Below are 143014 nucleotides of genomic sequence, written 5' to 3'. Positions count from 1 at the left end.
CTTGTCACTTTGCCATCTACAAAGCAAGGAAAAACTTGATCTCGCATCAAATGCTTGATAGGACTCAAAACAAATGTGATATCCATATGAAATAATATTTCCTCGTAGCTCTAAGAAAACAATGGAATGTAAATGTATAGATTTTGGCACATCCAATTCGCTCTCTAGTCTAATCTTCTGCTGGCAGCCTACACAGAACTCTTAATAAACTTACCAAGATTGAATAATTAATTTCTCATAAAGGCTAAATTGAAAATGTTATTCTAACACTAACTCCTATTATGTGGAACTGCAGGACTGGAACGAGAGGGCCAGTGGATGGAGAAGGTCTTTTATGGAAGGGCACAAGGAGCACAAGCCAGGAAAGTGAGGCAGACTCAGTCAGCATCAATGGGCCCAGGAGCGCAGCAGCACTGTGAGGAGGAAGCTGCCTGCCGGGCTCCAGGGGGCTCTGAGCCGGCTTTTCCCGAGAACCTGAGTCCTGGGTCCTGAGCAGCTGGCAACACAGCTGTTAGAGAGTGCCAGCCCTTATCACCTCACATCAAATCCTGAGCAGACAGGATGCAGGGGCTTCCCCACCAGCAGACCAGGCACACAAGCTCCAAGGGAAAGGGAAAAGGGATCTGAGTCCATTTCCTGCGATTGTTAGGGAAGGATGGGCATCTGGCCCTAGGGTGTATTAGCGCCCTACGTGCACCGCTGTCCTCCTGTGATTATGAGGATGTCAGTTTATCCCAGCCTTCATCTTCTGCAGAGAAACTCCCTCCACTTAGGCAGAGAAGACGAGTTTGATTTTTCTAAAATAGCTCATAAAATTGAAAGCTTCGCACTTTGCGAAGCTCTGACACATGCATCTGTATTGTATTTGATAAAGTTGATTTTAATGCCAATAGTAACAATCATAAGCGCTATTAGAATGAACAATTGCGTTTAGCAAAGTTGCAGGATACAAGGTTGATATATAAATATCAATTCTATTACTATATAGCACTAGTAGCAAGTACAGTGTCACCTGTATTTGTATTTGTGGCTCACAAACTTAATTCTTTCCACAATTCTGGTTGCAACCAAATTACAAGTGTATATGCATATGCATTATCAAGAAATGAGCATACCCATCACCCTCAAAACTTCTTGTCCCCCTAGGAATCCTTCCCTCTCACCTTGGTTTCTTCCCCACCCCCACAAGGACCCTTGACGTGGTCTCAAAGCTCCCTGATGTGTTTTTCTTTTTTTTTTAATTCTATAATCTCTGAGTTTTATTTTAGATCATTTCTATTACTATAAATTTACTAATATCCTCTTCTTCAGTAACCCATCTGCCATTAATTCTATCCAGTAAATTTCTCCAAGATATTGTAGTTTGCATTACTAGAAGTTCAAGTTAGGTCCTTTTTATATTATTCATGTCAGTACTTTACATTTTTTATCTTTCTTCTCAGTTTCTTTAAAATATGGAACTTGTTGTGAGAACTTTTTAAATATCCTAGTCTACCACCTATGTCATTTCTGATTGAATTTTCTCCTAAATACAGGTCACATTTTCCTGTTCCTTTGTATATCTGATCACTTTTAAATTAAATGCCAGCTGTGAATTTTACCTTGCTGAGCCTGGATACGTTTGTATTTCTAAGTATCCTTGTATTTAGTTCTGGGACACACTTACTTCGTTACTTGGAAATACTGGATCCCTTAGGGTCTTGCCATTAATATTTGTTAGATGAGGCCCAAGCAGCATTGAGGTCAGGGTTGATGCTGCCCTTAACTCTGCCTGGCAATGACTTGTGAATTATGAGTTTTTCGCTCTGATTGATAGAAACAAATAGCATTCCTTGCACTGTATTAGAGTTGGGTATTGTTTAGTCTATGCTTTGGATGGTTTGTTTGGGTTTTTTTTAACCTGGCCTCTGATAGTTTCTTCTCAAAAGTGCGCAGATCAGGATTCAGGTGAAGAATTGTCAGGACTCTGCAGATCTCTGGCATTCTCTCTGAGCCACTCCATTCTCTCCAGCACTCTGACTTACAATCTCCAACCACCCTGGCCTCCCTGAATTCCCACTTCTACTTTCTCAACTCATGGACCCTGTGGGCACCGCCTGGATTGCTCTTCCCTCTGTCGTGCCACTCTCTAGGTGGCGAGGCAGAAACTCACAAGACTCACATCATTTTCTCCCCATCACTCAGAAACCACTGTCTCTCATTGCCTTATATACTGTGTTCTGAAATCCATTTTATTTATATATTCTGGTCAACTTTTTAGTTTTTGCAGTTGAGAGGGTAGACCTAGTCCCAGTTTACTCCATTTTGGCTGGGAGCAAAAATTGCACAATTGGAAATTGAAATTGAAAAAAAAAGCTACTCTAATACCATCAAAAATATAAAAATTTCAGGGAAAAACTTAATACAATGTGTGGAAAGCCTGTACACTGAAAATTGCAATACATTTCTGATAGAAATTAGAAGTAGACTTAAATAAATGGAAAGATGAACTAGGTTCATTTATCAGAAGCCACAATATTGTTGAGATGTCAGTTCTCCCCAGATTAATCTATAGATTCAAGGCAATTTCAAGCAGATCTTAGCAGGCCTTTTCTGTAGAAATTGACAAGCTAATTTTAATACTTATACAGAAATGCAAAAGAAGATCTAGGCAATTAAATTATGCTAAAAAGAAGAACAAATTTGGAACAATTATACTATCCAATTTCAAGACATTACAAAACTATACTAGTAAAAATGGTATGGTATTGGTGTGAATATAGATATATGAACCAATGAAACAAAATCAAGTTCAGAACAGACCCTCATCTCTAAGGCCAATTGATTTTCAACAAAGATGCTAAAGTCAATGGAGAAAAGAATACTCATTCAATATATGCTACTGGGGGAATTGATCATCATATATAATATATATTATAATATATATATTTATATAAAATCCTAGATGCATCTTTCATCCCATATATAAAAATTTATGCAAAAATAGATTACAGAGATAAATGTAGTATCTAAAACTAAAAAACTTCTAGAAGAAAATAGAAAAATCATTTTATTAGGATTAGGAAAATATTTCTTAGAACACACAAAAATTAAAGGCCCACAAAATAAGAACTATGATAAAGTGATCTTAATAAGTCAGAGGTATAATAAAGACTCTGATTCCATTTTGCTGTTTGATTTTGACCGCTAACAGCTTTCAAGCCCTGTCACTTCCCCTTCCCCTCTGCCCCACATCTGGGCCAACTGATAAGAAAACACAGGTGCTCCCACCTTTGTTGCCAACGGGAAGTTCACAACACGCAAGCCCTGGCTCTCAGGCACAGGAACCCTCACGCCAGCTCAAGCCCTGATCACAGTAAAAACCGAGCCAGCCTCTTGCCCTGTCTCTGAAGCCATGTTGGGCCTGCCTAGGAGCCTGCTCTGCTGTGCCCAACGAGGCACATTATGTGAGTCCTAAACGTCTTCATACCTTCTGGGACAAGTAGAACACCAGGAGTCTCAACACCAGGGGGATCCACCTCATTTCTGTGGCTTGACCACAAGGAAAACTTTTACACTTCAAAAGACACTAAAAAATTTTTTAAAAATTCAAGACACAGACCAGGAGAAAATGTTGTTATTGTCTCCATGTATTTACCTACAAGAATTCATCTGTCACATATAAAGAATTCTTACACCTCAATATAAGGAAACAAACAATCACATTTTCAAAGTTGGCAAAAACTTTAAACAGACTCTTCACCAAAGAAAATATATAAATGACAAATAGTCATAGGACAAGATGCTAAGCATTACTCATCATCCAGGCAATAAAAATTAAAACCACAATAAGATATTACTTCATACCCACCAGATTGACAAAAATTACAGAGTAATTATTCATGACTAGTAGAAATGCAATATGGCACAATCACTTGAAAATTTCTTATAAAATTAAATTAGGCATAGACTTAGTGTAAAACTCACTAACCCCACTTTTAGGTATTTACCTAATAAAATGAAAACATATATCCATGCATAGATCTCACTGAAATGATTATAGACAGACTCATTCAGACCATAGCAGTTACTTTATGCTGTCCTACATGATCAATAAAAAAGATACAGACCATTTCTGTCAATTTTTTAAACTACATGTCAATTATAGAGGTCTTCGTATTTCTGTTAGTGATCATCTTCTTTAGCACTTCTTTCAGAATTTAATATAATTCCTTATCCTGATAGAGTAAATAAATCACTCTTTTATAACAGAAATTAGCAAGTCTTACTTTTAATAAGAACCTTGGAGAGATTTGACTGGAGCTGAGGAAGGAAATGCCCCATCATGGATTAACTATTGTGGCATGAAAATGTTGTCTTTAGTCCTGAATTATCTGTCCTGGAAAGGACAGCATGCTGTCTCAGCCTTGGAATTTCCTGTTAAACTCTGACATGGAGCCTATAAGTGTCTTCTCAACACTTTTGCCATATCCATAAACCACTTAGCCAACTATTCACTTATTTTTCTTTAAACCTCCTACTTTTCATAATCATTCTAATCCTAAACAATAAAGTCTATGAAATCACATATTTGGTGTTATGTACACTATTGATACACAGTAAAATAAACATGTAACAAGATATGAAAGGAATTTTCCCATCATCTCAGATTTTTGGCTAGTGTCTCAAAGATTCAGAAGAGTACAGAGAAGCATAACAATGATCTAGAATCAAGTGCTAATAGGTAGCCAAGCTGCTCCTTTCACACTGTCAAAAAAAAAAAGGCTATGGATTCCTCAGGAGGAGAAGACATCATTGAAGCCAAAAGTATTGTGCTATTCTTCAGTGACAGTTAAACTGAATTGTCAACTTCATTGCCTTGGGAAATAACTTGGGTATTAGTAAAGCACACTTCTGTGTCTGCCTGGGTGGGTCATGGAGGTGCGACCTTGGGTACTATATATGGCCCCTGGTCTCTCCTCCTCTGACACTGTTCCTGGGCTTCCTGGCCACTATTAACCAAGCAGCTTCGCTCCACCACACCTTTGCACCATGATGTTCCTGCCTTGAAACAAGCAGACTATGGACTGAATCCTCTGAAACTGTGAGCCAAATAAACCTCTCCTTTAAATTATGGGTGTTAGGTATTTTGTCCAACAACGGCAAAGCTGACTAATACAGAAAATTCACCTTCCTTCTGACCTTGAGATTTTCCCCTTTTACTTGAGCAAAGTCAGGAAGTTTCAAGGAAGCCATTCACACAGACTGATGATACTTGCCAGAATCACAGGCTGCCCTTTTAATCCCTGACTGAGTATAAGCCTTGAGCTGCTCCAGAGCATCAGTGAATTCTTGGGAGAATCCCACACTTGCTCCCTGGAGTTTGGGGAAATTGAACAGGTCAGAGCCCAAGAAACTGCCTGTAGCTATTCCAGGAAGCAGCTCAAGGTCAAGTGGAGGCAGCTGCCCTTCTGCAAATGGCAGACAGATCAATTTATGTGAGTTTTCATGAGCCACATGAATGATTCTCCCACAAAGTAGTAGGATCAGAGCCACCTTGAAAGGACACTGCCCAAGTGATGCCTACTGAAGTGAAGAACTCCAGCAGAGAGAGGCTGATTGGAATAAACTGCCAAAAGATAGGGAAGAGGATAGTGTGACAGTGTCACTCAAAGTCAAAGAGTCTATCACTTGTGTCAGTGAGTGGTCTTCAGTGGACACATAGGCATGCCCTCCCGAGAGAGCTCTATCATAAAGAGCTGCTGACAGCAAATTTACAACAGCTCCATAGATCAAGGCTTTCTGTTTCCCTCTGGTCCCTCACCTGTGAGTAAGCCAGTGGCAACATCGTCAATTGGAGTGTGAGAATCAGGAGAGCAAAATCAATTATGACTCTCTTTCCTACTGTTAGCCATCCGGATAAAAGTCAAGACTTCGATGATAGAGGGTAAAAATTCTGACTTGGATAAAAGATTCAAACCTGCATTTTTATTTGATTGAAGTTTTAACACATAAGCCTGAGAGTTCAAGTTCCCCAAAAATAATTTGAAAAGTTGTGAAACTGGTCTGGAATATCATTCAGAAGCAGGACAGAGATCTGACAGTGCATGCACACATACACATACACACACACCTGGCTTACATTCCATACTTCACACCTTGGGAATGACTGAGTCATATCACAATAAAATATTGGTACCATGGAGAGCTCAGCATTTCAGCATTGAAGAGGCCCTTGGCTCTTATCTAAGTTCAGTGTCAAAAGTAGAATCACTTAGAGATAATCTCAGGATCTCGGAGATAGCAAATGACCTGCCCCAAACCACATAGCTGCTTCTTTAGCCAGGTCTCAAGCTCCTTTCTAGATCAGAATTCCCTCTTGAATACTACAGTATGTCCCTGTTTCACCACTGCTAAGATACTTCATATCTAGGTAGGAATTTAATTACTGAATTATGATATTTATCTGCCTGATGATTTTACCAAAAAAATCTCTGAATTTCCCCAATTTAATCAATCTGGGAAAATAAATTTCCTTCAAATTTCTCTCCTATCTCTAATACATCTGCCAGGCCACGCTACTTACCTCAGAGGCTGAGCTGGACACACGATGAGGAGGAGCTTTTCTGTAGAATGTTTACGAATTCAACAAATATTCATTAGACCTCCTGCATGCCAGGTCATGTGCTGAGCACCGGGTGTACCACAGAAACAAAGCAGAGTCCTCAGCTGGCAGCTCTTCAGCACGGGGAAAATGAAGATGAAATGGAGAGTGACAATCCCTCTGATGAGAACCAAGATACCTGAACCCCATCTAGGGAGGCAAAGAGGGCTCAGGTCAGGCTTTGCCTAAGTAAACAAACACAAATACACCTGTTTGGTTCCCATTGGAAGTCATGACTAACTCCAGGCCTACTTGGTATAGGGCTCCAAATGTAGGGCCCTCTCCCTCTTCCAACATGATGAGGAAGCAACACCCTGGACACAGTACACACGAAAGACCTGGATTGTTCAAGAACAAAAATCCCCTGGAAATTGCACCTCTTTCCATGATTTTTCATAGGAAGAGAACAAACATGGACAGAGCCTGTGGTAGGCCAAGTAATGGTCCTCTAAAGAGGTTTGTGTTCTAATACCCAGGACCTGTGACCACATTTCCCTCCATACAGACAAAAGAGGCTGTGCAGATGTCACAAAAGCTAAAAACCTTGAAATGGATAGAGGAAGCTGTGTTCTTCAATGAAGATGTGGAATTTTACACAAGTGAGGCTACTCGGCCACTGTGAAGGCCACATGCATCTTCTTCCAGGGGGAAGGCGAAGCTGGTGACATCAGAGGACTGTGGGCTATGACATCAGTGAGCAGTGGGTCATGAGAAGCTTTGGGAAGCCATGGCCGGGGCCCAGGCCCGAGCAGAGGAGCCCAAGCATTGACTCCCTTTCCAGTTCTCTGTGCTGCGCTGCTGAGCAGACACCTGAGGAGACAGATAGGTAATGGGGGCAATAAAAAGCGGAGATATGTGGTGGGAAACCCATTACTTGCTTTTACTGTCCAAACAATGAGAAGGAGTAATTTGTAAGTACTCTTTCACAATGGTGTGGAAAAGGAATCCTTCTTTCTCCTTCTTAGCCGTAAAAAGGCACCCAGGAGGATAAGTGGAATTGCATCATGAATTTTTCCTTTGTCCTCAGCAGGATCCTGCTTCTGTGGTTGCTAAAAGTAGGATTTATGTCAATGAGACTCCATTCTCTCCACAAGTTCACCTACGGGTGCAGATCAACAGTAATGGCTGTGTGCTCCATTGCCCCTGTCCTCACAATGTAATATGATGTCCCCAAATGTAGATGCTGCACGGTTTTTCTTCCGTCTTCCCTTTCCCTGAAGTGCAAATCATTTGCTGTTTTGTTTTCCTTGCCTGCAGACTTGCTCTTTGCGTCTCTTCTTTATTCATGTTCCTGGTGGTTAGATGTCTGGGTATGAAGAGCTTTACACACAGTCACAAATCCCTACAACTGGCACGGTCTTCAAGCATTCATCCTGTCTTCCTCTTTGCTTGAGTAATCTGGCGCTTTAGCCAATGCGGCTCATATTCCAAAATACTCCCTGGGTTAGAGACTGATGTGGGCTGAGTTGTGTCCCCTCCAAACTCATATTCTGAACTCCTAACCCCCAGGAAATCAGACCATGATTGTATTTGGAGATGGACTTTGAAGATACAAGTAAGCTAAAATGAGGCCATTTGGGTGAGCCCTCATCTAATAATAGGACCAATGTCTTTACACGAAGAGAAGATGGGGTCACAGGCAGGTACAAAGGGGAGACCATGTGAAGACACAGGGAGAAGACAGCCATCTACAAACTAGGAGAGAGGCCTTGGGAGAAACTGACCCTGCACACACCTTGATCTCAGATTCCCACACTGCAGAACTTGGAGAAAGTAAATTTCTGTTGTTTCAGCCACTCAGTCTGCAGTACTCGGTTATGGCAGCTCTAGAAAACCAAACCCATTAGCCTGTTTACATTTAGGAGACTCGTCCTCGTATCTCATAAAAATCCCACTGGCTCTAAATAATAGTCCTTTATTTTGTTTTTCACGGAAAGGTTAACAGATTCTTTAGAAAGCACCCTGAATATAACAAGCAAATCTAGAGTATTAGATGTGGAGGGATAAAGTGGTTAATATTTCAACCACTTCTTTTTAGAGAAGGAAATTAAACCCCAAAGAGGTGAAGTGATGCTTCCCCAGGTCACACTGCAGGTTGACAGTCAAGCCCAGAGGACAGACCCAGTCCTGGACCCCAGCACACTGCCTTCTCGCCTATGCTAGAACAACTGGAAAAGTCCAGGGACACCAGTCTGGGCTGGCAGAATGAGTCATGTGGGCAGGGAGCAGAGGCCAGGATGATGCGAACTTGGGGTTCTTACTTTCTACAGTAATAGAAATTGTGTAAAATTAATTTTTTCTGTACTGGGAATTGAACCCAGGGCCTGTGTACTGAGCTGAATCCCCAGCCCTTTTTATTTTTTATATTGAGACAGGGTCTCTCTAAAGCAAGTTGCCCAGGTTGGGCTCCAACTTCCGATTCTCCAGCCTTAGCCATTCAGAGTGCTGGGATTAGAGGCTCTCACCATAAATTGTGTAAAAAATGTAAACTGCTCCACCCCAAACTGTTGTGGATTTAGGATTCATAATAAACTCAGAAGAAGGTGAGAAGGAAGGTGGGAAGTGAACCTCACTTTAGCCTATGAGGTTCCCTTTGGCCCCTACTTGCCCTGTTGGACATGAAAGTACTCTTGCTGCATTTTGCTCTCTACATCCTGCAGCCTTCTCTTCTGATAGGGACAGAGCATTCCCCGTGCTTGCGTGGCTTTGGTGGAACACAGTGCCCTGCCTCCTACGGGTAGCTCAGGCAGATAGCACCTCTCTGGGGACAGGTCCCGGCGGCCAGGGCTCATGCCTGTGAGCACACACAGTGACTGGATGCTTCCCCCCAGGACTTTGACTGAGGGGCAAATCATGTGCAGGTAGCTCTGCAACAGCACCCCACAGGAACAGGGACATCTTGGCCAGATCACACTGCCTGTCAGTCATCTGTTTGATAATGGTGCTGTCTGATAAGTAGACAACTTGCTGTGACAGAAAGTCCTGAGCCAGTCGTTGCAAAGTTCTGTTCTAATCCCATCTCCATCACTGCTGACAGTGGGAAAGTCACTCACCCTTCCAGGCCTCCCTAGTATCATTCTAACAAGGAAAATCATCATCCTCAAACCAACTCATAAAACTGTAGTGAAATCCAGATTTTAAATATGCATGTTTTGTAAACTACAAAATACCATGGAAATATTCATGGAAAGTAAAGCTTTTAGATGTATACCTGTTCTCACAGAAGCAAAACATTTTCACTCAGGAAGAGATATTTTTAGAGATTCTTGGCATTCTTATGTGACTTTTAAAATTACTATCCAATTTGCTGACTTTTTAACATCACGAGTTTTTATATTCTACTATATCCCTGTTATTTCATCTGCTATCAAACAGGCGAACTCCCCAAAGGAATAAAAGCATCAAATAAAATGCTGTACACACTACAGTGAAAGCCAGTGGTTTTTTCTTCTTATCCGGGAGTGGGGGAGTTCCCATCCATTTTTCATTTTCCAACAGCTGTTGTCTTTTAGAGAAACCAAATATTTTTGGAAAGGGCCACAAGCATTCTAGGTTCAAACTATTTATAAGCTTTGCAAATGTAACATGCAGTCAGCTTGCCAGTCTTAATCTTGCACTTCCATTAAACACACCACAACTGCATCATAAAACAGAAAAGGGAAGAATTTATAAACAAATAAAGCAGTCAATTGGGGGCAATAAAATAGCAGCTCCCCCCTGGGTGTGGAATTGGTGTATCTCAACCTGCAGAACCTTGACATCTGTTTCTCAGGGGTCTAGTGACTGTGAGAGGCAAACAGAGACAGAAGAATCCAGAATTGCTCCTGCATCCACAACGCTCAACTCCGCACCCACACCCTAGGCCCCCTCTGCCCACTCATGCTGCCTGGGCTGCAAATCATTCAGGGGAAAGAGCAGCTGCCAGCCCAGGGCTCTGATATCCTGGGGAAGACGGGAGTGCGAGGAGATCCTCAGCTCCACTCCATCGGCCCCACAATGTGTTCAGGGAAAAATGGACACAGAAGCTGTGCTTCTGTTTTGAGCCACACCCACCTGAGAACCAGGCAGGGCTGGCCGCTTGGGCTCTGAGAAGGAAAGAGCAGTGTTGGAGCCTCAGAAACTGGGTTAGATCCTCCATTGTCTCTTACTTGCTTGGTGGCCATGAGCAAAGACAAGATCTTTATACTGAGTTTTATGTATTTCTTTAATGACCATAAATTTATTAAATATCTACTTCACACCAGGCTCTGATCTTTAGTTGTTTTTGTTCAGCAGCTAAATGATGATGATAATTATAACTCAGAGGTTGTTGTGAAAATACACTTACATGCATACCTGGATACCCATTGTCTCTCATACATACATACATAAATGCCTATGTGTGTATATGTACAGACACATATATTTACGATACATCTGTATACCTTAGCACATAACATGTGCTCACAAATATTCTCTCCATTCAAACAGCAGGGGGAATTATAGTAAATGTATTACACATAGAATTAAATTTATAAATCATTCGTAGTGTTACTTTTATTTAAGAAAGAAAATGAGACAAGAGAAGATGTACAATACCCCACCACATCACTCAGGTAGGCTGCAGAAGTCAGGGTAGATTTCTGGGCAGCAAGCTGGCTATGACCATGGGCCGGAGCAGAGCCAACTGGACCATGTGACGAGTGCCCTCGTGGCCTTTGGCTCGTTAACCCCGAGGACCTGCACTCTCTCCCACTCCTGGAAATGTTTATAGTCCATCCGTGTAATCAGATGCACACACACTATCCAGCAGGAAATGGTGTCTCTTCATAGAGGTCTGGCTTTGGGTTTGTTTTGTTTAAATTGTCCAGAGATAAACTACTATTTACCTTTGTTTAATAGCCCTCATAATATGTACGCTAGTGCTGTACCCAAAAGATGCTTAATTAATGACTTATAGTACTCATGAAAAATTATTTTCTAGATTTAAAGGGATGAAATTAATACATAATACCCTCATAAACTATTTTCAGGATCCTAAGTCAATCTAAAAAAGGAAATACCTGGTGGTCAAATTTGTGTGAATTTGTGTTAAGCCTACATAAATATTTGATTCTGCTTGAAATATTTTTTAGACACAGCAAGAGCTCCCGAGCTGATGCTTCAGAATATGTTAACCTGGGAACAAATGATTGGAGTTAATACCCAGTGTTGGCAAGGGACCTGGGGGAGGAAAAGGATTTAAAAGGATTTCTCCTAAAGGCTAGTTATCATACATCCTTACAATTAAATATTTCCAGGCTGTGTAGGCAGTGGGTTAATTGGTTTCCAAATGGACTGGGTTTATTCAAACCTAAATGAACATTTTATTTTTGGAAGCATATATGGCCAGAGAGATTGAACCCAGGTGTCTAATTCATTTGCATATTGACTGTGGAAAAACATCTTAGGTTATATCCTGGAAAAGATCAGTCACCCTTAAGCAAGCAGGCCATCTCGTGCACCTGAAGACCGATGGAGAAGCTCATTGGGTGGCAGTGCCTTCTTGTTCCCAAGTCTTGCCAGGTCTTGTCTCCCCATATATGTAAACAGAGCTCAAGTGACCCAGGAAGGCAGCTGGAGTATTGCCCTTTCATCAGGTCACCTGGTGCTCTAATAAAAACCCAAGAGGCCTACGTCTGGTAGGTAATAAAATTCAGGCCAGAGGGAAGACGCCTGGCTGCTGAAGCACTCTCGCCACTAGACAAAGCCAATCGCAACATTATTTCACCCATGGCCAATACCGGGATTTCAGTAGAGCAAAGCCAAGAGCCCTCTTCCTATATATTTTTCCTGTGCTGGGTTCACTGGCTGTGCAACTCCCACACCACAGAGCGCTCCATCCACAGCACCACCAAACTGACTCACATCCCAAACAAGAAAAATGCTGCTCAACATGACAGAATCAAACACAATAACACTTATCTCATACTCCCATTTCCCCAGGGTAGTGGCATTGAAGGGTGGATCTCCTTTTTCCCCACCTCTTCTTCATCTCCCAAATAAGAATAAATGTTAGATCTCTTCGCAGGAAGATAGCTATGCCAACCACACAGGACATGTTCTGACTGTCAACCATGATGGATGAGATTCTGTACATTTAATAAATATAAATGTCATAATCCAACCATCAAATTTAATAAACAAAAATACCACAAACCATCTTTCCTCTCTGCTCCATGTGCTCCTGTGTAGCTGATAACATTAGAACATATTTTGCCCAAGCTATAACCTCACCATCTGCCTGGCTCAACTTCTGAAGACTTGGTATGGGCTAAAAAGAAAAGTAAATGACTTCACACTGAGAAAAAAAATTGCAGCAGTGGCGGGGGCTGGATGGTTTTTCACTCCTCCTTTTCCTCCTGACCCATTTCTTAACTCTAGAACCAGATGTAACTATGTGAGCATAAGTTTAACTCCCAAGAATTATTAAGGAGGCAGGTCATGGGGAACTTTGGTGGGGTTTTTTTTGCATGAACTATACAAACTAAACTAAAAAGCATGCTTTGCCAGCAGGCCGAGTTGTGGATTCCAGAGCTTTGATTTGGAAATATGTGCGATTAGATGCAGAAACTAATTGATTATGGGAACACTTTCTTTTGATTAATAGTAATAACCACAACAATAAACACATACCAAAAAATAGTTTCATCCCCAGGGGTACAGAAGGCAAATTCAAAGCTATTGCTGGGAGAGGTCCTTTATGTTGAGAATTTAGGAAACTTCAGTGGCTAAGGAATGCTGCTGAAAAGGGTCACCATGTCCAAAGAAACTTGCAGAATATCACATAAGAAGGACCAAAAGATGTGCTCAATCTATTTTAACATACCCTTCTATTGAGAGCCTGCTATGTTCCACATACTTTATGTATATTTTCATAATTTAATTTCAATGAGTCCTCTTAAGAATACACAAAAGGGATATCATTAACTCCATTTAATGGCTGGCGTGTACAGAGCCTATATGTTGTACTCAAATTAACCACACTAAAATGCAGTAAAGCTGGAATTTGAACCAAGGTATAAGTTATTCCAGAACTGCTACCTTTGTCTCTCTGGGATAGCCCAGTTTTTCTTTGGGGAACAAATCTCTCCTCTTAAGCCACATGTTCAACCCCACCTCCCAGTTCCAGGGTACACAATCGTGGTGTCTGACTCTGGGCTCATGTTCAGAACTAAAATGGCACAGTGGCTGGGGTCACTGTGGTCCGTAGAAGGAGTATTTCTTCCCACTCCCAAATCCCCACGGTGTTCAAGTTACATCAAAGGAGACCATGGGTTTTAGGATATGTCCACTGGTTACTGCTGTGTTCATTCTCTCCAGAGGTCTGTAGCCAGGGCACTGTGCTAACACCTGCAGGAGACATCTGTGGCCACCTCTGGGTGTGGTATAAGTTCCTTCCCCTTGGTAACCAAGTCATACACTCAGTTCTTTCAGAGCACAATCAGTCCTCCAGCCTACACAGCAAACTTCCTAATGAAGAAGCCAGATGAGTTGAGGGCTCCTAGCCAGTCTCCAAAGTCCCACCAATTTGTTTCTCTTCTGGTTCTATGTGTTCAGAAGTAGGCTTGACTTGTCCAGGGCCTGGAGCTCATCTCAGTGACTAGCAAAGTAACATGTGACCCATGGCAGACTTGAGCCAGCAGGATAAGGAAGGAGGGCAGAGGGGAAGGAGAGTGTGCTCAGATTTGCTGGTCTAGGCAACCTCACTGGAAACTGAGTCTCAAGGGTTCTTTGATGTTCAAAACCCACAGTTTTGTACTGTGGGCAGTGAGGGAGAGAAGAGGACAAAGACTGAGCACAGACGGTTTCATCCTTGAGCCAAAGTCTCCCTAAAATCCCTTGGTCCACACTAGAAAAGAAGAGCAAGGGAAACAACTCATGGAGACTTTGCTAACAAATTACTATGGGGACATTGCATTGTAATCGACATTTTAATTTGGAGCTAATTATAAATTTAATTATTTAAAGGAAATAATACCATATAATTATTATATTATTACTAACATAATTATTTAAAGGAAAGGGGTCCTTTTCCTTTCTTAGTTGTGACTATTCTACAAGATATTTTACTAGCATCACTGAAAAACACAGTGACTTCATAGAACAATTACCATTTCTTCCTCCCAGTAGAACTCCAGCCCCTGGGAATGTCAGAACTGGAGACAGTGACTTGCTTACCAGAAAGGCCAGAAGGGTGGGCCGTGTTCTGCAAGGGAGTGTCCATGCCCCAAAAGTTGGGAGTCTAATTTATACGGAGGCCATGTGCAGTGCTATCGTCTGGAGACTGCTACAGTTTTCATAGTGTGGTCTCATACACTGAAGGTCAGAGTTCACCATTGTGAATTTCTTCTCTCCAGAGTCTTCTTTCCTGCCTTACCTTGCTCTTTAAAGAGAAGAGAGAGATGTCAGGGAAGCCTGCCTCCTTGCTGGGCCACATCCATGTTACTGCCCCCTCGACAGCAGAAGAATCTGGCGTCTGTGGTCGATTATCCTTTTAAATTTATAATACTAAATAATGAGCTTGGTATTCTGACTCCTTAATACAGCCTTAAAATACCCACATCATTTTCATTGTCCAGAAAGGTTAAGTGTGTTACCCCAAAACACACAGCAAGTTCTTAGACTTTAATCCTTGGACATCTGGCTTACTTCTAGCTGCACTTGGGCTTGGGCTAAGAGCAGACTTATTTTGAAAATGCTTGCTAGCTCTTCTTCTGTCACTAGATATTACCTGGTAGTTTGCCTCATGAATATTGTATCATGATGATTCCTAATACCTCTGACAGAGTTCTTAACTTTTATGATAATAGGCAACTTAAAAACACTTTGCCAGACGTTAGGCCATAATGTACAAAATAAGTGACTTACAAATGGGTTGTAGCTATCTAAAGCATGTCTGGTAAACAAATAACTGATACCGGACAACACTGAAAATCAAAAAGCTTAAGTGCTGTCTTTGTGAAATGAAAGGAAATCAAATGAAGACCGTTTTCTGGTTCTATGTCTCACAGAGAACTGCTAGAGCAGCTGCTTTTCTTTCTATTGAAAATGGCCGCTTGGGACTGGGAATGTGGCTCAGGGATTGAGTGTTTGCCCAGCAAGTGTGAGGCTCTGGGTTCGATCCCCAGCACTGGAAAAATAAAAAATAAGGAAACAAAACAAAACCCAAAAAAAGACTCCTTGAAACAATAAACCCAAAAAGAAATTATGATGAGTCAAAAAGACAAACATGGCCATTTTCTACCAGCACTAATTCTGCTGTCTACTGAAACACTATTAAAGTAAAATGAATGTCTAATTTCCTAAATTTTAATTTCTTTAGATTCCCAAAGCAAAGCATCTCCACAAAGAACCGAGGACATTCTTTGAGGCTAGAGACAAATTACTCTTCGGGATATAACCACTCGTTTCCCCATTGAGAACATTTTTACACAGAGGAAACCAGATAAAAATAAAGTTCAAGGACAGTTTTGAAGAGAAAAAGCAATCAAATTTTAAAAATTCAAACTGTGGTAAAGTTGCAAACCGAAGAACAAGAGGGTTTTTTTGGATGTGGTAAGGTGTTTAATTACTTTATGGATTTTTTTTCTTTTATTTTTGAATTTATTTATTTATTTATTTTAGTCCTCTGCTTCATTCTACTGTGAATCAAAGGTGATTTACAGAAATATAGCAGGAACATGTTCTTAAAGATTGAAGGTATCTAAAAGTTTTGGATCAAAAGGTACTAATTCCAAGAATGATATTAACAGAGAAGAATGTAGGCCATATGGTAATATAGAGTTCCCCCTAAGCTTCCTAACCACCAAAATAAAAAGGAAACGTCACCATTTATAAGATTCAGCATGTCATCAAGGTAAAAACAAACCAAATGTTCAGGAGAATCTCACTTCCTAAGAAATACCTGAGGTACTTTTCCCATAGCTTCTCATAAAAATGATGTTGGCTTGTGCCCAAGAGCACTGTCACACCAGAAACCTGCACTTCCCATGACGAGTTCATCCTCCTGAGTCTGTAGCCAAACCAGGCCAAGAGAGCACAAAGCTAAGGAAGGTAGGCCACTGGATTATGTCAGAAAAGGCTAACAGAGTGGCTTCAACCATGGCTGTGTATCAGTCTCTTAAGTGGGCTTCAGACCAGACCACACCCAGGCCAATTAAATCAAGGTCTCTGCTGAAGAGTATAAGGAAGGAGTCAGTGGCTTTTTCAAAGGTTTCCCAAATCACTCCAGTGTGCAGCCAGGGCCAAGAGCTGTTGTGATCAGTGTTCACTCTCCCTGCCCCCATAAGTGCCTGTCTGATTCAGCCTCAGAAGCAGCTCACACACTTCTGCTACCCCAGCTCCAGGGTGTCGTTTCAGACAACACACAAGTCTCCATGCTTCTTAGAGGTGTCATTTATCCTGTCTTTACAAAGGATGGTTTTCCCCAGAACCATCTTGCCTTGGCTCTGACCTGCCTATCTCCAGGTATCAACTTTGATCTCAAAGAGGACAGGAATTGAAACCTTTGGCCAGGCATTTGCCTCTTTATTCATAGTCGCACACACAGACACAAGTCATAGTGTACTTTTTTCTTTTATCAAAAAATATAAGCCATTCCATGCCCTTCAGTAGGTGCTGAAGAAAGGCTCACTCAATACCTGCTCTATTTCCTCTGCTTCCACTAGAAGGCCTGGAAAATTAACATACCCATCCAGCTTCCCATATACACAGGGGTGGCCATGTGACATGGACACAGGCACGGTCCCTGAGGAACCTAATATTTCTAAATAAAACCCCAAAGCTTCATGCACAGGTTTTTGCTCATTTCCCTTCTTCCTGCCTGGGAGCAGGCAATTGTCCATCGCATAGATGAAAGGAAACTACAAACTAAACAGGAAGAACATGGGTGATGACATGGGCCAATGGCACCTGCCCTGAATTACCTACTCTGGGGCTTTTTGTCACATGAGGAAAATACACCCCTATTTAGTATTAAGCCACTGTAGGCAAGTTTCTACAACATACTGTCGTAGGCAGTCCGGCTCAGCCTAGTATAATATCACTACACAAGATGTTCAAAAGCAGCACCTGAGTCTTGTGTTAAATTCACCTAAGCTAGATAGAGAGATGTAGACATAGACCTTCATGATAGGTCGGTTAGCAGGTAGGTAGATTGATAGATTTTAGTAAGAGTAAAGGATTTTATCAATCTCACCCTCTCACTCTTCACCCACTCACTACAAGTTAAAATAATTGTGTGCCTTTCTCTGTTCTAAGAAGTAAGACAGTATAGGGAGGCTTCTCATGTCCCTGGTTTTCTTAAAAATCCAAAAATCTTAGAATCATTTTCCATGATAGAAAAGAGCCCCAAATGTTAGAGGAGGTAAACAAGGCCCTGTCTAGGGGCACAGAAGGATCCCTCCAAACAGGATACGAAACAGAGGGTTGTGACAAGTTCCTCAAGGGACAGCCTTGAGGGGAAAATGAAGGTACGAACCCTGACCTTGAGATTGGCAGGGTGCCCAGTGGCCTATTGAAGGCACTGAGAAGCCAGCTGTGCAGCAGCTACAGGGGCCCTGGTGACCAGCACCGCGAGCCTGTGCTGAGCTCCCCCTCATTTGGCAGAAGCCTCAGTGTAAGATTTAATTTCTCACTGAAAAGTTAGAGCCAGGACCAGTGTTTCCTGTTTCCCTCGTGCCACCTACACTGTAGGATTCTTATATAACTTACAGGAGGGAAGAGGTGCTCCCTAAATAGCTGGGAGTGGACTTGTTTTGATAAATGGGAAATGAGAATTAATATGACTATGAAAAAAGAAGAACTGTGAGGGGTGATGGTTCTTGCATCTGAGCCCTGGAGAATCCATTCCTGTTGGCCAGTTTGTTGTTTAAAGAGGTATCAGCTACCATGTGATGCTTGAGTCCCCTCCCCAACAGCCCCATCCACCGAACCCCCTTGACCTTTGACTTCTGAGACCAAGGCACTGTGTCGGGTGCGGAACACCTGGCTTTGGTGGAGGTGGGGCAAGGTGACAGGGTCAAATCCAGATGGAGAGTTATGCCCAAGGGAAAGGATCTTCAGAGGGGATTGAGGGAGTTGCTGAAAGGACCTTCAGGAGAGTGGGGACAGACTTCACTAGTTTCATGACATTGTTTGAACTGGTGGCCAGGGAAGGCCATAGAAAGTGCTGGCTCGGGTGTCAACAGGAGAAGGGAAAAGGGCGGAAGACCGTCTGGGGCTAAGTAATGCTTTCTTCATAATTCAAGTCCTGCTTCCTGCTCTGCGTGGTAGGAATAGCACTGCATTTCACCTGGAGTTGTGAAGCCATGGAGAACACAGTGGGGTTCCTGCACCCCCTTTGTCCAGCTGTGAGCCTTACTGAACCCCACGGCAGGTGGCCTTCTGAGCCATACGCGGGGAATGTTGGGGGAATTTGAAAATTTTATGGTCTGAAAAGTAGGCCTTAGCACTTCAGCTTTTATTCTCTCAAACAGCTTATAAATCCCTCTTCATTTAGCGGTTTTCAAGAAAGTGACAGCTTTTGTTAGTCAGGCTAAAGTGAGATTAGAAATAAAAATTTTAACCATTAATCCTCACTGATTAAAGTGAAACCAGAAATCAAATTGATACCAACTGTGTGCTAATTTCAGCTTAACTCTTTGGCAAGAGACATTGGAAATTTTCAGCCGGCTGCACTAATTTACAAGGCCTTACTACCGATGGCAGGGAGTCAAGGTCTCCTTTCCTCCTGGGCCCGGGGTGTGAACAAAGACTATTTCAAAATCAGTCCAATAAAATATAAACACTAAATCCTTAGCTATGTTGTTTCTCAGCCATCACTTTCCACGCCACTCTCCCCGCCCACCACCATCATTCACCGCCGGCCTCCTGCCCCACCAACAGCGATGAAAAAGATCTCTCCCCGGAGATGAGAAGATCACAGCTGAAGGGCTGGCCTCTCCGCATCAAACAGAGCGTCTGCAGCATCAAAGCAGGTGTCTCCCCACACGATCCGTTTCTGCTCCACACAGCTCGGGGAGGGGAGGGGAGACTTCATGCCAATGAGCCACATCAATTCATCAATCAAAATGAATTCATGCACTAATTAAACTAGCAAAAAGGGTGGGGAGGGAGATGGGGAGGTAAAATGGCAGGGAAGTGAAAACTTGACAGGCACAGCATCAAAGAGAAAAGGCAGTACATACATGACCGGAATTCACAACAAGTATTTCCTTACCTTGAAAATAAACAAACAGTGGGCATTCACATACACACAAAGGCAAACGTTATCTTGGTTGTGCCGCAGTGGCATTAGCAGGAGTGCCCTGTGAACTGTGAACATTCAGTAGGGGAGGCCTAAGAATAATAAAAACCTCCACCCCTCTCCTCTTCATATCTATTTCTAGTTTATCACTGAACGCATTCTCCTTTTGATGATTTTCCAGGATCAGTATGTATAGTTGTATGGTTAGTGTACTGCACGAAGTCTCCAAGCCTAGAAACTAAGATTTAGTCCATGTTCTTGACATAAAGTTGTTGTCATCAGGACATGGCACATCTTTCTTCTTCAAAGGTGCCCTCAGCGTGTCCACCCAGGAGGCTGTGTCACCACAGAAGTTAGCAGTAGTCTTGATCCTTGCTTCATTTACTTCTCTTGTCTCCTGCTTCTGTTTCCTCCCTCTGAGCTGTGAACCCAATACTGCTTCAGCTGTTTCTGTACATCTTAACTACCTGAACCAAAAGGGGGGAGGCCCTCAATTATCCACTGAAGCGTTTCATCTATACGACACCAAGTACCCACATAGAGGGGAAACATCTTAATGCCTTGCATTGTGTAGACAAAACATCTGGTTGAGCAACTGTACATTATGGTACCCCCTCCAGGCTGGGCTCTTCTTACACAGGTTCTGGCTGCCCTGGGTTCTAGGAGTCCAAATCGATACACTGGCACTGAGAGATAATAAAAGAGAGAAAGAGGCTGTTTTCCTATTAAAAATAAGCAGCATTCTGCCCATGTGCTAAATGTCCTGGCAAAGTTTTTCATCTTTCATCCAGTCGTTCAGATGGCTCATTTGACAACAATCTACTTTTACTGTCTGTTGTCTGTGTTGTAGTTATAGTAGAAGAACTTTAGTATTTGCCTCATATTCCAATCTTACAGTCTTTATGACACATCTTCTTCTTTGAAAGCTTAGGCTTAAAAACAAGGAGTCTAGTAGATGAGCTCCTTAAAATGAATATCAAGGCAAACAGTAGCCCCAAACTAAGTTGTCCATTAAAATGATGGAGAAAAGATTATAACACATCAAGCATTTCATTCAAGTCTCCCTTCATCTCCAAGCATTGGTCCCCATGAGCTAAGTGCCAAATACCATTCCCTCCACTTTCCCAAAAAGAGCAGCAGTGGCCAGTCACATACATGGCAGGCGGGGGTCAGACAGCGAGTCGATGCACTGCAGAGAACTTTCCAGACCTTCCCCCTACTGCCCCCAGGAGAATGCAGTTGGTGTGAAGTGCACACTGGGTGAAAACTAAAATTCCTTTCCAGTTCCCTGAGGCAGGCTGTGAAACTGTAAAGAAGAGCTGGCATTTCGTTTTATTTTGTGTAATAAACTGTTCTTTTCACAGCAGCAGGCCCTGGGGAGTTTCGAATGGCACTGCTGGGCCACAGCTGTGAGTGTGGCCCCTCTCCATTCCGAGGAGGCAGCTTGGAGACCACAGCTGGGTCAGGCCGGGAGGGGTCTGCAAGTTTACGTCTGGGCTGCACACTTGCAAGTTCACCCCTACCCTCCCAACAAGCTGGGACCTCTCATTTGAAGAGGTCCTCTGCCTGTGGTTACTTGGGGCCCCTCAAATATCACCAGAGAATGACACCCACATTTGGCCCAGGCCACTTCTAAATCGTCCCTCCACTGTCCCTCAGCTAGGTATGAGAAACACTGGAGTTTATAAAAGTGGCCAGCAGTTTCTTGGGTGCTATAGGATGGTAGATTTTGTTAGGTTGTTTTTCTTTAATGGATGACCTCTTGGGCTCTTATGTTTGTGCCCATCGCAATCTGCCCTGACAACTAGGGTACATCCTCAAATCCAGGATGCCCTGCTAGAAACCCTTTCTTCAAGGTTGTTCTTTGCACCTCAGCTTCCAGCCAAAGTGAATAATTGACACTCTCTCCTCCCTCTTAGTGTCCAAACCCAGGGATGGGCTTAGCAATGCCTGGACAACAAGAACAATAAGATGGACACCATTGAAGAGCACCAGAGAGAAAACCTACCACAAGCCATTTGCCTCGGCTGTACTTTTTTTTTTTTTAATTAATTTTATTGGCACATTTTAGGTATACAATACATTTACATTTATCATTGGGTGCTTGTACCTGAACATGATGCATCTTGGTTCTTATTCTTTTCCCCATTACCTGTGCACCCTTCACCCCCTCCACCCTTCCCTATTTACATAGACTTCATTTTCATTTTTTTTTCTTTCTCGTAGTTTTTCCTTTCCCTCCTTTCCTTTCCCCTTCCCCTCCCTTCACTCCTTCATCTTTGGACCTTTTTTCCTATTTCAAATTATCAATTATTCATTTCAATCATTTTAACCCTTGTTTACACTCTCAGTTTCTCACACTAGTGAAACTCTTTGGTATTTACACATGTGTGTCCTATTTATTTCACTTAAGAGTATGGCCTCGATATGCATCCATTTAGCTATAAATGACTCTAGTTTTTCATTCTTTATGGCTGAGTAGTACTCCATTTTATTTTTTAAAAACCCACATTTTCTTTATCCAATTTCCAATTGATGGACACTTGGGCTGTTTCCAAGCTTTAGCTATTACAAACTGTGCTTGGCTGTACTCTTAAGCAGAGCCCCAGAGAAGCCTTAGGAGGAAGCAGGCCTGCCTGGCCAGCCGAGGGCTGCCCTTAGGGAAGCACCAGGGAGCTACTGGACCCTGTGCTGCCACCAGCCATTGGGTGGGGCAAACCAAGGCCTTGATCCCTTCACACTGAGAACCACAGGCCTCTTCAGCAGCATGAACTGTGACTGGGTTCTCCAGCTGCTGTTCACACTGTCCGAGCTGTGTGTCATGCTCTTGGGCCCATGTCTACAACCCTGAACTGTGAAGAAGGGCCCCAAACACAGTCCTGTTCTTCAGGCCCCCATTGTCTTCCTGTCCCCTGCTGCCTCAGTGCGGAGAAGTGGAGGATGGAGGCAGCATGAAGAGAGGAAGACTCTGAAGTAAGCTTGGGAAGAGAGCCATGGTGAGAGAGGAGAGAAGGAGGAGAAAGAGAGAGAGAGAGAAAGAGAGGGAATCCGACAGGCGCTGGGTGCAAAGCCATCCCTCAGGAGAGACCTGGTGAAGACAAAAATTAAGGCCTCATTTCAACAGAAGACAGAATAGGCCCCATAGGTACAATTAAAATGCAGAGCATATGCACCAGCCTTCACAGGAAGCCTCCTTCTTAGAGGGAAGGGCCAAAGCTTCCCTGAGCCAGAAGAGAGTCTAAGGCTAAGGCGCTAAGGCTCAAGGAAGAACCATGGGACACTGGTAAAATTCCTTTCTAGCCAACAGCTCAAAACAAGTTCCTGGGCCATGGCCTCCTTCCTCTCCTGTCTCTCCTGCTACACTTCAGTTACCCTCACAGCCAGGATTCCTCCCTGCAGACTTGGAAGGCCTACGTCCCTCCTCCCTCCGCAGCCAGGGCCAAATCTGGCTGAGAGACCCCCCTGCTGATCTTTACTTGTTGATGCCACAAGGCAGGAGAGGGATGACATCCTGCCCTGAAGTACCTGAGTCTGGAAATGGAGGAGCAGCTCAGATTTCAATGTTGGCTTTGAACTTGAATCCCCACTCAGCACACAAGAGGAAACTAAACAGGTGCTTGGTTAGGTCATTTTCTTTATCATTAACCCTTAACTCTCAAATTCAACTATTTCTTTCATATCAGTGCAGGTGATTCACTTGATCTTTTCCTAAATTCGTTTTCTTCAGTTATAAAATTGAGGGCTTGGATCAAGTTATTACCCAGCTTCAAAATTAGAAATAAAATTGCAGTGTCTATGCAGGAATTTGCAGAGGAGTGTTCCTTATTCAAATGTATGATGCAGTCGTGGAATAAAGAACATGAAATATGAATGTTAAAAAGAAAGATAATAAGGGCCAGGGATTTAGCTCAGTGGTTTCACCGCCTGCTGCTCAAGCACAAGGACCCGAGTTCAATCTCCGGTACCAAAAAAAAGGAAGATAGTAGCATAGCATTTTCTCCAGCTGAACCGCCATTTCCAAATTTTGCACTTCTAATGATGGCACATTATTGTTAAATGAGGTTGCACCTAAAAGAATTAATGCTCCTCAATGAAACAAAAGGTCATCTCTGAGACCCAATGCAGAAATCAACCAGGGAGACCATGGGTGAGATGACTTGTAGCTCACAGGAAGCCATGGTCCTCCCCACAGAGAAAGTCTCTACACCCAGACTTCAGAATCCTGGGCTTTTCAGTGACAAACCCTGACAATTTTTCAGGTCACCTAATGCTTGGGCTCATCCTTTGTTCTCTTCTCATTTGTTTAAATTTTGGGGTCCTAGACAGCAGAGAGACACAAATCCAAGTGTGAAGCAAGAATATTTCCCAGTATGCACATCAAACCTTAACAGTTGTGAGAAAGCTGATCATTAAGGCTGTTTCACCTAAAATTTTTCTAAGCTAAGAAGGTTCCAACAGGGAAAGTTAAAGTCTGTGGCTAATGAGGAACACAGATTTTCTTTTTAACTTTTTAAATGTTTGGAGGGCAGCTCTTTAGGCTGTCTGTTGGAAATATGACAATGTGGGTCTGATAAAATATGACTCGGTTTCAAGCTATCAAATAACATTATAAAATATCTGGACCAGATTTAGTTCTCCTAAAAGGTGGCAGATTGATAGAGCGTGGATAAAGCAAGTCAGCTTCTGAGAATGATTGCTTTGTGAGAAACAGGGCCCTTCCTTCTCCAGAGGGACATGGACATTCCCAGACAATGTCTTAACTTGCAAAGTTCTCAGAGCATGGACCTCAGCTTGTTTCCCTGCTGAGGCCTCTGGCAAGAGCGAGAATTTCTGTAAGGATTCTGGAATGATGAGCTCCTGAGACTAGGTGTCAAGAGGTCACTACATTCTGATGACCCAGAAGCCAACAGAACTATCTCATAACCGAACCTCCCAGAACAAACCTGTGCAGTGTCCTCACAGAGCTCGCTGGTCCTTAGGTCTGCCACCCCACTGCTGTTACTGCCTCCTTCTGCCCTCTTCTTCCCATGCTGACCACAGCCCCACCTTGCTGCCCTGGGTCTCCTGGGATCACTCTTTGGTTCTTTCCCTTTCTTCCATCTTCCATCCTGTTTTTCATTGCTCTTTTCCATGCATTTGCATCTCCTTTGCTTGACTGACACAGCAAGGTGGGTCTGACTTTGTAGACCATCACTCTGTGGGGTGATAAAGTTGGGTAAGGTATTTTGAGAATGGATGTCAGTTGACTCCAAACCATGTAGGCATCACTTCTTCAAGATACCAGAGGTTGTTTAAACCCAAGACTTTTAAAGGCAACAAAGTGAATAAAGGGTTAGTTGAAACAAACTTTCACTGTGAGATTTTTTTTAAATGCACAGCTTGCTAAAATGATTATTTACACTTACATGCATGTGTTTATAAATGTATACAAAACTCTGAACATATTTAAGTAGAATTTCCCAAAGATCTGACTACCTCCAAATCTGTTTGGAAGCTGTTGCCATTTAGATCCAGAAGTTCTCCCAAAGGCCTCATGTGCTCACAGGTAGGGCTTGTGGAAGGTGACTGGATCATAGAGGCACAAAACTCCTCAGTGGAATCATCTACTGGAGGAAAGTAGAACCTGGCTGGAAGGAGCAGGTTGCTGGGGCAGGGGAGGGGAGTATATCTCCCTCCCTGGCTCCTCCCTTCTCTCTCTGCTTCCTGGCCACCATGAAGTGAGCAGCTTTCCTCCACACTAGACCCTTCCACCATGCTATGCTCTTTCTGCTTCCAAGCCGGCCGACTAGGGACTGAAAACATGAGCAAAATAAGCCTCTCCTCACTTGAGTTGTGGGGGTCAGATGCTGTGTCCCAGTGACAAGAACATGACTAAAACAGAAGCCTTAGCAAAGACTGGTTAAAGAAAATGCCAGGAGACTATTACCTACCATGTGTCATCCTGATTTCATCCACTGATTACAAAAAGTTCTGTTGGAATCTGCATGCTCCAAGCTCCCAGTTTACAAAGAAATCCCCCTCCTCCTTTTCCTTTTCCTCTCCCCCTTTCCCATTCTTCCTCTCTCTCTCCTGCAGTGATGGGAGGGATTTTGCCAACTACCTTGGCATTTACTAAATAGGGTGATTTATGGACTAAACCTCTTACCCATGCCTCAGAAGTTCACCTCCCTGTTTATTTCCTGGGTTGATCATTAAATGTTTCTTCCCTTGCCTGGTCTCCATGGTTGCCTACTTGTGGTTTCAACTGTCCAACAGCTGTCTTACTGAAAGATTGTTGGTTAATCTCGTCATCCCCAGTACTGAATGATCCCCCAGAGCATCTTGATAGAGCAGATCCAAAGTCAGGCTCCTAAACATCAGCTGGTGCACCCCTACATCTTGAAGATGGCCCCCATCATTTTTCTTTCCATGGGAAGCAAAACCATTGGCCGCATGCTTTGATGGGCAAGTCTCCTGCACTTGAACAAAAACTCAAATCAGCCCACATATATCAGTAAAACTTTCTTAACAAGACACTCCACTGGCACTAAGTAATCAGATCCAGGAGCAAGCAAGGTTACTAACAACACTCAGAATTTCCAAAAATAGCAAATGGAAGGGGAAAGAGCTACCGGAGGCCATGCTACAGCGAATCCTGGAAAGCAGTGACACTGGAGGTCCAGACAGCCAAACTGCTTCAGCAGAGCAGCAGATTTTTACAGAGTTCATTTAAACCATTATGCTGTGTACATTTTCTTTTTTAAAAATGATACATCACTGCTGACAGTTGGCATGTACTGTTTTCATAGCTTAGCCTTTATAAATATTATGAGTACACACCACAGCAGTATTGTTGTAACGAGTTACAATGATGTGTTCTTTGAGAGAGTGCCAGTGACTGGTTTATATCCTTGGTGAGGTTGCAGCATCATAATAAATGTGCCATAAATCTTTTCCAAGGTTCAGCAGTTCTTTTAAGCCAAGAGCACTACATGTGAGTCGTTAGGCTCCCAGTGTTGCCTCCAACCCAACCTTTGAAATCTACTTTCTTCATGCTTTGAGATATAGTCCCCAGTTTGAAGGATTTTAATACAGCCAGTGATCTAACCGCTCGCTGTAATAGAGGGCAGCCTTTATTAGAATCTGGAAACAATTTTCATGCAAAGATCACCAACAGCCATAGTAAAATATGTGTAAGTCAGGTAACATTTTACAGAGAGGCCCTGCCAGCTCCCTGTCAGCTATGGCCATCGTACATCAGGAGATCTCAGGGGAAGGACAGAGGGAGTGGGTGTCGCCCTCTACAAAGCTGACTGCTAACTGCAGTCTTAGGCCACTGGGTTATCTCAATGACCGTCGTGAGCCAAATGCAAGTGCTGGGGCCATGAAGTAAGCAGCAAGCCTGACAGAGAGGGTTCAGAAGGGTCATCTCTTCCTGCTGTGACTTACTTTCTCAGTTCGGGCAGGTGGCATGGTCTTGGTGCCCTTCTTTCTACCTCAAGGAAAGTGGTGCTAAATCCATGCTAAATCCATCACAGTGGTGCTAAATCCATGTTCACTATTTTGGGGACAGGTAACAATAATCCACCATTACACTCACTTTCACCAGCTCCTGAGTCACATCCTCTAAAATAGCACCACCTTGGCTCTGGAGCCCCTGAACTGTGTCTACAAAATCAGGTCCCAGGTGCACTACTCCCTTCAACATATGGTGCATCAGGATGATTGGTTGAAAATTGTAGGTATACTGAAAACTAAACAGCTGAATACCTGATCATTAAATCTTCATTTAACCCTGCTAATCGGCCAAGAGCTGCTTTCAGATAATCATGCTCAACAGAAATTGGCTGTGGACACAGAATTGACCTATAGTCAGCTATCCCAAGCTTTAGGTGGTAATTCTTTTGCCAAACGTTAATGTATTATACATCAAGGAAGCCACACTTGATTCAATTAACAAACCCAAGAGAATGTGCTGTGGGGATCCATCACAGGACTTGGAGAAAACTCCTGGTAAGGTACATCTTTCTTTAAGGCTCCAGGTCACTTCCATTCTTGGCCAGGCTGCAGTTACTTCATTACCTTTTCCTGTGAATTATTCATACCAGAAACACTAACCCTTGAGGCAAGGGTTGGAGAAAACCACACAAATAGGAAACAAACCCCACCTATTTGTAAGTTGTTCTCATTTTCTTTCAGCTGTTCCCTGGAATTTCCTTTGTTTTCCCCTAGCTCAAGTGTTTGTGCATTTTAAATAGTTGGTGTTTGGGTCATTAGTGGAGCGCATGCTTTTGCAGGAGTTTGCTTATTCTTGTAGGAATATGTTCTGAAAAGAAAAACCAGTTCCTGTAAGTTTTTCACAGTGTATGACCCAAGTCCCAAGTGACTCATGAGGACGTGAGTTCTGAGAAAATTTCTTTGCCCACTTCTTCCTTTGCTGTGAGGATAAACTAGTATGTGAAAAATGATTTCCATCAGCAAATCCTTCCTGTTGTAACAATAATCTGTAATCTCAAGAGGCAGATGTGCAATTCAGAGGACAAGGACTTCTCTCTCCCCATAGCACAGTAGTTTCTCTCCCATATATTGTCCTAACCCTTGGAGCCCCCAGAACTTTCCTCCTTCTGCTCTGAACCCTCTGGAAACACGTCCCGCCTCTTTCCCACTTGGCTTTCCATGCTCTCTAGCCCCATATCCCTAACAGGCTACCAACACCCTCACTGGACTGGCCAGAGACTGTGAAAGGCATCTTGTTCAAAAGTAATTGTATCATATTCTACATCCCCACCAGACCTACTTCAGCAGTGGATGGACCTATAGGAGATAAATCTTTGCAGGCTGATTGAAAAGAGCAAGACTGAGTCAGAAGAAAATATGCACGTGTGTGTATTCTTTTAATGCTCAAAATGCATAGACCAAAGCATATTTAGAAAATTGTAGATAGAAGAGAACTGTGCACATTTTTTGAACCATAATTCCTGAAGCATATGTACTTCAGAGGAAAACTTCAATGATTATATTATGGTCCTGGGTTCAAAGTAGCCTTTTAAGCCTGAGAAAGATGGGTTTGACCAAGAGAGAAAAGAGATGCATGAAGCTTCTGGCACCTCAACCAAGTCTCAGAAAATAACCTCTTGAGGAATTAGGGATAAATAAAATCAGAAACATATGGAATATATTGCTCTATAAATACATATGAGGCTAGAAATTAAGGGGAAAGTGTTCAGCTAAAGTTATTTATGTTTGGCTTTCTCCACAATATCTGAAAAACAGTTCAAGATGTTAGTTGAACTCAAAGTGCAGCCACGTTCCCTTCTCCTACTGAAAAGAGTGTGTGTAGCAGCTGAGGGAAGGCACGTTCAATGTCAAATTAATCAAAGGAGAACAAGGTATGTTAGAGCTGAAAGGAGGCGGGAAGGTTCAGATATACACAGAGAAAAAGAATTTAAAAGCTGAAGAGGCCTGCACTAGAAAAAGGGGGACAATGAAGCCTGAAGTCTTAGGTTCTCTGGTCTCTGTGACATGCACCTTCCTAGGGCATATAGTTCCCTTTGCAACACCTTCTATTGCTCTGGTCGCCAGACAGTTCCTCAAAAATTTAAGCCATTGCACCTTAGTTATAATAGAAGGATCTTATGGGCACAAAAGGATAGGTTTGGAATGAGACTGATGGTTTTTTCAGCCTGGGTGATTCAACTCCTAGAAGTCCAGACCCTCTTAAAAACCTACGACCATAACCAGTTACCTGCAAGAGGGAGAGCCTGAAGACCACCTGTGTACACCAATGGGACAGACTCTTAGTCTGGGTGTCCCTGTTGTCCCTTGCAGGACTCAATGGGTGGTAGAGCTGCCCCTTCACTGGCTAGTCACAAAATGACTGGTTTTCTTCAGATCCCGTAGGCTGCACCTTACCACACTTTCTGCTGTACCCACTCAGTCTAGATTGACGGGAACCTTGGGTGGCCTTGAATTCCCTTGTAAACTATAAATAATCCTCTTTCTTTTTTCTCTGGACCTCACGAGACAAGAGACAGCAATAAACTTGGCTTGTGGCCTGTCAATACTTGCAGAATCTTGAACTCTGTGAAGGGAGAAACTTTGTGTCTTGCTCCACCTGCAGAAAATTAAAAAACAAGTTTCAAATCAGATTAAAACAATCAGTAAGACTTTGAGATAGAAAAACAGGACCACATGACCATGCCCCATTGGGTGCCTTTGGATCTGTGGACATGAACTTGGCTAAGTCTCTGAATACCTTTTTGTTTCAATTGAAATGAAGGACAACAATATCTGCTGGGCTGACTTCATAAAGGGATTGCAATGTGATTAAATGATGTATACTCTATATAAGCTTTTTGAAAAACATAAAAGTTCTCAAATGTTAGTATCTAGCCTCCCCTCTACATCTTTCTTCTGAGCCCTGGGTGGTCTACTTGATATTCCCTCCTGAATATTTTACTGGTACCTTATACTTTGGGGTCCAAAACCTCTAAACCTTCACCTACCAATTTCCACCTATTCTAGTTTTCCTTGTTTTTGCAGATATCCCCCCCCACACACACACACACCCAAAGCAGATGTTTAAACTGGAAACCTGAGCGTTTTCCTTGAGGCCTCTCTCTGCCTCACTCCTATTGCCAATTAGTCACCATGTCCTATTGGTTCAACTTTATTCTTTCAGGAATCTGGGCACCTCTCCAACCCCCCACTCTAGCATGACTCACCTGAACCACTGCAAGAGCCACCTATTAGCCCTAATGCTTCTCCTCTTACCCGGTACCCATCTACCTCCCCACACCCCACCTCCACGTCTCCGCATGCCCCATTTCTCTGCACTGCAGCCAGAGCACCCCTAAACTTGGTCATGTGATTCCCATTGTCAACATGCCGCAGGAGGGTTTCTGCAAGCCTCCTAGGGCCTTGAAGAAGTATTCAAGAACACAGGAAGTCAGTGAAGGCTCCACTCTGTCGGCACATAGGATGTGAGACTTAGTAACTTAGGATGTGGTCTTTCACTTCGGGACACATATACAGAGCTAACACACCCCAAAGCTCTTTCCCCTCTACAAAGCTCTTTCAAAGGACTGATACTTGGGACCTTCTTGGCTGGGAGTCCTCACTGGACACCCTAACAGGCAGAAGCCCCATTAAGAGGCTATGTGTGGGTATGGGTGTGTGTGTGACTGCTTTTTTGTGCAATATTTGTGTCTGCCATCTGTTAACCAGCTGTGATTTTAAGAAGGAAAAGAGGAGGGAATTAAGTACAGTATAATGCATGGAAAATAAGATGGAGTCTTTTCTATTTGTATTTCTTATGATACTAAACATTTTTAATAGTCTAAAAATATCTCTCTAAAATGTGATTATTTTCTTAATGACTTAATGTCATACCTGGAAAAGCCTTAAACTAGTTTACTAAGCACCTGAAAAGTTTATGATTAACAAATATGTTTGAAATTTGGAGTACAAGCAACTCTGTAACATCCATATGCAAATCCTTGGCTCAATGGATTATCTAAGACAAATTTTTAATTCAAAACTGATTTCCTGTACCACCCACTGTTAGTGATCTATGTTCAAGAAAGACTAATTAATTTTAAACATTTTCTTTTCCTTTTTTTTTTTTTTTTGGTACCAGGGATCGAACTTGGGTCCTTGCGCTTGCACAGCAGGCGGCGAAGCCACTGAGCTAAATCCCCGGCCCCAACATTTTCTAAATAAGATATATTTAGGAAATATAAATCTACTACCAGAAATAGTCCATAAAATTATGCAAAGCTAAATATAAGTGCGTTCTGAATTATGTGCTATTTTATATTATTAGTTCATATTTTAATGCTTTTGGCCAAAATCTTCAAAGTAAAAATAAAATAAAATGTGATTTTGAGAATAGTCATACATTATAAAATAGGATGAAGCTAATATTTCTAAGCATGCAAAGTTTTTAAATTATCTGCATTAATTCTAATCAAAAGACCCAAATAATCTTAACATTCACCTACCAATTTCCACCTATGCCATCTTTCCCCTAGAAACTTTAACTTACTTTACAGAGTACTTAAATAGAATTAATTATACTTAAATGTCTGATGGCACTTTCTTTTGGTGATCTCTAAAAATTTCACAGACATGACCTGGTGTCAAATATAGTTATTGAGCTGAAGAATTCAGCTGAAGAGGGGTTTGGTGATTTGAGGAGTTATGTAAGCATAGGGTAAGGAAAACTGTGTTGAGGATCACAGCACACAGAAGCTTGTTCCTTCCACTCTATATACCCTATCCATAACAACCAGCCATACCATCGAATCTTAGATGTTCAACTACAAGACGAAAATACCAAAGCAGTTGATTTCCTAAAAATGCTATTCAACTTCTACAATGCCATGATCCATGATTCTGATTTCATCTGCAGGAAAAAATTGTGTTGGGAAAGCCCTTCTTCGAGAGATTCCATTTGGAAGAGAAACTAGAAGTCCTAGTAAACAGTTGGAGGTGGAGAGTAAAGTTTGAAAAGGGATTCTCTTTTTTTAAAAAAAGCTAAAAATTATTTTAAAAGGTATACTTTATCTTATTTTGAAATGAGAGGGTATAATTGCAACTATAAATTTCATTTTGGAATGAAGAATGAAACAAGTTGATTTTTGTCATGTAATTTTCCTGCTAAATTTTATGATAATATAATAGCACATTACACTAACCCTTACTACATAAAAATAATACAATATTTTAAGGCTTCATCTTTTTCTCAAGGGCCTTCTTAATCATTTGATTTTCAGACATTTCTGATGAATTTATATTTCATCAACATTTTTCTCTTATACTTATTTTGTGTCTTTCCTAGTCTCCCTTTCCTATCTGTCAAGAACTCTGCATATGATTCAAACAATTGTCAACATCTCCTTTGTCAATGTCACAAAATCCCACATCTTCTGCAACATTTGCAACTTTATTTTGCAATAGATTTGTATTGCTTTGCTAATGTAGTTGGCAAGTCTAGTATTAATTAGAGGAGAGATTTTTAAATGTCAAGGGTAATTTTATAAGTAGTAAATAAATAACAGTAGTGAATCTTTCCACCTTATGATAACTTTTGCCCACTGACCTGCCTCCAACTAGGCCCCACCTTCTAACAGCAAGAGAGGTGTAGCACCCCATAATCCAATCACCTCTGCAAGCCCCACCTCTGTGTGCATGTGGCTTTAGGAGGACAGTCCTGACCCAAAGCATGACAGCAGTTCCTTTACAATCCCTTATGTTCCACTGAGAGGATGTTATAAAAAGAGTGAGACAGGCCTTGCCTGTTATTTTTCTCTCTGACTATTCTAGATGTGACTCCTTGCTCCTATATCTACTCCTGCCATTATGTGCCACCACTCACTGCCCTTACCAGTAACCATACAGTCCTCAACTTTAAACCTCCAAACTGTGAGCTAAATAAACCTTTTCTTTTTATGAGTTACCTGTTTCAGGTATTTTGTTGTAGTAATGAAAAGCTGACTTTAACAAGCTCATAGCAAAACTGTGATAACTGTCTTCACAAAATATTTCCTAGTAAGAAATATTCCTTTTTTAGAATTTCTTGGTGGCAAAATCCCTGATACCTTTACATGAAAGCCCATTTATCAGATAATAAGGCAGCAGATCATCCCAAAAGGAACCTCAGCTTGGGATCATTTGTTTCTGAAAAAAAAGGGTCTCACTGTAGCCTGTCCATTGTACAGAAGAAAGAACTAGATTGAGCTGTCGAAGCTGGACGGCAACTTAGAATATTTAACAAAATCAAATCTGCTTACAGCAAGTATTTGTCTAGCCATGCCAGTGATTTCCCATTTCCTCTGCAGAGTCTCTATATTTTGTCTGCAGATGTGTCCTTTGGCCCCAAGATGGAGCCCTAATATTCAACTGATGTAATAGTTCTAAGTATGGGTTTCTGAGCCAGGTTCTCTCTTTACCTCTTACTTATGCTACCACTTCAAGACAGTGAGCTGCATCTGGTTGAGAGATAAACACAGAAAATAGGAATGGGAAAATGTGGACAATCAAGCAGAAAGGAAGAGAAAACAAAGAGAAAGATGAGTCATCCAGGTGGTCTCTGCTGTGGGTGAAGGGAGAAACCCTCTTCCCCTAGACCCTCTGAGAAATGGCATGGATGTGCCCGAGAATCACTGGCTTGAGGAACAGTTATGGAAACATCCCACCAGTTCCATGCACTGATCCAGGGTTGCCTGTGAGGCCTGGCCTCCCACATTTCCAGATGACACACAGAGTGGGTTTTCAAAGGCAGATCTCGCACTCTACATCAGCAAGACCTAGGTGCAGGAAACAGTAAGTCCATGGTATAGCAGAGAAGAGACCTTGTCAAATCTGGCCAGCGGGAAGCTATCCACAGCTGGAGTGAAAGGTAGGCTGCGAGCAGGGCCAGTGCAGGTGAGGCATTCAGCACAGAGGGACAAAGTCACTTAGAGGAACAGCAAAGGATACCAGCAGCTGTGTAAATTCCGGTGTTGTTGGGGATGACAAGGACAGGTGTCTTCGGTGAAACCTGAGCACAGGCAAGCCCCCCCACACACACACACACACACTGCTTTGTACTCTTCTATACTTTCTTTCAAATGAATTCTCAGCCTGCTTGTTACTGCTGTGTAGGAGGACAAAGCTCAACACATATTGTCTTAGTCCATTTGGGCTGCTTTGAAGAATGGCTTATAAACAACAGAAATTTATTTCTGAGTCTTGGAGGCTTGGAAGTCCAAAATCAAAATATTAGCATGGTGATTGTTTGATTCCTTCATGAATGGATGTCTTCTTGCTGCAACCACACATGAGGTAAAGGGAAAACAAGCTCCCGTAGGCACATATATATATACATATATATGTATATATATATATATATACATATATATGTATATATATATACATATATATGCATATATATGTATATATATATGCATATATATGTATATATATATATGTATATGTATATGTATATTTACTGATCCAATCCATGAGGGCTTTTCTCTTGAGATCTTACCACCTCCCAAAGGCTCTACCTCTTAGTACCATCACCTTGGGGTTAGGGCTTCAACATGTGAATTTGTGAGGACTCAAACACACCATAGCACTTGCTTCAAGAGCACACTAACCTGGCCTTCCAGGTGGGGCCTCAGGCCATTTCTGGCCCCTACTTCAAACACTAATAGAGAATATGGCTCAATAGGCATGTCTGAATAGTAACTTCTTTCTCTGTTACTGATAACTCTTTGTTCTTTTGCTTATTCTATTAGTCATTTTCTTTTTATTTGTTTGTTTAAACTCCACCACACTCTCAGACTTTCCTGAGGTGGCAATGCCTGTACTCTAAAGTGAAATCCTACTGCTTCCTTTGTCCCTGTGTGTGCCCCAAAGGGAAGTTCCTCTAGGGCTATTCCATGGGAAAGCAGGAGTTCAAGGCCAGGTGTGGTTAGTGAATACATTCACTTATGATACAAATATTCATTGGGCACTTTTTATGGGCCAAGCACTGGTACAAACAACAAATTACTATTCCTTCTTCAATGTGTTCACAGTCCAGGGTGGGGTCCAGGTGCCTCACCTGGAATTCCACTCTTGCCTCAAATATTTCTTTATCAGCGAGGCCTTCCCCAGCCAGACTACATAGAAAATACCAAATTCCTTTCCCTCTGCTCCTAGTTGCTGTTTTCCTCACTCTGCTTTACTTTCCTCCCTAGCATTTCTCACTCTCTGCCATATTTTTGTTCTGATTGTATACATATATATACTTTTAGCTTCATAATGTTAAATGAGAAATGTTGTTTATCATCTGTCTCCCCCTACTAGAATGTGAGATCCAGGGGGGCAGGAGCTTTGTTCTGTGCTGTATTACCATTGCCTAGGTCAAAGTAGCAACTCAGCAAGGATTTGATAGATGATTATGTTATGTCCATCACTGTGACAAAATATCTGAATAAGACAACTTATAAGAAAGGTTAATTTTAGCTCATGGTTTCAGAGGCTTCAGTCCAAGTTTGCTTGGTACTGTTGCCTTTGGGGCTGTGGTGAGGCAGCACATTATGGGAGGAAGAATGTGACAGAGAAAACTACTCAGTTTCTACCAGCTGGGAAGTGAGGGAGGAGCTGCTGTGGTCCCAAATCCCCTTCAAGGAGATGCGCCCAACGACCCAACTCTCTTCCACTAGCTCCCACCTCCTAAAGGCTTCATCACCTCCCAGTGGCACCACAGATTGGTGACCAAGCCACAAACCTTTGGGGGAAATTTAAGAACCAAACCATAACAGTGAGGGATGGATAACATGGATAACATGTTTAGGACTGACTGAAGACCAAGCGAACCAAGTGGGAGAACATCAAGTTAATCCAGAGAAGAAAAGGTAATGGCCTAAGTTAAAGAGGAGACAGGGGGAAGGAGAGAAGGGACAGAAGGTAGAGGTGTTTGGGAGCTGAATTCTATATGTCTCAAGACTGCCAGAACATGGGGGTGAGTGGTGGGTGGTCAGGAGGACACCTGGTTTGTGGGAGGAAAGCAGAGGGGCATCCTTCTCTGAGACCAGGAGGACGGGGGAGACAGGGCAGAGGGAAGGCAGAGGAAGGGAAAAAGCACCTGACAGCCTCTACCATCTACCAAAAATATTTGTGAAAATTTAGGAAGAGGTAAAAGCTGCCATGAGGGCTACTAAGATAAAACTCTCAGGGCTATGTGATAACAGACAGTAAGGATGGACTTGATATGAAAAGTCATGCTGAGCAATTAGAGGCTTGGAAGTCCCATTGACTCGTTGTGAACCAAGGTGTAGTGAATGCAGACTGGTACTTGTGACACTACCCGCAAAGGTGATGTATCCTCTTTGCTCCAACTTGCCCACCACAAAAAGGGATGAGCGATTTCAATCCCACCCAGATATGATGCAGCTTAAATAAGCTTACCCTGACTGAGAGTGGTACAAAGTCAGAGCTTGGTGCATCCTGATTTGTGGGACTCAGAGTTCTTATAATCTGAAAACTAGAATATAAAATGAAAGTAAATACATACCTAGGAGGAGAAAAGGAATTGCCACAAATTGCATATATTTAAGTTAACAAGTACCACATACATCACAGAAGACAACGCAATATTTTTATTAATGAGTTGCCTAGCACACTTCCATAGTATTTTCTCCTGTTATTGGTGCTCAGTCTTGATCATTTCTTTATACGACAATGATTCTGTGATATGATTTTTCTAGTGAGACTAAAAAGTAATTCCGTCTTTAGATGGTCAAACAAATTTTGTTTTTTATTATTGATAGCTGTGATACATTAACCATTAAACAGACACATCTCTATTCATAATATGGCTATGGGTCTATACTCTAAAAATGTAAGAGCTATGATTCATCCCATTTCACCCATTCCTATCAAAAAGAAAATTGTGTGATAGGTAGGCTTACATGAGGTGATGTATGTTTCATTATTGAATATATTCCTGGTGAGACAGAGCCTTCATACACATTAACCTCTGCCTACGTGTATCTCAAATCTCATGTCTCCTTCACCTATTTTCAAGCCAGGTCCCGTACAGCATGTTATGTATATTGTGACTTTGGGGCTCTGAATCTTCCTGTTTCTGTGCTGAGTGGGCAATCAACACAGTGAGTGGCAAAGTGGTTCTGGGAAACTTTTTCTATCCAGGGATGGTAGCAATAAGCTAACTGCACATGGAAGTAACTGGAGACCACATAAATACATCTCGGGAAACCATAACTAAACGTGCCAAATCAACTTCCCTTAATTGTAGCCTCCAAATACTAGTGGCCATTCTAAGCATTCACTACCCACTACTACAGCAAGTATGAAGAGGGGACAAGCAAAAAAACAGTAGTCTTAACCAATTGCTTTTAAATATCTTAACTTTTCTAAACTTTACAAAATATGTGGCTATGTGAACATATTACTTAGGTCCTACGGGATCTTGGAAGAAACCCACACAAATGAGGGAACTAAAGCTTAAAGTGCATTAGCAGCATGGTAAACTTGCATCTCGTTGCAACTCAACAAATCAGCATCCCTCTCTTTGTTTCCCATAAGCTGTTCTAAGACAGCACTTCCCAGGACTCTTTGCCCAAAGCCCGGACAATGTCCTTGCAGGTACACACAACTCACGCTTGACAACCACTGCATTTTATCTACCATGCTCAACTGACTTAAGTGCACTTTGCATGGGTTTTTATTTGAAGTACTTCCAATATTTTAAAATAGAAGAGCAGACTTGATATTTGCAATACTTTCTCTGGAAGGATGTCTTAAAATGTAGTCTATAATAGCCATACTTCTATGAATAAAAGAGCTGGGAACTGGCTTTTGAAACTTAGATTCATCCCAACAGAAAAATATTCTCATAATACATTCAATTAACATTTCATTTACATCAATATTGTAGACACAAAGAAATGTATTGTGAATCTTGGCTATAATCCACTCTCTTCACTAAAGTGTGGTGAGTTTGGATTATATTTTAGAAAGGAAAAGAGGGAGGGAGAGAAGGAGGGAAGACACCAAAAAGCCCCCCTACAATCATTTATTGTATTTATTTTGAACAACTTAATTTTTTCTCAAAAGTTAAAAATATTTCTATAATCTCTTCAATCCAAAGTGGAGAAATAGAAGATAGTCTTTTCTAGGGGCTTGAACACTCTTTGTTCAAAGTAAGATTCTAATGAACGTGCACAATTTATAAGTGATACTTTGAGGACTATCTCACAGAATTTAAAGCAATCCAGGATTTAATAGCAATCAACAAAATCAAGGCAAAGTGAAACCATTATGGCTGAACACCCTGGAAAAGTGGAGTTTGAATTGATGCCGCATATTATTCATTTTGACAAGTGCAAACAAACACTGAAGATAGCAGGAGTATAGATGAGGACTGCAGAGGAAGGCTCATGCAAATGTATTATTAACACCAAAACAAATCTGACTTTAAACCTGGTGTGTCTCCTGGTTAGTAGGAATAATAATAAGGCTCAAATTCTCATACTTTGCATTGAATAATCACAGGACACCCAGATTTTTATGGGCAGTATGGCAATCAGTCCACATTAGTTATATTTTCCAAGGGAAACTAATTACTAGTGGAGTAAATGTGAGCACACTGGGGAGGGTGCAGATAAGCAATGTCAAAAATGCCCTCAGACCGAAATGGGAGCATGGAGATGCAGTCCTCTTCCCCCACTGCACCCTCCAGCCTCCCTGAAAACAGGTCCACCAGGCAGCTAATCAGAAGCGGCTCCTTTCATACTCTGAGGCTGCAGTAGAACAAGCAAGTCTCTGAACCTCCACTCTGAACTCATGGAGTGGGCAACAAAACATCTCTGCAAAACGCCTGTCATCAGTGAGGTCCAAAGGACTTTCACAAGGACTCCAAGAGGACCAAGAGTACAGAAGCACCATCACAGGTCGCACTGCACTTGGTGGAAGCTGTGCCCCGTAACATGTACTGAGCCCCTGCCCTTGTGTATCCAGGCACTGTACATATGCATTTGTCTCTCTCACGCTGCTCAGATAAAGCATGGCCTATCATTGTCTCCATTCTTTCAAGGAAACAGAAGCCCATAGAGGTTGTGATGCCAACACAGTGGCTTTACTGGAAGAAACTTAGTTAAGCAGACAAAATCTGCACTTGAGGAATTGTTTGTGTTTTATTCGTCTACTCTCTGGATCCATGAACTGTTCCCAGACTGGCAAAAATATAAAATCAAACTTTAGAGGATCCCTTCTCTGCCTCTTCACCCTATTCCAATGACTCCTTAGTAAGAAAGATAGAAATATAGTTGCTAACTTAATGTCAAAAAAAAACAAACAGAAGATAAAGAGTATAGTCTGGATGCACCTACCAGAAAAACAACGCCTGCCAGGAACACTTGCCATGTGCACTTCACACAGCCTAACACTTCAGTGGCTACTGGCTAACACAGTAGCTGTCACAGGTAGCCATGATTCTGATACCACTGCTTTTCCCGAATTAGTGTCAAGTATGTAAACCTAAATTTACATTATCATAAGTATTGAAGAATGTTTAATGCTATGCTATATTCTTGATTTATAGGAGGACAAAACACAATAGATAAATCATTTTCCTAAAGTGCCGCCACAATGCATCTCTGAATAACCAGTCCCTCAGCTCCAAAGGCTCTAGTTTCTTCTTCGCTCACATCTGTAATTCTCATTAGTATCCAATGAAAGTTGTACCCACCAGGAAAGAATAAAACCTGCCACTTCAGATTTTCAGAGCCACTGGAATAAAATTGATCTTTCAATTTAATCACACAAAAGCAGTGCCACAAAGTCACGGAATATCAGAGCATCAGACACCCAAAATCCGATGTTCATTAATATTGAGTTATGTTAAATTCAAAAGTGCAGATCTTAAATGAATGAGTTCCTTATAGAAATGTTGACATGTATAAGGAAAGGGATAATGTTTAAGTGAAAGCACATCGTTCTTATCAGCCCTAGAAATCTGATTTTTCAGGTCCACTAGGAATACATTATTCTTTAAGAATTACAAAGGAGAAGTAATTATCAATAATCTAGTCAGCTTGAGTATGTCAGGCAGATAAAGTCAATCCACTTTTAAAACTCAATGAGATACTGAATATGACTTTGCATTCTAACGGACAGGCACAAATAAAGCAAGAAGGTGGCACAACCACAGTACTAGACTCGAGATTTTCAAGTTAAGTTCTGAATTTTCTCTCCAGATACTTGTAAGCATCAAAAATAAGAGTGGAAAAGAGTAAAGAGACTGCCAGTCATGGGGTAGATTTTTATGAGCTTGAGAACTTTTTGCCCAGCATTCAGGAACTTCCTGAGCCAGACTTTAAGCTGTTGGTAGCTTACCATCAGTTGAGACCATGGAAATCAGCAAACTACAAAGCAGGCTCCCCCCTGCTTCCTCACCCTCTTTTCATGAGTTCACTATTGGTCAAGTTCTAAGGTACACCCAAACAAGCGTTTCCATAGCCCAAATCTAAGGGCGAAGACTTCTACTCTCACATTTTTAATATTGAACCAAACTTCTGCATTTGTTGTCAATTCAGGGACTAGGACATTTGTTGATTTGATTAAAATACATCAGGTTATATAGATGCTGCCCAATAAAATGTGATTCTGTAAAGAATGATGGTCTGATAAGAAGAATACTGGCCTGAGAAGTAGAGTGTTAGCTTGGCTCAGCTCTACTACTCACCAGCTGGGTGGCCTTGGGCAATTCATGTCATTCCCCTGAGCTTTCTAATAATACCTTCCCTGCTTGCTAATGAAAATGCACATAAAACCACATTCTACCCTGTGAGGCCCTGGGGAGGGATCAGGAAATCCACAAAATTAGCACCCTATTTTATTTTGCTCATTTTCCCTATGCCTTTCTCATAATCTACCTTCCAATGGCTATACTTCTAGTGTTCTGGGCCCAAATCTGGATCCCTGTCCTGCTAGCTCTTATGGGCAGAGATTGTGTCACATGTCTTATTTGAATGCACCACAATGCCTAGCACAGCTGTACACACACACACGTTCCGGTGTGCAAAAAACTGACTTATGTGAGGACTTCTACTACAATGATGAATAGCCAAGAACTCTGCAATACTACAAAGAAATTAAAACTCTACAGAGAAGGTTTTTTTATTATTTCAGTCCATGCACCGTTTTTTGATCCCTCTAATTACAAGTTTCTTTAGATTTAATCTTTGAGCATCTGCAGCCTCTGCTTCAACACGTTCCTCCAAGTTTGCTCTTTCTTGATGTTTTTAGATCTCCAACACACATATTATTGGCAGCCTACTTTCAATTGTATGAGTCTTTTTTAAATAACCAGCAGAATAAGAGATGTCATTGGTATTGAAAGAATCAAGTTATTATTATCATCCACTAATTTCTACTTACTTTAATTTCTGGCTGTTTTCCTTGTTTTGTTTTGTTTTTCTTTTAGATTTTTTACAACTCACAAAATGGTCTTCTATGGTCTCCTAGTAAAATAACATAAAGTAATGCAGAGTATAGACATGATTTTTAACTCAACAGATCAAGCTTCAAATTCCAACTTTACCAGTTAGTAACTTGCAGGGAAATTATTTCACTACTCTGAGCTTCAGTTTCTTCATTTATGAAATGGGCGTAATATACTGGGATGAGGGTTGTGGAAGTATAAAGCCAAGTACAAAGCTCCCCTCATGCCCAACCCCCTGCCTCTGGAAGGGCTGACAGCAGTTCCAGCAATGGCTTGGAGCACCAGAAGCCAGGCTTATGAACATGTGCTGTAATCCTTTGGTTAACAAGCACACTTCTACCTGGCTGAATTAATTGATATCAATCATTGTCTACTGTTTGAAAATAGTCTAGAAATGCTTCCTGTGACTGATCAAGGTTACATTTGATCCTCCTAGTTGCCATGCAGTTTTTGTTTTTGTTTGTTTGTTTTTCTTCTGTTTTATCACTCATTAGATCAACAATTTTTTATTATATACCTATGGGAGGCAGATACAGGTTGTGTGCATTTGACGTCTTTATGCTACTTGGGAGATCCTCTTATGAAAAAGAACATAAACTTCAAATAGGTACAAAAGCAGATATATGTTAGAATGCAAATTAAAGGGACTCTACAGCTTAGTTGTTTTATAGTGCCTCTGCACCTGGTGCCTACTTCATGCCTGCACAGTTTGAGTCTATGAGGATCTCACAATAGATACAACAGAGTCCCACTCACGGGCATCAAGCATTCTGGTAACTTTCACCCAACCGTGAGCCTTTTCTTGCCTCCTCAGAAGGCTATGTGATCCCGTTTTTTTCTATTCTGACTGGGAAGAAACTTTTTAATTCTTCTACACCTAGTGCCAAGTGCTCGCTCAAAGTTTTCTTCTGCAGGAAAGAGAAAACTGCCTTCCCTGTGAGTATCACTGGGGAGATTTATGGAATTTTCTCCTCAGAATTTGAAACCTCTTTTACAGATGAAAATGTAGGGTCCAAACCATGGAGGAATATCTTGCAGTAGAAAGAGGGTTACTGCTCCAGCCATGATCAAAGCCAGTGCCCTGGTTGGGCTCCAAGGCATTTCTGTTCTGCCACATCTTGTCACCAAGACTTGCTGTCCCAATGGGAAATAAGAAAAAGCAGATAAACTTTATCTCTCCCTGGACAGGCATTTTAGCCAGCCAGTCTTCAGTGGGCATGATAGATAGTTAGTTGCTTTTATTAACTTCCTGCCTTTATAACCAATCAGCCTTCAAAATTCTTCAGCTGTCAGTTTTGGGTTGTGATGGTTGCTTTTGTCAGCTTTATCAAAAAGTACATTGAGGTCTAGGAAAGAGCTACATCTTTATAAGTGTTAAATATAAATTAAAATTAGACCAAAGCTCCTGTATTCTGTTTGGCTTAACCTTTATTTTCACTTTCTCTCTGAAGAACGTGATAGTGCCCATCTACACAGCAGAACTCAATCTTATCCAAATTATCACTTTTTCTGGTCTGAGTATGAGTTTGAGTATATGTAACAACTGAATCTTTTATCTTACAGTGACAAGGATTAGTCATGAGATGCCCCTTGAAATATTCATCAATGTCTACTGCGTACAGGGTACTGCTTAACATTCAGGACAACATAATCTTGCCTTTTCTTGAATTTTTGCCTTTTGATTAAATGGCACTGGTACTCAAGAAATAGGCACAATGATCTCTGAAAAACCATATATATAAGAATAGCTATTGATTTCATTTTAGAGTAACAGCAAACCACAGCACTGCTGTGAAATTATCAAATTTGTGTTATAAAGCTTTAAAGAATGAAGGCTGGGAAATTTATTGTACGATCAACATATTGTGTCTTTGCAATCACAGAGAAAACACATATAGCAATTGAGGCTGAAAACATCAATGTAAATGTTATTATGCCTTCCCACCTCTCAGTCATATTGGCTGCTGACATCTCTCAGCATCGGTTGATTGTCAGTGGCAAAGCAGGTCTGTTGTCTATTGGCTCAGCAGTGTCAGATGACCCCATTGCCTTCATCCATGTAAATCACCAAGTGAACTGTTGTGTGAAATCATTCCTACCCCCTTTAGTGAATTTGCAGAGTGATAGGTCACACCAGAAATATATTGGACGCCTTCAGATCACATTTGCACTTTGCACAATCCATCCAGAAAGCTGAGGTTCCTAAGCACCTCAGGATTCGCATTCTCGCTGTCTAATTCATGTAGATTTGATGGGCTCAGCTCCCTCAAAGCACAGTGCCCCAGCCTTCCTTTGCTCAGGGTCCGTCTGCCTTTGTGCGGCGTCTCGCGTCTCTGTTTGCGACTTTCTGAGGAGCACGATTCGGCAGCTCAAACTGCCTTCTGGTGATTGCTCTTTCCCCAAATCTGATAAAGAGCTTAGCAATGCCTTTGTGTTTGGATAATTTATGTGGTGAGGATGTAACAAAATCAGAACTGAGAAGACATTGAGACATGTTCTTACCTAAAAGCTAATATTACAAACTGCATCCCAAATTCTCGATGTGAACATTTTGCTTCACAGCTTTCTTATTTTCTCAATATAGAATAATGATTTCATACGCTTGTAGTGAGGGTGAAAGATAGTAGAGGACAATTTGGTTCTATGCTAGATGAATAATTTGAGATGTGTGCAAAAATGTGTTTACAAGGATGCTGAATAAGAGCTGTTTATAATAACAAAAGAGCTGCTTATAATGTGTGTATTTACAATGGTTATATATCTTATATATTTATAATTATCATAATTATAATAGCAAAGTGAATAAAGAATAGTAAATGAAAGTTAGATAGATATGAAAATGGCCCAAATATCTGTAGAAAACATGAAATACTCTACCCTAATTAATGAAGTTCATTGAGTTTATGTGTAACATTTTAGAGCAACTTTCTAAGCAGGATACCAATCCCAGAAAATATTAATGATTTTTACTACACACAAATTTAAAATATCTTTGGACTAGTCAACATAAAACCAAAATAATATAAACAGAGACAAAAGGTGAACCAAGGAAAATCTTTGTAACATATATATATTGAAAAAGGTATAACAAATCTCTTGTGGATTGATTTAAGAAGGATGGAAGAAGAGAATACTAATAGAAAAAGAGACAAGGAGCATAAGCAGATAATTCATTGAAATCCAGTGGCCAATAAACAGTTGTAAAGATGTTTGGTCTCACTAATAATCAATGAAAAGCAAACGAATGCCATACTTAGATATTTTGCAGCAATCAGACAAGGAAAAAGACCAATAATATTCACTTATGGAAAGGGAAGGAGGACACTGTCAGTAAGGGTATAAATTGATGTACTTTTAGAGAACATTTGGAAATGCCTAAAGTGATACATTATCTAGAATAACATGATACAGTAATTGATTGTGTTTATTGAGATCTTTGTATTTGTTCAGGCTAAGTGCATGTACAGCTACATGTACTAAACTTACTCTCACAGCTCCCCTCTGAGCAGCTCTGCGGTCTACGATTCCCGAAGGTGCAGTTCACAGAGACTTCCAAGTGAATGATGCCTCCCAGAGCTGCATGAAGCAGGCTCCCTGGCTTTCACTGCCCCCACTTCACACATGAAAAAACTGAGGCCTGGAAAGGTTATACCACTTGCTGTATTCATAGCAATGGTGTGACAGTAAACCAGGTAGGAAAGACAGAGCAGGCGAGCAAGGGAGAGAAGGGAAGAAGGGAAGAAGAGGGGAGGGTCAGGAGGAGGAAAAGAGAAAAGTCCCGATTTGGACTATTTGCTAATATCTGTGATGGAAAAATCCCACCATGGCTGACTTAAGGCAACATGAAATCACGGAACTTGGAGTTAGGAAGAGATGTGCATAATTGGCTTTCACATGCCTGCCTCAGAGGACTGCAGTTTGTAGGCTGTACACCCAGGCACGGACTGGAAGAGTTTGGCTTCCGTAGCACATGCTTGTGCCTCACAATTCTATTTCTAGGAACGCACAAAATCTACAAAATGCATGTGACTGTAGTTATACGTAGGAGAATGTTCATAATGAAGAAATAAGTGAAAACACCTGAAAATGTAGTTATTCATTACATACTGAGAACCTAGAACCTATCCCCACCTATCCCCTGGTGCTGGGGATAAATGTGTAAGACTGACATGGTCCACCAGAGCTTACAAGCTTGTGGGAAGACAGAAGTGAATACTTAACCTAAGTCATAATTCATCTAATAGGGCCGGGGATTTAGCTCAGTGGTTCTGCCTTCTGCCTCACAAGCTCAAGGACCCAAGTTCAATCCCTGGTACCAAAATAAGCCATAAAAAACAAAACATAATTCATTTAATAAAAGTATTGTATAAATGTAAAAAATGAATATATATTTGCACATATCTATATGTATGTATCTGAAAAGAACAATTTTAGAAACTTTGCATAAATGACCTAATGTGACACTTTCTTCTTTCTTGAAACTATATACATGAGACAAATATTATTGCTGGGAAATTATGTTTGAAGTTGTGGTTTAAAAGAAAGTATGTTACAAAACAGTACTTACAATATGAATCTCTATTAAAAAATTAGTTTGGTATAAGAAAACGCCTACAAAGATATATGTTGAACTGTTAGCAGTGGTTGATTGAGTCATGCTTTGTCTTCCTTTCTGGTTATTTTTATTTAATTATTTTTCTACTATGAACACATATAGCTTCTGCAGTAAGAAAAATAAGCAGCATAAGTTAATAACTAAAGGAATGAAAGAAAAAGTCAACCAGTGAGACCCGATAGTTTTGCCACATGAATACGCTCAGAGCTAGATTTCTTTAGTAAATGCACTAGAAGGAGTGCGCTGGTGGGGTGTCTGCCATCCCTGAAGAATAGTTGTGGGATCTCTGGGTGTGGAAGGATCAGGACCAGATTTCCCTTTCATCTGGGTGCTTGCCTTCAGATAATTACAGCAACTCCATGAGCTGGCCCAATCCAAGGACAAAAAAGAAGAGACAGCTAGCTTCCCAATGAACTCCATACATAAAACAACCTCTCCCATTGGAAATCACTGTCAGGTTCAAATGAATTCACACGTCTTACACATATTCCTCTGCTTTCACTTACCATGCCAAAGGTCAACCTACAATTTAGATTCATACCAATATGACATGTCTAGACCATTGTGAGTCTCAGGAAAATACAATGCACAACCACACACCAGAAAAACAACCACCCAGCAAGGGGGAAAAAATTCAATAGCATTAGAATTGCTCAAAAACCAGGAAACAAAAACCAGGAAATTCAAAGTTAAGTTTTACACTCCCTCCTTAACTCCACACTATTGTGAAAGAGAAATAAAAGGCACAATGGCATGTGTTAGGGGTGCAATGTCAGCAGTAACAGCACTTCCAGGCTTTTATTGACTTGTGTCATAACCTTAACATTCTACAAACAGAGAATTTAGCTTAACACCTGGGTCCTTTAAAAGAGAAATGTCTCCTGGAAGCCTGGATTAGGGAAGGCCAAAGAGATTTCCCAGCCTCTTGGGTACACAGTCAGTCATTATAGAGAGAGGAAATAGATAAAATTGTTGTTAAGATTATAGCCTTTCTGTCCTCTTGGGAAAATAAATAATTGCAACAAAGAAATACTATTTACTTATGAGACCAGAATAGACTCCTGAGTAATCTGGTCTACTGGCTAATTATCAGATAGATTCTCCTGCAAAGCTTTGCATTTAGGGAATAAAAGTATTGCTCAGTGGTACTTAAAAGTGCTCATAGTTTAATGTTTCCTTCCTTACCATTTGCCAAATACTGCAAACCTCTTTCTGAATGATCTGTACCTCTTTCTTTTTTTTTTATACCTCTTTCTGAATGATCTGAATAAATTGAAATTTCAGCCAACTCAAAAACAAAGGAAACATTTTTAGGAGTTTAAAAATAAGCATAATTTTATTACTAAGCATAAAACCTGGACATTTTTTTTTTTAACTAGGTAGGAGTTTTATAAGGAAGTTAAATAAGTGAATGCCCAAAAGGTTTGTTTTTGTGACTTAGATTGGGTGAGATTGTAAAGGAGGGGAAGCTTTGCAGAGACCCTGAGCACAAGAAGCTCCTTTTTATGTAGAAGATTCCAGAAAGAAATGTGGAAAAACTTTAGGGCTTTGTCTTCCCTGGAGGAGAGCCACTCCTGCTCAGTGGTCACAGTGGAAGCTTGGGAATCTTTGGGGACCCTTAAGATTTTCAGCTGCTACACTCAAGGTCAACCGAGGAATGGTTCTGCAATCAAGGTTTTTCTCCCCTCAACAGAGAATAAAGTTCAACTGAATGAAAACAGCTCCCCTATCTTGGGTGTCTGCGTGTTAATAAACATCACAGGTCAAAAGTGCCCTTCGCTGAGCAAATATCATGCTACTGTAAACAAATTTTTGTCATGACCCTGGGTCTCATGGATATGGCAATGTGTCAAATCCTTTTGGGGCATCTTCCAAAAATATCATATGTTTTTCCTTTTTGTAATGTATTCATATGGTGAATAACAATAGCTTTCATAATGTTAAATCATCTTTGCATTTTTGGAGTAAACATTGCTCCATTCACATGCATGCATATACATATGTTCATATATAGAACTGGAAAGGAGGCTAGGAAATATAAGTGCTTTGTGTGCTCAGGAAGAAAAGGAGATGGGTTGAGTGAAGAGGACCCAGTCTCTGCAACAACAGCCATGTCAGTGGCCGCAGGGTTCCTCTAAAAAGAGCCTATCAGACCCCTTGTTCTCCATTATGTCTCCAACCCATGATGCTTGAGGTAAACTGAAGTTAATGTTCCCTAGTCAAACTTTCTTAACTCGTAAGAATAAGACAATTGTTAGACTCATACCTTAAGACTATGCAATCATATCAAGCATGAAATCTATCTCTCCACTCCTCTATAAACCGAGTCAGTACCTATCACCATTTGTATTTGCTATCATTGTCATTGTTACTTTTGTAACTGTAGAATGATCCACTTTACACACATTTATATGTTGTCTAATAAGTGGAATGTGTAACCCTTACAGAAACCAAATTTGGCATTTCATTTTTTAAACTCAGTTGGAAAGCAACAAAACATTTAGCTCAAAAAGGGAATAATCTATTTTCCAGGCATTTTGAAATTGCTGTGATGAACTCAATGCATAATGAATTCAGAGGCATGTTCCGTCTGCATGGCAGAGTGATGAGAAAGATCTCAGTCTCTGCTCTGTCCAGAAACCATTAGTGTCTTTGGTTTCTTCAGATTACAAAGAGTACTCAGGAAAGGGGGAATTCTGTCAACATGGAATGTAACTTGCCTTGCCTTTCATGCATCATTTGCAATTTGATTGATCAACTAGATCTTGCAGGGACTTGACAATGTCTAAGTGACTGTGTACAAGGTTAGACTGAAGCCATTGATTGTTACAGTCCCTAAATCCATTGATGGACAGCTCCAGCCCATTTATTTAGATCAAGTCATATGACTAGCAGATGACCCAGCATTCCAAAAGAAGTATTTATATTTTCATATGAAGTATTTGAAGAAGATATTTCCATTTTCTGCAAGGTCGAAAGAAAAGAGAGCAGGAAAAGACATGAAGGATGGTTGACTATCAGAAGTGATTCTAAACCAAACATTTTAGAGCTGTTCTTTTTCCCAGTGGCTCCCTCTGAAACTTGTCTCTTGTCTTCTCAACCTCCCAGAAAAGCACTGCAATGTTTTGAGTTCCACAAGTAGCTCTCCCATAACAACCCTGAAAGAGGAATTTGTTTCCATTTTCATTTAGGAATTAGGCCTTCAATGGTCTGCCCAAGTCACCCACTGTGAGGAGGCCAGGTCTCAAGCTCAAGCTCCTTGGTAGAGCCCTATGGCCAGGCTCAAGCCCACAGAGCCCTGCTGGACTGTCAAGCTTCTGAACCAGGTATGAGGCCCCCAAAAAGAGGCCCCAAGGTTAACCTTTCTCTTACTGCAGTTACTTAGTGCACAATCCATTTCCTGTATTCTTTTGTTTCTCTGGAGATAAGAGTGGAATCTTGTCTTTTCTACCCTGTAAAGAACCTGGAAATCTCACATTTCTTTCTTTCTTTTCTTTTTTTTTTTTTTTTTTTTTTTTTTGGTACTGGGGATCAAACTCTGGCCCTTGTGCTTGAGAGGCAGGTGCCAGAAACGCTGAGCTAAATCCCCGGCCAATCTCACATTTCTTACACGGGAACTCTTTGGATTCCAAGATTCCATCCCTTCCCACCACTCTGCTGCGCCATGCTGGTCCACTGCCACCTCCCACCTGAATTACTGCAGTACCCTCCTGACTGGCTCCCTACCTACTGCCTCCCTTCTTCCCACTCCATTCTATTCTCAGCCAGACAGATCCTTTTCAACCCAAGCCAGACTGTGTCACCACAGTGCTCAAAACTCTCCAGATTGGCCATCAAATCAAAACCAAATGAGATAGTTCTTCATACCCACTAGGATAGCTATAATCAAAAAGACAGATAATAACACATGTTGGTCAGGGTATGGAGAAATTGGAACCGTTATACACTGCCAGTGGGAATGTGAAATGGTGCAATTGCTTTGGAAAACAATATGGCAGTTTCTCAAGAGGTTAAACTTTTTTCACTTGTATGTCTCACCCAGGAATTGAATTTCTGGGTCATTCTGTGGATTTTGACTCAGCAATTCTACTCCTAAGAGGGAAATAGAAATGAAAACAGATTTCTACATGAAAACTTGGTCATGAACATTCGTAGCAGCATTGTTCATAAATACTAAAAAGTGGGAAAAATTCAAACATCTATTGATTCCTTAATAGATAGATAAAAAGCAGTATGTAAATACAATGGGATGCTATTCGGTAATAAAAAGAAATGAAGTACAGGATGTGCTGTAACACTGGTGAACCTTACAACGTGAACAGTAAGAGAAGCCAGTTACAAAAGATCACATATTTTATTATTTCACTTACATAAATGTCCACAATAGGAAAACCCACAGAGACAGAAAGCAAAATAGTTGCTGCCTAGGACGAGGGCACTTGAGAGGAAATAAGGAATGCCTCTGATGCTGGGTGTGGAGTTTCTTGTTGAACCAATGGACATATTCCAAAACCGATTGCCCTGATAGTTTTACTGAGAAGTCATTGAAATGTGTATTTTAAGTGGATGAACTGTGCGGCCTGTGACTCTATCAATAAAGCTGTTATTTAATTCCAAAAACAAATCCTCCTGGGCCAAGCATAGAACCTGGCATGTAGTAGGTATTCAATAAATATTGGTTGGATGAATGAGTGAATGAACGAATGTTTTCAGTTGCAAATTAAGCTAATATCATAAGGCGAAAAGCAAGTTCAGACTTAGAAATTAAGCCTTGACTCCATAATATTCCATGGGGGGCCTTCGCTGAAATCTGGGAATATGGTCAGTCCCCTTGGGGTGGCCTCTTCCAGTACCTGTCCTCCCTCTGTCCCATTCATGTCCTGAATTACCTGTTCTCCATGAGGACAGAAACCAAAGCTGCATTCTCACAGCTGCTTCAGCGCAGTTCTTGGTACTCAGTGAACACAAGTGAAGTTAGTGGCAGTGTGCCTACTTGATTCATTAAGCACTTACTGTATGCCAGGCAATATACTGGGTGCCACAGCGAATATCAAACGATGAACTGGCTTCTTAATTGTTTGACTTATTATTACAAGTATTTTTACTTTTGTTACACAAATACGTAATGGTTTTAAAAATTCTTTGTCTCTTTTGACTGAGAGGGAAAAAAAGTGGTAGCCAATTCAGAAAGTCTGCCATCAATAGCTGATAACCACAGGTTTGAACATAAATATGTTGGATGTAAGCCATACTGTGCTAAGTGGCAGAAAGGAGCATATTAAATATGAGTGTACTTCCTGGTCAGCACATTGGCTCAGGTACATACTGTGATTTCAGACAGCTGCCAGGCTATTCAGAACCTGCATTTCCGCATCTGTAACAGAGATCTTGACACTACTACCTGCTTCATAGGGTTGTTGTGAGGATAAAACAAGATAACCAGTGTAAACTTTTGCAAATTATCAGTAGCAATTGGGCCGGGGGGTCTCTACAGAAACTTAGAAAGGAGGTGGTCCCTGAACCAGGGCATGGGGAGGGTATGGTTGACTCATGGTCTCTGGAGTCAGACCACCTGGGACCACTCGCTAGCTTTGGGAATTTCAGTGAGCTACCTCTCATGACACTCATTTTCTCTTGTTGTTAAATGGAAAAATTAAAAGGAGCTACATTATTGGGAATTCAGTAAGAAACTGGTGTTTTATATATATGAAGCTTCCATCAGTGGTAGTCTATTACCCAAGTCCTCATCCTTAAGAAGGAGCTGTGCCAAGCAATTTTCAAAATGGGCAGGAAAACAAAGTATGCAAAACAAGGAAGGGGGAAGGAGAGGGAGGGGAAGGGAAGAAGAGGAGAGGGGAGGGCCTACACTGCAATGCCCTGTGCAAAACTTTCAAACCTCACTGTCTTCTGAAGGCTATTAGTGTTACTGAAGCCAAAGTTTTCCATTCCATGACTGGTTTGAAACACTCAGATATTTTAAAGCTCTCCAGCAAGTTAGCAATCCCTGAGCTTCCCTGCAGTGAGCTATTGGAGACTCCTCTATGAAGCTGATCCTGTCAAAGATGAGGATGGTGTTCCTGTCTGTCCAGATTCAGTAAGACACCAACAACTTGTGGTAGATTCCAGAAGGGGAGGAAACCAACAGGCTCTGCACATGAAGAACTGCATTTGGCTGCATACTAGTTTGACCATTTCCCTTCATCTCTGCTGATTCCCATTATGTATCTTTATATGAACTAAATTATGAATTCCTCAGCATGGTGCTGAGACTTTGGTCTGCATCAGAAAGACACGGGAAGTCTGTGAAGATGCAGATGGCTGGGCCCTACCCTAGAGTTTCTTTCCCAGTAGGTCGAGGAGAGGGCACCTCACCCGAATGGCGCTGCTGGTCTGAGAAACATTCAGAGAACCAGTTAGCCATCCCGACAAACACCTGTTTGGAAAAAGAAAATTTGTTGAAGGCTGCCTTTCCCTTTAAAAAGAACTGACAGTAGTCGAGCCTTTCGGATCAAGTTTGAGGCACACAGCTCGGGAAGTTCCTCAGGGTGGACCCTCCGAGAAGCCCTGAGTCAGGAGCTGATGGGTTGCAGCTGCTCCGATGAAATATCCTGTGATCAGCGGCTGCTTGTCTTCACAGACCTCCCTTAGCACAAAGGGTTCCCAGCCCAGCTGCCTGCTCCCGCCGTCCTGGAGCACAGCCGCAGCTGGCCCCGCTCCGCGCTGCGCAGGGGCCCTGGGTGTGGTGGGGACCTGAGCAGCCGGCTGGAGGGCGGCGACTTCCTCCCGGCTTCCTCCCACCCCTGCGGTCAGCTCCGCGCTGGAGCCGGAACCGCCTCGGCTGCCCGGAGGGCAACTGCTGGAGGCTTGGTTGCCATGGCAACTGCTCCTCTAACCACCGAAGGGTGGAGGAACCCTGGTGTGTGATTTGGTGGGTGGGCTGCAGCGGTTCCAGTTCCCCAAGGACAGCTATTGCACCAGTACGAACCCCTTTGGGCAGTGGCACTGAGCACTTTCCCATCCGGGAATCCCACCTTCCAAGGCCGACGGTCCTCGGGAAAAGTGAGGGTTTCCTTGCCAAAAGGAGTCTGAACCAGCCTCGGAGGAGAGGCTGTCAGACCTCGCCGCGCAGGGACGCTGATAGCAGCAATTTAGCTTCCCGTCCGGTTCCACCAATGTCCTTGCTGAGGGTGGGGAGGGGAGTGACAGGGCCAGGCAAGCCCAGGCTGGGACCAGCAGCCGTCCCTACAGATGGTGATGCTTTTTAAATCTGATGACCAAAAGCTGACGACCACGGATGGCCGCGCCCCTCCTCACCAGGCTGCCTGTCACAAAACACCAAAAGGAAAAGGAAGACATGTTTTTTGAGGCTGAAATCCTACTGGACACCGTAGTTTGTTGATGTTTCGGAACAAATGCACTTTCATGGACTAGTATTTTATATTTTATTTTGCTGTCATCTATTTTAAGCTCTTGAATCAGGTTACACATAAAAGAACTAGAGTCAGGATGTTTGGGAAATTAACAGATGATATTTAACAAACATTTTGACGGGTCATAAAGAAACATCTGCAGAAAGTCTGGGGCTGTGAGTTGTGTGCTGGGGAAGGAGGCCCCTCCCTCTCCAGCAGCTGCATTAGGTTACAGGGTTGAGGGGAGCGGAGGTTGGCTCTCACGGCGGTGCCGTTCAAGGAGCCTCCAGCAGGGGACACCCTTTTGCAGTAAACTCTGGTTTTTATAGCTTTGCTCCTCGCCAGCCGACCTCACAGATAATTGGCATTTTGATTCTCTAACCCTCTGCTTCCTCCTTCAAAGCTGACACTCCCCTCTAAGAAGGCTTCCTCCCACCTCTTATGAAAATGGACGTTTTAATGGGAGGCGGCTCTTGTGGCAAAGATTAAAAGCAAATTCTGAAGAAGAGTCAATGAAATTAAATATAGATTGTGAAGAAGGTTGATTACATGCCCACAAAAGTTTAAAGATGGTCTTTTGTGATCTTCATGACCAACTCAAAAGGCACAGGAATTCCTACACTGTCTCCTAAAAGTGTGAGTCAATCGTGCGCACGGGCATCAGTATAAAACTGGCCTCCCGTTACTTAATTTCTCAAGAGTGACCAGTGTCACTTGACAGCTTGTGCCTGTATGGAAAGGCCTCGTGTTCTCTTGACAGTGCATAAATAATCACAACAAATAATCCACTCATTAGCTGAAACAATTCACCCTGTCTTATACAATCCTAGAATATCTTGGATGCAAATAATTCAGGAAAAGACAGCAGTGTTCTCTCAGAACCAGGATCCGGGATCACCAGGCATTGGTATCTAAACATTTTAAATAATCTATTTCTTTCATCTTTTCAATGAAATTAGACAGTTTAGCTCATTGCACTCACACTTCACAGCTCTGTAGACACAGTTGGGCAGTATTCTCATTTTAAACTTGTGGATTTTATAATTTTTTTGTGGCGGATTTTGCAATTTTTTTAAATTCTCTTTTTAAAGTGTTTTTGATAGAGCTATTGCCTAGCAGAGTGTCACTGTTCACAAGGTTTTGCTCTTAGCCACATCTGAAAGGCCAATTCACTTATTAACAAAACACCTACAGAACACCTACCTGTCACTGTTTTAGGCACCCTGGAAGTTTTGTTGCTAACCATACTACTCATATGTGTTATCACATAGGGATAAACTGAGGCATGGAGAAATTCCGTAACTTGCCACAATACACAAAAATAATGCCTAGCCAAGCCAGGAGGTCTGAAGCCAAAGTCCAAATACTTCACCACCATGCTATGTTGTTTCTTGATTTAAGTGCCATTAGTAGTTGTATAAGAACTTGGCTGGTAAATGGATATTGTAATTAAATGTGATAACCTACAGAAGGTACCTACTCTACTCTCTGGCACATAGTGGATGCTCAGTGAAAATCGGGGGTGAGAGAGGAAGACTAATATACAGATGTGTATCAATACCCTTTCATTTAATGAAGCAGTTGTGAGCAGTGGGTTAAACAGAACAAGGACAATTCCAGCTCTGTCAGTCTCTATCTGTGTGGCCTTGCTCAACCAACTTAATCATGTCTAACTCTGTTTTGCTATCTGAGGATAAAACTAGTACAATCTACTTCACAGAGTTGAGGTCAGGATAAGTAAAATAAGGCATATTAAAGCTTAGCGTAGTGCCTGGCACAGGATAGAAAGTTGTGATTCTTCCCTTCAGATTCATTTAGATCCAGTTTCATTTAAGGGCTTCATCAGTCTGTAGTATCTATCATATGAAAGAAAAGTGTCCCTCCAAATAAGGGGAATCAAGAAGCAAGTCCAATTCTTTTTGGAGAAGCAAAAGCATTTGGTAATCAATATTGATTGAGGATTCTGAAAGGAAAAAAGATTAAAAGCACTATTAGAAGATCGGTTATGGACTGAAATCTGCAAGGTTTACAGAGCTTCAAGTTCAATACTCCTCCTCAGTAGCCAATACTTTTTAATGTGTGCAAGAGAAACTGGAAGGTCTGCCCTTGATGAGCCAGGGGATAAAGAAATCAGAAAGAAGCTCGGTTGGCTGTTCTTGGAGCTACAGAAGGGAAAGCAGAGCCGGTTCCCTTCTTCCCTCCTCCTCCTCTGCCCAAACCCCTTCCTGTCCCCTCTTCTTTCTCTCTCACTTGCTCCGCCTGGAGCAGCTGCTGAATGGTGAAAGAGCATAACTGCCTTTCCTGCCAGCGGCTGAGATAAGAGCCAGGTGGTCTCAGTGAATGACCAAGGGCCAATGGTGAGTATGGCGTACAGAGGACAGAGAGGGATTCCCCCCAGACCACCATACATGTGTGAAGGTCATAGGTATCTTTGCTGAATGCTGATCTTTGCCACAAGGAAAGGAAAGTAATATTTAATCCTGAGGGCTATATTTTACACCATCGTGTGAAACATGATTGACTCCATAGCATTTAGGGTAGTGTTTTCTGGCGGCTGCATACATTTCTGGGAAGTCACACTTTCCTTTACTGTCTTCTGGGATTCTCATGGACTCCACAGACAACTATAAGGTAAGATTTTATGGGTATAGTGATGCAAGCCTATAATCCCAGCTACTTGGAAGGCTGAGACAAGAAGGTTACAAGTTCAGGACCAGCCTCAGCAACTTGATAAGACCTGTTTCAAAATAAATATTTTTAAAAGGGCTGGGTTTGTATTCAGTGGCAGAGTGCTTGCCTAGCACAAAAGAGCCCCTGGGTTCCATCCCCAGTAGAGCCAGAAAAAGGAGAAGCTTTTAATATTTCTATTTTTTTTGGCCATTTTTGATGGTTTCCTTGTCATCAAAATAGGACATTTCAGTGATGAGACTCACATAATTCCAAAATACATAAGGAAGGAGAAGTAATAAAAGAAACCTTAGTACTAGGAGTCAGGGGAGGGGCCCAGAAATGCTGAAAAATACCAGCATTTTCTGATGATCTAGAAACAAGCCTGGAGACTCCACTCTATGAGGTGTGTTCTACTTGTACATCCCAGGAGCTCCTGAAGGACAGTTGGAAGCCTTTTATTAAAGTGGTAAGAAATACATCCCAGAGGTTCTACTATATGATTCATGTGTGGGTCTACACATTTTGGGCTCCGACACTGAGTTAGGAGCACAGCGGGGAATGAAGCATGGTTCTTGCCTTGAGGAACCTCTGATCTGGAGGCAGGAAAGTCAAGGGGGCCAGCATTCATGGTCAGTGTGCGGGGTCCACCAACTGAGGCACGTCAAAGATGCTGGGGGCTCCAGGGGGGAAGTCAGGGAGGAGTGCCCAGCTTAGCTGATGCTGTCCCAGGAAAGGCTTTGCAAGCCATCTTACCCTTTGAACCCAATGGACTTGGAGTACGAGGGGGACCAGGCATGGTTTTAGATAGCAGAAACTGCACCAAGGCTTGAAAGCACACAGGGCAATTGGAAACTACAAGGAATGAAATTTATTCATAGGGAAACCAGGTATCTTAGTTACTTTCTTATTTCTGGGAAGCAATACTGGACACTCACAACTTCAGGGAGGAGAGGTTTATTTTGACTGACAGTGTGTAGAGTTTTCAGTCTATAGTCAGCTGGCTCCAAGGAAAGGCAGCATGGCAGAAGAGAAATAGCTCATGGCATGACAGTGGGAAACAGAGAGAGATGGAGGGAGGAAGGAGAGAAATGGACCCTTCCAGGCCACGCCCCCAGCAAACCACCTCCCCCAATTGGGCTTTACCTCCCAACACCACATTTAGCTGTAAATTCTTCAGTAGACTAATTCACTCTTCAGTGGACCAGTCACTGATGATTGTGATGCCCCTATGATTCAATCACCTCCCAAAAGCCGCACCTATAAGGATAAGGCTTTGGGAGACATCTAGATAGTAACCATACCACCATGATGAGCACTTGCTTTCCACTAAGAAAATCCTGGCAGTCCAAGCTTACAGGAGGCAATGGCTATAACCCTCACCCACCTGCCTGTAGTAGAATAAGCAGGACCATGAATTACTTGCAGCTCCTCTCTTAGGATATAAGAGGTGGAGTCTGTTTTCCTACTCCTTGAATCGGGGGTGGCCTTGTGACTCTTCTGACCTGCAGAATGTTGCAGAAGTGACATTGCAAGACTTCCCTCAGCCTTGAGAGGTCTTACAGCTTCACTTCTGCCCTCTTGGAACAGGAGTCTCGCCATATTGGAAAGCCCAGACGTGCTCCCTTGAGAATAGGAGACCAGAGAGAGACCCCACACACCACACCTCCTAGCACCTCCTTCATAGATGAGCAGACCATCCTTAACACCCGGCCTCCAGCCACACTGCCCACTTATTGTGGCCCCAAAGTGACCCCGGGGAAGATAAGCAGAAGGACCATCTGATAGAAGCCAGCACAAATTACAAACTCAGGAGCCAGGGGATGGTCACTGTTTTACGCCACTCTGTCTAAGCTGGTTGGTTACACACTAGCTGACTGGCCCTCCTCTAAGTGCAGTTCACCAAAACTGGCACTGGGACAACAGGCTGTCCAGAGCATCATTGGAATTCTTGCTGTCTGGAGGGTAAATATACTCCGTATGCCTTGTGGAGAGGGATTCTGCTGGGGTTGTCTAAGTACTCTTCCCTCCAGAGTGCAAATTAGGAAGCTGACTTTTTCTAACTTCTATCTAACTATAAATGCACTGCTCTGATTGATGCGATATCAATATTCATTAATAATTCATAATATGGTCAGACTTTTTCACATGTAATCACAACTTCAAATCTCAGGAAATATTCCTGTAGAGTTGGAAAGCAGCTTTCCCCCCAGATTCTGACTTTGGGGGAAAAAAATGCAACCTGAATCTCCCAGCACAAAATTTGGGAAAAGTGTGTGGAAAAGTCAAAGTTGGCCACAGATGTCATTTTTCTCCCCCGTGCAGGATCCCCCTCCTGCAGAAGGGGCTTTCACGTGCACAGACCCCACTGTGGGACAGACAAGGAGAAGATAAAATGACCTGGCGTTCAGGGCCTCTCCCGCACAGGCTCGGTTCCATCTGGTGGGCTGTGGGGGAGGGGCGCCTAACCAGGCCCTTGAAACCAAGCTGATGTTATGAAATTCCCGGCATCTAAATTCCTGAACGCACATCAAAAGGGAAAGAGCCTTGTTGCCACACACTTGAACTCATTTTGAACCTGCAGGAATTCTCTGTAGCATAAAGCCAGGCCTTATTTTTGTTCCATAAATCTAAAGTTGTTTCTATCTTTCTTCTGTCACCACATCATACCAATCTGGCCAGATAGATTTTTATCAAATTGAGAGGATATGTTTGGGATGTGCTGACTTAAAGAAAGAAACTGGCTGTGGGGCTTGCCAGCAAGCAAGTCACTTTGAGAGGCCCTGAGGGGAGTAAAAATAAGACAAGAGAGACACTCAGAACCACCCATGGGAGACCTGGCGGGATTACAATGCAAGGGCCAGGGGAAGAAAAAAGCAGCCAAATGTGAGTGGAGCCACTCGGGGCTGTGGACCGCGGGCATCAACTCGGACGGAGTGCATCTCACCAAGCCCACCTGCCCCTCTCTCTGCCCAAGCAACCAGCAGGGAACTGACCTGGTGTGTGTTAACCCAGCCCAGGGGTCTTCCCGCCAACACGGGCAGCCAGGCAGACAATGAACAAGTGTGGGCGGTCCTGCTTGTTGATATCAAAGATAGATTCCAAGCTGATTGAAACCCAACAGGAAACAGCTCACTCTCTCTGCTAGGACACTTCCTCACAGTAAGGTAGGTCACAGCCACGAAAAAGCACCAGTGGCTCAGTGACAACTGGTCAATCAGATACCTGCCATGGACCTCAGAAACCACTGGCTTCTGTACCACACACATGCAGGTGCACACACACAAATACACACATCGACACAAACAGAATACTTGCCTGATGTTCTCCACAGGTGATCAATAAACAGCAGCTGGATGAATGAAGGAATGAATGGATGGATGGATGGATGGATGAATGAATGTTGTCTGAAGAGCTGTGAAAGATTAGATGGGGAAGAAGAGATAGGTGGGAGGGATGGGGAAAGAGAAGTAAAAAGGAACCAGAAAAAAAATATATATATAAAAATTTATTAAAAAAAAAAAAAATATATATATATATATGAGCTCCCCATGATGGGTATCTTCATTATGTATCACAAATATATACTAAAAATATATAACAAAAAATTTTACAAGAGAAAAAAATATTAAAAGGAATTGTCTGACAGTACTCTTCATAGAAAGCCCAACCTTGTTAGCTGCCTTTTCCACTGAATGGCATCTTTACTTTCATTATTTAATAGAGCGTTGAACATTTCCAAGCCATATATATAGGATTAAAAATATAAAACTGTGACTATAAAAGGCAAGCATTATACTGCTTCTGTTATATTTTTTACAAGAACTGTTTACCTCCTCCTGTTTAATATTGGCAATACCACTGTTCCTGCAATGAATTGACAAAACAGTTCAATACACCTCATTTAGAACCATTATGGGGCATTTCATCAAAGATCTGGTTATGAATGTTTCCAAAGAAAGGATCAATGAGGTTTTTATTATGGTTGGGAGAGATTTCTTTAAGAAAAAAAAATCCCTATAAAATGAAGGTGACTGAAATAAAGTATGACCAGGGCAAAGGGTGCACTCCATTTTATTCCACTGGAGATAAACATAATTTTTTATTTTTACAATAGTCTACTCCCACACATATCATCCATGTAATTGTTTATGTTTCAAAACCCACTTGATAGCAGTTTTACAAGTGGCAGGGCAGAGGCAGGCTATTCTCAGGAGTGGGTGTTCTGGGACTGCTTTAAAGAGAAAAGGGCCTTGTAATTAGCACATGTGGGACATTAGAGACAAATCAGCCTTGGGGGACAAGGCTGGCCTGCAGCTCACCAAGCGCCTCTCTCTGAGATGTGTGAGACTTAGGTCCTGGTGCCCATGCCTCCTACACATGGCTCAAGGTTCTCCTTCGCTGTGGTCTTAATGAAAGAGCCCATGAAGCATGGTACACTTAATACCTTATTTGTATGTCCCTGTACATAAACTGCATTAATTTAGCCTTAACGTGGTTCTACTTAGTCCTTGATAGTTTTAGAATTTAGTTTTCATCAGGGAAAACAATAATTTGAAGGAGGCAGAATGAAATTTTCAAAAGTGTAGGTTTCTATGGTTTTCTCACTTTAGTTCAGCCATATTGATAAACTCATCTAGGTTTTGTCATTCATACAAACCTCAGAAGCATATAGCACAAGCACTTCAGAAAAAGCAAGCACTGTTTTCCTGTCATTGTAGGTCAAGGTTCTTTGGGTACAAGCCAGAAACAGATTGGATTTGGCAAGAAGTGGCTTATGGGAAAGACACAGGGATGGCTCCATGGAGAGGAGAGGAGAGAAGAAAGAGCAGGGACCTGGGCAGTACCACAGGCCTCCCCATCCTCCACTCCTCCAACCTTCAACCTCTCAGGATAGGGAATCTGATTGGCCCAGCTTTGGTCTAGAAGATCTGCTTGAACCAATCATGTGTAGTCAGGACCTGGGAAGGAAACCACGAATCATGAATTGGGTCGCTGAGGGTATCATGAGCTGCCCAGCCACCTCCCTCCACCCCTTACTCTACACTTGTCTCTTGTAAACATTCCACTCTTGACTTTGACTGTATCCTATCTGCCAACGATAGATAAGTTCTTATTTTTTTCCAAATAGGCTCAACAATAATAATGCCAGATGTTTGTACAGAGTTTTAGTTTTAAAACACTAAGCATACATCATTATTAATAACACATTCTTTTGGGGGGTATTAAAGCTGAGCTACACCCTCAGTCCTCCCACCCTTTTATTTTTGCTTTTGAGACAAATTCTTGTTAAATTGCCCAGACTGGGCTCAAACTTGAGGTCCTCTTGCTGAGGCCTTCCAGGGTGCTGGGATTACAGATGTGTGCCACTGTTCCTGACTACAGCACCTTTTTATAAGTGGCAAAAATGATCATTTACTAAACACTTATTTTCTATTAATAAATTACTACTTATTTTCTGCTCACAATGACCTGGGCTTTTGCTAAGTATTTTGAATAAATTATCTCTCAACCTCACAACATACTCGCAAGTTCATATTATTATCAAGTGTGTCCAATCCTATGAAGAACAGAGTAGAATAATAAATTCAAAACTTGAGTGCTATCTTAGACATAAGGCCAACAATGTTTGAGTGAATGTATTGATAAGAATAGTTCTAGTGTCTTGACTTAGACAAACTCAGTTTTAATTAATAGGTATATCAGGAGTAAATGTAGAGATAAACTCTGAGTTTCTTTCTATTTCATTTGTTTATTCACTTTGACAGGGAAGAGAGGGAAGTGAACTCATTTGGGTATAATCTGAATTGCTGTCACTAGGACACCCAAAAGCTAAGTGACTGAATCGCTCTCCTACCTGAGTGTGAGGACCAGGAGAGGTGGGCAGGTGGGGCTTCGAGCTATCACATTTCCCAGCAGCTGGAAGAAGGAAGAGGGAAGTTAAAGACGAGTAGCCTAGGTTTTAAGACCCAGATGTGTCTAATGTCACTTTAGCTTATATCATGTTGGCCCAAATTCCATCACAAGGCCACACTTAACTACAAGGGAAGCCGGGAAATACACTCTCTGGTTGAACGGACACCGCCCCACCTGAAACTTAGGGGGAAATGAGCCATTTCTGACACAGGAATATTTTTATGTGTTCTTTCTGTGAGTGACCAGAATTTGAAAAAATAAAACATTTACACATCTAGGTTTTCTGGTGACATTTATTCAGTCAGGGTGAAGTCAAGAGCAGACATCGTTTTCATGAAAAATAGTACACAAATATCTAACTTGGACAATGTCACCAAAAAAATACATTTTTACAAATCCTCTGCTGGGCCTTGCAGTCAAACTCTGCACAAATGAGAAGCGAGAAAGGTAAGCCTCCTTAGCTCCAGAGTGGACCATTTTATGACAGTAACAGTTGTCTTTCCTAACTTCTTATTCCTGAAGAGTTTTGCCCCATAAAAGCCAGTGCTGTGTATGAGATAAATAGCTGGATCGCTGATAGAAGCAGTGTGATTTTTACAGGCCCCAGCTCAGTCTCACCGCCTGGCAACGCAGCTGGTGGCTAAGAGAGGCTGTTAGTGAGACGCACTGACCAGTTGGTCTCTGCCTGGCCATAAACAAACACAGCCGGAATAATGGCTCATCAAAAGCAAATGGTAATGTTTGTTTGATTGTTTGATTGTTTCCTTTCCTTTTTAAGCAGAGATGGAAGAGCTGAATCTTATTCCTGACCATTCTGACCAACATAGTGGTCTCAGCAGCATGGAGCAGGTATCCATCCCTTGGGACTCGTCTGAATCCATAGAATGAGGGGCGGACCTTTGTCCATCTCCTCCCTGGAGGGGAGATTCAGGTAGAATCTTAGTGAAATATGTTCTGCTCTGTTCCACCTCATGGGCCTGAGACCAAAGAAAAACAATCTCTCGTCACAATGGCCACTTCAACCATTTGCTCAGAGCAAAAAAGAAAATGTGGCAAGCACAATTTTGCTAAAAATGTACCTTGAATGGGAGAGAGAAGCTGGTTGCAGTTGTTCAGTACCCTGGAATGATCTTCTCTGTTAGATATCTCAGCATGCACAGTTCTCAGCTCAGCTCTAAAATTCATTCATCCCGTGACCACTTACTTTTACCCGCTCTATATAGGCAGGACTAGGGATGAAGGATGGCAGGGAAAGGCATACACACACACACACACACACACACACACACACACACACCACCACCACCACGACCAGCACCACACACCAAGGCAAGAAGGCTATGCCAGCGTTAGGCATAAGGCCATGGGGACTCATAAATAATCCAGACCTGGGACGGATGGGAGGTACCCCCACAAGGAGAACATTGAGATTAGTCCCCACGAGCTTCTTCTCTCTCCCTGGCTCCCCAGGCTGGAGTGGCCTCTCCTTTTGCACAGTACTAGGTCTCTGTCTCATATGACACCAATCATGCATCCCTGCTTGACACTCTACAATGCCTTTCTTGCTCCCACAATGACATAGAGGATGCTAGGAGGCATAGGAACAAGTCTGAGTGTGACAAGGACACTAATAATATTTATTAAGCTCCTATTTAGCTCAGGCAATTTAGATATTGTTTCATTCTAATCGTTTTTTAAAATTCAATGAAGAAAATAATATCCCATTTTACAGATAAGAAAACTGAACCTTTAAAAAAATGAGGATGAAGAGTTAAGATTGGTTATCGCCAACTGCAAATACACTTTCTAAATATCACATTGCCTCTTTTTTTACCCTACAGTACAGAGAACAATTGCTCACTATATGTTAGTCAGGGAATCTTTCTGGTGAAATGTCAGTCTCACTGGGCCTTTCTGCATGGACCTTACTAAAATTAGTGACAAGAAAACCTACCACAGCTGACTTCTCCCTATAGAGACATCTGCCAGTGCAGGGCAAGAATAGAGAACACAGGGGCTGCTCTGGCAGAAGTCATTAAATAATGATTGCTTGGCAATAACTTTGATCTTAGCTCCACTGAAAAAATAATCATGGCAATTAAACACTCCAGAATAGTATGTCACCATGCTGTTGGTATGGTAAACGTGTGCTCTGTGCTTTCAGTTCTTCAGAAACCCACACCAATGAGGAAGAAGAAGGAGGAGGAAGAGGAGGAGAAGGAGCATGAAGAGGAGGGGGAGGTGTGTGGGAAGGAGAGGAGAAAGAAGAAAAACCAACATCATGATTATTAGAAGCGTTCGTCCCCACGTAATCAGATTTCTGAGTTGACTGGTAGACATATGATTTCATCTGGCTAGTTGCACTTATACCAAAAGCAAAGTTTCTTTTTACCAAATCCTATTTCCTATTGCTGGGACCTGGGGAAATATTACCTAGTATTATGGCTTGGTCTAGATGTCGCCCCAAAGGCTCATGTGGTCTTGATCTAGAGTGTGTGAAGCTGGACTTGATTCATGGTGCAATGCTAGGCTCAAGGGCACTAGGATTAAGGGTGTGAGTGCCACCTGCCCTAAGTAGTCTGAATAAGATAGAAGGGGCAGGGAGATGCTGTTAAGTCTCTCTTGTTGTCTTTGCTGCCTTGTGCACCCCATGTTGTTTCTCCTCTGAGATGCCTATCTGTCATCCCTGCCTTGGAGCCAGCCAATTGTAGACTGAAACCTCTACGAACTGTAAGCCAAATAAACCCCTTCCCCTCTAACTTTAGGTGTTGGGTATTTTGTCTCAGCAATGAGAAAAAAGTAACCAACACACCTAGTATTGCCTACTAGGTGTTCTTAAAAGAGAATCATGGATCTTGCATTCTAAACAAAAAGCAACTAGATACGTTTTTAGTTAGTATTAATATTCTAGCCACTGAGTTCCATATGGTTATTATAGAAATGATGTATATTATTAAAAATATAAACAACTTGGCCAAGACCCACACAATGTACACTTCTGCTACCACTGATGCTCAACAACCACAGTCATCCTAAGCGCACTGAGGATTTTGTGTCTCCACAAAATCTCAGGAGCCGTCCTCTGATGCTTTTTCTAAACGTTTTCTCAGCCCCAGAAAGGTTAGAATTTACATTAAATATTTGAAAAATGTTGTGATAGTCATACTTTTATTGGAATCCAGCTCATTTAATAAAATAAAGATCCTTAGCACATGCTAAGATTCAAGACCCTTCAAATGGTACAAGAGGAAACTAAAGTAGACTGAGAGATTGTTCTCAGAGAACAATACTGTCTATGTGGCCACAATAGCGGGTAGATTGAAGCAGCTAGGAAGAGAATGGCTACCTAGTAGTAACCTGGGTGAAAGAAGAGGTAGTTATTTCCTATTAGTATATTTCAATGTGACTGGAACCTTTCAACCCCAACTCTAATACACTTTCATACTTTCCCAGATGGAGCAAAGAGCAGAATCACGCCAGTTTTGTTTTCTTCAGGCCTAAACATTTTAGTTTCCTGCTTTATTGAACCCCAGAATCATAGAATTCATGAACCTCAGCAAGCACAATTTGTACTTGAAGACACTGAGGCAGAGAGCACCAAAGTGACAAACCCAAGTTTATAATCCTTTGGAAAAGCTAAGATAAGAAGCCAGCCCTTTGGACCAGGCTTTCTCAGTCTCAGAACTATCAACATTTTTGACCTCAGAGTTCTTTGTTGTGAATGGTTTGGTTGTGTCTTACTGTCTATTGCACAATAAATACCATGTCATACTAAGCCTGTTATAAGTGAATTGATTTCCAACTCTGAATATCTCTGTTCTACTTCTCTTTCCAGTGTCCTACCCCTGAGTCTGCACGATCTACATTAGAGCTCCACCATAGTCCCATCGGTAACCCTTTCCTCTCTTCTAGTAGCATTGGTTCCTTGATTAATGAGAGGAAGCTAACATTGTTGTGCTCTTCCCTTGTGCCAAGCATTGTGCCTTGGTTTTAACAGACTGCTTATTTAACATTTCAGCCTGGAAACAGGCATCATAATTCCCACTTACAATTGAGAAAACGGGGCTCAGAGAAATTTAAAATATTGCCCAAGAGCCCTCAGTGGGTGAATGAGTGAGTAAGTTAATAGCACAGCCACAATTTAAACCTCAGTCTGCCCGGATCTGAAACCTATTGCTCTTTTTGGAGAACTTTATATCCAAGCTTTGCCAAAAAAGCTCAGGACTCCAGAGGACCAACAGTCTACCTGAATTCTAGCTACTCATGAAACTAAACCAGAGGACAGCTGAGTAGCTGGGGTCCAAAGGGAAACCTCAGGACAGAAGCACACATACAGTAGGATTCAGGCTTTGGGTCAAGGCCAGGTAAGTGAGAGAAGGGTGAATTTGTTGGTGATGGAGAGGTTTCAAGGGGCTCTCCTGATCCAAACTATTAGGGTCTTATTTCTGCAGTAAATCTATCAAAAACATAAGTTTCTTCCTTCTGGAAGCCTTTGGCAACGTTAGAATGTCAAATATACTGAAACATGACTACTAATTAACTTCCATGGAAAAATATCTGGAAAAACTACACACATCACAAAGCAACAGGATTCTCAGAATAATCCTAGAAAAAGAGTTACTTTTTAGTTAAAACTTTCCAGTTCTTAAATATTTATTTTGCCCTTCATGCTTTATTATCTTTTGGCCAATGTCCATTTCAGTCTATTTATTTATTTATGAATGAACTGATTCCAAGCCCTGAACTCTCTTCTACTTCTGATTATAGTATTAATTGAAAATGTATGAATAATAAAAAACAGAAATCAATTGTTTAAGTTGGAAATGCTTATTTCTAACATCCTTTTGTTATTTTTAAATTTTGGCATTTTATTTCAACCAAAATAAAATACAATATACCCAGAGATATCTGCTATAGGTAAAGTTGCTATTATTTCATCCATAATAATGCCACCATTAACAAAAACCTAGAAACAACCTAGGTATCTATTATGGATTGAATCACATCCCCTAAAAAGATTATGTCGAAGTCCTGAAGTCCTCACCCTCAGCACCTCAGAATGTGATCTCCTTCAACACAGGGTGTTTTCAGATATCATCAGGATGAGGTCTTTATGGTGGCCTTTAATCCAGAATGAGGGCCGGGGATTTAGCTCAGTGGTGCCACTGCCCGCCTCAAAAACGCAAGGCCCTGAGTTCTATCCTCAGTACCAAAAAAAAAAAAAAAAAAAAAAAAGGATCTTAATCCAGAATGACTATATAAAAGAGAAACTTGAACATAACTCAGAAACACCCAGGGAAGAGTATGTGAAGAGACCCTGGAGAAAGCCATGTGAAGACTGAGGGTCAGAAAGATGTGTCTTCAGACCCCAGTAATACCAAAGATTGCTCACAAACCACCAGAACCTAAGAAGAAGCAAGGTGAGATTTTCCTTCAGCTTTTAAAAGGAAGATGGCTCTACCAGGGCCTTCACTTTGGATTTTTGGCCTCCAAGGCTAAAAGACAATACATTTTTATATTTTTAAGGTACTTTTATCAAAGCCTTCACATCTCTACTTGTAGCCTTTCTACTTCCAAGCTACATGAATAAAGTTATTGTCCAAGGGGAAAGACACAAGGAAGTTATGCAGTGGATCAACTTTGAATCTCAGAACCAAGTTTCTTTTTCTTTAGTGAGACATTGGTGTTGAAAGCCAGACTCAGTTGAGGGAGAGAGAAGTGTCTAAATAACAAATCACCCTGGTTAAAATATCAAACCTGAACCCCTGCCAACCAGATCATAGTTTCAGTTGAGGAAGATTCTTATTGGACAAGAAGAGGGGATGCTTGTTGACCAAGGGGAAAGAAGTCTGAAGGGAAGGCAACTATGCCTTTGAACTCTATGCTATTTGAACTCTGGAAGGAGCTTGGTCCCCCCAAACCAGAAGCCACCCCATCAAAGTGAGGACATGTGCCACCTGGATCCTGGAGGCTGGAACAGGGCCCAGAAGTTCTTGTATGTCCCCCACCACCAGGGCAGATGCAGATGGCAGCTGGGCCCAGAGTCAGACTCAAAGTAAGGAATGAAAGGGGAGGATGAGGCCAGGCCAGATGAGATGGTGTGGCACAGACTTGGAGAGCCTGCAGCACCAGCAAGAGTCAAGGTGAGGGGTACCAAGTCCCTAGTGGAGAGCTGCAGCCTTTCCGGAGCAGGCTGCAGGTGATCCCAGCTGAGGGCTTCAACCTCAGGTGTCAGCCACACCCACTGTGGGGCTGAGTGTCCCAACCCCAAGGTTAGTTCCTCAGGAAGCCAAAGACCAACAATTTCATAGCAGGAACTAATATGGACCCCAAGAAAATCTCTAAAAAGATCCCCATCTCTTTTCATCTCATCTCCCGCATATCCAGTTCCTCCTAAGACAGGAGCAGGGACAAGGCAGGCATGAATCAGAGCTCTTGTTATCCAATGCATCTGAGCAGCCATAAAGACCATTTCACTGATGGCATCAGACTGAGTTCGCAAAAACCTTGTGTTTAACTCTTTTTTTCACGCTTCCAAGATACAGATGGGGATTCATGAGGAAGATCAAATTTGTTTTATAGAAACAAAAACCTATATTTTTGCATATGAGTACATTATGAGAAAATGTGTGATGCTACAACATGAGGATGTAGGCTAAAAGGAAACATCCATAATGAAAATAATTTACTTTTGTTTTTTACATCATTTTAAAAAAGAACATCTGTCCTAGTCCCAGTCACTAAAGAAGAAAACTCTATAGCAGATTTACAATGAGACCGTCCAAATTCTAGGCAAGTAAACATCTTTCCAGCCAAAGCCTGGTTCCCATATAAAAACTTTAATAAAGTTAAAGAGACCAAAACAAAACTGTTTTCACTCCTCAAAACTGTTTTCATCCAGTTTTCTGGAATGACTGAGAGAAAAATCAACAGAGAAGTACAAAAGGCTCAGAAAATCTTCCCCACACTCCTCCACTGATAGTCTGCAGCTAGCACTTGGGAACACCAGCCTTTCTCCATTGACCAGAGCTGCTGTGCTCCAAAGAGCCCAGAGATCTTAGCCCAGTCCCACCCCATATCTGTGACCCCTTTTCCCTTCACACTTCTCAGAGCTCATGTGGTGTCTCCCAAAAGTAATTCAAAACTTTATGTGAAAGAACATTAATGTCTGCATGGTTTGGTTTTCTTACTTCTCTTATTGCAAAGGAAGGCCAGCTGCCCCTTTCAGTTGCCTGAGAACGTGGTCAGGCTCACAAATGGGGCATGCCCAGGGCATGTGTTTTGAAGGGTGAGATGAGGGGCAGGGCAGGTGCCAGGAGTCCTAGCAGCAGGAACTCATTCCATTGGTCTTCAAGATGCCTCTGCTTTCAAGAATGGTCTCTTACTATGATCCCCTGATTGGAAGAAGTGATACGTTCACTCTTTGTCAGTTACCATTCACCCAGAATTGACCAACAAGGTGCACACAAGGCCTAGGAGGGCAGGAACCATGGCATGGCCTGGAAGGTAGCAGAAGCACTCAGCAGATAGGGAAGGGTACAAAAAGCAATCTGGGTATGATCCCCTCACACTAAACAAGTAATTATAAAAACAACAGTTAGCCTTTAAATGGCCACTCTGGGCTGGGCACCTTAACACTGTACCACATTTAAGTCTCATAGCAATCCTTTGAGGTGTTATAGTAACCAGTGTGCAGATGATTAAAATGAGATTCAGAGGATACAAGTAATTTACCCAAATTTATGCAAATTATTGAGCTGCAAGTTGGAACTCAAGCCTATAAGCCCTCTGACTCTGAAACCCACACTCTCCCGTGTTCTCTGTACATGTGTTCGTGTGTGAGTCTGTATATGTATACACCAACACTATCAGGTACTAGATAATATTGGCAGAGGGTAACCGGAAGGTATTTCTAAAAGCACTAAAAATGGTTTCAGCACTTCTTTTTAAATTGTAGGAAGTCATCTTAAGAAAATCAAAATATGCACAAAGATTTTCTCTATAAGATTATTTACTAAAAGATTTAGTTAGAAGGCAAAGTAATCTAACACTCAACCCTGGAGGGTTACTTAAAAAATAGATGTTATTTCTATGCATTAAAATACTATGTAACCATTAAAAGCTTACAGAAAGAAACGGAATGACATGAAAGAACAGCTCATAATATGCTGCTAAAATTTATCAGTTTGCTTTAAGCATGTGTTATGGTAACTTCTATTTCATAACGAATTATTTCAATTACTCCATTTTGCTTTTCTCAAAAAATGGGTAAGTCAGGTACTCAAGAGGGGCTCACCTAGGCAGTTCTTGTAACAAGGTCTTTCAGGTGATTGCAATAAGATGGAGAGAAACAATTACCATGTGCAAGACCCTGCATTCCATCTCCAGCACTACACAAAAAAATAATAAACTAAGATGAAAACTGGGCTACTGTCATCTGCAGGCCCTTCTGGGTTGGAGACCCAAGATGGCTGCCAGCAGGAAGTTGAGCTTGGGCTGTTGACTACAGTGCCTACATGTAGCCTTTTCTTACAGTATGGACACTTTTATAGGATGGAGGCTTCAGGCAGTTCAATTTGCATGGTGACTTGGGGTTCCAATGTGAGAATAAGGGAGAACAAGGCAGAAACTGAGCCCCATTTTCTGACTACCCTTTGAAGTCCCATAGAATCACTTGGGCCACATTCTATTGGTAATAAGCAAGTCACAAATCTGACCAGATACAAGAAGACATAGAAAGCAATGTCAAAACTATTTTCTTTGAAGCTGTCTTAGCATGTCACTAAAGAATTTACCCAATATAGCTGCGTTTTTATTAAGTAGACATGTGGCCAGGGGGGAAAATATTGTAAAGAGATGAATAAAATACTGAGCAATTTTCTCTGGAATTTGGAGAAGTTTTCTTTTCATCTTTTTTACCTAATAATTTTTTTACTGAATCTATAATAATTTTATGATAAGAAACAATTGAAATAAAAATATTTAATTTCTAATGTTTGGAAAGAACATTTATATAATATTTTACCTCCATATTATGTACTAGTTAGGCAATTTCTATCACATACTTATCACCCAAAATCACCACAAAGCAATCTGCCTCACCCTCAGGTACAAATTACACATGAATTTATTCTTGTTTTCTATCATATCCATGTCAATAAATCTCCTCAATGTCTTAGACCACCCGTTACCTGCCATGACTAGCAATCTCTCATAAGCTGGGAACAGAGTCAGTGTGGGACGCAACCACAGCCCAGGCCTTCTCAGACAGCATGCTCATGAAAGCCCACAGGCTCACAAGCCTGCAGTCACACTCCTCTGAATATAGAAAGTTCTTGGCAGCTGGTGGTACTTTTTTTCTCTCACAGAAAGTAAAAAGAGACCTCAAGCTGATCAGTAATTTCAGCTTTTGAGAATGTTACTCTGGGAAAAAGAAAAGAAAGCCAGCTTAGTTTTCTAAGTGCACCAAAGTGGGCTCTCTCTCAATCAAATGAGTAAACCACAATTTAGATGATCTATTCATTTAGGCTGACTTCAATGCCAATAACAATGGCTACAGACAGAAGGAACAGATGTCTTCTACTTAGTGGGTGGGGGTATATGCTAAACCAAAATATTCACAAAAGTCTCAGGGGCTAGGCCATATTAATGACCCTCTTTTTCTTTCCTCCTCCCCTGAAAACACTATTAAAAACTAAGGTCACCAGCTGTTGCATGCCATCAAGAACTAAAGAATTTATGGCAAGAGTCCTATTTAATTACAGCTCATGAAACTGATCCTATGGTTTTGCAGACCTTATATATAAATATTATTTATATCCCTAACTTTCAGGGAAGCAAGGTCTATTTCACAGCCTTGCCAGAGGTCAGGGATCTGCCCCTGATGTTAAACATAAAAGGTGTTGTATAACATAGCTAAACAGATTACGGGCTGGTTTGCAGACATGGTTTTCTTCTCCACAAAACTAGAGCTCTCCTTCTCTGACAATGGAGAAAGAACTCCATTCAATCCACATTGCCTTAAAGACAAGAGTACCTGTCTGAAGAATGTGTACATAATTCAGAATGCCATGGGGAGCCATTGAGGACTTACTAAGCAAGGAATAACAGGATCTAAACTGTACCTTAGGGGGATTAAAGCTGAAATAGTAAAATGAAAAACAAAACTACATGAATTGAAAACCTGATTCTTTGAAAAATTAAAAAAAACAAGAAAACAGATATATCCCACCCAAGCTTGATTAAGGGGGAAAAAAGAGCTACACAGTAAAATTAGGAATAAAATAAGGGTACAATTACAAGTTTTAGAGAGGCCAAAAATATTACATATAACTTACGTGACACGTTTGAAACCCAAAAGAAACAGATGATTTCCTAGAAAAACAAAATTTTTCAGATTCGATCCAAGAAGAAATAGAAGGTATGGATAGACCATGAACACAGAGGGATCATGGGAGACTACCTGTTGGTTGAATCTGAGATTCATTGGGTTGATGATTGCTTATAAAGGATAAGAAAGAGGTAAGAGGAAGGTAACGCTTAGTAATCTGGTTTAATTGAGTGAAAAGGCTGATTTTATGCTCAGGGTAATCATGAGAAGCTGATGAATTTAGGGGAAAGATAATGCATCAATTTAGAGGCATTTCTAAGGTATATCCACATGGAGATGTACATACAAGTGTCATAGCATAGTGGCCACCTACTATGTACACCCAGGGATTGATCAGGATGATATACATGTAAGCCAGAAGAAAATAAGTTATATTTACTTTTATTTCATCCTAATTTTCAATGTATGTGTCATTTTACAGTGTATAAAAGCAGTAGCATTGTACTAATATATTTTATGTCTCAATAACCTAAATACATGTGTAGAGAGGTGAATGCTCAAAAATATTTAGTAATATGAATGAGTAATCAAATGTGCATCCATACTTTAGAGCTATATTCATACAGTAGAATACTGTTTGTCAATGAAAAGGCATGCGTTCTAACACCCACAGCATGAGTAAATCTCAAAATCATTATGCTGAATGAAAAAAGTATGACACCAAAGAGCACATCTCATGATTCCATTTATGGAAACGCAAACTAGTCTACAGTGGGAAAAGTAGATCTATGGTAACCTGGGGCAAGGAACAGATAGAAGAATGTGTTGCAAAGAGAGATGAGGAATGTTTTGGGGATCAGAAAATGTTCTGTATCTTGATTATGAAAATTGCTTCCCAGCATATGAATCCTTCAAAACTCATTGAGTAGCACATTTTAAATGCATGCAACTTATTATATATAAATTATGCCTCAGTGCAGTTATTTTTTTAAAGTACAGAAGAAAAGGCTCCAGAACTTCTGTGTTCTTTAGCTGTAGATATAAAGAACACCAAAATCTCAGTCACTCACAACAATAAAGGCTAATTTCTCACTTGTGTTATGTTGGTGATGGGTCAGCAATGGCTCTGCTCCATGGGGGGCATTCATTTCAGCAGCCAGCCCACGTGCCTCACACACATGCAGAGATTCTACTGAGCCTGATCTTAAAATAGCAGACAGCTGAGAATTACTAGCCATGTGACAAGAGCCTACAACTGAAAAAAGGAGGCCAAAATAACAAGCAGAAAAAAGAGAACGTTAGAGAAAACAGAGATCTTGCAAGAAAGAAAAGGCTTTAAAAAAAACCACATACATGGAGGCAGAATTACAAATAGACAACCAATAGATGAAAAAATGTTCAACATCTCTAGCCACTAGAGAAATGCAAATTAAAACAATACTAAGATTCCATCTTACTCTGTAAAACCTGGCAATCATGAAGAAATCAAAAAACAACAAATACTGGCATGACTGTGGTGAAAAAGGAACACTCCTTCATGGTTGATGGGAATGTAAACTAGTAAAACCATTATGGAAATCAGTATGGAGAATTAGGAATTCCATATTACCCAGCTATCCTCCTTCTAGATATCTTCTGCAAAGAGCTTAAACATCATACTACAGTAATACACACATACCAATGTTTATAGCAGCACAATCTATAATAGTTAACTCCTGGAAGCAGCCTAGATACCCATAAACAGACAACTGGATAAAGAAAGTGATATGTGTATATATAATGGAATACTACTTGGCTATAAAGAATGACAAATTTGAGACATTTGTAGGAAAATTGATGCACCTGGAAAGCATAATGTTGAGTGAAATAAACAAGACCCACAAGCTTAAATACTGTATAGCAACTCTCATTTGAGTGAGGCAAAGTACAAACAAAGAGAATAATAAAGGATGGATAGAAGAGGACAAAGGGATGGATCTCCTGCAATAGGGAAGAGGACCAAGGGAACGAGGGCGAGGGGTGAGGAGGAGGGGAAGGGGAAATGAGAGGAATGAAGATGTGCCATGCATAGGAACCTAGTAACCCCAATGAATGTAAACAGTATATGCCATAACATGGGCTAAGATTAACGATATCAACAAAAATGAAAATTGGGTTAGGGGAACTGGAGGAGGAGGGAGAGGGGAGGAAAGGGAATTTTTTTAAAAAGAAGCCGTAGTATATACATGTAACCACTCCCCAAGATGATTGTAAACTACATGTACTACAAACTTGTACTAATAAAAAAAATTTAATAAAAGACATATGCTTTGCTTTAACATTTTTAAATGAGCCTCTCATCTCTAGTTAAATTTAAAATGTGATAGTAGAAATGGAAAAAACAATATAACAAATAAAATTAGACATTAGGGAAAATCAGAGTCAATAAGAAATGTGAAATGCAGTAAGAGAAACACAAGAAAATGTAGGTATACTATCGTGGAATTTCAGAACCTTGTGGTGAAAGTTCTCAGAACATTCCAGAGAGATAATACATCATCCTTAGGAAGGATCAGGCAATGGAACAGCATCTGAATTCTCAAAAGCAACAACAAAATCTAGAAGTCAGTGAAATAATCCCTTCAAAATTCTGAAGGAAGAGTATTTCCAACTTAGAATTCTGCAACCAGCCAAACTCTCATTTAAGTATGAGAGAAGAATAAAGACATTTTTTCAGACTAGCAATGTGTCAAATATTACTGCTCATGACCCTTTCTCAAGAAGTTCCTGGAACTTCCTGGTGTGTTCTAATGAAATAAATAATAAACCAAAAAGAGGAGACCTGGGCTCCAAGAAGCAAAGGAACAAACAGAAAAGAGAGTGGAGGATACCAGCTACATGGCAGACCTGCAAACGGTCTCTCTGGAACACATGAAGAGCTTTGCTTGCTTCTGGAAGATGTAAGCTATGCTTACTGTGTTTAAACACACTGCAAGAAGGTTTGTGTAATCGGGGGAAAGTCTGGATTGAGTTCAGGGATAAGTACACACACATTAAATAACAACAGTAATTTGCTAAAAATAAATGTCTACAAACTCCTGGAAAATCAAAATACTAGGGTGCTGAAGGTTATTATATTACACCCACATGGCCCAATTATTTAATTGAGTTATAATTATTTAATACAATCATAATTATTTCAACACAACACAAATGTTGACATCAAGTTACTATAGAAATATACAGAGTGGGGGAGGACACAGGAAGGACTTGCATATTACAGGAGGAAGATGAGTGGCAAAGCTTCATCTTCTAAATTAAAAGTTAATGTGACAGATAATATGTGATATTGGAAAATAAAAGTAGTGTTTGGGTAAATATACGAAGATAAATTCCAAGGGCTGGATATGGTGGCACATGCCTGTAATCCCCACACTCAGGAGGCTGAGGCAGGAGGATTGATGCAAGTTCAAGGCCAGCCTGAACTATATAGTGAGATTCTATCTCAAAAAAAAGAAAAGAAAAAGAAGGAGGAGGAGGAGGAGAAGGAGAAGAAGGAGAAGAAGAACTCCAAGAAGGAAGCACTGTGCTTCTTCTAAAGGAGAACAGAGACTCAAGAGGAAAAGAAATACAGAAACTATGCTGTAAATATGGGACCCAGAGAAAAGAGAAAGCAATTCTGCTAAGGATCTTGGGAAAGACTTCAGAGAAAAAATAGGGCAGAAAATGGGGAACTCTGTTGTCCACCCCACCCTTCTTTTCATAGCAGAACATACTTCCACATTCCATCCCAATACGAATTTTAGCTGAGTACATGGTCACTAGAGATTCTATTTCCCAGCTCCCCCTCCTGCTAATGAAGACCATGGCACTAAATTCAAATGGGGAAATGCAGTGCTGGTGACTTCTGGAAGGCTCTTCTCTTTTGCCTCTTGCAGCTTTTCCCGTGGTCTCAGGTGCAGGTGTTTGTACATGTGGACAAAGGCAAACCTTCCGGTGTTGGTAAAGCAAGAAAATAGAAAGCACTGTCCTGTGTGGCATAATGGAACATAGAAGCCTCCCCTAAGCCTATCTACCAGCACACACTTACATGAAATAGAAATAAACCATCCCCTTTGTTTTGATCACCATTAAATTGTTCTGTTAAAGCAGCCAAGCCAATATCCTAGGTAATTGAGGGATCCTATCTGGTAGGAGTCCATGGACAGGTGCAAGAGGAAGAAAGAGGCATGGGCCCCAGGAATAGAGACCATGGAGGCTGGAGAGGAGATGTCTGAGAAGGCTGAGTGAGAACTTGGAACTTGATAGTGAAGCCATGCTGTGCAATTTTCACTTTATCTTTTAAGAAGTGAGGCAATAGCAGAGTTTTCTTCTTAACAACAGTGCAAACTCTGTCGTTAAAATGCCCATATGATTATCTGAAAATACTCTGTAATCAAATTTATACATTTTAAAAACTACATACAAATATACTAGAAGCAAACTACACACAACAGCGGACAATATCTGCCATTGTGACAAATGTCCTAGTTGGAGCTAGTAGCTTTTCTTCTTTATCTAAACTGGTCTTCCCTATTCAAAATTATCATTTTAGGGTCTTGGGAAATAATTTCTTATTTAGTAGAGCACTTTGAATAGGAATTTCTAATGATAGTTATCTTCCCAGTATTTAAAAATCTCTTAGGAAAATACTCATACCTTATTAAGCAACATTTCTAAATATTCCATGATGCTGAATAGAAAGATTAACTAAGACTAATAAACCAATTGGAAAGGAATAAATATTTAATATGTAATAACTGCTAGTAGAAAGAATAGCCAGAAATAAGTGTAGAAAAAGAAACTAGGACCACTTCACATATGATAATACAGCTCATTCTAGCTGAGTTAAGATGTTAAATTTAGAAGCAAAAATAAAGGCCATAATTATCAGCCCAATAGTGGAACAAAGAAAACTTTATGGCAATTGAAAAACACCATTGACAAGATAGAGGAGATCATCTAAAGGAAATAATTTAAAATATCTCCTAATAGAAGACAAAAGAAGAAATGGAATAAGTAATTTGCATTGTACATGAATAAAGTGCTTATTATTTTTTAAACTGGATGTAAATTCATAAGGCCTTCTACTTTTTAACTAAATAAATTTATGAAAAGATAGAATACAGATGAGAAGAAATAAATAAAAGTCAAGGCTTAGAATTATATTCAGATTTCCTAATATTAAAAATGCAAATTGAAATAACTGTGACCTAGTTCATGCTATCATATTAGCAGAAGTGTTTTAAATTGCATGTGTTCTCATACCAGTAGCATTGTATATTACTAGCTTTTTTAAAGGACTACTTAAATTACAATAAAAGCTCTAAAATTGATCTATCTTTTTATATACTAACTCAAGTTGATTACCATATGTCCAGGAAAAAATACTTAAAAGAAAATACAATTACTTATATAAAGGTGTTTTGGTAGTTCCATTGTATGAGCTTTTTTTATTAAGCCACAAATGCTTTGTTAGATAAAATAAAAATTGCTAATTATAGTTTAAAATACTAAATGGAACTTAGCTTTTTTCCAGTATCATTTTATGCTTAGCAGTGAAATATAAGGAAATACTATATAATCAGAGCCCTATAAAAATTTTTAAATATACTAGTATGACAAATTCCAACAAAAGTAAAAATTTTATCTTAAAAAATTATTTACCACTATATACTTTAGAACTGTAAAAACAAAATGAAGCAATCAGAAACTCATAAACACAAACAGAACTGAAAGTAAAACAAAATGAACTGCGGGCCAGCAGACCCTGACTTCCAGTCTGAAAAGAGAGGCATGTTCTTATAAATGATAAGGATCAAGGATTCCTGATATTACAACAGTCTATGAGGGATTTTTTTTTAAAAAAACTAGATTTCACAAGAAACATTTCATTTAAAATAAAGCAAATTTTAGGCACAAAAGTGCTCTACATTCTGAGTTTGTCTTTTGGGCCTTAATGAAGGAACACCACTGTGAAATCAGCAGTGATTACCTTTCAATTATATGGCTCATTAATGAAAAAACACAAAGAAAACATGAATGACCTAAACAATACAACTGATAAATTATACAGCATAGTATGGCACTTTAGTGTAACTGAAAATAAGAATTTTAAGTATAGTTTTTCTATAACTGAAAGATAATATTCTGTGGTGAAGAAACCAAGAAATTGAAAAAAAAATTGCTTTATAGCTTCTGGATGACTGCTTTCTTATTTCAAAGTAACTGTTCAATTCAGAATGTAACTTCGCAACAGAACGTACTTTGCAACATTAGAATGATCTGATATCATGAAAATTAAACTGAAAAGTGCCCTCAAATGATCTTTTTATTTCATAAAATGATGTAAAAACCAGTATTTTATTATCTGATATTTTCTGGTTTTAAGATCTAGTATTATTTATTATGAGACTATCCCATCATGAATAAATTTATTCTCAACATCAACCATCTACAAGTAATATATGTATAACATTAAATCCCAACAATTGGGAAATGGTAAATAAATTTTGGTGTATTGCTCTTGCTATAGTCATATAGCCATTAAATAACACTGATATATGCAACATTGTAAGCAAAAATGTTTAAATGAGGCTCAAAATGTTAAGCAAAACATAAAATATTGTGTTTACTGACTATATGAAAAAACGTAGATCTCTTCACTGAAAAGAATCAGAAGACATATATGTAATGAACTGGAGTTTAACATTAAGGAGCTCTTTAAAGTTTTTTTCTGAAAATGTTGTAATAAACAATAAAAATTAAAAGATTATTTGGTAAAGTAGAAGAAAATATTCCTTCCACCTTGTAATTACCTCTAATCCCAGAGTAATAATTATGATGAGTGCTATTTATTGTACCTACTGTGTGCCAACAGTTTTGCCAAACTCCTTAAATAGTGTCTGGGTTGACCCTCATAGCTACCCTGAAAGTTGGATGCTGTCACCCCCCATTTTACAGATACAAATTGAGGCCCAAAGAGATTAAATAATTTACTAAGTATTGCACAACTAGTGTAGGCGAGAGCTTAAACTCGAATCTAATTCTACCTCCAAATTCTCTTATAAATTTTTTTCATTTGGATCAAAGTAACCCATGCTCACTGAGGAAAATATGGAAAGATACAAATATTACTGAAGAAAAAAATCTAAATTCTACCACCCAGAAGCAATCATTCGATATTGTCCCAAATATCCTTTCAATATTTTTCCAGCACATTTTTCTTCTCATAGTTAGACATATAGTCTACGTCTAACTTAATATCCTACAGTTTTGTTGAACATTACATCATACTCATAAGTTTTAATGGCAGCAAATATACAATTATATGGATATTCTATCCTTCACCAAGACACATAATTGGAATAAAATATATAGGAATTTTTAAGACTGGTTACCTTTTACCAAATTTCTTTCAAGGAAGGCTGTGCCAGTTCACACCAGCAGTGATTGAGAGTGGTTGTCTTACACTACCTTATCATGACTATTATTATTTTTCGATTCTTGCTAATGCATAGGTAAAAATTAGGCATACCATTCTTGTTTGAATTCACAGGTGGAAGAAGTTCCTTTGCATTTTTTTAAATTTCAATATTCTTCTTACCATTCATTATTCTAGTTTTTAACATGTCATAAAGCAATTCTAAGCCCTTCAGCTTTCTCTTACAATGTGCTGCCTCCACAAATAAACTGAATCTGCCATCTTTATTTTTGTTTATTCACTCACTCATTCATGCAATCCTTATATAACTTTTACAGAAAGCATTTTGACAAGAAGTCTCAAGTCTGGGCCTGGGGATTTAGCTCAGTGGTAGAACGCTTGTCTAGCAAGCATGAGGCCCTGGGTTCAGTTCTCAGCACCAAAATATTAAAAAAAAAAAAAAGAAAAGAAAAGGAAAGAAAGACAAAAAGTCTCAAGTCCACAAATCATCATATCCTTTAACCCTGTAGAATCTCTCTGAGTACAATGCCCTCTGAAGATCAGCTACATTTCATTTAATTTCTAAAGAAACTTTAGAAAATATACCCAAGGAAAAAGCTACCACCTTTTGCTTTTCTTTGCTTCTTTCATTTCATTTCAGAACAGTAAAATATATTACCAAGAACGGCTGTGTTGGAAACACTGGTAAGGAATCAGGTGGTACAACCTGTAGCTAGCTAATTACAAGCTCTATAAGTGGCTCCTGGGTTGTACTGATATCCAGTTTTTAAAGATTTTGTTAGGAAGAGCTCCAAGCCTTGGCAAGATTCAAATTCAAAATCTTTCAGATAGATTAAATATATAGACATAGAAAAACAGACAGACAGACAGATACCAATGAGCACTTTCCAATTTAATCTGCCATGGAGCAGGTGCTCTATTAAGCACCTGTCATGTCAGTCACTTACAGCATATCCCAAGGTCACTCTATGTATAAACCCACTACCTGCCTCAGGTCTATCAGTGGGTATTTGATAGGAGAGAGCATATTGATTCCCTGCAATCCCGTCTTTTCCCCCACAACATTGAAAAACTTTTCTTCGTGTGTGTGTGTGTGTGTGTGTGTGTGTGTGTGTTGAGTGTGTATGTGCATTTAGTGGTAGGGTTTGTGGGTTGGTGAGCATCCTGTAAGCTTTACATTGCTACAAACCAATAGGCCTTCAAGTGCTTATACACCAAACATGCATTTGTTCACCTATCAAATATACTGGTCCTGGTGTGGTACACTTTAAAGATAAAGTAAGGAATATGGTGGATAAGATCCCTTTCCATTATAAGGTTCTTTCATAGCACTTACATTCTAAAGAAAGAAGACTTACAACCTAAGGACACAAACATATAACCAAGAATATGTTAGTTGTGACAAAAAGTGCTATGAAAAAATCAATAGAGTGATATGGCAGAGTAACTGTGAGCTGTCCACTAAGCCTCTTGGAAAAGATGGCACTTTAGCTGAGCTCTGAAGGGTAAGAACAGCCAAGGAGCCAGCCATGATAACCCTTCAGAGAAGAGGGCCTCAAGCAGCAGAGTAGAGTCACTAAGGACAGAAGGTGGACCAGATGGCTGGAGCAAAGTTAAGGGTGATAAAAGGGTGAAATATGGTACATGTGAGAGGAAGATAGCACTCTATATGAGCTTTTGTTTAAAGAATAGACTTTTCTGTAAGAGGTATGGGAAGAGTATGAAAGGCTTTAAGGATGAGCAAGGATGTCAGGGAGTCATATAATCCAATTCACATTTCTTCTGTGTGCATGGCTCACTCACTTCAAATTATTTTGCTGAAATATCACCTGGTTAATTAACCGTATTCTGACCATCTTCTTTAATATTGTGAGAACTAACCCTCCTCTGTTGTTCTTTTCTGCACACTTCTAATCTCCTTTCATCTGCTTTGCCTTTCTTTTCTATGAAACTTGTCACCTTCTAACACATCATGTAATTTTCTGACTTGTTTGTTTAATGTGTATTGTCTGTCTCCCGTAGACTATAAGTTCCATAAGAACAGGAATCTTTGGCTCAATGATCTATCCCCCCAATAACCTGGAATGGTACCCAACACATAGTAGGCACCCAGTAAACACTTGAATGAATGAGTTTCTGGAAGAAAATAATTTGGAGTAATAAATGAATAGCATATTCATATTTTAAACAAGTTTTTCCCATAGAATGGCCTGAGAAAAGCCATGATTTTATCTGCTTCATTCTAATCATTTCAGTGGCAATGTTCTTAGGCGTCACCAGCCTACTTCCTCAAGGGGTGAAGAGCTCCTCTGTGTTAGTATGAGTACTTAACCTTACTTAGCATGTTATTTTGTTGAATTGTTGCAGATTTGTGACTTTTTGTGTTTACATATATTCCTATTGCTATAGTAGTAATGAGACCTTAAAGCTCATTTGTTGACCAGAATGTACTACTCTGTATTATGTTACTGGAGCCCTCTAAGCTCACAGAGATATATAAGAGTACTAGCTAATATAGTATTATAGGAAATTTGTAAGAAACTGGAGTTTGGCATGAACATGGAGAAACAAAAGAAAGCAAGGAGGTATGCGACCATGAAGCGGATGCTTAGTCTCAGAGATGAGAGACTCAAAGAAAAGGATAGAGCCAAACCTAAAAAGAAAAAAAAAGAAAGATCCCAGTGCTTTAAAGGAAAGCTAAGTCCCCCAACATCCTTCTTGCTATTCTTCCAATATAATACCCAGCACAGCCCACCTTTTCATATCCTGGTTGATACCAACTTTATCAACTTTTCCATCAAAGCCAAATTGGACTTAGTACAATTGATGATGGACTGTCTGTATGCCAAGTGTATTCATTTTATAACTGATTGTGTAATGGCTGAAACTGAGAGATTGGGACAGAAGTATCGAGTGGCTCTAAGGATTGCCGAGGATCCACGATTTGAACGATTACCTTGCACACATAAAGGGACCTATGCAGATGACTGCTTAGTGCAGAGAGTAACTCAGCACAAGTGTTACATTGTGGCCACGGTTGACCAGGACCTTAAGCGGAGAATCTGGAAGATCCCTGGAGTCCCTATCATGTACATTTCTAACCACAGATACAACATCGACCGGATGACAGATGATTATGGAGCCCCGCGGTTCTAATTCTTACAAGACAAAAGTTCCTTTCCCTTCCTCAGACCAACTTCCTGTTTTCAGTTCATTGAACATGCTATAGCATGAACTATTATTCACCTATTTGCTCTATTATCAGCCAAGTATGGTTAAATACATTCATTTTTCAATGCTTTTTGAAAATGGTAATTTGTCTACTTTAAAGTTTGTTACATCTTTTTATAAATCAGGTGCTCCAATGATTGTTCACATGATTTGATTTACTCAACAAATATTTATTAATTTTATGCTAGGTACTTATTAAGGTATGTTCCTGTCCTCAAGACACTTACATAGAAGAGAAACACATATAAATGAATACATACCATACAATAAGTCAGGTGTGGTGGTGCGCCCCTGTAATGCTAGCACTTGGGAGGATCACTGCAAGATGTAGGCCAGACTGGGCTACAGAGTGAGTTCAAGGACAGCCCAGATTACATAGTGAGACCCTGTCTCAAAAAAACCAAAATGAAAACAAACAAACAAAGAGAATGTGGCTTCCCCTTTATAGGAAAAACCCAGAAGGATGTGTGAATCATTTTCACTTTTATCCCATTGACTACAAGGTCTAGCTGCAAGAGAGGCTGGGAAAGTCTCCAGTCCAAGGACCCAGCTAGAAACATGAATGGTCTCTTACTGCAGAAAAGGGGGCCATGAGTACTCTAGGGTTTTTGTTTGCCTGGAGACATATGGTCACACCATGTGACTGTATTTGACCTGTTCAGATGACTGCCAGGACATTTTTATGAGTAAAACATAGGAAAATTCATGGGGAGCTACAGCATATACCCTCATCTGAGAGAGGGCCTTATATGGCATGTCAAAGGATTTGGACTTGATCCTGAGAATTCTAAAATAACAGGCAGAATCTAAATACTATAAAAAGATTGATAAGTTGGAATGTATTAAAATTATAGATTTCTGTGCAAGTCACTTTGCTCCTTTAAATGAGAAACAACTAATAAGGAGATTTTCCAGCATTCAAGGGTATGGGGAAATGGTTACTCATGGTTTTTTTAAATTTTTTAACTTTATTTTTTCATTAATACATATTTGTCATACATCATATTGATCACATTCATCATAGGGAATTTGTTCCTGTACATAATATATCTTTTTTTTAATTAATTAAGTTTATCAGTACATTTTATTTTATTTTATTTTATTTTTTTGGTACTGGGGATCCAACTCAGGTCCTTGCGCTTTCGAGGCAGGGGCCGGAACCACTGAGCTAAATCCCCAGCCCTTACATAATATATCTTAATTCTTTTCTTTTCTCATTCCTCTCCCCTCCCTTCAATTCTTCTTCCCCTCCCCATTTATGCAAGCTTTGTTTCCATTTTGTCCTTCCATTCTCTGTAAGTACTCATGTTGATAACAAGTGAAAGCAGGTATAACCATTTTAGACTGCTGTTTAATAGGACCCATTAAATTAAAAATTACTGTATCCTGACCCCAATTCTACTGTTTCATTGCTTTTAAGTATCATATAGGTGATTTACTTTAAAATATCTTTGTATAGACAATGTGATATATATGCATAAAGAAATATTCAGGTTACAAGAAGTATCATATGATAATGTTTATTGCACAGCTATTTATAACAGAGAAAAATTAAAAGCAACGTAAGTGTCCATCAAAAGTGACTTAACTATGGCATGTTGTAAGCACTTAAAAAGAATGAAGTATATGGTTGCAAAGGACTAAACAGACATTTCTTCAAAGAAAATATTCAAATGGCCAAAAGGCAGATGAATAGATGCTAACCATTACTAATTATTAGGAAAATGCAAACCAAAATAACCAACCCTCTTCTGGAGGCTAAAGGAAGCTGAGGCAGGATGATCAAGAGTTTGAGGTCAGCCTGGGCTACATAGTAAGCCTCTGCCTGAAGAAAGAGGAGGGGAGGGACTTAGTGGGGCAGAAAGATCACAATGAGATACCATCTCACACCCCTTAGGATGGCTGCAGTAAAAAAGATAACAAGAATTTGTACACCTTTGAACCCTTGTACAGTTAGGAGTGTAAAATGGTACAACTACTACACTCTACAAAACAGTATGCCAGTTCCTCAAAAATGAGATTATTATATGCTCTAGCAGTTATACTTCTGGGTATCCAAAAGAATCAAAGGCAGGATTTTAAAATTTTTTTTCATTTTAACTTTTTGGTTTTTTGAGACAAGATCTCACTACATAGGCCATGCCAGCCTAGAACTTGCTAGGTAGCCCAGGCTGGCCTCCAGTTCAGGACCCCCCTTGCCTCAGGCCCCCAAGAGGTGAGACCCGTATGCCACCACACCTAGCAAAAGCAAGAACTGAAAGGTATATTTGTGAGTAGACTAACCTAATAGCTCTCTTCGCCTCTCCTTTCTATCTGAGCCCGCAATGGCCCTCCTCAATCTGTATACCTCAATATATATCTTTATCAATGGGCTTAATGCCATTGCAACTATTGTCCTAGGTTCTTATCTTCTCCAACCAGGAGAGCTCTTTGATGCCAGAGACTATGCTTTCTTTATTCTTCTCAGTTTTTCTAGTTCATACAAGGGTCTTAGCACAACACTATCTCAGAGAACCACATTTAATTTAAAATTTTCAAACTGAGAGGCAGGAGGATCACCATGAGTTCAAGGCCAGCCTGGGCTACATAGTGAGTTCAAAGCTGGCCTGAACTACATAGCAAGACCTTTTCTCAAAAACAAAACAAAACAAAATTTTCTTTCTAGTAACAACAGTTTAAAAAGTAAAGAGAAACAGGTGAAATCAATATATCTTAATCCAATTTATTTTCAACATGCAATCAATTAAAAATTAATGAGGGCTAGGGATTTAGCTCAGTGGCACCTCGTCTGCCTTGCAAGCCCAAAGTCCTGAGTTCAATCTGGTACCAGAAAAAAAATTAATGAAACTTTGTTTGAGACAGGGTCTGAGTATATAGTGTAGGCTGGTCTTGAACTCACTATGTGGCCCAGTCTATCCTCAAACTCACAGATATTAATGTATGGTTTCACTTACAAGAGACATCTAGAGTCCAGGCATAGTGGCACTTGCCTGTAATCAGGCAGGAATCACCATGAGTTTGAGGCCAGCCTGGGTACATAGTGAGTCCAAGGCTAACCTGAACTGCATAGTGAGACCCAGTCTTTAAAAATATGAAAGGCATCTAGAGTAATCAAATGTACAGTATTAACAAAGTATAGCCAGGGGCTGGAAGGAGGGACGCTTGGAAGTGTATAAGGACATGGATTTCAGTTTTACAAGATGATAAAAATTCTGGAAAACTGATTGCACAGTAATTTGTGCTTAAAGTTGCTGAACTGTATGCTTTAACATGGTTAAGATGGAAATTCTATGTGTATTTCACCTCAAATAATAACACTGATAATAAATGAGGTAGAAGCCAGGTGTAATTGTGCACACCTGTAATTCTAGGTATTCAGGAGGCTGAGGCAGGAGTATCACAAGTTAAAAAAATTTTTTTAAGGGATAGGGTAGAGCAGTTGCCTGGCATGCATGAGGCCTTGAGTTCAATCCCCAGTTTTGCAATCAAGAAATCAATCAATGAGATTGAACTACATTAAATAGAAATAACTGGGCTGGGGAGTTAGCTCAGTAACACAGTGCCTGCCTCAGAAGCACAGGGTCCTGAGTTCAATCGCTGGTACTCCAAAAAAAAAAAAAGAAATAACTGACCCATGAAGAGGAAGAAGCAAATTGTAAACAAGTACAGTGTGATTTCTGTTTTAAGTTTCAAAACCTCAAAAATATATAATGGTATTTAGGACTATCTCACAGGTTTGCTCTCCTGTGGGAGAACTGTTGCATAATACAAGCTTTAAAATTGAGAGATCATATTTGCCAACACACTGGAAAAGGCTACCTGGGTTTTGTGTTCATATATATCACCAAAACTAATCCTAAATAATACAGCATGGATGTCTCCTAAACCTATAGAGAAGAAATGGAAATGGGAACCTCAATTTTTTTTAAAGCAGAATTTATCAAAATGTATTAAACTGCACTAGTAGAGATCTTTATATTTCATTGTGTGATTTGTTTTAACCAGAAGAAAAATGCAGAAGATTAGGAGGAAAGAATAAATATTGGGAAATAGAAAATAATGTAAGATGGTAAGAGTAAGTCCAAACATACAGGAGTCATGATGAATGTGACTATGTGACTAGGTTAAATCTGCTTATTAAAATTAATCCTCAAGGGCCAGGGATTTAGCTCAGTGGTTCTACTGCCTGCCTTGCAAGTGCAAGCTCCGAGTTTGATCTCCAGAATCAAAAAAATAATAATAATGCTCAAAAATAAAAGATAATAGGAAACAGGGAGATAGACCTTTTGCACATAGAAAGGAGATCAAGAGATGGAGGGAGGGAACAAGAACATTCAAAGAATTGAGATGTGCTATGTACATGTACAAACTCACTACAATGAATGCAATCATTAAGTACTATAGATGAGTACTAATAAAAATTAAAATTAAGGTTACCTTTGCTACTTTCTGCATACCATGTTTCTCTTCTGTGATACCTGTTCCCCATCCTGGCCTTGGAGCCACCCAATTATGGACTGAAACCTTTTTGAACTATAAGCCAATTTTTCCAGGTCAGCATGCCACAGCTCCCAGCCCAGAGGAGGCTTCTGGGTAGGCATGCTGCAGCTCCCAGTGTGGAGGAGGATTCCAGGTCATAGTGCCACAGCTCCCAGCACAGAGGAGGTTTCCGGGTCAGTGTGCCACAGCTCCTAGCACAGAGGAGGCTTCTGGGTCAGCATGCCATGACTCCCAGCCTGGAGGAGGCTGCTAGGTAGGCATGCTGAAGCTCCCAGCATAGAGGAGGCTTCCAGGTCAGCATGCCACAGCTCCCAGCACAGAGGAGGCTTCCGTGTCAACATGCCATGGCTCCCAGCATGGAGAAGGCTTCCAGGTAGGCGTGCCACAGCTCCCAGCACAGAGGAGGTGAGCATGCGGGCACCAACAGCACCCCACACCCCACCAGCACCCCTGTTGAAATGAGAAGACATGTAAACAAGCCTCAGAACCACACTTCCAGATCACCTACAGCAACCCCAAAGGGATATGAGATGAAACACTCTGATACTCAACCACCTGGAATCCCTGAACTAGCAATGAAAAAGGATCTGGAAAAAATGAAATCAGAAATAATTTCTCACATAACAGCAGAGATTGTGCCCATAGTGCAAGACATGATTAATAAATCTAGAGAGGACACAGATAAAAAAATAGAGGAGCTGAGGAACATGATGGAATCCCAACATAGGAAATAAATTGAATCCATAAAACAGATGCAAACACATTTCCAGGAGATTAAAAACTCCACTGAAACGCTACACAGCAGAATGAGCCAATGTAAGAAAGAATTTCAGATATAGAAGATAAGATTGCAATTAGTGACCAGGAAAAGAAAAATTTCTTTAAAATTGTAAGGGACCATGAGTAATCAATCCAGCAGCTACAAGACAATGCAAGAAGAATAACATAAGACTGATTGGAGTCAAGGAAGCAACAGGAGAGAGTGCACATTACATAAAAATACTGTTCACAGAAGTGATGGCAGAGAACTTCCCAAACAGGGGGAAAGGACTTGACATAAGATAAGGGAGGCAAATAGGACTCCAACTAGCCTTGATTAAAAAAAAAAAAATCTACACATAGGCATATAATTGTTAAGATTCCAGAAACACAACAGAAGAAAAAACTTCTACACACAGTAAGAGAAAAGAAACAAATCACATACAAAGGAAAGACCATTCAGAATCACAGCAGACTTCTCAACACAAACCGTCAAGGTAAGAGCAGCTTGGAGTGATGTATTTCAAGCCCTAAAGGAAAACAGCCTCCAACCCAGATTGATGTACCCTGCAAAATTATCTTTCAAAATTGATGGAGAAATAAGATACTTTCATGACAAAGAGCACCTTAGGAACTTCATGAATACCAAACCAGCACTCCAAAAACTTTTAGACAACATCCTAGGAAAAGATAATGAGGATCACAACCCCAGAAAGCCCAGCAGAATGAATCCACTGGGCATGACAAAAAATTAAAAGCAAAGGAGGAGATTCAAACAAAAAGAAAAAGTCATGACAATGATAACTCAATATGTATCAGTTATAACCATCAATATTAATGGTCTCAATTCACCAATCAAAAGAAATAGACTGGCAGAATGGGTCAAGAAGGAAGATCCAACAGTATGCTGCATACAAGAAACACACTTAATTCAAAAAGAAACTCATAGACTGAAAGTTAAAGGGTGGAAAACAATACTCCATGTGACAAGAACCTGAAAAAAAAGCAGGAGTAGCTATCCTCTTTACAGACCAAGTGGATTTCAAACCCACACTGATTAAGAGAGACAAAGAAGGACACTATATCCTTGTAAAGGGAACAATCCAAGAGGAAGAGATAACAATCATAAACATACATGCACCAAACACTAGTGCACCCAACTATAGAAAACAAATATTAACGGACATGAAAAATCAAATAAGCACTAATACAATACTAGTGGGGGACCTCAAAACCCCATTGTCACAAATAGATAGATCAACTAGACAAAAAAATGAGCAATGAAATACTAGAACTCAATCAAACTCTTGAACAAATGAACTTAACAGAGGTTTACAGAGTGTTTCACCCCACAAAATCAGAATACACATTCTTTTCAGCTGCACACGGGTTGTTCTCCAAAATAGACCACACATTTGCTCATGGAACATATTTAGGTAAGTGCAAAGGAACTGAAGTTATCTCCTGTATATTATTAGACCATAGTGTGATGAAATTGGAGATTAATAGCAAAAGAAACCACAAAAACTTCATAAACACATGGAAATTGAACAACACACTTCTGAATAACCAATGGGTCACAGAGGAAATTAAAGAAGAAATCAGACAGTTCCTTCAATTAAATGACAATGGGAATACAACATATCAGAATCTATGGGACACAATGAAAGCAGTCTTATGAGGGAAATTCATAGCAGTGAATACACATATTGAGAAAACAGACCAAGCACAATTACACAACCTGATGCCGAATCTCAAGCTTCCAGAAAAAGAAGAGCAGGACAAACCAAAGCTCATACAAGGGAGGAAATTATAAAGATCAGAGCAGAAATCAATGCAATGGAGACTAAGAGAATGATACAAAAAATCAATGAAGCCAAGAGTTTGTTCTTCAAAAGAATAAAGAAAATTTACAAACCCTTAGCCAACCTTATCAAAAAAAGGAAAGAAAAGGCCCAAATCCATGCAATTAGGAATGAAAAGGATGACCTTACAATAGATGCAGCAGAAATCCAGAGGATCATCAATACCTAATTCGAGAACCTATACACCAATAAGATGGAAAACACAGAAGAAATGCACAGATTCCTAGACATGTATGAATTACCAAAGTTGGATGAAGAAGACCTAAAAATTCTAAACAACCCAATATCAACCAATGAAATTGAAAATGTAATTAAAAACTTAGCAACTAAGAAAAGCCCCGGCCCTGATGGCTTCACTGCTGAATTCTACAAGACATTTAGAGAGGAACTGCTGCCACTACTGTTTAAACTCTTCAATGAAATTGAAAGGGAAGCAATACTCCCAAATTCATTCCTGGAAGCAAGAATCACCTTGATCCCCAAAGCAGAGAAAGACCCAACTGAAAAAGAGAACTATAGGCCAATCTCACTAATGAACATAGATGCAAAAATCCTTACTAAGATACTGGCAAATAGAATGCAGAAGATCATCAAGAAGATCACACACCCTGATCAAGTGGGATTCATCCCAGGGATGCAGGGATGGTTCAACATATGCAAATCAATCAATGTAATACACTATATCAATAGAGCCAAGGACAAAAACCATATGATCATTTCCATAGATGCAGGAAAAGCATTTGACAAAATCCAACATGCATTTATGATTTTAAAAAAAACCTACAAAAAATCAGGAGAGACAGTCTCTACCTCAATCTGATAAGAGCCATCTATGAAAAACCAACAGCCAATCTCATGCTAAATGGTCAAAAACTGAAATCCTTCACACTAAAATCAGGAAGAAGACAAGGATGTCCACTATCACCACTCCTGTTCAATATAGTTTTGGAAACATTAGCCACACCAATTAGACAAGAGAAAGAAATAAAAGGAATAAAGATAGCAAATGAAGAAGTCAAATTGTCATTATTTGCAGAGGACATGATACTCTATATCAAAGACCCCAAGAACTCCACCAAAAGTCTTCTAGACTTAATAACCACATTCAGTAGAGTAGCCAATACAAGGTCAACACACAAAAATCACTAGCTTTCCTCTACACCAGCAACAGACTTACTGAGAGAGAAATAGGGCAAACAATTCCTTTCACAATAGCATCCAAAAAACTGAAATACCTAGGAATCAACCTAACAAAAGAAATCAAAGACCTCTTCTTTGAAAACTATACCACTCTGAAAAGAGAGATTGAAGATGATATCAGAAAATGGAAAGACAGTCCTTGCTCCTGGGTAGGAAGGATCAACATAGTGAAAATGACCATACTTCCAAAATTCCTATATAAATTCAATGCAATCCCAATTGAAATCCCAGCAGCATACTTCATGGACCTTGAGAAAACAATCCAAAAATTCATTTGGAACAAGAAGAGACCCAGAATTGAAAAAGCAATTCTAGGTAACAGAGACAAGGCAGGGGGGTATTACAAGCCCCAACTTGCAACTATACTACAAAGCTACTGTGATAAAAACAGCATGGTACTGGCAAAGAAACAGCCCTGAGGACCAGTGAAACAGATTACAAGATGCAGAAACCACTCCAGACACACTCAGCCACCTCATCTTTGACAAAGGAGCCAAACATCCTCACTGGAGGAAAGATAGCCTCTTTAATAAATGGTGCTAGAGAAATTGGGTTTCAACTTGCCAAATACTAAAACCAGACCTATATCTCTCACCATGCACTAAACTAAAATCTAAATGGATTGAAGATCTAAATATTAAAACAGAAATGCTGAACTGGCTGGAACAGAGGTTAGGTAGAACTCTTGAAGACATTGGTATAGGAAAAGACTTTATGAACAAAACCTCAGTTGCCTGTGAACTAACACAAACAATCAAGAAGTGGTATCTCTTCTTACTAAAAAGTTCTGCATAGTAAGAGAAACCACCAGCTGAGTGAAGAGACAACCCACAATGTGGGAAAAAATTTTCACCAGCAGTTCCTCAGACAAAGGTCTACTATCTCAAATCTGTAAAGAACTTAAAAAAATCAGACCTCCTAAATTTAAAGACCCAGTCCACAAATGGGCATCTGAAATGAACAGACATTTCTCACACAAAGAAGTAGAAATGGCAAATAAACATGTGAAAAAATGTTCAACATCACTGGTCATTTGAGAGATGCAAATGAAAACAATGCTGAGATTCCATCTCACTCCCAAAAGAATGGCTGCTATCATGAAATCAACCAATAACAAATACTGGCGGGGCTGTGGGGAAAGAGGAACATTGCTCCAATGCTGGTGGGAGTGTAGACTGGTGCAACCGCTGTGGAAATCAGTATGGAGATACCTCAAAGCACTAGGACTGGAAGTCTCATTTGACCCAGCTATTCCCTTGCTGTGTATCTTCCCCAAAGAATTAAAAGAATTATACCACAGTGATATAGGTGCACCCATGTTCAAGCACCACAGTTTGTAATAGCTAAAGCTTGGAAACAGCCCAAATGTCCATCAACTGGAGAATGGATCAAGAAAATCTGGTTGTTTTATAAAATGGAGTACTACTCAGCCATCAAAAATGAGAAATTAGAGACATTTATAGCTAAATGGATGCACATTGAGGCGATACTCTTAAGTGAAATAAATAGGACACACATGTGTAAATACTGAATAGTTTCTCTAGTGTGAGAAACTGAAAGTGTAAATAAGGACTAAAAGGTATAATAGATAATGTGAAATAAGAAGAAAGGTGGCAAAGGGGAAGGGGAAGTAGAAGGGGTAGGCAAAAGGAAAGAAGGAAATGGAATTAATATGAGAAAATGAAAAAATGGAAACAAAGTCTTTGTAAATAGGGAGGGATGGAAGGGTTGAAGGGAGGGCAGGGGAAGGGGGAAAAAATAAGAACCAAGAGAGACTATGTAAAGGTGCATATCTCCAATGATGAATGTCATTATATTGTACACCTAAAATGTACCAATTAGGATATACAAAAAAATAATAAAAGTTAATATACTCAATAATAAAAAGAGTAAAACAAAAAAAAGAAAATTTGTGAGATTATTTTAAACTATAAAATATGGCAACAAGTTCTGCTTTGTAGGTCAATATTAAACACATCCACATCCTAAGCAGGGTCATGCAACAGAACAAAGATGTCAAAGCAGCAACAATGAGGCTCAGTCACAAATAACAAATGAACACCTAACAGGTGTGGTCCAGACCCTCCTTGGGTGCCATTTTGTTCTACAATATCTACTTTTTCATCCGTGAAATGAAAACCATCTGCTATGCCTCAGGATCTCTAGGGTAGCCACTCTAAGCAAAATTATAACCCACTTCATGATTCCAAATAATTGCATGAATAGAAGGTAGAATATATCAGAAGAGTGCTCTGAAGATTCAAAGTGCCTGCCTGGATATATTCATCCTGTGAACTCGTCAGGAGCTGAGGTGGCCTGCCTGAGGGCCATTCCTGCTGGGCAAAACCATCTGGGACCCTGCCTCCCACTCCTCCTCACCCATGCCCTGCAGAGGATAAACCAAGGCCAATGCTGGCCTATGAGATTCTTTCTGTGGGGCTTGTGAGAAAATATCATTGCTGTTACAGAGATACGTGAAAAGAAAACGCCTTCTTCTCTCCCCTAGAATATGGTTATGTGTACATAGTGCCTGAAAATGCAGCAAGCATCTTGCACCCACAACCACAAGATAGAATTGCACACTGAAGACAGCCAAGCAGAAAGAGGTGGGAACCTGGATCCACAATGACTTTGTCAGCTGTGAACTTACCCTCCTGGGGCCACCCTGCTTCTACACTTCTTGATGCATATGACAACAAAGCCCTTTATAAGTGGAATGATGTGGTGGGCTGAATAATGGCCCCCCAAAGATGTCACTGCCTCATACATGGCTCTTGTGTACTGAGGATATATTTGGTTACAGTATAAAAGGGAATTTGCCGGGGATTGAGCTCAGTGGTTTCATTGCCTGCTGCGCAAGCGCAAGGACCCGAGTTCGATCCCTGGTACCAAATAAATAAATAAATAAATAAATAAAAGGGAATTAAGATTGCAGATGGGATCAAGGTTGCAATGCAGCTAATACCTTTGAAATAGGGTCGTGGTTCTGGGTTATCTGGGTGAGTGCATCATAATTATAAGGGCTCTTAAGGGTATGAGAGGAAATAAGAAGAGAGGGTCAGAGAAATGCCAGTGTGAGAGGACTTAGGTGGCCATTGTTGGAAAGGAGGCTATAAGCCAAGGAGTATAGGCAGCCTGTAGAAAATGGAAAAGTTGAAGATAATGAGGGAGGTATGTGTGTATAAGGACAGGGTTTATATATATATATATTTTAAAACTCTACCTTTTGCTCAATTTCACTGTGACCCTACCATTGCTTTAAAAAATAAAGTCTGTTTAAAAACAAACAAACTACCATATGATCCATTAATCTCATTTCTGGGTATTTATCCATAGGAAGTAAAATTAGCATGCCAAAGAAATTACTACACAACCATGTTCATTGCAGCATAGTTTGCCATAGCCAAGACATGGGCTCAATCTAAGTATGCATCAATAAATGAATGAGTAAAGAAAATGTGAAAATGGGTTGGTAGCGTGAAGGTAGGTGGGAGAGGAGAGAAATGAGGAATGAATATTGAATTTCTTTCCTAGGTGACAAAAATGCTCCAAAATTGATTGTGGTAATGGTTGTACAATTCTGTGAATATACTAAAACCCATAGGGTTGTATACTTCAAGCGGGTGACCTGTTTGATATGACAATTATATCTCAATAAAGCTGTTTCTTAAAAAGTCGCAAAAAGCAAAGAGAAGTATTGTTCCCTAGAGCATCCAGAAGGAATATAGCCTCACTGCCACCTTGATTTTAGACCTCTGACACTGACACCTACATTGGGCTTCTAATATACAGAAGCAGAAGATAATAAATTTGTGTTGTTTTAAGCCACTAAATTTGTGGCAAATTGTTACACCCACCATGGAGCATTACTACAGATGACCATATACTTTATCATCCAAACCCAGACACTTGAGAGGAAAATGGTGTTGATCACAATTTTAGTAGAAAAATACAGGTAAACTGCAAAGTTTTAGGAATATCTCCACTTTTTTAAACATCACTTTGAATTGAGTTTTCTGACATTTGTAGCCCTAAACATAGTAACTATAAAAACACATTCCACCTGGCCAGGGATTTAGCTGAGTGGTGCTGCCACCTGCCTCACAAGCACAATCAGTTCAATCCCCAGTACCAAAAAAACCCCACATTCCACATACTGGCATAATTCATTTTTTTTTTTTTTGCTTTGAAGGATATTTTATTTTATTTTATTTATTAATTTTATTGGTACATTTTAGGTATACAATATAATGACATTCATCATTGGAAATTTGACCTTTACATAATCTCCCTTGGTTCTTATTTTTCCCCATTCCCCTGCCCTCCCTTCAATCCCTCCATCCCTATTTACAAAGACTTTGTTTCCATTTTTTCATTCTCTCTTATTAATCCCATTCCCTTCTTTCCTTTCCCCTACTCCTCCAACTTCCCCCTCCCCTTTGCCCCTTTTCTTCCTATTTCTCATCTGTTTTCTTTTTAGTCCTCATTTACACTTTCAGTTTCTCACACTAGAGAAACTATTCAGTGTTTACACGTGTGTCCTATTTCACTTAAGAGTATCGCCTCAATGTGCATCCATTTAGCTATAAATGTCTCTAATTTCTCATTTTTGATGGCTGAGTAGTACTCCATTTTTTAAAAAATAACACATTTTTTTTTTATCCAGTCTCCAGTTGATGGGCAATTGGACTGCTTCCAAGTTTTGACTATTACAAATTGTGCTGCTATGAACATGGGCACACATGTATCACTGTAGTATGATTCTTTTAATTCTTTGGGGAAGACAGCCAGCAGGGGAATACCTGGGTCAAATGGGACTTCCAGTCCTAGTGCTTTGAGGTATTTCCATACGGATTTCCACAGTGGTTATACCAGGCAACACTCCCACCAGCAGTGGAACAGTGTTCCTCTTTCCCCACAGCCCTCCCAGCATCTGTTATTGGTTGATTTCATGACAGCAGCCATTCTTTCTGGTGTGAGGTGGAATCTCAGCATTGTTTTCATTTGCATCTCACAAATGACCAGTGATGTTGAACATTTTTTCATATGTTTATTTGCCATTTCTACTTCTTTGTGTGAGAAATGTCTGTTCATTTCAGATGCCCATTTTTGGATTGGGTCTTTCGTGTAGGAAAAGATTTTATGAACAAAACCTCAGTTGCCTGTGAACCAGCACAAACAATCAACAAGTGGGATCTCTTCTTATTAAAAAGCTTCTGCACAACAAGAAAAACCACCAGCAGTGTGAAGAGACAACCCACAATGTGGGAAAAAATTTTCACCTGCTGTTCCTCAGACAAAGGCCTACTATCTAGAATCTATAAAGAACTTTTAAAAAGGCATAATTCATTCTTGAAATGCTTTAATTTTAAGATATTAATTTCACCTAACATAGAGCCAACACCCCAGAAATGAGTAGCTGCCTCAACCCAGGCATGGGCTACACATGGGTGTGGGGGCTCCTCCCAATACGGAGGACCCCATGGGGAAGTTTCCTCAGTATTGGGAAAAAGGAAAAGAAAATAAGACTCCGTGGCCACTTTCAAAAAGTTTACCATTGAGTTGGGAAGACAAATGTCACAGAAATTAAGGGCCTAACCAACTGATTTCTACAAGAAGTTGTTTCTTTCTTTTTCTTTTTTTTTTTGGTACCAGGGATTAAACTCAGGTCCTTGCGCTTGTGAGGCAGGTGGCAGAACCACTGAGCTAAATCGCCAGCCCTACAAGAAGCTGTTTCTTGATCGTACTCAAGACGTTCCTATGCCAAATGGTGTTATTCCCCAAGAGAGGGGGAAATAGGAAACTTGGTATCTTCACTCAAGTATTCTTCTCTTTAAGCATCCTTCCTCCTAAATGCCTGAGAGTTCTTTCCCCAAAGTGAGCTAAACAAAACAGAAAGCAAGGGTTCACTTTGAAAACCTCAGAAAGGATTTGATACTAAAAAGAAAATACGGGGGGAAAGCGTCAGGAAAAAAATACATATATACATATACATATACATATGCTGTGACTCTCACTTAAAAAACACTAATGCAAATTTATTTGTTTGGGTTTTTTTGTTTGTTTGTTTGTTTGTTTTGGTACCAGAGATTGAACTCGGATCCTTCCGCTTGTGAGGCAGGCACTGGAGCCACTGAGCTAAATCCCCGGCCCCACTAACACAAATTTAATGCAACTCTCTCTTCACGCAGGAAAATCAGGCTCTGTGATAGAATGATCTTATGGAATTTGCCTTGGACATTCAATTTGAGAAGAGCAGCTAAAGAAAGAGACAATAGTTAAATGCATGTGAATCCTGAAGGGATTAATTCAGATTATCTATGAAATAATGCAAAAAGAAAGATGTAAATTTGGAGGTTCTGGTTTGAGAAAGGAATTCCACTCCCTGGGACCAGCAGGGAGTCCCTGTACACAAACCATCAGCCTGTGGGCATTCATGGTGCGGGGTGGGGGGAGCAATGGACTCCATTTACCAGATCAATTTCCTACACTGAAGAAACAAGGAAAAATTAGAGGAGATTCTGTTGACTTAGGATGTATATAGGAAGACAGCCAACCTCCTACAAAGCCACAAATCTGTCAGAAGTCATAAGATAATTTTTAATTGATTTGTTGAGATGTATTAGAAAATATTTAAAAACAAATGTTTCTTTAATAGAGATAGCAAGTCTGCAGAAAACTTTGAGCAGATTGGAGGGGAAACTGCTGAGTTTAACACACACACACACACACACACACACACACAAAGAGATATTCCATGCTCCATAACTTTCATACCAAAGCACTTGGAATTCAGCTCCTGATGTGCCTGTGTCTGTGGAAGTGAAGCCAGGGAGCATTAAGGATATGAATATTGATTAGTAGGAAGCTGAAGACCTGGTGTAACCAGACGTCCTCTCCAGCCTCACTTCTACCTGCACCACCACAAAAGAAACCACAATTCCCATGTAGTTAATGACTTGTTTGCTGTTGTCAAGAAAAATGGCTCAACTGCATTCTGAATCTTCTTGAACTCTGTGTAGCTTCCAAACCTTGATCAATAACTATTATCTTACTCCTGCTTCTGAAGCATCCTTAGGTCTTGTCGTCCCTGTTCATTCATTCCTCCATTCAATCACTTATTCATTCATTCAATATGTATCAATGTCCCCAGAGTGCCAGACCCTCAGGGAAGATGCCTAAGACCCAGTCTGACCCACATCACCATGGTGCGCATTCTCCTGGTGTGCCATTTCCATTTCTTCAGGGAACTTTGCCCTGCTTTTCCAGTTGCTTTCCCAGGCAAAGCCTCCCTAGCACTCTCTTCCTAGGGCTTTTCCAGCAACCTCATCTTTCTGATCCTCAGATCAGCATGGTGGAAATCAGACCTCAGTTTCCACCACTCCTTACTCCAGACTTCCTGCTGTACATTGCTTCTTGTTCAGCAGAATAAAAGGATGTCTCAGTTTGCTCCCACCAAAAGACATCTTCCCTGTCCTCTTCTATTGAACAGATTAATTCTTAGGATTTTAACTCAAAATTCAAAAGATGCAAAAAGCCCCAGTCAACTCATTATCACATCTGTTATCTGTGATGTGCTCCAAACGTATCCTTACATACATTTTTATCTTCACTTATTCATCAGTTTCTATTAAACTGTTCCATAGTTCTATGAATGTGGGCTTCCTCAACAAAGTTCCCTGTCCTTTATTTAATACTCTCAAAGCACCTAGTAAAGAACTGTACTCACAGTGCAACATTTAAAATGTTATTAAACAAATATTTCCCTTGACATTAATTGAATGTGAAAAATAAAGAAATTTTCCTCTTCCCTCTCCAACTTACCACAGTGATGTCTTATTCATTACCATGGCAACAGTGGCATTTCAGGCTCCTCTTAGGCCAAAAACAAAAGTCTAAGAGTTGTTTGAATCCACGCTGCTTTTTAGGAGTCCTCTTATGGCCATAGCAAAACATTACTACTTTGAATGCATCACATTTTTACATTCATTTCCTCCCTCTCCATCTCTACCACCAACGTGATAGGTCAAACCCGGTCCACCCTAATGCTAGATCTCATCTCCAGGAGTTACAAATGACAGCCACAAACTTCATCCATGGCCTAGCAAATGAGATGTCATGCTGAAGTCCTGGAGGATGGCCAGGGCACGCCAAGTGTGGAGGGCTTAGACTGTGTCACTCTCATGTCCTCAGCCTTACCCAGTGCCCTCTGGAACAGCTCTGAGGGACATATAGTCACCTGTGATCTAGAGCCAGATGGGGCCACATTTGAAAGGCAGATCAGCCAGAGTGGACAGGTGACATAAGTCAACCTCCCTGCGCTTCATCTGTGAGCTGGAGACAGTGCCACTTCTTTGCAAGATCACTAGGGTCATTAAATGAGGAAGGAAAGAAATGCCAACATTGTAGTTTTCCAACATTCAGTGGCTTCCCTATTGCCTTCTTCTACCACTACACCCACATCACACCACTCCTGCTTCTTTGAAAGATCACAGTGACTTATCTCTGACATTTTCATTTTCTAACATAGAACTCTTTCTGAGCAAGTATCTGAAAACCCAATTCAAATTACTTCAGCAAAAAGAGAAGAAGGGGAGGAGGGAGTCACAATGCTGAGAGGTGCAGGGGTAGAGCCATCTTCTGACCCAGCTGCACAGGAACTTAGAATATCCCCAGACCCAGCTCCTCTCTGGCTCTTGGCTGGGCTCTGCTCTCCTTCCTGTGTTGACGTACTTCTCAGGCTCCACGTGGTCTACAATAATGAAGCAACTCCTGCCTTCCAGCCTCCCAGGTTCCAGTCCAGCTAGAAAACCAAGACTCTTCTCTTGGCTGCAAAAACACACAAACAAACAAAACTACATTAACCCTTATTGGACTAGCTTGAGCTATGGACATAACCCTGAACCAATCACTCCAGTCAGGGATTCAAGGCTGGACTGGCCAGGCTAACAATTGCACATCTATGTGAGATGCGGCATCGGTTTCATCCTGAGTTGAGAAGTAAATTAAACTGGCAGATCTCTGCTTCAAATTGGGGTGATAGACAGCACCTTACTGTCTAAAGGCCAGGAGAGGGTTATCTCCAAGGAAAATGCCAAGGGAGGGTCTTGGAGAGTTCACATCTTTGGAGGGTTTCATAAGTCTGCTCCGGCCTAGTCTTTTTGAAGTGGGGTTATGGTCAAGTGTACTGTCGGGGTCCAAAGCCTGGCGCTGCCACTTCCTAGTAGGCAAGTTACCCCTTGGTGGTTCAGTTTTCTCATCTGTGAAAAGGAAATACTGAGTCTAAAGCGAGTAAAGACCTCAGGCTTGGCTCTTGCGAGCATGGAGTCGGGGTTCTGCATTAGTGGAGGCCTCAGGGATGAGGCACCCACAGCACTGCCATAGGCATTCATGTTGAACACAGTGATAGAAGCTGTGCACAGCCCTAGTCCAGGACTCTGCATTTCCAGACTCCTAGGATGGGAGCACAAAACCTCTGTATGGTATTTTTTTAAGTAATTAAAACAAAAGTAGAATTTAAAACAAAATTGAATGAAGAATGGTTTTCTAGCTCTCCTTCTAGACCCTTCCCTAATCAGGTTTTCTGTACACATGTACCTAATGTGCATTTCATTAAATAAGGGCAGACTAGAGCCCAGCTAATTGCATACCTGTTAACGGTATTCATTTCAGAAGGCCCTCAATCAGATGCTCAGCATGAGTGATGCCCCTCAGCTGGTGACCTGACTAGTATCTAAAAACACTCCTAGCCATCCTAGCAGGGTTGATGAAGGGCAGGAAGTGTAACCTTTGACCAGGCAAGTGGTAACAATGTTGCCCTTTCTGCAACCAAGAACCAAAGGAATTAAAATTGAGTCAGTCATCAAGTAGATTGCATTTAGGGTCACCTATAAATCTCTATGAAACATTGACCAAAATGTTTACTTTTTTTAGTAATTTAAAACAAATGGGAAAAGTCTTGTGCCAAACATTGAAAAAACAAATTTGGTCCCTTCGTGATTCCACTCCCTCAGTCTGTGTCACTTCCTGTTAGCAGGCACTCTGCTGAGCCCTTCATCAGGATCACAGCACCACAAACCATGGCTAATTTGACTGCAAATTAAATATATGCCTGCCCCTTCAGCTGATTACGCTGAAATTATTCTATGATGTACATCTGTGGATGACATTGAATTTCTCACATAAAGCAGGGATGATGAAAATCCGTTTCATGTAACTTACTTTAAATCTCCTTTTGTTTTCCACTTCCCCTTTAATAACATTCAGATTGTGTTTTGCAATTCCACCGAGCATCTGACTGGAACAAAAGGGCCCCAGTTCTGTGGTTGTTCATGTTTATAGTTAGGCTGTTAATTCCAGGGGTGGTGGCTAAATTCTGATGGAGATGTTCAATGGCAATTAGGTTAAAACCAAGCAAATGTGAATATAAAAGCAGCTCAAACCCGATTTGCAGCTTTGCCCTGTACTGTAAGCTTTGGCCAGTGGAGGGTAGGGATTCAGGTCAGGTTGCAACTCCTTGCTGTCTGGCCCTCCTCTCTCCATCACTCCGGCATTGACCAGGCCGACTAATGCAGAGTGAATGTAGCTTCAGTAATGCTTCCGACTTTGACACCACCTCATGTGATCCTTCTCAACCAAGGTATTGATTGGAAAATTGACTTCCTGACTTCTAAGTAATTGTCAATTTTTTTAATGGAGTTCCTGTCTACTGAATATACATTCCCCTTTTGCGTTTTTCTCTTTCTATAATTGAGGTACAGTCAGAACGTCTCAGAATCATCCTTGTATTCTTAAGCTAAAAGAATGGAGAAAAGCAAATGATGTTCATATTCATGCCCGAGAATGATCTCCACCACTTCACAAAGATTCTCTCAGCTCTCTACTTTCTGCCACCCCTGAACTGTAACTTCAAAATAGTATATGCCACTGGGCGACATGGGACATCCACTTTGGGAGGCTGAGGCGGGAGGGTCGCAAGTTGGAGCACAGCCTGGGCAATTTAGTGGCTTAGCGAGTCTCCATCTCAAAATTTAAAGAAAATAAAATTTAAAGGGCCTGAGGATTATATCTTAGTGTGAAGGCTGTGGGTTCAATCCCCAGTACTACAAAGGGAGGTGGAGCATATAGCATCAGTCTAGTTGTAAAAGGGATGATTTTCTTCCCATAGAGCAAAAATTTCTTTGGATTTTATATGTTTTATTCAGATTATCCAATTTCATTCGTCTCTACCCCACAGGGACTACTGTATAAACATGAATGTACTTGCCCTGCAATTTCACTTAATAATCTGAACTTTAAATATGTTACCAGGAATGAGTTAGACATGCTGTATGGATCTAGAAATTGCTGTTGACAGAGAGAGAAAGAACCCAGTGAGTCCAAGTTATTTCTCAAGATGTCCAAATTCTGTTGGTTAGAGTCATTCCTAAAAAGCCTGGGATTATCTCTTTTTAAGACATTCAAGTAGCTGGAAGTTTCTCCACAATGCAGAGAAAATTTCTCTGCCCTTAAAGATTTCAGAGAAGTAATGAGAAATACTAGCAAGGGTATTAGCTAAAACAAGGGTTCATCTGGGTCTGCCACTGGTGCCCTTCATACCTGGCCTCTCTTCAGGGAAACTCGCTGCAGTCCTCTGCCTGCACACCTGGAAACCGAAGGCCTCCCCTGAGATGCACATCTCAAGAGCTTCCTCTGGCCCAACATCACTGCTTCTAGGCCATGCTCTAGGCACCAGAGACCCCAGAATTCCTCATCTGAAAGGGCCCTGAGGGGCAGGCCAAGGATGAGCTCTAGTGAGATAGAGGGTGGGAGTGTGAATGTGAAGCTGGAGTGTCTAGGTTGGAAAGATAATGAGGCAATGGCCCAGGGTCCAGCTGCTGCAGGTCCTTATGCCAGGTATTCAGAGGTGAAGGAGGGAGGTGAGGCCCCCCAGAGGCTCTGATCTAGCCAGAAATATAGGTGGGAAAGAAGCAATTAGAAGGGTGATGGGGCTTGCAAATGAGAAGCACAGGGTGCTTCTGATATGGGCAGTGAGGCAGGGGAGGCAACCCAGGTTTAGGGGGAATGTCGGAGGAAAGTAGCAGGGACTCCTTCCCTGAGGGACCCCTGCTCACAGTCCCCACCCAGGACTTCCTACATACCAAGGCAGAATTCCTACACAGGGACTCAAATGTGCAAAATGTAACTCACTTTATAATGCTTATGTATTTGTCTTTTCTGATTTCAAGGAACGCTTTCCAGCTTAGTTCATTGTCTTTCACATCCTCCTTAAATGACAAATACATATTTTTCTTCCACTATCAGCTGAGTGGTGCCTTAGAATACAAACCCTTTTTTAAAAAATAAAGAAAGCTACTTGTTTTCTAATAAACTGTAGAAAGTCAAATCCCTACCATGCTGCCCATTTCAGGTGTAGCTTGACTTGCATCTCTATGACCTTGAATGAATCACTGCATCTGTGTAATGAGAAGAACAATGCCTGTCTCAGACAGTTAGTGTGAGGGGTAAAGAAATAAACATTTAAAGTACGTACCACAGAGCCTAGGAGAGAGTAGGTTTTCGTAAATGTTAGTGGTACTTCTCTGTCCTCGCATTAACATTAGAAGTCCAGGCTGTGTTTTGTAAACTTTTGAGAAGGGAGGATAGGAAGGAAAAAGGAAGAAAGGAAAGGAGGAAAGAAGGAGGGAAGGAAGGAAGGGAGGGAGGGAGGGAGGGAGGGAGGGAGGGAGGGAGGGAGGGAAGGAAGGAGGGAGGGAGGAAGATTCTGCATTCTTTACACTTAATAATTCTCTGCTTTACTTTACTGCTAAGAAACTATGACTGAATTCTACCAAGACAGGTACTTGTTACAGTTTAGATCTAAAATATTCCCAAAAATTCTCATATTTTCAGAGGTAGGGCTTTTGTAAGGGGACTGAATCATGGGGGGACCATACTCATGGGTGGAATAATCCATTGAAGTGTTCATAGCTGAATGTGCTATTAGGAGGTGGAGGCTGGTTAGAAGAGGTGGATCATTGGGCATGACCTAGGAGGGTGTATTCTTGTCCCTGGTCCCTTTTTCTTGCTCTGCTTCCAGCTGCCACAGACTGAGCAACTTTCCTGCTCCACCAAGCTCTTCCACCATGATGTTTCTGCCTTGGAGACAGCCAGTCATAGACTCACCCCTCTGAAACCATGAACCAAATAACTCTCTCTTCTTTTAAGTTGGGAATGTGAGTTATTTTGTCCTAAGGACAGCAAAGTGACTAATGCAGTACCTAATAACAACTACATGCAGGCATATTTAAGAGAGTTAAACCATTAAACTTGATTGTTTCAACTTGACTGGCTTGGAAGCTGCCTGGGATATTGATGGAGCACACTTCTGGGTTTGCCTGATGTAGCCTTGGGAACCGCACCTGGTCCCTCACCCTTTCCTCTCTGGCACTATTCCACTGCTGTTCTTCCTGGTTACCATGAACGAAGCATCTTTGCTCTACTATGCCCCTTACACAGTGATGTTTCTGCCTTGGAGCCAGCCACTCAGGAATAGAATCCCCTTGAAACTGTAAGCAAAATTAAACCTCTCTTTTAGATTACGGGTATTAAGTATTTTGTTCCAGTGATGGGAAAGCTGACTAATATAGAGCGAGACAAAAACACAGAGGGAGAAGTATATTCACATAAAGTGGGAAAAAATAGTATACTTAATGTACAAATTGCCATCCATACCTCTGTTTTACTTTCTACTAAATTTCTTTTTTAAAATCAGACAAATGAATCCATGGCATTTTTGGAAAGATATAAACAGAGATCATGTGACATTGCCAGACCCTGGATCTGCAAACATCACTGGGATGTAGAAACCACAAGTTTCATGACTCAGGATTCCCTTCACATCTGAACTCTCACCTCCTTCTGCTGTACATCCTCCACGAGCTCCACTTTTTTATCTTTGCTCCCCATCAGCCTCTTACCTCCTATATTCTACCTTCTGGTTTTACTAAAAAGCTTTCCAAAGATGAAGCTGTAATATAAAGAATCAAATTTTGGAATTATCTAAATTCCAGAAACACTGAAGACATGAAAATCCACAGAATCATAGCTTTCGGCAGGTTGATAAATAGCACTTTGTCCTCACCTTAGGTTTCTGGTGTGTTATGGTAATGATACATGCCACTTTCTATATTTACTTCCAGAGCCTTTTTTATTTATGGGAAAAGATACAACCAGACATCTATATTTTCTGTTTTGTGAAGTTTGGGGGTGAGTAAATCTATAGGCATATAAATGCATTCTTTTCTAGGTAATGTAGTAAGTGCAATACAATAAAGTTTCTCTAAAGGCAGTGTGACTACTTCCATAAAGTAAATTTAAAGATAAAAGCAGTTTGGAAGTCTATTTTTATGAAAAAATAATGGATGCAGTAAATAAAATGTTAGAACAAATTCATATTTTAAAAACCACACCTATATTTCTTCCACTCACATGGTTACTTTCACCATTTTCTTTGTAATCTTTGTCACATACATACATTTCACAAAGCAATCATCATTTAAATGCTATTGTGGGCTTTGCTTTCTACAGTCTACAAAGCCAACCCCAGTGTTCTACAGAACAACAATAAAAAAAGTCTGTTCCCTGTGAACCTATATAACTTAATTACTATCAATGGCTTAACTTACAATGATTTCTATTTTGATAATCCCTGTCTCCTGAAGAATACAAACTGCTTTAAAAATAGCACCTTAGAAACCACATGGCAGCTCAGAAGTTCCCCTTGCACAATGTCCCATTTTAATAGATGAGGAAACTGAAGTTCTCAAGAGGGTTTGGGACCAGCCAGCCTTATTCTGGGCAGACCCAGGACTGCAATCCAACTTCCAGAACCTCAAAGCACCTTTCTACCCAGCCACAGCTGTGTCCTGCCAGCCCCCAGCATCTCTTTTGTCCAGGGTGAATGATGAGGAGAGGTGCTGGTCATGGGAGGGCAGTCTCTTGCTGGTCACTTTTTCCAACAAAGGAGAACCATGCAGCTGCTGCTTACCCCTAATCAGGGCTGGCTTGCATAGCATAGCTCTGACCTGACTATCAGGCTGTGATTACTCTTCTGTCTTTTAAAATCTGTTCTTTATTTCCTAGGAAGCCAAGGGCTGGGTCCATAGTTCCAGTGCAGTTGCAGTCCTGAGTATGGTGCCATACAGCTGGTGACTGTGAACTTGATAACATGGATGTAAATCATCCTTCTGTGGAGCCCAATCCAAGGGCTACAATGTGACTCTCCTGGAGGCAACCATCTGGGATCCTTCTTAGCACTTTGGGGCAGGGTAGAAACCTGGCAAAAACTCAGAGCTCCGTGACTTTTTCACCCGAATCATTCTCTGTCAGCTGGATTCATGCAGAAAGGTTTTGTCTGCGCTGATAGAGCTGGTGCTGTTCACACAACCAGAACGTGTTCTCTGCCAGCACCCGGCCTGGGCCTGCAGAGTCCCAGGATGCTCTAAGAAGGTGGAGAGCACAGGGCTCCCAGCCTATGTCTCCTGGGCAATTCAAGCTTCTGAGTGCCAGCAGAAGTGGAGGTCCTCTCAGCTGGCCTTTCAGCTTCTCAGCTGTGTACTAGGGAACCTAGAGCACCTACTCCCTTTCCAAAAGGCTGAGACAGCCATGTGCCATAATGTTCCCTAACAGCTGAACAGAGCTGCATTTGGGCTCATGACCTGGTAATCTGCACTAGAAAGTCCATATTCCTTTACAAATCCCCTGAGACTCACTATGTATTTGACTTGTTTTCTCTGAATTTCACATCATTTTCCTTATATTAAGCCATCCCTTTCACAGCATTACTGAGTCTGAGGAAGAAGGCAGACCCTAAACATACTCTATTTCGCAGTTTTGCCCTCTGCGTTTGAATTCACAGCTCACCCACCCCATGGCAAGCAGGCACAGGGGCTTAGCCATCCAGGACTGCTCTGATCATTGCCTGTCTGCTAATGATCTGCAGAAAAATCAATGCTTAAAGAAATCCACTGAGGGAGGAGGGGCACTGGTGTGAGATGGACTTCCAGGTGTCTGCTGAGGAAGTGGGAAACTTTTAGGCTATGGTCTAGCTGTGCCATGCCAAGACAAGCGGGAGCTGGAAACAGATGTCCACTTTGGACCATTTCTGAAGCTGAATTCAGAACAATCCTGAGATCTCTTCTCTCAAGGTGAGGCTTTCAGCCCACTGTACCACCCGCCCCCCAAACATAGAGGAGCAGAGGCCTCCAGCAGCAAGCAGCTGAGCCTTTCCAGCTCCCGTACCACCGCCCCCAGCACAAAGGAGCACAGCCCTGCCCAGCACTGAGGAGGTGAGTCAGGTGGGTGCCAGTAGCTACCCCCCTCCCCTCGCCTTGCATTCAAGCAAAAAGATACCACAACAAGTCTCAAAACCAGACTTCCAGATCACCTAAAGCAACATCAAAGGGAAATGATATGGAACAATCTGATACTCAACCACCTGGACTCCCTGAACTGACAACAAAAGAGGACCTGGAAAAAATGAAATCAGAAATAATTTCTCACATAACAGCAGTGATTGTGCCCATAGTTCAAGACATGATAAATAAATATAGAGAGGGCACATATAAAAAAATAGAGGAGCTGAGGAACATAATGAAATTCCAACATAGGAAACAAATGGAATCCATAAAACAGATGCAAGCAGATTTCCAGGTCTTGAAAGTTTACTCAGCAGAATGAGCCAATGTGAGGACAAAATTTCAGATACAGAATATAAGATTACAATTAGTGACTAGGAAAATAAAAATTTCATTAAAATAGTAAGGGACCATGAGAAATCAATCCAGCAGCTGCTAGATTATGCAAAGAAGAATAACATAAGACTGATCAGAGACAATGAAGAAACAGGAGAGAGTGCAGATGACATAAAAAAAACTGTTCACAGGAGTGATGGCAGAAAACTTCCCAAGGAGGGGAAAAGAATTTGACATGCAGATAAGTGAGGCATATAGGACTCCAACTAGCCTTGATCAAAAAACAAAAACTACACAAAATATGGACTAAATGTATAATAGGTAATGTGAAACAGGAAGAAAAGGGGCAAATGGGAAGGAAGTAGGAGGGCTAGGAGAAAGGATAGAAGGGAATGGGATTAATATGAGAAAATGGAAAGATAGGAACAAAATCTTTGTAAATAGGGAGGACTGGAGGGCTTGAAGGGAGGGCTGGGCAAGGGTGAAAAATAAGAACCAAGAGAGACTATGTAAAGGTGTAAATTTCCAATGATGAATGTCATTATATTGTATACCTAAAATGTACCAATGATCAGAATGAATAATTGATAATGCAAAATAGGAAGAAAAGGTCCAAAGGGGTAAGGGTAGTGGGAGGGGCAGAGGAAAGGAAAGAAGGAAAAGGAAAAATGATGAGAAATGGAAAAAATGGAAATAAAGTCATTGTAAATAGGGAAGGGTGGAGGGGGTGAAGGGAGGGCTAGGAATGGGGAAAAAATAAGAACCAAGATGCACTATGTAAAGGTACAATTCCCATTGAGAAATGTAATTGTGTTGTATACTTACAATGTACCAATAAGAGAATTTAATTTTAAAAAAATCTACACATAAGCATATAATTCTTAAGATTCCAGAAACTCAACAGAAGAACAAAATTCTAAAAACAGTTAGAGAAAAGAAATAAATCACATACAAAGGAAAGCCCATCAGAATCACAGCAGACTTCTCAATGCAAACCATCAAGGCAAGAAGAGCTTTGAATGACATATTACAAGCCCTAAAGGAAAACAGCCTTCAACCCAGATTGATGTACCCTGCAAAACTATCTTTCAAAATTGATGGAGAAATAGATACTTTCATGACAAAGAACACTTGAGGAACTTCATGAATACAAAAACAGCATTCCAAAAAATTTTAGACAATATCCTAGGAAAAGACAATGAAGATCTATGCAAGGGCAAGGACCCGAGTTCGATCCCCAGTACCAAAAAAAAAAAAAAAAGACAATGAAGATCACAACCCCAGAAAGCCCAGCACAACGAATCCATTGGGCACAACAAGAAATTAAACACAAAGGGGGAGAATCCAAGAAAAAGAAAAACTCATGACAAGGATAAGTCAATATGTGTCAGTTATAGCCATCAATGTTAATGTTCTCAATTCACCAATCAAAAGAAATAGACTGGCAGAACGGATCAAGAAGCAAGATCCAACAATATGCTGCAGACAAGAAACACACTTAATTCAAAAAGAAACTTACAGACTGAAAGTTAAGGGGTAGAAAACAATATTCCATGCAACAGGAACCCCAAAATAAGCAGAAGTAGCTATCCTCTTTGCAGATCAAGTGGATTTCTAACCCACACGATAAAAAGAAATAAAGAAGGACCCTGCATCCTTATAAAGGAAACAATCCAAGAGGAAGAGATGACAATCATAAACATATATGCACCAAACACTAGTGCAGCCAACTATAGAAAACAAATACTAACGGACATGAAAAATCAAATAAGCACTAATACAATACTAGTGGGGGACCTCAATACCCCACTGTCACAAATAGATAGATCAACTAGACAAAAAATAAGCAACAAAATACTAGCACTCAATCAAACTCTTGAACAAATGAACTTAAGAGATGTTTACACAGTGTTCCACCCCCACAGAGTCAGAACACATATTCTTTTCACCTGCACATGGGTCATTCTCCAAAATAGGCCACATACTCACGCATAGAACATGTTTAAGTAAGTGCAAAGGAACTGAAGTTATTCCCTGTATATTATCAGACCATATTGTGATGAAATTGAAGATCAATACCTAAAGAAACTGCAAGAATCTCATAAACACATGGAAATTGAACAACACACTTCTGAATAACCAATGGGTCACAGAGGAAATTAAAGAAGAAATCACAGTTCCTTCAATTAAATGACAATGACAATACAACATATCAGAATCTATGGGACACAATGAAAGCAGTCTTATGAGGGAAATTCATAGCAGTGAATACACATATTAGGAAAACAGAGTGAGCCCAATTAAACAACCTGATGCTGAACCTCAAGCTTCCAGAAAAAGAAGCGCAGGACAAACCAAAGCTCATACAAGGGAGGAAATTATAAAGATCAGAGCAGACATCAATGCAATGGAGACTAAGAGAATGATAGAAAAAATCAGTGAAGCCAAGAGTTGGTTCTTCGAAAGAGCAAACCCTTAGCCAACCTTATCAGAAAAAGGAAAGAAAAGGCCCAATTCCATGCAATTATGAATGAAAAGCATGAAATTACAACAGACCCAGCAGAAATCCAGAGCATCATCAATACCTACTTCCAGAACCTATAGGCCAATAAGATGGAAAACACAGAAGAAATAGACAGATTCCTAGATACATATGAATTACCAAAGTTGAATGAAGAAGATCTAAAAATTCTAAACAACCCAATATCAATCAATGAAATTGAAAACATAATTAAAAACTTACCAACTAAGAAAAGCCCAGGTCCTGATGGCTTCACTGCTGAATTCTACAAGACATTTAGAGAGGAAATACTGCCACTACTGTTTAAACTCTTCAATGAAATTGAAAGGGAAGCAATACTCCAAAATTCATTCCTGGGAGCAAGTATCACCTTGATCCCCAAAGCAGAGAAAGACCCAACCAAAAAGAGAACTATAGGCCAATCTCACTAATGCAAAAATCTTACTAAGATACTGGCAAATAGAATGCAGAAGATCATCAAGAAGATCATACACCCTGATCAAGTGGGATTCATCCCAGGGATGCAGGGATGGTTCAACATATGCAAATCAATCAATGTAATATCAATACAGCCAAAGACAAAAACCATATGATCCTCTCAATAGATGCAGAAAAAGCATTTGACAAAATCCAACATGCATTTATGATAAAAACCCTACAAAAAATTGTAATAGACGGTCTCTACCTCAATCTGATAAAAACCATCTATGAATAACCAACAGCCAATCTCATGCTAAATGGTCAAAAACTGAAATCCTTCACACTAAAATCAGAAGCAAGACAAGGATGTCCACTGTCACCACTCCCGTTCAATATAGTCTTGGAAACATTATCCACAGCAATTACACAAGAGAAAGGAATAAAAGGAATACAGATAGGAAACAAAGAAGTCAAATTGTCATTATTTGCAGAGGACATGATACTCTATAATAGAAGACCCCAAATACTCCATCACAAGTCTTCTAGACTTAATAACCACATTCAGTAAAGTAGCTGGATACAAGGTCAACACACAAAAATCACTAGCTTTCCTCTACACGAACAACAGACTCACTGAGAGAGAAATAGGGCAAACAATTCCTTTCACAACAGCATCCAAAAAACTGAAATACCTAGGAATCAACCGAACAAGAGAAATCAAAGACCTCTTCTCTGAAAATTATAGCACTCTGAAAAGAGAGATTGAAGATGATATCAGAAAATGGAAAGACATCCCTTGCTCCTGGGTAGGAAGGCTCAACATAGTGAAAATGGTCATATTTCTAAAACTGCTATAGAGATTCAATGCAATCCCAATTGAAATTCCAGCAGCATACTTCACGGATTTGAGAAAACAATCCAAAAATTCATTTGAAACAAGAAGAGACCTAGAATAGCAAAAGCAATTCTAGGCAACAGAGACATGGCAGGGGGTATCACAACCCCCAACTTGAAACTATATTACAAAGCTACTGTGATAAAAACAGCATGATACTGACAAAGAGACCAGAGGACCAGTGAAACAGATTATAAGATGCAGAAACAACTCCAGACACACTCGGCCACCTCATCTTCAACAAAGGAGCCAAACACCCTCACTTGAGGAAAGATAGGCTCTTTTATTTTTTTTTTTTGGTACCAGGGATTGAACTCGGATCCTTGCACTTGCAAGGCAGGCAGTGGAACCACTGAGCTAAATCCCCAGCCCGAAAGATAGCCTCTTTAATAAATGGTGCTGGAAAATTGGGTTTCAACTTGCCAAAGATTAAAACTAGACCTGTATCTCTCACCAAGCACTCAACTAAAATCAAAATGGATTAAAGATCTAAATATTAAAACAGAAATGCTGAACTGGCTGGAACAGAGGTTAGGTAGAACTCTTGAAGACACTGGTGTAGGAAAAGATTTTATGAACAAAACATCAGTTGGGCTGAGGATTTAGCTCAGTGGTTCTGCCGCCTGCCTTGCAAGTGCAAGGTCCTGAGTTCAATTTCCGGTACCACAAAAATAAATAAATAAATACATACATACATACCAAAAAAATCAAAATTAAAAAAAAAACCACATCAGTAGCCCGTGAACTAGCACAAACAATCAGCGAGTGAGATCTGTTCCTATTAAAAACCTTCTGCACAGCAAGAGAAACCACCAACAGTGTGAAGAGTCAACCCACAATCTGGGAAAAAATTTTCACCTGCTGTTCCTCAGACAAAAGTCTACTATCGAGAATCTATAAAGAACTTAAAAAGATCAGACCTCCCAAATTTAAAGACCCAATCCACAAATGGGCATCTGAAATGAACAGACATTTCTCACACAAAGAAGTAGAAATGGCAAATCAACATATGAAAAAATGTTCAACATCACTCACTGGTCATTCAAGAGATGCAGATGAAAACAACGCTGAGATTTCACCTCACTCCAGAAAGAATGGCTGCTGTCATGAAATCAACCAATAACAAATGCTGGCAGGGCTGGGGAGAAAGAGGAACACTGCTCCAGTGCTGGTGGGAGTGTTGCCTGGTGCAACCACTGTGGAAATCAGCATGGAGATACCTCAAAGAACTAGGGCTGGAAGTCTCATTTGACTCAGCTATTCCGCTGCTGGGGATCTTCCTCAAAGAATTAAAAGAATCATACCACAGTGATATATGTGCACCCATGTTCATAGCAGCATAATTTGTAATAGCCAGAACTTGCAAGCAGCCTAATTGCCCATCAACTGGAGACTGGATAAAGATAATGTGATTTTTTTATAAAATGAAGTACTACTCAGCCATAAAAAATGAGAAATTAGAGACATTTATTGCTAAATTCATATACATTGAGGCAATACTCTTTAAGTGAAATAAATAGGACACACATGTGTAAACACGGAATAGTTTCTCTTGTGTGAGAAACTGAAAGTGTAAATAAGGACTAAAAGATATAATAGATAATGTGAAATGGGAAGAAGAGGGACAAAGGAGGGGGAAGTGGGAGGGGTTGGGGAAAGAAAAGAAGGAAATGGAATAAATATGAGAAAATGTAAAAATAGATACAAAGTCTTTATAAATAGGGAGGGATGGAAGCGTTGAAGGGAGGGCAGGGGAATGGTGAAAAAATAAGAACCAAGAGAGATTATGTAAAGGTGCAAATTTCCAATAAAAAAATACCCTGAAAAAAAAAAGAAATCCACTGGGGAGCATCTACACCCCAATGCAGACATTTCTTTGTGAAAAATAGAGACACGACATCCTGCAAGATTTCAGATGCAGATGATGATTTCTTCTGGACAACCAAGCATTTTTCAGGAATGTTAGACGAGGGAAGCTTTATGTTCATAGCATTATGACTGCTGCTAGCAGCACTTGCTTAATACAGAACCAGCTGGTACACATATAAACACACAAGAAAATCATCTTTCTTTTCATCATGAGTAATACTGTTCTTCAGTACATGCTCTTGGACATTGATATCTGTAGTAATACATTTAAAATATACATATCCTTCTTAGTCCTCTAGCCACCAACATATCATCCTAAATATGTACTGAATCATAACTATGGTCACGAAGTATATATTACCTACTAGAGAAACAAAAACTATGAAACCTGAGCAGTTTACGGAATACCTCAGAATTTGCTTTGTTAAAATTATTCTTGCTCAGGCCAGAGATTTAGCTCAGTGGTTCTGCCACCTGCCTTGCAAGCACAAGGTCCTGAATTCGATCCCCAGTACCAAAAAAAAATTTTTTTCTTGCTCTTAAAACCTAGTGATTCTTTTTCAGGATGGGGATTGAATCCAAGTCCTTTGCACTGAGTTATATCCCCAGCCCTTTTTATTTTTAATTTTGAGACAATGTCCCACTAAGTGGTCCAAGCAGGGTTTAAGCTTGCAATCCTCCTTCCCAGCCTCCGACCACTCCCAGCTATTTTATGAATTTAAAGATACTAAGATCTATTTACAATCCGATACAATCAGAAATTCTGAAACATGTCAGCATTGTGTTTTTCTCTTTTTATTAGGATCATCACTTTTTCTACTTCTTGATGCTTTATGGATCTAAAGACATTAAAATCTTTTGCATGCTATCAAAATTGACAACCAGCTTTTTGCGCCAGTATAACTCTACTTAAGGAATTCTCTGGTGGTGAGTTTTCAGTGTTATCGTTTTTAAAATCTTACTTACTGATATTTATGACAAGACAGAAATGTTCAAGGTGTCCAAACTCTTTCTCTTTGCCCATAAAGACATTTCATCCCAAAGGAAAAGTGCTGTTCTTACTTGTTATATTTTGTAAAACACTAAAAAGGAAAGGCTTATGAAAAAAGGATTTAATGTTTCCCTTTATTTGGGGGAAGATGTCTGAGGGCTTGTAATGAATAACAAATAAACTGGCAAATAACATGTAAAATCAAGTTGCATCTAAAATCTGAATGTTCCAGACAATGATAACCTTCAAAACATCTTATTCCCAAGAACACCTAATGCCTTGTCGTGGTTACTTCTAGTGGCCCCCAGAGGGGACACGAGCAGTTTCTTGGATGTCCCTTATAATTGCTAGAGCATACTTTCCAAAGCCCCATTTTCTAAAGGTGTATTTGTCCTTTCTTTTTTCTTTATATTCATCATGTATCCAAGAACAGAAAACCTTCCTCAAAATGAACAACTTCAAGCTAATGCAGCTTAACTCCTGACCAAGTCACAGCCCAACACTGAAGGCAGAATTCCCTGCCCTATTTATCGGCTGCTCTGCTAATCTAGGGGCTTGGATACCAACATGAAAAGCCAGGAGAACAGCAGTGTTGCTCTGCTTACTGTATTTGCCTTAGATTTAAGAAAGTTGGTGATTGAAGGGATGAGCAAAACTGAGGAAAAATTTCTAGTCCCTTTCCCAAAACATTTCAGTGGAACTTACCCATGAAGGGGGGCACTATATGCCGAATTGAACAACTTTTTTTGTTCATTGCTCTGTGCAAAGCAAATAGTAAACAAGGAAGTGATGACATTCAATGCCAAGTGTTTTCTCAAGAGTTAACGTTTCCAGGACTCCATGGGCTCTGACAATTATGCTGTTTTAGTTCACCCAGTTCCCATAACACAACACCACAGCCTGGGGGCTGTTAGGCAAAGGACATCCATTTCCTCACCCTTCTGGAGGCTGGAAGTCCAAGGTCAAGGTGTCAGAAGGTTTGGTTTCTTCTGAGGCTTCACTCCTTGGCATGCAGGGTTGCCTTCTCACTGTGTCTTCACATAGTCTTCTCCCTGCCCCTGTTGCTTGTGTTCTAATTTCCTCCCTTACAAGGACAGTTGTTTGGTGATAGCCCTTTGACATGACCTCATTTTACCTTCATTACTCCACATATGAAAGTATTGAGGGTAGAAACTTGCAGATAGGAGAGCAGGCTGGACTTAGCACTCATTAGCTGTGTGTTTGCAGGCGAGCTACTTAACTTCTGTTTTGTTCTATATTCTTATCTGTAAAGAGTAATAGTAACCTAGCGCAGAGGCAATGAGATTAGTGATGCTATATATAATTATATACAACATTTATAATACTGTCTGTTATGCTGTGAAGTGTTCGTGTGCTCATTATTTTTATTACCTGTAAAATGAGAGAATTAAATGTGATACTTTTTAAAGTCCTTTTGGATTCTAAAGCTTATGTAGTAATGTCGCTATTATGTTTTATGATACTCAAAGTTACCAGTCAGCAAGTGCATGACATTAGTACATACTATCGAACCATAGGAATAACTTCATACTATTTGCAATTAGCTAGATTTCCCATACTATAGAGAACCAAATAGATTGAATTATTCTCCTCATCACATTCCTAGAAGCTCTTGAAGTACTTTTGCATCAGTTCTTCAGTATAATGTAGTTTAGCCTAAAACACAATAAGGAGACATAGTATTGCTTTCTGTTGTATTTCTATGTTATACTGTAAAAGGTGTTTTTCTTTTGCTCCTATAATATCCAATATTATGTTCTGAGTAGAAAATAATAAATAGCACTTTTTGTGCTCATACTGAGGAAACTAAGCATACTGTAAGTATTAACTATACCAGACCTTTATGGAATTTCCTTTCACTTAGAAAATCAAGCAATCACAGATACTCTCATGTCAATTACAAATACTTTTTGAAAATAGTTCACAATATAATGGATAATCAAGTAACATGACAAATGAACCATGGATTGGAGAGGTGAGAAACTGTAACTATTAGATGGTGTGGCCTCATCATTGGAAATGCATGGACTATTTGTTAAAACTATAGGTTCCTAGATCTTTCTTTGGAGACCTTGGGTGAGGCAAATAATCTGTATTTTATTGAGTGCATGAGGCTATCTTTATGATCACCAGGTGAGTTTGGGAAACATTGGAATAGGCACGGATATTGGGGCAGCCCTTGAAACTAACAGGGAAGGGAAAAGAGAGGAGAGAATTAGACACCATAGACATTAGAATCACTATGTCACTATGGAGCCAGGCATGGTGGCACATGCCTGTAATCTCAGCACTGGGGAGGCCGAGGCAGGAGGATCTCCATGAGTCTGAGGCAAGCTTGGGCTACATAGTGAGTTCAAGACCAGCCTGAACTAATAGTGAGACCTTGTCTCAAAAAACAAACAAACAAGGGCCGGGGATTTAGCTCAGTGGTTCCACCGCCTGCCACCCAAGCACAAGGACCTGAGTTCAATCCCCAGTACCAAAAACAAAAAAAAGAATCACTGTGGGCACTGGCTATAATATTTATATTTCTCTGTATTTTATGATGCTACTATTGATCTAAAAAGAGGTTAAAGTATATGTAAATTCTACTTCAAAAGTATCATAAATTCTTAATGAACTCTCCTTAAAAAAGAAAACTCTTACTGAGCTGGGCATTGTGGTGCATGTCTGTAATCCCAATACTCAGGAGGCTGAGGAAAGAGGAACACAGCTAATTTGAGGCCAGACTGAACTACAGAGTGAGACCCTATCTCAAAAAAATAACTTAAATATGCACAATTTTTATGTTCTCATACATCAGTGTAAAGTAATTTTAAATTTTTTTAAATGATGTATATATACAAAAAATTAGAAATATTAAAAAATAAAGGAATAGCTTATCCTTTCAGGATCTTTATAAGGAGAAATTTAACTCATTTTAGACATCTTTATTTATTTTTTTTTTTTTGGTACTGGGGATCGAACTCAGGACCTTGCACTTGTGAGGCAGGCACTGGAACCACTGAGCTAAATCCCTGGCCCCTTAGACATCTTTAATTTCAGAGGATCAAAGTAATGTCACATTAAGTATTTTTTTTTTTGGTACCAAGGATCAAACTCGGTTCCTTGTGCTTGCAAGGCAGGCAGCGAAACCACTAAGCTAAATCCCCAGCCCCACATTAAGTATCTTTAATTAACCAGAAAATTCAAATCAGCAAATTTTTTTTAAATATGCTAAAGAGTCATGTCATATACTATAAGAAATACGATAGAGACCTTGCCTTCAATAAGCTTTCAGTCTAGCAGAAGGAAGATGAAACCCCATCTAACTCTAAAGCAGGATAATATTTAAAGTACAGTAGAGATTCAGAGAAGGGAGAAACTACATATTGTTCAGATTTAAGAAAAGTCTCAATGAGAAAGTATTATTTGGGTTGGCAGAAAGACAAGGGGAAAAATTAACATATATAAAGGTGGAAGGAGATGTCCCAGGAAAGGAAGGCAGGTGTGGGAATAGGGTATTACAACTCATCCCATTTGCTGGAGAACAGAGCGCATACAGGGTGGCAACAGGTTTCAGTGGCTGCAAGAAGACAGCACCACTCAAGCTGATCATTGGCTTGATTGAGGGCAACACAGAGTCATTGAAAGTTTCCCTGGGAGCGATATAATTAGAGTCATCTTTAGGAAAATGTACCTAATGATCAGAAGCATAAGGTGGGGGAAAAAAAGAGTTTCAACTTCACATAAGAATTCATCTTTTTCCCATATTTAAGATGATTTCTTTCATGAAGTTGAAATTCTAAAATAGTTAAAGGTACGGACAGTACTTGTTCCCCAACTTCAGCATGATCAGAATCACCTGGGAAGCTGATTCAAACACAGGTTGCCAAAATTACAATTGAAGAGGTCAACACCCCCTGATCAACTGATAGAATAACTCACTAAAAAATTAATAGTGATACAAAAGAACTGAAGAATACCATCAACCAACAGGGCCTCAGTGAGATGTGTAGACCTCCACCAACAAGAGCAGAAACACTGTTTCCAAGTGGATGAGCAACATATGCAAGGTTGACCATACTCTAGGTCATAAAACAAACTTCAACAAATTTAAAGGAATTGAAATCATTCATACATATTCTCTGACAAAAATGGAATTGAAGTGCAAGGACCCGAGTTCAATCTCCAGTACCAAAAAAAAAAAAAAAAAAATGGAATTGAACTAGAAATTGATACAGACAAGAGATAAATCTCCAAACACTTGGGGATAAAACTACACATTTCAAATTATTCATGAGTGAAAAAAACTCAAAAGAAATATTAAAAATTCATAGAACTAAACTGAGACTGAACTACAACATAGTAAATTTGTGGGATACAGCCACCAGCGCTGAGAGGAAAACATCTTACATTAGAAAATCAAAAGGTCTCAAGTCAATAATCTAAATTTCTATGTAAAAAATAAATAAATAAAACAGAAAAAATATCAAAATAGATCCAGAAAGGAAGGAAATAATAAAGAATAGAGAAGGAATCAATGAAATTGACAATGGAAAACAATAGAAGAAATCAACAAAGAGCTGTTTTTTCTTTAAAAAACAATAAAGTTCACAATCATCTAACAAGAGTAAAAAGGACAAAAAGAAAGAAGATACAAACCACCAATCTCAAAAATAAAATAGAGGAATTCAATACAGATCCTCCACCAATTAAAATGATAATAAAAGGGTAACATAAACAACTTTATTCTCATAAATTTGACAACTTAGAAGAAATGGACCAGTTCATGGACCAGGAAAAGAACAATCTGCCAACTCTCCCAAAATGACATAAATAATCTAATAGTCCTGTTCAATTAAAGAAATCGAACTTGTATTTAACGTTTCCAAAAACAATGCCTGGGCCTAGATAGTTTCACTAGAGAATTCTACCTTATATTTAAATAATTAACACTAATTTTATAAAATCTTTTTCAGAAAACAGAAGCAAAGGGAACACTCATTTTATAAGGGTAATGTTATCCTATACTAACATCAGACAAACGGCACAAAAAAGGAACCTACAGACAGATGTCACTCACAAACTTATATATAAAATCCTCAACAAACATTTAGAAAATTAAATCCAGCAATATATAAAAGGAATTGTATACTCCAATCAAGTGAGATTTATTCCAGTTCTGTGATGCTGGTTCCTTATTCAAAAATCAAAGAATGCTATCCAAAATCCGAACAGCTAAAGAACAAAAATCCTATGATTATATTAATTAATGCAGAAAAAGCATGTGATATAATTCAACACCACTTTGACAAAAACTTAGCCAACTAGAAATAGAGAAGAACTTAATAACTTGATAAGAGCACTGGAAATAAATCTACATCTAACATGAGACTTAATGGTAAAAGACGATACTTTCTCCCTAAGTGTTAGGAACAAAGTGGACTATCTGCCATTAACTGTTTTTACTCAATATAATCAGCTTAGAAAAGATAGCAGTTTTAAATGTAAAGCAGAAAACTATAAAACGTTTAAGAAAAAAATAGGAAATCTTTGGGACCTAGAGCTAGGAGAAGAGTTCCTAGACTTGGCATGAAAAACACAATGAATAAAAGGAAAGTTCAATAAATTGAGGAACTGCATCACATTTTAAATTTTTGCTCTGCAAAAGATCCAGTTCAGCAGGGCGTCAAGATGCGTGCCTATGGTCCCAGCACTTGGGAGGCTGAGGCAGGAAAATTGCTTCAAGTTTGAGGCCATCCTGGGCCACATAGTGAATTCAAACCCAGCCTGAACTGTATAACAAGACCCTGTCTCAAAAAAAAAGGAGAAGAAGGAAAATCAGGTAAGAAGGTGAACTTCAGCTGCAAACTGAGAAAAAATATTTGCAAAGCACATATCTGATGAACTCTCAAAATTCAACAGTAAAAATCAAGCATTTCACATGGAAAAAAGGCAAAAGACGTGACGCAATATTTCACTGATTGACAGATGGCAGATAATACATGAAAAGGTGTTCAAAATCATCATCTGTTAGGAAAGTGCAAATTAAAAGCACTAGACAATTTCTCTACACACCTATCTGAATAAATGGCTAAAATTAACAGGAATGGCAAGAGGAAATGATGGCAAGAAACTGAATCACTTAGATATTGATATTGTGAATGTAAAATGGCACAACACCTAGAAAATAAAACAACTAAACTAAATACAGAAGAGCCCTTACATAATTCATTAAATGCAGTCTTGGACATTTATCCCAGAGAAATGATAATTTATTTTCACACAAAAACCTGTATATGAATGTTGATAGATGCTTTATTTGTGATGATCAAACACTGGGGAAAATCCAGAGGTCCTTCAGTCACTAAATAGTTAAGCAAGCTGTGGTACAACCTTACCAGGGAATACTACTTGGAATTAAAAAGGAACAAACTATTGATCGCACAGCAACCTGGATGAATCTCCAGAAAATGAAAAAAAAAGAAAGCCAATCCCAAAAAGGTTGAACTCTGCACTGTTTCATTTAAATAACAAGTATAAGATTTTAAAAACTGAAGTAACAAAATGATGGCGGTGAAGAACACATTAGTGATTGCCCATAAAATTCCTGCGGGTAGGGGAAGGACATGCAGGTAATACCTAGACAGCCACAGGCGCCCCTCATGCTGACAGAACAGTCTGATGTCTTGGTTAGGAGGGCAGTTACAGAGATTTGGCTCACGTGTTAAAACTGCATAGAATTATATATACACACACACATACACAAACTCACAGGAGTGCATGTGAAACTGGTGAAACCCAAATAAACTCGGGATTGTACAAATGTCAATTTTCTGGGTTGATGCAGTGCTACTGATAAGCAAGAGAAACTTGATAAAGGCATAGAAGACCTCCCTGGACTTTCTTTCTTTCTTTTCTGGCCACTTCTTATAAATCCATAATTGATTCAAACTAGAGAGCTCTAAAGAAAAATAAGTCCTTTTATTAAAAAACGAAAACAAAAAGACAAGGCACTCAGAAGTAGGAAGGGGGAGATGGCAATCTTTTACTTTTTAGTTTATACACTTCCATGAGTGGCCAAAGTAAACACATAATAAAAAATGCAGGTCTCGGGGGAGACACCACAGATGGGTGGGCTCCACTCTTAGAATTTCTAAGTAGATCTGGAATAGAGCCCAAGAATGTACATTTCTGACCAGTTACAAAGTGAGCTGATGCTGCTGGTCTGGAACCCACACTTTGAGAACCATTGATTAAAGGAAATGGAAAATCAATTCAGTATTTGCTTGTCTGGTCTGCTCTAAGAGTGGTGCTTGATCTGCTTGTTAGATAGTTGCCAAAACTAATCCGAGCTATCATTTCAAATTTCACTTCTCGCCAGTAGACAAATACCAGCTCAAATAAGATGTCTTTCAACTCAAACACATGGCCACTCAACCTGATTCTGGGAGAGAAGAAAAGGAAGTCAGTTTGCAAAATTCCCATCTGATGTGTATCTTAAAGTGAATGGACCCTTCAGAAACGCCAGGCAGGGGCAGCTCTGCCCGTTGACCCACATTTGGTGATCCAGAGAGCTGTATTTTTACATCTGCCACCCACGGAAGGACACCACCTTCCACAGAGACAAAGGCCGAGGATAGCTCAGTGAATAAAGTGTGATTTTCTTTCCTGGTTCCTTTCTCGGTCAGATTTTATACCCTCTTTTCCGAATGTTCATCACTACCAAGGGTCATATTTCTGTTTGAGTATCTCTGGCAAGTGACTCCCTGCTGAACAGGAGGGAGAAAAACCCCATAAATCAGAGAGTTCTGCAGACCACAAACAGCCTCCCTGGCCAGGACTGGGACCCCTGAATATTCTTCCAAGCTAAGTACTTCAGAGCAGCACTCAAAAATGAAGATCCAATTACTCAGAGCTGCTTGGCATTGGAAATACCCCAAATACCCAAGCGAGCAGAAACCAGGAGGGCTGAAAATCCTTCCCTTGGCTTCCCAAGAGCCCTGATCAGCCACTGACCCAGAGAGTTCAAGGAAAAGTTGCCTGTCTGCCACACAGCCTTCTCCAGCATGTGAGCAGGTGTCCATGGGATTTTAGGAGACAGAAATAGAGTGCAAACCCATGGGATGTAATTCCCAGTACAAGGCCAAGATGAGTCAACAGAAGGAAGTGGGGCACAGCTACAGCACTTTTACTCTCGAATGAAGAATGGAGGGAAGGGGAGGAAGAGATGAAAAGGAAGTTAAGGTGCGTTATGCACATGTACCAACTTCTCACAAGGAAAGTAAGCAATATGTACTGCAAACATGTACTAAAAAAAAAAAAAAAATACTCACACTCTGGAACGTGACCACACAATCTGAACACCCCTACATTCTTCCTACTCCAGTGCGCTCCACAGCCCAGCAGCACTGCTGTCACCCAGAGCTTCTGTGAGACAAGGATCCCCAGGCTGCATGGTTGTGCCACCCTAGGTGACTCCTGTCACATGAAAGTCTGAGCAGTGCTGCTCTAAGGACACAGGCAGTGCGTACCCATGAGTTGCAGTCGGAGAGCTTCCAGGAAAAGACTGACTGTAGAGACAGCATCGCATGATCGTCTGGCTCAGCAAGGCCTGGCTGGAGAATTAAATGGGATGGAGTCCAGGCTGACTAATCAGGAGAACTGCTACTCTTCAGGCTCCTCCCTCATCACATGTCCACCATGGCTAGAGAGCAAGACTTGGTCTTCAATTCACGCCTCACATACTCCCAGAGAAGCACTAATTCAACCCATTTGTTATTTCCTAATTGAATTTCTCACTTCTCAAATAACTGGTCATGTGATAATTTGCAGAGGCTTAACATTAGGGAGAGTTTGAAATGACTGAGTAAGTTACCAGGTCAAGTATTCTAGAAAGAATCATTATGATCATTAAGATTGTTGCTTTTTCTTTCTTGGCTTTCAAACTTCTCATTATTAGTGATGAAGCCATAGACCTTCACCAAGGAGAAAGAGAGGATGGAGAGAAAGAGCCTGGGAAGTACCAATGGGCTACTGAAACCTTGTCAGGATCAATACATTCTTGAGGAGGTTTGAAAGTTTCTTGTTGGACTACATTATATAAGGCTTTATATAAAAACTAAGCTTTTTAATAATCATAGTAACCAGGATTGCACATCAAATAATTAAAATGTAGGCTTTACAGATAATTTCAGCACTTGGTTCAAAACATTCTATCAGCCACATGTGGTGGCATACACTTGTAATCCCAGACTAGCAAGGCTGAGGCAGGAGGATCACTGTGAGTTCAAGGCCAGCCTCGGCTACATAGTGAGTTCAAGGCTAGCCTAAACAACATAGTGAGACCCTGTCTTAAAAAATAAAATAAAAATAAAAACAAACAAAACATCCTATCTAATGGCACAAATATTTTTTAATATATACTGAATGATGATTTTTGAAATGAGATTGGAATAATCCTTTAGCATTCTTTTGGAAAGATATCTTTTATAAGAAGACAAATTGGCTCTTGGCTCCCATGGCTCTTGTTAACCATTGTGTAAAATATTGGAGGAGCTTTTCTTACTTATCAGAAAGGATTTGAGACTGTCATTTGCCTTTAATTTTTCAAGAAGCCACATTCACACACATATCTGCCTTCCAGGCAAAAGAAGAGGCAGACATGCAAACATCATATATATTTCACAGGAAAAATTCACAGAACTTTAAGTCAGGATATACCAGGGGACAGGTAAAGGAGACACATGGTTCTACTTAGAAATGAGAAGTGCTACAGAGGGAAACTGGAATAAGTGAGGTAAAGAGAGGTGGGTTTTGAATGGGGAGAGGATAGACTTGGCTTTGGACTCATGAGTTGGAGGCATGGAACAGTATGTCAATGGAAAATTAAATGTGAAATGGGCAATTAATACAGAGGAAATGAAAGGAAAGAACTAAATAATTTAGTCAACAAAGGAATGGTGACCCAAAGCTTCATGAGGGACTTGTGGCTTGTATTTAGCCTTAAAAGAAAGATGAATTTGTTCAAAGAGGAGTTACATCGTGAAGGGCTTTGAAAGTATAGTAGGCATTTGAGGTTTTTTGTGGGTAGGAGACAGGCAAAGAACATTTTTAGGGAAGAAGTGAGGAAAAGACTGCATAAGGAATTTTGGAGCAAGGAAAGTTTTTGTTCAAGGCTTCCAGGTTTAAAGTCATGGGAGTAATTGGAATAAACATGAAAAGAATAGAACAGATAGAAGACATATTTTAAAGAAGATAAATAAAATTGAGGCAGACATCAGGAAACTAGAAAATGAGAAATAAATTTACAGGGAGATTGGCACTGTTGGCCAACAGAATATACCTAACCTGGCAGAATTCTAGAAACATATTCTCTGGAGAATGGAATTTGAGTGATTTGGGGCACCAGAATAACAAGTCACAGCTGAGGAAATCACAGGATTTCCTTAGTGGAAACAGAAGAATTAAGTGAGTCTCTATCCAGAAAAATACCCTGTCCCAAGTGAATTCCAAGAGTACTGGGAGCCTGGCTTGCAGCTCTTGGGCAGGACTCTTCTCTGAGAAAAACCAACCATACTGAAGAGAAAAACAGAAAGCAAGTGGTCAGGTCACCTAAGAGTGAAGCATGGTGGGAAGGTGGGTGCACACACAGGAAAGGCATATAGCTTCCGGATCACATAGTGGAGCCTCAGTCTTACAAATGGACAGTCAGGCTAATTGACATTTAAGAAACGCTTCTAATATGAAAGAAAACAAAGGAAGGGGTTGAAGAAGGAAGAAAAAAAAGGGAGGGAAGCCAAGCATAGAGAAGGAACTCCAGTGAGGAAAGGCTAAGAACCAGAAATAGTTCTCAAGGCCACACCACCATGACCCACCCAGACCCACCCAGAAGTGTCTTTTCCTAATCTTCTAAGTGTCTCTTGATCCGGCCAAATTGACAATTATGATTAATGGCCACAAGGGGGGAAGGAGTGCTCATCAGACTTGGAAAAAAATAGAAATGATATAGGAACAAAATAAAATTTTAAAATGAACAAGATCCTCAAAAATATTATTCTCAGAAAAGTATCCAGAGAGTAGTAAAAAGACCATGGAAATTATGATCACAGAAATGAAAAGAAAAACAATTGACTGGCCTGAAAGGCAAAGTTGAGAAAATTCCAAGAAATCAAATAAATCAGATAAATATATTGACAAGAATTAAATAAGGTAAAAAATTTAGATAATCCTCTTAGAAAGCCCAACTTCTAGATAATAGTAGCTTTATAAAGAAATAACAGGGTGGGGCCGGGGATTTAGCTCAGTGGTTTCGCCGCCTGCTGCGCAAGCTCAAGGACGGAGTTCGATCCCCGGTACCAAAAAAATTTAGAGTGGGGGCGGGGAGAAATCACCTTCGTACCAGAATTCCCTTCTCAGCCAAACTATTGATCAAATGTAAGGACAAAATAAAACTGTTTCCAAAAATATAAAGACAAAAAAAAATCCTCTGCTTATTTCATTAGCATGCTAGCTGACTGAAATGCTAACTGTGGAAAAGGATGGTAAGTGAAGAGAGGAATCTTTGGGACCCTCTGGGAAGCAAGGATTGGAAGAGCAGGAAGACAAAGGGAATCTAAGAGAAGGTGGGAAAAGGAGATTCTAGGCAGCATCGAGCAGCCAGTCTAGAGCAGAGCAGATTAGGAGGGGTCTTGGTAGGTTGGGGGCTAGGGCTGAGAGAAAGGAGTCCTGATGAATTTGATTGTAATTCAGAGAAAATTTACTCCTCTGTCCAAGATCTGGAAATCAAGTAGAACAGAAACAGAAAATAGACCAAATGAAAAAGAGCAAGAGAGCTATTACTTCCCGGAAAAACAATAAAATATGCAATAAAGGAAATGATCTAATATCACATGGCTCAGCTATGAAATACAGAAGCACACTGACCTTCATCATTACTTTAGAAAACTAAGAGATGCTGCAAATTAGCACTATAAGGGGTTTTCTGTTTGCTTTTTTTTTTTCAGAAAAATGATCACAAATACTAGAGTTTTTGTGTTTGAAGTTTGAAGAGTTAAAAATGGTTTTCATTGAAGAGAGCTCAGAGGAAGGGCAGTCAGTCAGGGGCTACTGCTATAGTTAGCCTTTAAAATAATTCGCTGTGTGAAATTATACCTTTATAAACATTTTTAATTAATGATATAAAAATTAGTGGAATCAAAATATCAAATAAGTCCATATATTAGAAGCAAACACATTTATGATAGCAAATACGTAACTCACATGTAATGACAACACTTGGAAAATGATGTTGAATTAGTTTTTAAGGTATCTCTAATTAGGTTAAATATGCTTTAAAATCTTTAGTATTTTCTATTCTTCATATCATATACAAATCCCTCTTTCTCTAGTACCCATTCATTTTTGCATCCATAAACAACAATGGACAGATGATGTCTATATACAAGATCTCCAATGCTCAGAGGTTTAAAAAATTCATTTCTCATGTTTTCCAGATGTCTGGCTGATGGAATATTTCACTGATTTTTTTTTTTCAATTCACTATTTGAATAGTTTTTCCCATGTGCCGTTGTATCTCCAAACAGTGGCTCACAGCACATTTCAACTTAAACACATAAACATTTCTGTGGGACAGGAAGCTGCACTTTATTCAAACAATAGATTAGGGATGAAATAGTGGTTTTAAGGTTGTTTTTGACATTTAAAAAGGGCTGAAGTATTTTTATCCCTTTGCTGCCTGTTGTTTTGCTAGATACCTAATAACTCTGAAAAGACTATCCCAGTGCATTATATACACTGAAACCCTGTCTGATGCAAACTGATATTTTCCTTTCTATTTTTCATTTCTGAATGCTGGCTCCAGTCAACAATATAATCATTTTCCTTTATTGATTTTCTTATAAAATGTATCCTTGTTAGATTCATTGATGACTACATTACTGAGACACCTGATAAAATTTCATTGTGCTATTACCAGTGCACAGGAAATGCTTTTTGTTGAATGAAAATAACTACTTCTCAAGGTGACAGTGAAACTGGGTTTGAATGCAGAATTCCAGAGAATGGCACCCTTATTTGAAAACTAATCAAGAACTGCCACCCTGAAATCAATTTAATGTTATTCTCTGCCGAGAAGATGCACTGTGACACCTCACTTTACCCATCACAAAAAAGATGAGTTTTCCCAGTTTAAATACTTAACAATTTAAAGCTTCAGCTCTTCAGAAGAATTCAGATTTTCTCATTCCCCTCTAAAATCCCTCTAAGTAGTCTTTGGTGGCCTGTAGCTAAATTTGAATTAATTTGGACCAAAAGGTTTGTTAAAACAAGTTAAATTGTGACTTTGCACTTGTAGTAGGGCTGTGTGAATACAAGACTTACATGTATTTTTCCCTTTTTATTTGGGGATACAACAAATTTTTTTCTGAATAAGTAGTAACAATTTTATTTTAACTCAACATGCCGAAATTCAAAATATTTTCAGCAACAAGATACAAGTAGTATGTATCTCATCATTAACACCAACTGATTAAAAATGATGCTGAAAAAGTTCAGTAAGCTTGTACACGTGAATCTTGAAAGTCAGTTTTCCTCAGAACTAATACTTGAATAATTTTAGCAGAATTTTACTTTCAAAAAAGGGACTCAAGTTGTATCTTCATTTTTAAAAATGAATGCAAAATCAAATCATTTATAGTATACAATGATAAGCTCTAATAACAGAAAAAGTTTTAAATATAAGAATTTCTTTTCAAACATAAAGTTCCCATACTACAAACGGAAGACTGTGTGATTTCATTCCTAGTGAAGTAGTCTTGCATATGGTAGGCACTCAAAATGTGTTCAACTGAATCTAAAATTTGTATTATTCCACAAACATTTAAATAAAGTAGAGCATTTTATAACCTGTATAAAAGAGGTTTGCAAAATACTCTTATAGGGCTGGGGTTTTAGCTCAGTGGTTCCGCCACCTGCCTCGCAAAATACTCTTATGTGTGCTGAATGGGGATATAATAAATTGCGATATCACTGGGTCCTCCTTTCTAATGAGAAATACTAAAGTGGTCTCTTTCATTCTATCACAATATAGGCTTCCTGAAACCCCTAACTGACTATGCTGATATAAGCAAGGGACACATTTTTTAAAGTTTATTCAAAGGATTTGGTTCATTTCTAGCAACATCAATTAAAACTTAATATTGTCATTTAAAATTCTGGTATGGGGCCAGGGATTTAGCTCAGTGGTTTTGCTGCCTGCTGCCCAAGTGCAAGGACCCAAGTTCGATCCCAGGTACCAAAAAAATAAAAAATAAAATTCTGGTATGACAGTCTTACAAGATCATTTGGTTTTCAGTTAAATTTCATCTCACCCGGGCCGGGTATTTAGCTCAGTGGTTCCGCCGCCTGCCTCGCAAGCATAAGGACCGGAGTTCGATCCCCGGTACCAAAAAAAAAAAAAAAAAAAATTTCATCTCACCCTATGCTCTTCCTATTGGAGTGGTTCATGGAGATACTGTTTTTAAAAAGAAAGTTAAAATTTCTTCTTAGTGGAAAATGGACTTTTTGGGAAAGCAATTTTCTACTTAAAATTAAAATGATTGTGAATGTTATGAAATAAAAGTATTCAGAACCCCAGAAAGATTAGATAACAACCAATTCATATGTAAAGCTAATTTTTCAATTTAGGATATTTAAAGCTAGCACTTTTGCTACACGAAAGATGACATACAATACTGCAACACTGCTTAATTCAATCTAACCTGAATTAGAAAATATTTTAAATCAATGTGGTTTTATTTCCTTAAACCACACACAGTAACTAATGCAGAGGGCAAGACACTACTTAATAGAAGATAATTTAGGGATCTGGTTAACAAATAAGGAAATAATTCATAATTAGTATGCCAATTATATATGACTGGCTGCTTTCCTAGACTTTTAGATGTACACTAACTTTCCTCCTTCGTAGATTATTAATTTGCTTAGCAAATTCTTTCTTCAGCTTAGAGGTAAGAGCCAGTACTTGTCTCACTTTTCAGAGCTCTTCTGGCAAAGGAGGTTTTGCTATGGTTTCTAGGCAGCACACCAGCTGGATTTTGGAATAACCTGACTTGTGTTCCTGACTACCCTACTACCCTGGGCTTACACTGGAGCAAGTCATCTGTGTGTGTGTGTGTGTGTGTGCGTGCGCACGAGCGCGTGCGTGCACGCAAGCCTTCATTTCCCAACTTAAAATGTTAAATTTAAGATCTGTACAGATTTAAGTGATTTGATTGTGGAAAAAAAGAACTTGATCCTAACAAAGATGACCAAGAAGATAGGACTTTTCTTCATGGATCATTTTAAGGAGTTTCTGACTGCCAGAACATCCCCCTTGGCCATTGTAGTAAATGTGTGTAAACAAAGCTCCTCTTTCAGTCATTCTAAGAAATATGCACTTAGGGACTTATAAACAGCATATTTTTACTCATTAAATCATTTTTAAAATAGGCTGTGAATGACAACTTAAAAGTGCTTAAGAAAATATTATTCATTCTGCAAAAGAGTTACTATGGCCTAGAATGCAAACTGGTCATTTGGGACTATTTCAAAACTACAAGCAGGAAGAGCCAGGGGTCACTGCCCTCTTCCTTCTACGACAAGCCAAACGCGACAGACTTGGCCAATCCACTCCTAAGAGGGCTGGGCCATCCACTGGGGCTTTTGCAGCCTGGACATGAGCAAGATTTTTGATTTGAACAAGGCAGACAATCACAAAATGAAAAACAAATTTGCAGTAAATCAAAAGAGCGTACTTTGTGTTCCAGATTTTATTTTAAAACATTTATTCAGGCTTCTCTATGATTTCAAGCCCCACAGCCCAAAGGCATTAAACTGTATTGAAGCTTAATGGCCTGAAAAGTTTCCTTTTGAATTAAAGCACATCCCGTCACAAAAATGGGGGGGAAAGGGGGCATCTGCAACTAATCTGAAAATTCCATTTCTGATCCTGGACTTTGAGGACATAAAAACAGTCAGCACAATACTTTCAAATCATACAGGAGAAAAGCACATTTCTGGGAGCTGCATTCTATACCAGCATCCAGTTAAGGAACTTTTCCATTAGTGAAGGATGATGTATAATACAAGGCACTTTAAATGGGTGTCGAGAAGGAAAAAAGTTACCTAGCATGCACTTCTCTAGACTCTATTATTTTTGCCAAGTGATTCACTTACTGTAGTGGCAAATTCTAGGACCTCTCATTTTGTAGATGAAATGGGGCCCTTGATTCTAAACCAGTGAACTTCAAAATAGGAATGACACACCACTGAGTTGCAGATCAAAATTTTAAATTTTTTATTTATTTAGTATGTGCTACTTACATCATCTTTCATTCTCTGTTTGGTTTATGTAATGTACATGTAATTTAAAGTATGTTAGTACACACACATCCCGAGGTAAATAAAGGTGCTAGTGTTGGAATCCTCTGTCATGTAATCCAGAGACGACAACTTTACTAAGAAGGCACTTAGCTTAGACGGGCTGCGGGTGGGAGGAAAGAACCTGCAAGTTGGAGAGGAGAAGCAGCCAACAGAATCCAAAACCCGAGGGGCAGCCCCAGGTGCTGAGAGGTGGAGAGTGAATGCCAGGTAAGCCTAGAGGGTTTGGCTGGATCTACAAAGGGAGCAGTTGTTTATTGGCACCTCACTCCTGGATCCTCACCTGCACTTGCAAGGTCAGAAGTGGGAAGTGTATTCTCTGGAGAAATGGAGCAGGCTCAAGATGCATGGCATGGCAGAGAACAATGGGGAGATGGGATTCCTTGCTCATCTTCACATTGTACGATGAGACGCTCTTCACCCACCTTCCTTCCAAATACAAAAGTGATATTTACATACCCTTAACAAAAAAATCATAGCCCCTTAATAGAGAGCCTCAGAGAATAGAACAGCATATACTCATATTTGGAGATTTTCCAGTGAAACAGCAGCTCACAATCTGATTATTCTAAAGTGACTTTCATCAGCTGACAAGTTGCTTATATACAAATAGCACCACCAATCTTAAATACATGCCTCACTATTTTCCTCAGCAATTTTCCTTTTAAGAATTTTCTCTAGGGGAGCAATGAGATAAATGAGTATGTGTACATACTGATGCCTACTGCAATGTTACTTTTAATAGTGACAAACCAGAAATCTGTATCTTTCTAACAATAGATGATTGCTAAACAAATATCATAGCCGTTTAGAAAGGTAAAGCATATATATTGACCTGGGAAGATATGAATGACCTAGTGACAGTGGAAAACAGCAGGTTTTTAACTTTATATAATATCATGATTCCATGTATGTTTATAGTATAAAAACATGCCAATTTTTTGGAATAATGATTATTTTGAGGAGAGAGAATTCTAATGGAACATCAATTCCTCTGTATTTTCAACATATTACCAAACATATCAGAAAACCAAAGATTACCCCTGCTTAGAAAATATATTGGTAATTTATATGGTATTACTTACAATATGGCCCTTGCTCTTAATTATAAGCTTACTGTCAAGTACCACTTGAGGAAATTTTCCAGCATAAAGGATATAACTCAACCAATAAATTTAGTGGAGGAAGGAAAGAAGGTTAGTTTTAAGAGAAACAATGCAGAGAACAGAAGAAAATATCCAAACATGACAATTAATATCCTCATCAGGATAAGAAAAAGTATTGCATCCATGAAATTAGAAAAGGCTGTAAAAACGGAACAAGCAAATAACAAGGAAAAGCTTCTGGAAAGAAAAATGTGATAGCCAAAAGAAAAATTGCAATAGAAAAATATAAGAAAATCTCTTAAGGAAATAGACAATGAAAGGACAATATTAGAAAATTAGGGTATCAATCCAGAGTATTGAAAAGCTCATAAATAGAACTGACAAAAAGAATGAAAAGGGAAAATGATTGGAAGAAAATTACCAAATAAATAATATAAGAAAGATTCCCAGAACAGAATCTGAAGGCCTAGCGCAATTAATGAAAAATGTCCATATTAGGAAATTTTAGAACCCTGGAGGTAAAGTAGAAATCCTAATAACTTTCAAATGGGAGGGAGGGAGCGTAGGTTCATACCAATGAATGGGCATAAGAAAGCATCCCACGCCTCAAATGCTACCTCGGGACTAGAGGACAAAGCAGCAATGAAGATCATTTTCACATTAGAATCCAGTAAGGGCAAAATCAAGGTATTGTAAGAGCTGCAGAATATTAAAACAATTACTTCCCCTGCTCTTTTTTCTCATAAAACAAAACAGGAAAAAAAACACAAGACAGAAGGAAATAGGCGCTTCAAGAAAATAGAGAATCACAGGAAAGAGGTACCAGAAAAACCCAGGGTCCAGGTCGGATCAGATCGGAGCCCCACACCCAGGAGAGAGGTGGTCAGGGTGAAAAATCTGGACAGATGGCGTGGGGTACCACTGGAGAATCAGATAGGTGATCATGAGGGAAACTGTACTGAGAGAGCATTGGAGAGAGTGGATAGAGCTGGGTACAAAGAAAACAAGTCCAAAGGAAAAGGACAGAATTAGCTCCAGGGAAAGTGAAAAACTCCTTGATTTCAGGAAAGGCAGCCAAGGTGCAGCCCTTGGCTCAGGCGACCGTATCAGTTAAGTCATAGTCTCGTACACTCTGAAATACTGATTTGAACAAGAATGGTGAGGACACACTGGAGAGAGGCAGAAGAGAGCTGAGTCCTCTGCCGTGGTAAATATTCTTGGGTGGCAAGTCAAGTCAACTGATGGTTCAAGAGAGAGCAGCAGCAGCATCCATACAGGAATGTGGAAGTCACAGAAGAAGCCACTGAAAAGCTAAGGGTGGCTAAAGGCCAAGGGACCCATAGTGAATGAGAGAATTCCTCTTTGTGGGAGATTTTGGCCATATTTGCCTGAAGATGAACATCAGTTCTGATCACTCAGTACTAAGTGACTTAATTCTTTGTTTTAAAAGTAAGTTACATCTCTTTGTTAAACAGTGCATATCAAAAGCCAAAGAAATTCCTCCTACCTTACCCCTTTCATCACAGGTCTGCAAAGTACCCTAGATCTATTGGATCACATCAGACTACTGAATAAAATAAGGTCAGTCTTGAACTTGGAAGTGAATTTGTTTCAGAAACTCCTGGGCCAATTGCTTGGAACATGGACCTGTTTTTTCTTTCCTACGCCCATCCCACGAGAATGAGTACTCAGTAGAGGATCTGGGTGATGCCTTCCTCAGGACACAGAGCCAGGGAAATGGGATGGGAGGAGCCACAAGTCAGATGCAAGTAATTGTTAAAATCTGGGCTTTTGTGTTGGAGGGTGGGTTCATTGACACTTACTGCTTCCTAAAATTAAACTATAATATTAATAAACAAGCAGATAATAAAACCAAGACCAACTATGAGAAAATATTTGAAGTAAAAAATTATCAATCTATTACTGTGTATCTGAAGCCAAATAAAGAAAAACAATTAGCCCAGAAGTCTGTTTGTCAGAGGATAAAACAAATGGTACATTTGCCCATATATTCAGCAACGTGTGCTATAAATATTTATTAAGCCTCTCTTAAGGATAATCACTGAGCAGGTACTATGATTACAATAATTAAGGGAAACAGAGCCCCAGGTCTGCAGAGACCTTGGAGAATCATCTTGAACTTTCAGAATTTAGAAACTGTATTTACATATATGGAGCATTTCAAAATGTTCTAAACAACTACACCATTTCAAAATGTGGCAGTTTCCTTATGCATCCAACAAAAGTGAAAGTCCACAGTAAAGTAAATGGGGATAAGTATATTTATTTCACCTCAAGTGATGGCTCTTGTAAGAAGCAGATGTAATCAGGAATATGAAGAGTCCCAAGGCCTAAGCAGGCTCTGAGGGGCACACAAGCTTCAGTTTTATAGGGGCCGATGCTGCCCAACCTCACCTGACACCTGTCCCTCGCCAAAGGTGGCTTTAGGCTTGCAGCCCAGGAGAGGCATGTCCTTAGGTCACAGATATAATGAGTGCATGGCGTTCATACTGAGAAAGAAACTCATCTCTGCCCTCCAAAAACCAACTTTTCCCATTATTTCTTGTCTTTCTCTCGTTGCAGATTTTTTTTCTAGAGTTTCTCTCTAGTTCTCTTGAGTTACTTTCTTTCATGCTAAAAATGGCTGAGTATCTCAAACAAAATTCATTCTAACCCAGAGGCATAGGCTTCACACTGTACTCCACACACATAAGCCACCTCCTAGGGCTGGTAGGAGCCTGTGCTGGGCAGACCCTAACCTGACGTTCACAGTCGCACCTCAGGGCCAAGGCGGAAGAAAAGTCCTAACCCTGCAGCTGAACCTTTGCCAGGAGCTGGAAACCACGGGCAGCTGAAGCTTGGTTCCTGGTGCCCAAACACACAGCCTCCTGCCCTTGCTGCCCAGAACAAGAAAAGGCAAGATAGAGGGAAGGAGGAGAGGAAATAATTTCTCCCTGGATAGCACTTACATACGTAGCACTTTGTCTGCCTGACCTGTTCTAAGAACTTTACAAATGTTAACTGACTGACCTTATCACTAGAAACTTGTGAAGTTGAAACCATTATTCTCACTGAAAGATAAAACAGTGGAGGTCAGAGAGGTTAAGTAATTTACCTAACATCACACAGCTAAAAGTGAATGGAGCTGGAATTTGATCCAAGTAATCTTGTCCCAGAGTCATTGTTCTTAATCATGACTCGGGCAACCTCCTTAAAGCCTGAGACAGAAAGCCTCCTCTCACTCTTCCAGTCCCCAGGGTAAGTAATAGGCTGCCTTTCTATCAGAAGGTATGAAGAATGTGGGTGAGCAAGACACTTGGGATAAACTAGAAGCTACCTTTCCAGCTAAGCAGGGGGCAGATTAAGAGCTGGGGAGTCAGAGAGAAAGGGCCCCAAGACAGAACCTTGGGCAGTGAGAACTGGGTACTTCGGGCCAGCTGGGGATTAATAATGCTGGTAGCCAACTCCAGGCCTGCAGGCTGCTCCAGGACCGAAATAAGGCAGAAGTGCAGGCTGACGACAGCCTGTCCGATAAGAGCACACTCTGCTATCTCTGCACGCAGCACATTGGAACATGATGCCGAAATGCCTCCCGTCAGAGAAGCACACAAATAGCATTTGCAGACATTGGCTCCTTTTCCTCAACTCAGCTAACGCTCACAAAAGGCAACTCCAAGGCGAGAGTTGCCTGCCATAGAGTGAAGTAAGGCGTGGGGGACAGGTTTTCTCATCTCCGTAGAGTCGTTCCATGTTCCTGGATCCTGGGCTGGGGACTCAGAGATGGTTAGTGGGGCCTTCAGCCACCTGGGGCCTTGCTCGTGCTCAGTGGCACAGGGTGCAGGACTGGGGGCTTCTGTGAAGTGCCACCAGTTGGAGAAGAGAGAGAGAGAGAGAGAGAGCAACAGAGCTAACATTTGCCAAGATAAAAGAAATCTACAAAAGGCAGGTCAGCCATGCTAAGAATAACTGTCCTGCAAAAACAAAACCAGGCCAAATGTAACATCTCCTACCTTAGCCAAAATCATCTGCCTTTTGAAGTCAGTGTTATGTTCTGTGAGGGTTTTTTTCTTTTATTCCCTATAGGTTCTTCTAAGGTAAGCCATTGTCCATGAGAAGATATATGTGAGAAGGACTGTATTTGACATCTGTTTGTAAACCATTAAATTTGAGATGGTTGTTTTTAGAACAAAATATAGTTTAAGAAATAATTAGGTGTCCATTTGTGGTACCGATTAGATAGTGGCCAGTGTTTTTACAATTAGGTCTGAAACATTCAAACTGACTGAAAAATAGGAAAAATCATATTGATTTTTGAGTTTATTAAAAGGATGATTTTTTATTAATTTCATTGGTACATTTTAGGTATACAGTATAATGACATTCATCATTGGAAATCTACACCTTTACATAAACTCTCTTGGTTCTTATTTTTCCCCCTTCTCCTGCCCTCCCCTCAACCCTTCCATTCCTCCCTATTTGCAAAGACTTTGTTTCTATTTTTTCATTTTCTCATAGTAACTCCATTCCCTTCTTTCCTTTCCCCTACCCCTCCCACTTCCCCTTCCCCTTTGCCCTAAAGGATGATTTTTTTTGATAGAGGAGTATAATCTATCTGAACCTCAGTTTCTCCATCTGCATATCATGCTATTGTTTTTGTAAAGCAGCTCCTTGTTCCTCCTGCCCCCGTCAGGGAGGCTGGCATAATCAGTTGGGTTCCCAGTAGTGCTGATGGATTTGCTCCAGTCTGCCCTCATCCTTTCTCCTGTTTCCACCCATGATGAATGGACACCATTACAAGATGGCAACTGGGGTTAGGTGGGCAGCCTAAGGGAGCTCACCCCCACCCGGGAACCAAATGCTGGACCTCGGCTCCTCTGTGTGATGCTTTAACCTACTGAACTAATAATCAGCCACAGAAAAATATGGATGCTTGTCACTCACTTGCCAGATTGGAGTGCTATGAGAATATTTTTTTTTTTAAAAAAAAGGAAGGGAGATGTTAGAAAATTTGCTTCCAGAAAAATAGTTATTTAAATACCAGCTAATATTATTATAAGTCAGAAACAGAGACAGTGGCAATAAAAGCTGTTTCTTTAAGTCAACAACTGACTGGATACTACATGTGTCTACAAAATGAGTTTCATAAGATTATGCTTATTTTAGAAACATCAATACTAAAGCAGCAGTAATAGAAAGTGTTTTTCCCCTTAGCTTAAGCACTGCTTAGATATGCATTATATCCAGCCAAGCAATAACTGAACAAATTCCTCTCTTAAATTTCCCCAAGTTCAAGTCTATGGCTTTGGGCATGCCACAAGCTTTATAAAACAGCCTAGCTGTAAGTATGCTATAATCGCTCATTTCCTGGCCATTAATTCAGACATCATGCAATCACTCAAAGGCATCCATTTTCCTTTGCTGCTATTTTGGGGACTGCTGCCCTATTGTCATCCCTGCCTCAGACCCCTGACTTAGTCGTCTTTTAATTAGAGCCAGTGAGAGCGGCTGGCGGAGTCAGCCTGCTGTGGGTGATCCATCACCCGGCTCACTCTGCTCCCTGGTCTCTGTTTATAAACAGGACATCTTGGGTACCAAGATAGCTGCTTAAGGAAACAAGAACAAATGGTGACCATTTTGTAAGCTACTTCCCTGAGATTATAAACTAGGGGGGCTAGGGCTGTGTTTGCTGGCACTGTTTAGGTTAAATATCCAAGTAAACTCTACCCCTGATGATACTTTACAAGATGTTTTATCTGAGCTTGCCCTCAAACAAATGCTGCCATCATTTAAGAGTTGCCCAGAGTATTAACTAATATACTTACAACTTAGCAGTTGGGCCTGTTTTAGTGCATCAACTGCTTAGCTAAATCCTTTCTGTGTTGTTCAACAGCAGTAGTCTCAGTCCTAGAAAAAAAAATTGACTCATTAATGTAGGCTTCTTTCATTTGTCATTACAGAAAGCACTAGAGAGTATTACTATTCAATATAATTTTCCTGCTAAAACTTTATGTCTGCTGCAGAGCTCTAAACTTATTATCCCAGGGAGAAGACCTATAAGACCCAAAGTTATATTGGACTGTAATTCAAATCTTTATGAGGTGGCAGCCTGGCACTGGTGTTAGGTGGTGGGGTGTGAGATGTGAGAGAAGCTCTTGAGTTGGGTTAGAGGCAATGGCGCTGAGGAGACCACCAACGACAGCTCGACACAGGCAGAAGTGTCAGGGATGGGACTGAAGGTGCTCCGGGGGGAGCTCATCCACTTGATTCCACTCTGCTCCACCACGGCAGCTGTATGACCAGACAGTTCACTCCAATTATCTGCTGCTCAGAGTCATTCCAGCTTTGATGCGTTTCTTCTCAATTCTTTCCATCCTGTGTAACCAAGTTGAAACATTTTGTATATGTCCGTCTTATTTTATATGACACCTAAGAATCCACATCAGAAACATTGTTGCATATACTGTTACAGTGTCAGCCTCTGTGTCTACAGGATGCACAGTGAAAATATTCAGAACAAAATTGTGTTTGTACTGGCCAAGCAGAGACTTTTTCCTTGTCCTTATTCCCTCAACAATATAGTATAGCAACTATTTCCAAAGCATTTATGCTGTATTAGGTATTATAAATAATCTACAGGTGATTTAAAGTAATGGAGGATGTGTAGATTACATGCAAATACCCACATCATTTTATGTAAGGTTCTTGAGCATCCTCAGGTTCTGTTGTCTGAGAGGGACCCTGGAATCAATACCGGGTGATACAGAGGAGTCTATTATTTTTCATGATTATATAATACAATGTATAGATATGCATTAACTTATTAAGCAGCTTCTTAATAAGTTGTAATAGAGTTGGACACCTACATTGTTTCTACTTTTCATTATAAATTGGAAAGAATATTTTCTTAATCTAAAAGATCTTAATAGCACTAGATTGAAATATTTTATGAAAGAGTTTTAAATTTCAATAATAAAAAAAACTAAACCTCAGTAGCTTAGGAGATATTCTGTAACTTTTTAATTCTTCTGTGGCTAAGTTCAGGGCTATTTTTTATAGTAATGTGGATTTTACAAGTGCTGTACCATAAACATTAAAGTCAATATTGATCAGTGAATATTGATTGACTTCCTAGTCTATTGCCAGACACTGTGATCAAGACAGGCAAACCCTAAGCCTCATGGAGTTTATCTTCTAACAGACACAGACAAAACAAACACACAGAACACAAAGTCCTTTAGAAGCTGATGTGTGCCTTAGGTAAATATACAGCTTGGGAGGGAGCTACTAACACGTGACAGGTGGAAGCGGTGACTCTTTATACAGGTTGGGCAAGGAGTATCTCACTGAGAAGATGGTAGCAGGCATCGATGGAAGGAAAAGGGGTAGAAACGCGTTTCAGGCTGCGTGAACGAGAAACAGCACAGAGGCCCAGGTGGCTGGAGCCGAGTAGGCGAAGGGAAGAGTTAGGAAACTGTGCTCAGAGAAACAGCAGGGGTCAGACCACATAGGACTTAGCTGGACATGTGTTCTTTATAGGTGTCTTCATGCACACTCTGAAAATGTGTCTTTCTTACCAGGGTTCCTAGCATAACATTATTTGAGTCGAACCCCAGTTCATGTATTTTCATATCCTTTCCTCTCATTCCAATCTACCACAATATGTACTATTGTAATCAGTCATATCGAAAGGCCTATTAAGGAGTTTAAGAACTCTGTTCTTAAAATCCTATTATTTTTATTAAAGAGAAAGATTTATTAAGGCTAAAAACAAAAAACAAATCAAAGTTTTTTTCTGGGTACAGAAATGATTGTTCATAGAGATCAGAATTGGGACCATATGGTTTGTACGCGAAGAGAAAGCTCCCAGTTTATAGACAACACTAGGATATTCCAAAAGTCACCTACTACCCAGGACAAGACAATGAAAGGATCTCTCACAATTGTGATTTGATATAAAGTTGGGAGACGAGTGTCTACATTTAGGAGGAATCATGCAAAATGTACCTATGAGACTGCAGAATCTGGGCTTTCGGTTTTGCTAAAGTTCAGGGCCTCTCCCTACAGATCTGTGCCTGTTACACGTGCCCCTGTATGTTCCTGCACCCAAAAGAGTGCTTCAGCTGTTGAAGGGCATTAAAAATGTAACAAAGAAATTTTGTTTCTTTCCATAAATACTCACTGAACACAGACCACTGCCAGGCACTGAGCTTGCTTCTGGAAATACAAAGCTTATAGTCTTAACAGGGTGACATGTAAATTGATGGAATGGGGTGAATTATAGATGTAACTACACAGTGCCATATGGAAAAAAGAACAGATACCCCAGCTGGGAGGGCTCAAGTTAGCTAGGAGAAGTGGATGCATACAGCATATTTGGTGTCCCAGAAAGAGAAAAAAAAAGCCTGCATATGTCCCCAGACATTAGGGAAGCTCTTCTGAGTGATTAAAATGCAGAGATGCAGAGATGGAATCTGCAAGCAATAGGAGAAAGGCAAAGATTTGCTCTCACCCTCCTGGGCCCAATGGTACATACATATCCTCACTCAATATCCCCAGATGCCAGAAGCTTGAATAAGAGACAACTAAAATGATTCTATGAATAAAGTAATTTTCATAGAGAGAAAGACTAAAAAAGATTTAGACTTCCTACTCAATAAAAATGCAAAGGGAAAATGTAGCAATGTCTATGAAATTAAGATAAGTAATGAATAGGGTAACATGCTATACTTGTTCATCAAATCCAAGAATTGGATTCTCGGCTCAATTCAGCCAAGCTGGGGGTTTTAGACATTAAACCCACCTAAAGTAAATGTCTTCTAAACTCACTGATCATAAGGTTTCCCTCAGGATCTTGTTCAAAACAAGATCCCCAGGCGTCACTTGATCTCCACTCCATTTCACTCTCTACCAACTTCCTGAGTCAGGCTCTCTAACACACAGCCTGGGAATTTGTCTCTGGTGTATTTTATGCTTTGGCAAATTTGTGAAACTTTAAAAGCATAGGCTGGAAGTGCCTACATACTACTGACTAGTAGTATTAATTGCAGAAAGGGTCTCACCAAGTCCCCGGTGTGTCTCACACATACCAATGGGCAGTATCTCAGATAGCGTGAGTCCCCTTGGAGGGTGGCACTGATGAAAAGTGCAGGTGTTCTGTGAAGTGGGATGTCCCATGGTGGCTGGGGCTCACCCAGCCCTCACCAGCCTCACCAGCCTACGGTGTCCAAAAAGGAATTTTTACTTTGGCCAGCTCAGCCAAACTGCAGTCTTCTTCAAAATTGTCCCCTGTTGTTTTTGCCAATTTCTGCCCCAGAACCAAATTTATTCAAGGTCTTCCTCTCAAGGATCACAGACACTGGCAACCCACGGCCATTCAAAAGAAGTCACCTGTTTTCCCCTAGTCCTCTTCCTCTTTCCCTCCAAATGCCCCTCTCTAAACCCTCTTACCTCCTTCAGCTCTCAGCACCATAAACACCCGGAGGAAGGGCTGGGACTTGACTGCATTCCTATTCCTGTCTTTAATTTATCTAGGACTTCACTGCTATAGGATAACCCCCTAAAATTGTTTAGCTTTCACCTGCTTGTCAAATAATGCATTTTCACACTCATGACTATTGGTTTAGATAGCATCGCCAAGCACATCAAACAGAGAAATTTTTTAAATCTATCTAGAGTAGAAATTGTTTTGCCAAATTTCACTTGATGGCATTTGAAATACTTAAAGTCAGAATCAATAAAATTATGAGAGATCAGCATCCAAAGAACCACTACAAGTTCTGGAAAGGAAAATGCCTTTCCTGCGATTTGCATTAAGTCATCAGCATCTGGAAAACATATGCAGTTTAATGAATATGATACATAGATGCTTCTAAAATGCACTTACATTTCAATAGTTTATAATAAGTGACTGTATTCTAAGAGCACAATTCACTAGAATCATAAGCACAACTGTTTCACAAACCCAGTTCAAAATTCCAAAGGTTTAGGATGGAGCAAGCTTTTCATTAGTCTGAGTTAAATGTGATCCCTTGCCTTTTGGCCATTTCATTGTTGCTAAAACCTTTAACAACAACATCAACAACAACAAGGTAGAGGAAAGATCACCAAAGGCTGATTCACTATATAGTGATTCACACCACCTGAAATGTCTAGAAGTGGAAGCAACCCTTTCTAGATGATATAGAAAACCAAGAGAAGTTTCTTCTATGGGAAAA

At 40.3% G+C, this 143014-nt stretch overlaps 1 long non-coding RNA gene and 1 pseudogene across 1 annotated transcript; one reads left to right on the top strand and one right to left on the bottom strand.

Moving 5' to 3' along the window:
* Nucleotides 1–59898: 59898 nt before the first annotated feature.
* LOC147829972 (uncharacterized) lies at nucleotides 59899–123829 on the bottom strand. The gene is made up of 4 exons (XR_015445897.1): nucleotides 123612–123829; nucleotides 62438–62499; nucleotides 61241–61541; nucleotides 59899–59995 (listed from the first exon to the last, which is right to left on the bottom strand). It is a non-coding gene; the product is annotated as an uncharacterized LOC147829972 (long non-coding RNA).
* LOC101726320 (rRNA-processing protein FCF1 homolog pseudogene) lies at nucleotides 83100–83507 on the top strand (annotated as a pseudogene).
* Nucleotides 123830–143014: the final 19185 nt, after the last annotated feature.

This window comes from Heterocephalus glaber, unplaced genomic scaffold, assembly GCF_053883595.1.
Source record: "Heterocephalus glaber isolate CG9 unplaced genomic scaffold, H.glaber_assembly_v1.0 deba00000347, whole genome shotgun sequence".
Classification (NCBI taxonomy): domain Eukaryota; kingdom Metazoa; phylum Chordata; class Mammalia; order Rodentia; family Bathyergidae; genus Heterocephalus; species Heterocephalus glaber.
The sequence above is the reverse complement of the archived record's forward strand: the minus strand, read 5'-3'. Positions and strand labels throughout refer to the sequence as shown.